The following is a 130,644-nucleotide window of genomic DNA, read 5'->3' on the forward strand; positions in this document are numbered from 1 at the left end:
ACCACTAGGCCAACTCGCGGCGTGTCACAATATGAGGGATTTGTTTTTAAATTACTGAAGAGAATTTACACTCTAAGCGAGATGTAGGTGTGAGCCAAAGGTAAGTAAACGTTTGCTGATTTACACTGCCTACGTTTCTGAAGCACGAGTTTCACGATTTGAGATTTCAACAGCAGGTAAGTGATCGAAGCGAGAGTTCAGCCACAAAGCAGCAGCTCTGGAAGAAATGTGCAAGTCTCAGGAACTCTGTAAATGAACCAGTCAGCACTAAGAAGGATCTCTGAAACAGACTGGGAAATGTTTCTAAGTCCAGAGTGGAATCATCACCAAGGTAACAGTTAAGAAATCTTCACGAGAAGCAAGATGAAAACCTGAAAAGACGTGTCGGGGATGGGAAGCCTGGGAAGAGTAGCCAATCAGCCATAAACCTGCTCACGTAAGATTCATGGCAGCACAACTTTACGGCATAAACAACGACACGGAAAGACATCAGTGTTATAAAGCACCAACTCCTGAGTCTTTGAACACAATGTTTTAATTTGACAAAATAGGAGGCGGGGTTTATTGTGTGTGGATTTCTATTATGTTTCACTTATGTGCTAAAAAATAGGACTGAAGTATAAACACTCGTGTCATGTTTTTACAGATGTAATACGCACTTAAAACGATACTGGTCTAAACTGCTGCACTGATTCTAATGGATTTTTATCTGTAACAAAAGACGGATGTTCGACAGGTAACTGAAAAACACCTCAACAAACAGTCCTGGTGTAAATTAATTCCGTTTAGATTATTGGATGCTTTTAGAAAAGGCACGACGTACTCACCTGGCTGATATCTGCCACCATTGATGTATCCTGGAAAAAAAAAATCAGACAGTGACTTTATGCCTGAAATTTTGCCTAAAATCCAAAAAAAAAAAAGCATGTGTTCTCTCACCTCGTCCTCCAAAGCCCAGTCCCACTACAGGATTGGCACCTAGAAACCACCGGACCAACAAGCTGCTTTTATTTTTTATTTTTAAAGTTTGAACATGTACAGGATATGAAACATACAACACCAAACACTAATACACATGCAGTGTCTGATGTATTTTATTTTTTTACTACCGTATCCTCCCAGAGCAGGTCTGTATCCTTGTTTCAGTCCTCCTCGGGGCACGTATCCTGCTCCTGAGATAAAACAGCACAAACACATCCTTGCTAATCACTCCATTTCACTCAGACCTTCACCACCACCAAAACAGCTTTAATGATGTCCACTCACCTCCCAGGTAAAGTCCAGCTGTGTGAAACAGAACACGGAGAGCATTATACAGAGAAATACACAGGTTTGTGTAGGTTTGCAAATTAACCAGGTTTAGGGACTCAAATTCCTTACCTGTTACTTTTCCAGGCTTTCCTCCTGCATAGCCACGGCTTCCGAGAACACCAGCTCCTAGAGAGAGCGAGCAAAAAAATAATAACAAGTAGGAACATAATTAATTCTCTCTCATCTCATCTCATCTCATTATCTCTAGCCGCTTTATCCTTCTACAGGGTCGCAGGCAAGCTGGAGCCTATCCCAGCTGACTACGGGCGAAAGGCGGGGTACACCCTGGACAAGTCGCCAGGTCATCACAGGGCTGACACATAGACACAGACAACCATTCACACCTACGGTCAATTTAGAGTCACCAGTTAACCTAACCTGCATGTCTTTGGACTGTGGGGGAAACCGGAGCACCCGGAGGAAACCCACGCGGACACGGGGAGAACATGCAAACTCCACACAGAAAGGCCCTCGCCGGCCCCGGGGCTCGAACCCAGGACCTTCTTGCTGTGAGGCGGCAGCGCTAACCACTACACCACCGTGCCGCCCCTCATAATTAATTCATGATGAGAAATTATTTAACAGCATAAATCTAGCATAGAGAACATAATCGTGATACACACCTCCAGGCGGTCCAGCAGGACCAGCACCACCGAGACCACCGAGACCAGCTCCACCAAGACCAGCACCACCGAGACCAGCACCACCAAGACCAGCACCTGAGGAGTGAGACACAAGGTTAATAAAGACAAAAAAGCTACAGTGAGACAAAAAAAAGGAACAATTGTAATATTGGGCACAATCACTGATCAGTTGTTCGGACGATAAATACAAGAACACTGAACAACTGAGACGCTCCACTGATTATCCTGGGAGTTCTCATCTGTAACTCCCCCCAAAAAACCTCAATAATTATCCAGATATTTTACTTGTCATACAGTATTTATCCCACCTTTATAATTATATCAGTAGTCATCCTGTTAATTATAGCACCAGTCAAAATTTTGTACACCCCTATTCTACTCATTCATCGTTTTTTCTGTATTGTGATAATTCTATACATCATAGAACAATAGTGAAGACATCAAAACTATCAAATAACATCTGGAACATATATAGAATTTTTAAAAAGTGTTAAAAAGCAAAATGTTTGAAATTTTAGATTCTTCAGTGTATCCAGCGTTTCCCTTGATGATGCTTTACACACTACTGTCATTCTCTTAACCAGCTTCATGAGGGAGTCACCTGGAACACTTTTCAATTAACAGCTGTGTCTCGTCAAAAGGTCATTAGTGGACGAGTTTCTTACCTTCTTAATGTGTTTGAGATCACACAGTAAAAAGTAAATAATAAAAAATATTCTCGAAAAGTACTATTCTATCCACATCTCTAGTAATTCATATTATATCAAGAGCCAAACAACTAAGTAAAGAGAAATGACATCCATCATTACTTTAAGACACTGAATTAGAAGGTGTCCAAACTTTTGACTGGTACGGTGTCTCTGGGATAACCATTGAAGTCCTGATAATAATCATTATTTCCCTCATCAAAAAATTCCTGTGCAGGGATTGGCCAAGGATGGCTCACGTGACATAAAATAGCAATTAAGCAATGTACCTCGTGATGTCAAAAATAAAATTTAAAAAATGGATATGGTGCGAATCAGTCATGGTGTATCCTGGATATACTCTATCATGAACTGATGTCACAATTTCAAGCTCTACAGCTGACTCGAGTCACAGCTGGGGCTCTGTGAGCGTTTCTGTGTAGATCTATGCATCATGATCATGCCTAGTGAGGCAGGTGATAGCATGGTACATTGCACATGAGCAGGTCAAAGGTCGTGCCGACATAAACAACAAACATGGCTGCCTCCAGTGAGTTTATTCCGAGACTCAATCTTAAAGGAACAGTCCACCGTACTTCCATAATGAAATATGCTCTTATCTGAATTGAGACGAGCTGCTCCGTACCTATCCGAGCTTTGCGTGGCCTCCCAGTCAGTCAGACGCAGTCAGACGCGCTGTCACTCCTGTTAGCAATGTAGCTAGGCTCAGTATGGCCAATGGTATTTTTTGGGGCTGTAGTTAGATGCGACCAAACTCTTCCACGTTTTTCCTGTTTACATAGGTTTATATGAGCAGTGATATGAAACAAGTTCAGTTACACAAATTGAAACGTGGCAATTTTCTATGCTATGGAAAGTGCGCACTATAATGACAGGCGTACTAATACCTTCTGCACGCTTCGGCAGCGCATTGATATCTGAGCTCCGTATCAATGCGCTGTCGAAGCGCGCAGAAGGTGTTAGTACGCCTGTCATTATAGTGCGCACTTTCCATAGCATAGAAAATCACTACGTTTCAATTTGTGTAACTGAACTTGTTTCATATCACTGGTCATATAAACCTATGTAAACAGGAAAAACGCGGAAGAGTTTGGTCGCATCTAACTACAGCCCCAAAAAATACCATTGGCCATACTGAGCCTAGCTACATTGCTAACAGGAGTGACAGCACATCTGACTGCGTCTGACTGACTGGGAGGTCGCGCAAAGCTCGGATAGGTACGGAGCAGCTAGCCTCAATTCAGATAAGAGCGTATTTCATTATGGAAATACGGTGGACTGTTCCTTTAACACTTTTAGTTTGGAATTTTTTTGATGAGGGATATAAATCTAATATACCATACACTGAGAGGCTCCGGGAATGATGGATTCTCTGAAGTGCCTGGCCCGAAGAAATCAGTACTGTACCAGTCACCTCAGAGAATCCATTGTTCCATCATTTCAACCGGAGCCTCTCAGTGCATGGAATATTTGATTATTATACACTTAACACCAACACTCTGCTGCACTGCCTCTCTGATCTCCTGGTCAACCCTGCACTTATCTTATGGATAAAGGACTTTTTAAAAGACAGACCACAGCATGTGTTTTAAATGGTTTTAAATCCAGCACAATGGTTTTAAAGACAGGGCTGCCCCAGGGCTGTGTTCTGTCTCCCATTCTCTTCTCTGTCTATACCAACAGTGTCTCCTGTAGCAGAGAAGGAATGACTCTCTTAAAGTACGCAGATGACATGGCCTTGGTAGCCCATCTGACTGACTCCCAGGCAATGCAACATCATCAGCAGGAAGTTCACGCCCTGGTCCAAACCTTTGTTGAAAGCTCATCAGAGCTGAATATCTCAAAGACGAAGGAACTGTGCTGTGGCTCCAGGGGCAAAAACCCAGAGCACTTGTTCCAACCGCTCAGCATCCACGGTCAGCTGGTGGAGCAGGTACAGACTTTTAAGTATCTTGGGACAGAGATCGACACCTGCCTGTCCTCTTCACAACATGCTGACTCTGTCTACAAAAAGGCACAACAGCGTCTCTACCTGCTCAGGAAATTGAGGACTTTTAATGTCAGCAAAGACATTTTAACACTTGTTTATAGATCACTCACTGAATCCACTCTCATCTAAAATATTTCAGCCTGGTTCAATTTCCTCACTACTAGCACCAAAACAAAACTCTCCCGCATAATAAATCAGGCCAGTAAAATAACCAGAACAGCCCAGCTACCTCTGACTGAACTGTACAGGCGCTCAGTGACGAGGAAAGCCACCCTCATCACTGAAGACCCCTCCCACCCCCTGCACCACTCCTTCATGTTGCTGCCATCTGGCAGACGATACAGAACCCCACTGGCCCGGAAAAAAACATCTATAAGAAATCATTCATCCCCTTTGCAATAACTGTTCTAAACAGCACAAAATGGGTTGCACTATTTGTTGCTGTGTGTGAATGTGTTCGTAAGTGTGTTTTTAATTTCTGTTGAAGCCGTGTCTAAGACAAATTTCTGTTTTTTTACTGAAGAACAGACAATAAAGTTTCTAATCTAATCTAATCTAATCTAATAATATTGGGACTTCTCAGATATCTTCCAGGAAGTAGTTAATAGAATAACTACTGTTTTAAAAATGATCTCAGAAATTATCCAAATGATCTACTAGACTGCCGGGAGAGTTAATAGACCAAAAAAAAAAAACCCACTGAAATTTCTCTTGAGATAATTACTACATATCAGAATAAAGCACCAAGATCAATGAGGAGATCATTACTAGAGTAACTACTGATATAATTACTAAGATAACTACTGGAGTAAGTGCTGAAGTAATTAGAATAGCTTTAGATAACGAATGGGACAACCACTGGATTAATGAGATAATTACTGGAGTAAGCATTGAGATAATTAGAGGCCTACTGAAATAACCACAGATAAATCCTGACATAATTAATGTAGTTACTGGGATAAGTACTGAGATAATTACTGAGATAATCACCGAGATAATTACTGAGATAATCACTGAGATAATTACCGAGATAATTACTGGAATAATTACTAGGCTACACAAATATTTACTGGATTATGTATTAAGATAATTACAGACTGACTGAGATAATTATTGGAATAATAACTCATCAGATCAATTGTAGGATTATTATTCATATAATTAAAGATATCTCTAAACTGAAGGCTCTTCAGTCGATTCACTGTTCTTTCCACATCACATAAAGACTTACTTCGTCCTGGGGTCAGTCTCCCCAGCGGTCCAGCTGGACGTCCGACTCCTGGTTAAAACAGTTAAATTAGTTAATTGATTAAACAAGTGAAAGATGTCAGATTAAAAGTGTGGAAGTGTGTGGCATGTTCTCAGGACTGAGGTGTAAGACAGTGCAAGAGCAGACGCCTCTGTGGACCCTGACGTCTGTCCAAACAGCTACTAAGCAACACAAAAACGAAAGCAGTGCACGAGTGCATGTGATATTTATCTTCTCCTCAGCTCTGAGTATTGGGCGTCTCTGTCCTCTTTGGGATGAAGGCGGTCGGTTTGAGGGGCTTGGGCTTGGTGCCGAGTCAGCACACGCCGGGAAACAGACGGCCATTGATGAGCACAGACACTCAAACAAACGGATGGCCTGTGTGTGCCGTGAGAGTCGGCTCTCGCAGCTGGTCGTCACATTTTGACCCATTGCGCCTGCAGCCACATCACAGCAGGACATGAACGACGTAATGAGGATTTTACGGATGCGTCAGTTGGAAAGTGTCTGAGTCACTGGAACGTGTTTATGAAGGTTTTTTTCTAAATTGTGATTATAAAATTATCATCAACCATGTGAAGGCTTTGTAAAATATCAGTCATCATTATTACATGACTCATGAATGATATTTAAATTTAAGAAAAAAACACTTAAACGTTATAAAGTATTCAAATGCCAGCTAAACCTACTAATAATTCTGAATTGAGATGGATAGGTGTGGCCTAATATTCTAATGAAATCTGTGACTGACAGCATGCTGCCTGTGACTCCGCCCACAAAATCCCTCAAGCAACTAAGTCAGAATTAAACCTCGATGCAGCAAACACACATTTATAGAGTTCCACAGGAGCTATGCTTGCTACATTAGCATTCACTTATTAAATTAAATGTCTTTTGCAAGATTAGATTTCAGTTGCTGTCGATCATTAGCTTCAATTGCAAATGTTTAGTTATTAGATTAGTTTCAAATGCTAGGTTGGTTTTATCCAACTATATTAAAGATGCCAGATTAAAGTGGAGAATTAGCCACATGCTAGGCTAGTTTTTGGTCACTAGGTTAGCCTACACTTGCTTGATTAGCTTTCGTATGATAGGTTAGCTTTTAGTCAGTAGACTAGTTTTTAGGTTGCTAGGTTAGTTTTCTTCAGCAGGTTAGTCTTCAGTTAGAAGGTAAGTAGATTTGAAAATAAATTTAGTGACACAGAAATAATCACCAAAAACAGAGTTTTAATCCACAATAATTTGTTCATCATCACAGAATAAATCTTAAATCACTGTGTTTGGGTTTTACTGAGGAGCAAAATTTCACAATACTGTTAGATCACAACTCGGGTGCACATTATTATTATTATTATTATTATTATTATTATTATTATTATTACTATTATTATTGTTAATAATAATAATAATAATAATAATAATAATAATAATAATAATAATAATAATAATAATAATCAAAAGGAGGTAGTTTTTGCATTCAGTTTGTGGTTTTATTTTAACCCGTCACAAAACTTTATACACTATTCGAAATGTAAAATATTTAAAATATAAAAGAACGTCATGTTTTTAACCTTTGCTGAGAACATTTCCTACAGTTTGTGGTCCACATCCTTCATCCTCAAACTCAATCTCTATTACTAATTAACTAATAATGAATTAATTAGTTAATTGATTACTGAGTTTGAACCATAAACTGAGACATATCATATAAAAGACATTATAGAAAACATTTAATGACAGGTTCATTGATTGTCCCTCTGAGGAACTCTTAAAGGTTCTGTGTAGAACCCTACAATTGAGTGTTGCCCTTTTGAAAAGGGTTCTACTAACTAACAAGCCCTTAACGAACCTTTGAGGAACTGTTTCTTGCCCCACCAAGAGTGTTAGAAGTTAAACTTTAAGAATAATTATAATGAGTTTGTTCGGCACACTTACTCCGTTAATACACACACTTTTAGAAAAAAAAAATTCAAGGGTTGTTTAGGCGTGCTTTTAGGGTTCTACATAGAACTTTAGGCACAGCTGAAAAACATTTAATGGTTGTTATTATTTTAAGAGTTTGATTTTTTGAAAATTGCTTAATGCACCTTTAAGTAATTGGACACTGAACATAACATTAAGGGTGCTGTTTATACTGTTTATATCGTTGATAGCATACATATTTATAATGTATACTGTATATTATAGTGTATATTATTGATATAGATTTTTATGCATAATATATTATAGATATTGCTTATTATCTTCCTCTTTTCAAATGTAGACTCAAAACTCACCTGTTCAAAAGAGCCTATTCTTTGTAATTTGCATCGTTTTCTCTCTTTTTTCTTAATTTTGCTGTTTAGTTTCTATCTGCTGTTTAGCTTATTTCCTGTAAAAAAAAAAATTCAATTTTATATTGTGTGGTTTTTATCTGTTGTTTATTTTGTCTGTTTTATTCTTGTAAAGTGTCCTTGAGTGTCATGAAAGGTGCTTATAAATAAAAATTATTATTATTATACATCGATATTATAGATATTTAGATGATGGATAGATATTGTATAATACAGGTATTTCTAGACATGTGTATATAATATAGTTATTGTAGATTGTATATTTATTATATTGTGTAATGTCTATATTGTCCATATTGTACACACATTTTGTGTGTGTGTGTGTGTGTGTGTGTGTGTGTGTATAGATAGATAGATAGATAGATAGATATACACATAACTTACATATATATTTAACAAACACCCCCCCACCACACACACACACACACACACACACACACACACACACACACCTTTTTTTTCCATATCATTAAAGAGGCACCAACTGCCGGAACCAAATTCCTTGTGTGTGTCAACATACTGGACCAATAAACATGATTGATTGATCGATGAGTGACATAACCATGATGTCTAATGACAGTACCAGGGCCCTCAAGGGTTCTTTTGATGGATGGATGAAATGTTCTAGCTTTCTACAGAAAGAGCATTTTCTGAAAGGTGGCCGTGTTTTATAGAGAACCGTTAAAGGTTTCTACAGAGGGACAAATTGGAAAATTGTTTTCTGTTAAATGTATTTATACAGCGCTTTGACTCAGAAACCTCTCGTCCCAGTCACGGACTTTTCCTCCTCAGACCTTCTTCTCTCTCAGCTCTAACCTCAGAGTTTCTTCAAACATGACAGGTCATACATCCTACACGCGCTATACATGACTTTTTGAAAATAAAACAACGCTCAGTATGATGGGAGATTTAAACTTAGTGTTTAATGATTTCATGTTTATTAAAGTCACTTTTATAAAAATACAGTGAAATAACTTTCAATCCATAAAAAAGAGATCACATGTTCAGCAGCATCGTGTCATTAACTGCAAAACCTAAAACTATTATTGCTAATTATTTTAAAAAGTTTATTATTTGGAGAGTTATATCCAATATTTAATCTGTAATTAATTAACAATTAAAGTACTTCATGCACAATTTATCCAAATTAAAAATAATAATTTTAATTTTTATAATTTATCCGAAAATAAATGTCTTTTCTGTCTGAACACGCATTTATCATTTATTTCCTTGTTTCTGTGTTTTGTTTGTATAACGTCACTAAGAAGCGGCGGCGAAGAGCTGAAACCGTATTCAATCATTTATTAATCATAATTTCTAATTATTTCTCATTTTTACTTTCTATACGAAATTTATTTAACAATTTCCTTTTTAAAAGAGACGCATCAATTTTATAAAATTATCATTTGTTTTATATTACACTTAAATTACAGTTTGATCTCATTTTTTAATTATAATTTTTTTAATGATGTGACTTTTGTGGTTCCAAGTAACTTTTACTCCCAAAAAAACGCATTTTTCTCTGCACTTAGGAGAGTTGTTAATCTCGCTACTCTGATTTATTAACCCTCAGACACGTCATCACTGTTCATCATCTCTACCTGAGCAGGATGAGTTCCTCCTTCACTGCATCTTACCTCCTTGTAAGGTGTGCTGCACCAGCCACAGCAGCAGCGACGTCTTCAGGAGCACTTGAGCCAACATGGCAGCCAAAAGACAGACAGACAGACAGATGGATGGACAGACAGGTGATCAGACTAACTTGAGGAACAGCACTAATGGTCAGTCATGGTGTCTGTGTGCCCTTTAAATAATCCTGACACTCCTGTTCCTTCCCTCCATTAAAGCCCTGCCTTCTCCAACGCCATTGGGTACCAAGGAACCTGACCACCAGATCCACCTCTTCCTCTCTTCTTTAACCTCCTCCTCCTCCTCCATCAGGCCACACCAGAGTTTAGTCCTGGAACAGGTCTAACCTCATCACTCCACCATCATCACGAGAACAGAGCAAAGATTCATGTGGTACAAGTCTCATGTATGACTTCATGTCATTTTATGTCTCAAAGGCTTCAGATCTTCCACCTCAGATATGCAGTAACTCACTGATGGGCGATTTTCAGCCCAAAAGGTCACCTAAGGTCACCATGCACCATATCCTGAGTGCAGCTTTCGCTCTGGAAATCTACACACACTGATTTACAGCAGAAACAAAGTGAAGGAGTCATGTTACAAAATGCTGATGTTGCCTTCTGTTAGATTTGTGTCATTGTGAAACTACAGAGCATGAACTTCTGGGAACAGGAAGCACCACTGAGTGATGAAATGGAGTTACTGCGACCCCAGCAGCATGTCCTCGAGCGCTTTATTCCTCTTTACTACAGCAGTTTCCTTATGACTATTCATTTCATATTTATTCACAAACGACACGTCGTGCTTTTTATCCATTTTTAGCTACATTTAATGATGGTGAATGTCAGAGTGAGTTCCTGTCGTCACTGAGGTTACAGCAGCTCACCAGTCTCTCTTCTCGGTTAATAGGAGAAAAATAAAATGCACGCAGCTTGTTACAGCATGTTACCGAGAAACTGCAAAGAAGCGTAAACTCCTCTGTCCTGAAAACGTCCCAAAGCGCTGACGCTGCAGACTCCGCCTGTAAACGATAAGCAAACATCTTACACACACATTTAATCCGTTTATTATTAGCAGATCATCCACTGTGCATGTCCCTGTGAATGAGCCGTTACTATAGAAATGATAACGTATCAGAACGACTGCATTCATTCTAAATAAAGAAACCCTTTGATCTGCAACTACGCTACTGTCAGAGCTACAGTTAGAGAGAATTAGTATAAATACAGAGGTGATTGTAGGAAATCATGCGTTCTGATTGGCCGAGAGATTCGGGCTGTTTCTTGATAATCACCTCGAGCAACTCGGCAAAACGGCGTCCGATCACTTCGCCACCAAAAGTGAGAAAGAATTACAAATGACGAAAGAAAATGCTGTTCCTAAAAGCACTAAAGATGCTCCGAAGTTTAGTCTAAAACTATTCTAAGGGAAGGTGGGATTGGGATTTATTTTATCGATTTTAAAACAAAGGATTTTATGTGACTCAGCATAGAGAAGTGATACACATCCGCGCTGCAAAGTTATTACATTTACATGAAGATTTTGAACTTGGAAATAAATTATACTTTTAATATGATTTTTTTTAAATAATTACCTGTGTATTTATACTAAAACAATTATCTGCCTCAGGCTCAATCAGTGAACAATCACCTCGACCTCAACTTTGTCTCATTTATTATTCACCGCTATTATACCTCCAGGACACGTTTTCCATGGAATAAAAACATGTTCTATTCCCTTCTAGCAGGTTTCATTCATTTGGTTTGATAGCATGCAATATTGTTAGCATATCGCTTATCCTACGTGTATTACGTCACTCTACCCAATGGACAATGAGCGTTGAATATGGGTTACGATATTGCATAGTTGTCAAGACAACATGACGTCACACGTCAGAGACGTAAAACTTTCGCGCTAGCAAGTGACTGTGACAATTTGTAAACAAACATGGCCGCCAGGTTTGCTTTGTTAAATACAGAAGATTTTGAGAGAATTTTGAAAGAGAAAGACGTGTTGAACACCAAAAGGAATGTATAATAATAATAATAATAATAATAATAATAATAATAATAATAATAATAATATTGGCTGGCTTTTTTTGTGGTCTATCAGATATATTTCATTCAGCTCCTCGTCTTTGACTCAAATATATCCGATATACCATGAAAAAAAAAGCCAGGTAATATTATTTCAATATTTCACTTCACCTTTGGCAAATAACTGTTAATTAACCAACACCTTCTGACCAATCAGAGTCCAGAAAATGTCACCAATAACAACCGGATAAATAAGATAACCACTTCCTTTCATCTCACTGATAGTCAGATGAATAAATCGGAATAACACTCAGGACTAATGATGACAGAACCAGTGCTCGCACAAGTCAACTTTTCATCCGCGACAACAATGTCCTTCTTTTGTGAAACTTTAAAAAGGAACTTTGTAAATAGCAGAAAGGAAGAATACAGCTCAGCAGGATGTGGAGACACACACCGTTCCACATTAATCACCATTAAAGGTTGGGTTTTTTTTCACAGGGGGACAGAACCTGGCTCCAAACCTCCCGAAATGAAGTCATATTTAAAGAGCAGTTTGTGGCTTCCTCTCGTTCTCCCCACCTTCATGATTCTACCTGTTTTTAATTCTGTAAGAGATGTAGAGCGATTCCAAAACAAGCCGTATTAATCACACAGGACCAGACAGTGTGTTTGGGATCCTTCGTTTTTGTTTGGTTTTATTTTTAATGGTGTAAATAGGAATTGTTTATTATAGAATAGAATAGAATAGAATAGAATAGAATAGAATAGAATAGAATAGAATAGAATAGAATAGAATAGAAAGCCTTTATTGTCATCACACAGAGTATAACGAGATTCAGAGCTGCTCCATAAGTGCACACACACATAGAATAAAAAGAAAAGGTATGTACAATATACAAAATACAAAAACTACTATTGAACTACTAGCTACTATATACAGACACATTTGTATAGGTCCTGCATGGAGAATACACCCAAGACAAAGCACAGTAGATAAAACCTTAAGGGCAAGTAAAGTGGCTGATAGTAGCAGCATCCAGTGGTGTGCAACCATGTGTAACATTATAATTACAGTTCAAGTATATTGGCATTATAATTACAGTATATATATATATATATATATATATATATATATATATATATATATATATATATATATATATATATATATATATATATATATATATATATACACACATACATACAGTTCAAGTATATTGGCATCAATACTCCAGTAGTATAAGTAAAGTGGCTAGTGATAGCAGCATTCAGTGATAATACTGAATATTATCTTAGAACTGTACTTCCTTCCCTTCTACCTTTCTCTCGTTCCTTCTTTCAGCGCCCCACTGGCTACACGTCGCGTTCGGACTGAGATGTTTTTACACGAGGTTCCTTTAAAAAAAAGAGTTTGGAGAAAAATCAAATGTTCTCCACTGACACTATGTGCAGTCGATTAAAACTCTCATCTCTGACACAGCAGTTTAACAAAACACACAACATAATGATTAAGATTAAAACAAGAACATTTTTAAAAGAGAAAATGTGAAAAAAAAAAAAGAAGAGAAGAAAAAGTGCTGGGCGACGTCCGGCCTCAGCTCAATACCGTATTATAATATCACAATCATAGGAGATATTTTCACAACATAAGAAATGTATCTCAATATTTAGGTTTGGTAATAAAATGCCAACAAAAAAGTAGTACCAAGAAATCTATAATTATTGGCACCCTTTGTAATCATGAGCAAAAATTGTGTACAAACAAAAATTACTCAAATCAGTCGTGCAAAAAAAATCATCCTCAATAGAACACTTTAATTAATATTTATTTATTTATTTCTAAAAAATATTAAAAAGTGCACTGACACCCAACACACACACTGAGGATAATGGTGAAGGAGGGAGGAAAAAATGCCGCTGTGTGAAAATGCACAAGCTGAATTTTTTTTTTTTTTGGCTTTTGAAAGCCATTTGCAGCGAAAGAAGCTCCTCATGAGAACATCACACTGAAATTCACTTCACTGAGCGTCATTCGAACCTCCAAGTGGAGTCGCTACGAGTGTTTGTGGTCAGATGAAACCCAAATCAAACATTTCTTTCCTGAACACTGTCAAAATGTTTGGTGTAAAAGGGAAAGTGAATGTGAGGAAAAGCGCCTGATCAGCCGCTGTGAAGTGTGGAAGTGGATTTGGAGCGGTTTTGTGGTTCTTGGTGGAACTCGACTAAGTACTAGAATATTTCAGCCAATACCCTGGCTGCCTCTGATTAACACTTGGCTGTTGAGGTTTCAACGAGAAAATGAGCCAAACGTTTAAAAAAAGAAAGAAAAAAACAACACAACATTCTGTATGTTCAAACTCAAGAAGTGTTCTCTATGGAGGGTGCCAATAATTATGGAGCATGTGGTATATTGTTAGAAATGGTATTATCATCATCCTTTATTATTTTAACAAGTAATTTTGTTAACTGTTAAAATAAATGATAAGAATATAATTCAAACCATATTCCATGCCTGACAAAATTATTGGCACCCTTTTCAGAGACTATTATTGTGATGTGATTTGTTGCAATATCATGATCATAATTACACCTTAAACACTACTTCAGACAGAATGGGTGGAGCCAATGCCACCATCCTCCACCAACCAACCTGTGTTTTCACCAAACTACTCTTAAGGTGATATGTTGTGTATCCGTGATCTCCAGGTGCTCAGAACACAGAGTGATTCAGGGATGATGAGAAAAAAAACCATAAAGCTGATGCCAGAAACGCAGAAGAGCGAACAAACGTACACCTTCTCCGTCCCTCCAGACTGCAGCTTATAGGAAACAGTCGAATGTTTCTAAAGTTTAAAAGTCTGTGCACTGAAATGAACACCCAGACTCCAACCACAAACCACCCAGAATGACTGGCACTGAGAGATACACAGAGCTCGCCGCGGCGTGATGCCTGAGGCCTGCGTGTGGAGGCTGTTAATGGGCAGATGTGGCATTTCTAAATATCTCACACACACACACACACACACACACTGTGAGGGGGGCCGAGAGAAGCGTGTGGAGGTTAAATAAACTCTGGCACGCTGACGTTCTCAGCCTGTGTGTAATATATACTGTATGTGTCTGTGTGGATGGATGCAAATAACATCGTTCCGGGTTCGAGTGGAGATTTCAGCGTCCCAACATTTCCACACGTGTATTAAAGCCAAGTACGGTATATGTGTGCATCATCAGCTGGATCACAGGTGGGGTCGCGGTGTGATGGTGATCTGCTTAACAGAGTGCAGCGAAAATGCTGATGGAATACGGTGTCTCACAATCTCTCTCTCTCTCACTTTCTCTCTCTCTCACACTCTCACACACACTCTCTCTCACACTCACTCACACACACACACACTCTCTCTCACTCACTTTCTCTCACTCACTCTCACACACACTCACTCACTTTCTCTCTCCCTCCCTCACTCTCTCACACACACTCTTTCTCTCACTCACTCACACACACACACTCTTTCACTCACTTTCTCTCTCCCTCACGCACTCTCTCACACACACACTTTCTCTCACTCACTCTCACACACGCATTCTCTCATTCACTTTCTCTCTCTCACACTCTCTCTTTCTCTCACTCACTCACTCACTCACTCACTCACTCACACACACACACACACACACACACACACACACACACACACACACACACACACTCTTTCACTCACTTTCTCTCTCCCTCACACACTCTCTCACACACACACACTTTCTCTCACTCACTCACTCACTCACTCTCTCTCACACACACACACACACACACACACACACACACACACACACACACACACACACACACACACACACACACACACACACACTCTCACTCACTCTGTCTCTCTCTCTCTCTCATACACACTTTCTCTCAGTCTCACTCACTCACTCTCACACACACCACTCACTCTTTCTCACTCACACACACTCACTCACTCTCTTTTTCACTCACTCACACACACTCTCTCATTCACTTTCTCTCACACACGCATTCTCATTCACTTTCTCTCACTCACTTTCTCTCTCCCTCACTCACTCTCTCACACACACTCTTTCTCTCACTCACTCTCACACACACACTCTTTCACTCACTTTCTCTCTCCCTCACGCACTCTCTCACACACACTTTCTCTCACTCTCTCTCACTCACTCACTCTCACACACACTCACTCTTTCTCACTCTCTCACACACTCTCACTCACTCTCTTTTTCACTCACTCTCACACACTCTCTCACTCACTCACACACACTCACTCTCACACACACTCTCTCTCACTCTCTCACTCACACACTCACTCTCTCACTCACTCACACACTCTCTCATTCACTTTGTCTCTCACACACACACTCACTCTCACACACGCATTCTCTCATTCACTTTCTCTCTCCCTCACTCACTCTCTCACACACTCTCTCTCTCTCTCGCGCTCACTCTCACACACACACTCTTTCACTCACTTTCTCTCTCCCTCACGCACTCTCTCACACACACACTTTCTCTCACTCACTCTCACACACACACACACACACACTCTCTCACTCTCTCTCTCATACACACTTTCTCTCACTCACTCTCTGACACACACTCACTCTCTTTTTCACTCACTCTCACACACTCATTCACTTTCTCTCTCACACACACTCACTCTCACACACGCATTCTCTCATTCACTTTCTCTTTCTCTCACTCACTTTCTCACACACACTCTCTCTCTCTCTCTGTGTCGGAGTGGATGCTGGGAGTGAGTGGGCGGAGCGTTGTGAGTGAATGGAGTGTTTGAGTGCAGCCGCTGTGCTGTGTTCTAACTTTTCTTTATTTCTCTCGCTATATATAAATATTTACTTATATTTGTTTTGTGTTTGCTTTTGCTTGGTGTTTGTTTAGGTTTAGTGAAGTGTGTAGTTTGTTTTGTGTTTGTTTAGGTGTAGTGTAGTGTGTTGTTTGTTTTGTGTTTACCTGGGCGTCTGCTCCTAAGCCGGGAGCATGTCTGCCTCAGGTAGAGGGAGGTTTGATTCCCTCACGCGGCAGCACGCGATTAAGATTGCGTCCACCGCCAGCGTAGAAGTTTGCACTTTAGCCGTAGGTGAAATCGTTGGGCATGATAAAATTTTGTCCGCTTCTCGTATGAACCAGGAAATTGTTCTGTTTCTGGAGACGGTAGAATTGGCAGATTTAATGGTTGAGCAAGGGGTGGTGATTGACGGTGTTTTCACTTCGGTGCTACCGTTGTCTACCCCTTCTAAGAAAGTGATCCTTTCAAATGTACCACCTTTCATTTCGGATGACATTTTAACGCAGTCACTAGCCCGCTATGGTAAACTGGTCTCTCCGATCAGGAAGATTGCCATAGCGAGCAAATCTCCTTTACTGAAACATGTGGTGTCATTTAGGCGTTATGTTTATATGGTACTACATGACTCTGATTTGGATTTGACATTGAGCATACAGGTTGAAGGTTTTAATTATGTTATTTATGCCACTAGTCACATGATGAGGTGCTTTGGTTGTGGGTTAACTGCCATTTGGCACGAGCTTGTCCCGAAAAGCGCAACAGCTCCGCAAATGGGGATAAGGCAAACGAGCAGAATGAGAATGGGGATAGGGCAAATGAGCAAAACGAGAATGGGGATAAGGCAAATGAGCAAAAGGAGAATGTTGGGGAAAAACACCCCGCGAGTAAGCAGAAGGCACCTGCTAATGAAGGGGCTGGTGCGAATGAGGCTCTGCCTCCTGAACAAGAGCCTTCCAGTGTTGAAGAAGCCGGTGTTAGACCATCTGATCAGGACGGTTGTTTAGGAAAGGTGGGAGATGAAAAAGATGAACCCGAAGTTGGACCTTCGGTGGACATCACTGATAGTTCACAGAGTAGTGTGGTTTCAGCCAGTAACTTAGATGAAATGCTTAATGTTCTCACTGGTGATGGGGTTCAAAACATGGAAACGGATGTAAATCCGTTTAAAGTCCCTAAAGGTAGAAAGAGGACAAGGGACCGACCTAGTCCTGGGGCACAGACCAAAAAGAGAGAGCCGTTGATTGACCTCAGCTCTACTGATGCCGAGAGTGAGAGTGAATCCGAATGCAGCTTGACCTGCAGTCTACGGCAAAGCGGCTTCTCTAGTCGCAAGTACACAGTAGAAGACATAAAGAGTTTTTTGTTACGGACTAAAAATGCGAGAAATGTGAAAGTTGACGAATATTTTCCAGACATTGATCAATTTATGGCAAAAACTAAATCATACATGGCTGAAAGGAAATTCACAGATAAGGAGGGTTACCGTCTGAATAAGTTCCTCACAAAGCTAAGAGCTTTGTTAAACACTGATATGAGTCAGTAAATCTACGACGTGGTTTTGTTCTTAAAATGATGTTGATATATTTTTTCTTTTATTTCCTATTCATGGGGGAATTTAAGATTGCATCGTTAAATTTAAATGGAGCAAGAGATGGTATGAAGAGGGCTTTGCCCTTTGAAATAATTAAAGAAAAAAACATTAATGTGTTTTTTGCACAAGAAACACACACCGACATTAATAATAGTGCTGATTGGGCAAAGGAATTTGGGGGTTTGTCAATTTTAAGTCACAACACTTCAGTCAGTGGTGGTGTGGCTATTATTTTTTCACAGACCTGTATTCCTTCCTTGTATCAGGTTGATGAATTTATTAAAGGTAGACTCCTAAGAGTCAGAGCACAATTTGAGAACAACTTTTTTGTCTTTGTTTGTGTCTATGCGCCAACAGACAGGCGTGAGAGAATGAATTTTTTAAGCATCTTAGATAGTGTTTTAAAGGATTGTGATCCTGGAGAGTTTTTACTTCTTGGTGGGGATTTTAATTGTACAGAACTAAGTATAGATAGGAACCATATGGAGCCTCATATGCCTTCCCGCAAGAGGCTCATTGAGTTAATTATTCATTCATTCATTCATTCATTCATTCATTATCTCTAGCCGCTTTATCCTTCTACAGGGTCGCAGGCGAGCTGGAGCCTATCCCAGCTGACTACGGGCGAAAGGCGGGGTACACCCTGGACAAGTCGCCAGGTCATCACAGGGCTGACACATAGACACAGACAACCATTCACACCTACGGTCAATTTAGAGTCACCAGTTAACCTAACCTGCATGTCTTTGGAGTGTGGGGGAAACCGGAGCACCCGGAGGAAACCCACGCAGACACGGGGAGAACATGCAAACTCCACACAGAAAGGCCCTCGCCGGCCCCGGGGCTCGAACCCAGGACCTTCTTGCTGTGAGGCGACAGCGCTAACCACTACACCACCGTGCCGCCTTGAGTTAATTAATACCTATGATTTGTCTGATGTATGGAGAAATTTTCACATGGATCAAAAACAATATACATGGGTTCATGCTAATGATAATATGCTTTCTCTGGCAAGACTAGACCGATTTTATAGTTTTAAACACCAGCTTGGTTTTTTTAAAACATGTTTTATCTTACCTGTGGGTTTTTCTGATCACAGTATGGTGCTTTGCACTTTTTATGTAAATGCAACCAGACACAAAAGTGCATACTGGCATTTTAACACTAGTTTACTACATGATGTTCTTTTTAGGGATGTTTTTAAGTTTTTTTGGAGGGATTTTAGAACCACAAAATCCACTTTTCAGTCTTTGCAACAATGGTGGGATTTTGGCAAGGCTCAAATAAAACAATTGTGTCAGCAATATACTTCACATGTCACAAGAGACATAGCTCAGCATATGAAAACCTTGGAAAATGAAATAATGGAACTCCAAAGGTTAGCTGGAGTCACTAGAGATTGTTTATATATGGAAAATTTAAAAAGAAAGAAGAATCTTTTAACTGACTTGCTGGGCATTAAAGCACAAGGAGCTCTGGTCAGGTCTCGATTCCAGAGTGCAGAATTAATGGATGCACCTTCTAAATTCTTTTTTAATCTGGAAAAGAAAAATGGCCAGAAAAGGCTTATACATGGTCTTGTTTCTGGAAATGGAAATCTCTTGACCAACCATGATGATATTCGGAGGAGAGCAGTTGAGTTCTTTCAGGATTTGTATAGGAGTGAAATCTCCTATGAGCAGGCTCCGGACAGTCCCTTTCTCACGAATCTACCCAAGGTTTCTGGGCAGGCAAATCAGGATCTGGGAAGGGTGATTACCCTGGTTGAGTTGGACAAAGCCCTCCAGACCATGGAGTGTGGCAAAGCACCGGGTATTGATGGTTTGCCGGTTGAGTTTTACAAGTCCTTTTGGCCAGAAATAGGTGCAGACCTACTGGCTGTGTTGAGGGACAGCTTGGCCAAGGGGCGATTGCCACTCAGTTGTCGAAGAGCAATCCTGACATTGCTGCCTAAGAAGGGGGATCTGAAGGACATAAGGTCCTGGAGACCTGTATCTATCCTCTGTGTAGAATATCGGCTACTCTCAAAAGTTCTCGCAAACAGGCTCAGGGAAGTGTTGAGAGATGTAATTGAACCTGATCAGACCTATTGTGTGCCAGGCAGGCTAATTTATGATAACATTGGTTTTATTAGAGATATTTTAGAAATTGGCAGGCCAGGCGTGCTGCAGCTCGGGCAGTTGCGGAGGCAAAAACTCGGAACTGGGAGGAGTTCGGGGAGGCCATGGAGAAGGACTATTGGTCGGCCTCAAAGAAATTCTGGCAAACCGTCCGGCGCCTCAGGAGGGGGAAGCAGTACTCTGCCAACACTGTTTACAGTGCGGGTGGGGAGCTGTTGACCTCGACTGGGGACATTGTCGGACGGTGGAAGGAATACTTTGAGGATCTCCTCAATCCCACCATCATGTCTTCCACTGAGGAGACTGAGGCTGATGACTCAGAGGTGGACTCGTCCATTACCCAAGCCGAAGTCACTGAGGTGGTTTGCAAGCTCCTCGGTGGCAAGGCACCGGGGGTGGATGAGATCCGCCCTGAGTATCTCAAGTCTCTGGATGTTGTGGGGCTGTCTTGGTTGACACGCCTCTGCAACATCGTGTGGCGGTCGGGGACAGTGCCTCTGGAGTGGCAGACTGGGGTGGTGGTCCCTCTTTTTAAGAAAGGGGACCGGAGAGTGTGCTCCAATTATAGGGGAATCACACTTCTCAGCCTCCCAGGGAAGGTTTACTCCAGGGTACTGGAGAGGAGAATTCGACTAAGAGTCGAACCTCGGATCCAGGAGGAACAATGCGGTTTTCGTCCTGGTCGCGGGACACTGGACCAGCTCTATACCCTTCATAGGGTGCTCGAGGGTTCATGGGAGTTTGCCCAACCAGTCCACATGTGCTTTGTGGATCTGGAGAAGGCATTCGACCGTGTCCCCCGTGGTATTCTGTGGGGGGTGCTTCGGGAGTATGGGGTTCAGGGCTCTTTGCTAAGGGCTGTCCTGTACGAACGGAGCAGGAGTCTGGTTCACATTGCCGGCAGTAAGTCAGACCTGTTCCCAGTGCATGTTGGACTCCGGCAGGGCTGCCCTTTGTCACCAGTTCTGTTCATAATTTTTATGGACAGAATTTCTAGGCGCAGCCAGGGGCCGGAAGGAATCCTGTTTGGGAACCACAGGATTCCATCTCTGCTTTTTGTGGATGATGTTGTCCTGTTGGCTTCTTCAAACCAGGACCTTCAGCATGCACTGGGGCGGTTTGCAGTCGAGTGTGAAGCGGCTGGGATGAGAATCAGCACCTCCAAGTCCGAGGCCATGGTTCTCGACCGGAAAAGGGTGGCTTGCCCTCTCCAGGTTGGTGGAGAAGTCCTGCCTCAAGTGGAGGAGTTTAAGTATCTTGGGATCTTGTTCACGAGTGAGGGAAGGATGGAGCGTGAGATCGACAGGCGGATCGGTGCAGCCTCCGCAGTGATGCGGTCGCTTTACCGGTCCGTCGTGGTGAAGAAGGAGCTGAGCCAAAAGGCGAAGCTCTCAATTTACCGGTTGATCTACGTTCCGACTCTCACCTATGGTCATGAGCTTTGGGTAATGACCGAAAGAACAAGATTGCGGATACAAGCGGCCGAAATGAGTTTCTTTCACAGGGTGGCTGGGCGCTCCCTTAGAGATAGGGTGAGAAGCACAGTCACTCGGGAGGAGCTCGGAGTATAGCCGCTGCTCCTCCACATCGAGAGGAATCAGCTGAGGTGGCTCGGGCATCTTTTTCGGATGCCTCCTGGACGCCTCCCTGGGGAGGTGTTCCAGGCATGTCCCCCCGGGAAGAGGCCCCGGGGAAGACCCAGGACACGCTGGAGGGACTATGTCTCTCGGCTGGCCTGGGAACGCCTCGGTGTTCTTCCTGAGGAGCTGGCCGAGGTGTCTGGGGAAAGGGAAGTTTGGGCTTCCATGCTTAGACTGCTGCCTCCGCGACCCGGTCCCGGATAAGCGGAAGAAGACGAGACAAGACGAGAGATTTTAGAAATTGGAAAATTTCTAAATTTGGACTTTGGCCTGGTCTCAGTCGATCAGGAAAAGGCTTTTGACAGAATTGAGCATAATTATTTATGGAGTGTTTTAACTGCTTTTGGTTTTAACCTTGATTTTATAAAGAAAATTAGAGCTCTGTACTGTGACTGTGAAAGTATTTTAAAAATTAATGGGGACTTGTGTGCTCCTTTTAAAGTTTTAAGGTGAATTAGACAAGGATGTCCCCTTTCTGGCATGTTGTATTCTTTGGCCATTGAGCCTCTTTTAATTCAGTTGAGAGCCAAACTGCAGGGTGTAACTCTTCCTGATTGTGTTTGTTCTTTTAAGTTATCAGCTTACACTGATGATGTGGCCATTCTGGTTGGAAACCAAAGGGATGTAGACAGTATGGTTGAAGTTTTCAATGATTTTAACATTTTATCTTCTGCCAGAGTTAACTGGGCGAAGAGTGTGGCTTTGTTGGCTGGTAAGTGGTCTCATGGTGCACCATGCCTCCCAGGAGGCTTAACATGGTCCAGGGATGGTTTTAAATATCTGGGGGTTTTCCTGGGTGATGAAAGTTTTAAACAAAAAAATTTTGAGGGAACTATTGAAAAGATTAAGGGCCGTCTCAGTAGGTGGAATTTCTTGGTTAAGCAATTGTCCTATAGAGGGCGTGTTCTAATAGTAAATAACCTGGTGGCTTCATCCCTTTGGCATAGGCTTGCCTGTATAGACCCTCCTGTACAGTTTCTATCCAAAGTACAATCAATATTAGTTGATTTTTTTTGGGATGGTCTACACTGGGTTCAACAAGGTGTACTGTTTTTGCCTAAGGATGAAGGTGGACAAGGGCTGGTTCACCTGCAAAGTAGAACTGCAGCCTTCAGGCTCCAATTCATACAGAGACTGCTGGAGGGCACCGTAGACTCTAGCTGGAAAGTTGTGGCCTGTGTGATCCTGAGGACATTTAAGGGCCTGGGATTGGACAGAACCCTCTTTTGGATGAACCCTTCCATGATGGATTTAAATAAATTCCCTGTTTTTTACCGGAATACTTTTAAGGTTTGGAACTTTTTAAAGGTCTATAGACCGCTTAATACAGATTCTCTGTTTTGGCTACTGAAGGAGCCACTTATATATGGCTCACTCCTGGACTTCACACAAGAGAAGCAGTTTACTTCCTTTTCTGAGATGTTTTTAAAGGCTGGGATCATCACTTTGAAGGATCTCTTGAATCTGGCAGGGCCAGGTTTTGAGAATCCTGAGGTAGTGGCTGAGCACCTGGGAATGAGATCCATTCATGTAGCTGCAAGATTCCTTTTAGAACTACAGTCCCAGTTGACAGAAGGGAGTTTAAGGTTGCTGGATCAGTACAAAAAGGATCTACTTAGTCCTAATGAGAGGGATCTAATACCATGTTTTACTGTATCTTCTGAAGTTTCAAATGCTTTTTTGAAAAATGATGATGTCATGTTTCTGGGGCCACGTCGAGCGTCTGGAAAAATATTTTATAATCTTTGTGTGAAATTTTTGAATAGTAAGTGCCTTGAAGCTAGAGTGGATACACCATGGCGTGCTGTTCTACAAGTAGAACAGCAAGTCAAACCACACTGGAGAGCACTTTACAAGTCCCCATTAAATAAAAGGGTTGGGGATTTGCAATGGAGAGTTTTACATGGCGCAGTTGCTGTCAATTCTTTTATTTGTGTTTTAAATCCTGAAGTGAGTCATGATTGCCCTTTTTGCACACAAAGAGAAACTGTTTTTCATGCTTTTATGTATTGTACACGCTTAGAGTCTTTATTTTCGATTTTAAAAAGATTGTTTGGTCTTTTTAATGAACAATTTTCAATGGAAATTTTTATTCTTGGTTTTAAATACACAAGGAAGCAGAGGAATAAGTGTCAACTGCTGAATTTTATCATTGGGCAGGCCAAAATGTCTATTTATGTCAGCAGGAGAAACAAGGTAGAACACAATTCAGGGTTTGACCTTGTACTGGTTTTTGCTACTTTGGTGAAATCGAGAATTTTAATTGATTTTCGTTTTTATAAAGAAATGGGAGATGTTGAAACCTTTGAAGACATATGGTGTCAGAATAATGCTTTGTGTGCAGTCTCAGATGATACTGTGCATTTTAAAAATGTTTTACATGTCAATTGATATGGTTTGTTCAAACTTCTGTGCGCTTTTTATTTATTTAATTTCATTTATTCATGCAAACTCACTCAGAGGTGTTTCACTTTTAATGTAATCTAAAAATATCACAATGATATTTTTGTATGTCTTTTAAAGTTCTTTTGTAATAAATGATATTTTGAAAATTCAAAAAAAAATTCTCTCACTCTCTTTCTTACTCACTCACACACTCTCTCTCACTCACTCACACACTCATTCACTTTCTCTCTCACACACGCATTCTCTCATTCACTCTCTCTCTCCCTCACTCTGTCTCCCTCACTCACTGTCTCTCTCTCTCACACACACACACACACACACACACACACACACACACACACACACACACACACACACACACACACACACACAGTCTCTCTTTCTCTCTCTCTCTCTCACTAATTCACTTTGTCTCTCTCTGTCTCACTCTCAGTAACAAGATGACAATAAACTCCACTCAAAAAAGCACAATTAGGCGTTGATTAATTTTCTATAACAGCAGGTTTATATTAAAGCACTTGTTCTAATATGGTATCATTTCTATGGTAACGTGCTCCATGTAAACAGATTAAAAATGTGTGAAGTTGTTGATATAGTGACATTTCTTAACATTAGTCGTTTCCATTAACCTGCTTAACGCACAATTTGAAATTGCAAGCCAAAAAAAACAGTAAAAAAGTGAATTTCAAAAAAATCTCAAATACTTTTTATAAGATTTTGCGTTCGCATGAGGTGGTTTTTCAGACGATTCGATAAAGCAATATTTTGCAATACTGAAATAGAAACAAACATTTTTCGCATTTAAATCACATGACACGATAAGCAAATGGAAACGTGACCATTCTGAAAAAAAGAGAGCGTTCTGTAAGAGATATCACGAGACGAGAAAACCAGCTTTAAATCACACAGCAATCACAGAAAATTCACAAAGGTGTTTTGTGGAAATGTTAAAAAATAAATATCACTTCTATTTTATGCAAAACTGCATCGGAAACCCAGTTATTTCTGGAAGGAGTCTCCAGCATCAGCGCGTTTAACAGTCAGAGGTAAAGCTGTAACTTTTCCTTCATCTTCAGGACAGAGGAGTTTACACTCTGAGGTGACAAATTACATTTTTATTTTTTGTCCAATTAAGTTTAAGAGAGAAAAAAAGAGATGAAGTGAGGGAATGTCTGTAGATCTGCTGTAACGTAAGTGAGAACAGGAATTTACAAGTTTATGGTGCGTTCCACAACTTTGTCTCTAATAAATAAACCAAAAAATCGTTATTGTAATTGTAATCTGTAGAATCACAAGAGTGCTTCGATCACAAGGGTGTCGTTTTCTCCATCTCATCTCATCTCATTATCTCTAGCCGCTTTATCCTTCTACAGGGTCGCAGGCAAGCTGCAGCCTATCCCAGCTGACTACGGGTGAAAGGCGGGATTCACCCTGGACAAGTCGCCAGGTCATCACAGGGCTGACACATAGACACAGACAACCATTCACACTCACATTCACACCTACGGTCAATTCAGAGTCACCAGTTAACCTAACCTGCATGTCTTTGGACTGTGGGGGAAACCGGAGCACCCGGAGGAAACCCACGCGGACACGGGGAGAACATGCAAACTCCGCACAGAAAGGCCCTCGCCGGCCCCAGGGCTCGAACCCAGGACCTTCTTGCTGTGAGGCGACAGCGCTAACCACTACACCACTGTGCCGCCCGTTTTCTCCATTTATTTATTTATTTTTAACACAGGAAGGGGTTTGAGCTCAAGAACATCATCTGGAAGATATTTAGTCAATAAACTCCTTGCAGTTTATTAGAAATGAGGCAGATAGACACGGTGGTGTCACTTTAGGACCTGAGAGGGTTAGTAAGGACAGAGGGGCTGCTGGAGACTCGGAGCCGGTGCCAGACAGAGGGGGGCTTCCAGACATGAGCCGGGGCCAAAACATACCCCATCCATTTATACAGAGAACTGGTGAAGGAGAAAAATGACCCAGAATGGAAAAATGACTCAATGAGAGCGAGGAGGGAGGTGTGTGTGTGTGTGTGTGTGTGTGTGTGTGTGTGTGTGTGTGTGTGTGTGTGTGTGTGTGTGTGTGTGAGAGAGAGAGAGAGAGAGAGAGAGACATACAGTATTCACTCAACTGCCACAAGAATGTGAAACTCATAAACAGTGAATATTACTCACACAGAGGCTGATTTGTAATGAGATTAAAATCACAGCGCTGCTGCTTGCTTCATTCTGATTGGTTCAAAAATAAATCATTGATATGGTAAAGCTTTTTCTGCCCAGGAAAATCCAAGTCTTTAGAGATAAACATCCTTAATTAGACAAAACAAACATTCATTTGTACTGAAGTGATGAATGTGTGAAACATGGTGGTGGTAGCAGCATCATGGATTTCTTATCTTTATTGATAGAGTGACATCATCAATGGATGGAGCAGAAGGATGAACTTTAAAGCAAACTTGTATATGTTCCCTGTTCATACCCAATCCAATCCATGGAATTATGCTTCAGAAATTATGAAGATGTTTCAGTCCAGAGATGGAAAACTTACTTGGCGAGGTGAGGTCCAAATTAATTGTCTGATCTCCAAACACAAATTTTACTTCCTGAGGACAAGATAAAGGCAAGAGAGACCCATAAATGAGCTGGAAGTGAAGAGAGAACAGTAGAGACCTGAGAGAAGCCATCAAAGAAGAGCCAGAGCATGTGGTGGTGGTGAAGGAGTCACAGTTTTAGTCACAGATCCTGAACTTTGGGAATCCTGGCATGTGGAACTGTATAATAAACATGTAATAAACTCTTTTTTGTTTGTTTTCTGACATTAGACATGACACTCCCTGTGCTCATATACTGTACATTACATCATCATAACAGCTAATGTAGTCATTTAAAGGTAATAATGCAACAAGGCATGATCAGTGAGATTAATCAGGAAATTTGAAGAACTGTGATGTTTATAAAAGTGTACAAACTCAATATGTGGTGGTTATAACATGATGTTGTAAAACTTATGATGTAGACCATCATTATACTGTAATAACACAGTTACGTACTGCACACTGGAACATAAGTAAACTTTCAATTTTCTGCGTATTAAAGCTAGACGGCCTTTCGAATTCATAAAATCGGTGAAATTTAGTTCCGTCTGAAATGTGGTGATTGTGATATCTGTTTATTTCTGTAATATCTCACAAAATATCAGGCCATTCTGTGGCTGGGAAGTTATTTAATTTGAGGGGATTAAAGCAAATAATGTGCATGAAATCGCTCGCTTGGCGCAGTCAAGCAGACAGAGGAAGTCCGTGTGCGCATGCGCAGGTTTACCTTCTTCTTCTTCTTTTGGGTTTTACAGCAGCTGGCATCCACAGTGTTGCATTACTGCCATCTACAGGTTTCCCTTTGAGCGTGCACTGACAGTTCCATCATTCTGTCGCTAAACGAACAGCTGATCACACCGAGGTGCTCGCTGAGCGCCCATATTTATTAGTTTGATATTTCCTGCGTTTCCTTTCCTTCGTATATAACATAACGTCTTTTCTTCTCGCTTTCTTTCCGTTACTGTAGTCGGTCTTTCACGTTTCATTCGCACACTCGCGTCCTCCATTTTTCTCTCCTGTTTCAAATCTGCATCCCACAATGCCTTGCGTGAATGGGGAAAGCCCACCACGTGATGCATGACGTAGTATCTTGAATTGGGTCATGGTGAAGCAGGAAAAAATAGTGGAGAATTTCGGGCCACATGGAGATAAATTCATTAATTGTTCCATTTAAAAAAAAACGAATAAAATTGGAAGTCTGTGATTTGAATTCAGTAGCTTTCAGTCACTAAACATAAATAATTTAGTGTCAGGAAAATTCTTATGACCCACACTTGAAAAATCTGAAAGGCCGTCCAGCTTTAAACATTTTTGAGTGTTTATAACAATATATCAAAGTCATCAACTTTAATGACAAAGTTATTCACTGTAAATATTTTCTCTGACTTGAGCTACAAAGTCAGCTGATGTGACACTGTCACGTTTATGTCTTGTATCAATCACTTTGACATGATATTTGACAAAAGAAGCCTGACATCAGCTGGAATAAGTTTGATAAACGTTTGTCAGGTTGTTACAAGTGAAACATATCGAGATACATCGCAAAATTTGTCCAGATCTTCTCGACTCGTGGTTCTTGAAGAGAAAGGCTTCTCAATAGGCCAGACTGAAATTTTTAAGTGTTTAGTTTTATGAACTTGTAAGAGCATTGAGCTTAGATAAATGCTCCTAAAACATATATATTATTATTAAAATAATGTCTCTGCTCAAACACTTGCGCTGTTTAAGCTCTAATTCTGTCCAGTGAGCTCTGCGCTAACACACTCCGCTTGGCTCTGCTCCGAAAACTTGAGATGTGCGAATGGAAGATTTCTGCGTTCATCCTGTCCGCCCCCACCCCTGCCGATGCCATCCAGCGCCCCGCTGACACACTCAGACAGGGACAATATTGGTGGTGGATTGTTCCATGTCAAAGATTTGCCCGGGTGTCTACGACCCAAAAAAACATCCCATGCCAAAAACACACAGTGTCTCTGTCCAACAAAGAACAGAGACAGGAGGAAGCAAGCACTCAGTCCTTCTCTATACAGACCGCGCTTTCAGGTTTCACAGCTCGACTCGAGCCACCGCTCGGGTCCCGGGTTCAACCCAACGCTGGCTCTCGTCCTTCACTAGCTGTTTATTTTGCGGTTGAGTCAGTGTTCTGTGCGGGTCACACAGTAGCGCTCTGTTCCTCTCAGACTTCCTGCTGGAAAACAATCATCTGCTGTAACACACAGTAGCCTGAGGATGTTTACGCTCATGCCGTTTTCATTATTATTCACTCTTACACCACAGCGCTGCTCTGACAGAAGCGCAGGTTTACATTAATGCACTCGTTCTGATTCGTTCTCATTTCACTGATCCGGTGTCAGCGCTGTGTAACAGTCAGAGGTAAAGTGGTAACTTTTTTGACATGTTCAGGACAGAGGAGTTTATGCTTCATGGTTTCTCTGTAACGTGATTTGTGTTTATTAACTTCTAAACACAACCCCAATTCCAAAAAAAGTCAGGACGCTGTGTAAACTGTAAATAAAAACAGAATGTGATAATTTACAAATCATGGAAACCATATACTTCATTGAAAATAGTACAAAGTCAACATATCGAATGCTGAAACTGAAAAATGTTATTGTTTTCTAAAAAATATATATACTCATTTTGAATTTGATGTCAACAACACATTTCAGAAAAGTTGGGATGGGGCGTGTTTACCGCTGTGCTGCATCACCTCTATTTTTAACAACACATGGTAAACATTTGGGAACTGAGGAGACCAATGCAGCACGGTGGTGTAGCGGTTAGCGCTGTCACCTCACAGCAGGAAGGTTCTGGGTTCAAGCCCAGCGGCCGGCGAGGGCCTTTCTGTGCGGAGTTTGCATGTTCTCCCCGTGTCTGCGTGGGTTTCCTCTGGGTGCTCCAGTTTCCCCCACAGTCCAAAGACATGCAGTTAGGTTAATGTGGGATGGCTTTGGGCTGAAGTGCCCAAGAGTGGCGGCACGCACTTACGCAACAGCTTTGTTCTCCGATGATGGACTAAATGTCATTGTACATTTGTGCAGTGACAATAAAGGCATTCTATTCTAAACTGCTGTAGTTTTGAAAGAGAAATGTTGTCCCATTCTTGCCTGATATACAATTTCAGTCATATCTGTGAAGAATCTCAGTCATCCAGGTACATAGTAATCTGTGGTTGGTAGAAGAGAGCAACTGGACTTGCTTGAAGATTCTTGAAAACGTTTCGCCTCTCATCCGAAAGGCATCCTCAGTTCTGTCTGACTAATAGGGAGTATCCAGTATTTATCCTCTCATGGATCATCATAGAATCTGAATCAGAATGCTGATGGCTGCATTGTAGGTGGCTGATAAATATGACAGATATTCACAGATATGTTTCTATGCACTTTGGGATGAGATCCCTTCGACTGGTGCGGGAGTATGAGAGGACTTCCAGAAAACTGGCAGACATCTTAGCCAGAGAGGATCGTTCATTTTTGTCAACCTGGAACGACCATCACTGAACAGAGGTGGGTGTCTAAGACATCTTTTATCAGCCACCTACAATGCAGCCATCAGCATTCTGATTCGGATTCTATGATGATCCATGAGAGGATAAATACTGGATACTCCCTATTAGTCAGACAGAACTGAGGAAGCCTTTAGGATGAGAGGCGAAACGTTTTCAAGAATCTTCAGGCAAGTCCAGTTGCTCTCTTCAACCAACCACAGATTACAATTTCAGTCACTCAACAGTTCAGGGTCTCCTTTGTTGTATTTTGCGATTCATAATGCGCCACATGTTTTAAATGGGAGACAGGTCTGGACTGCAGCAGACCAGTTTAGCACCCAGACTCTTTTACTATGGAGCCTTGCAGTTTTAATATGTGCAGAAAGTGGTTTGGCGTTGTCTCGCTGAAAGAAGGAAGGCCTTCCCTGAAAAAGATTTAGTCTGGATGGCAGCATATTGCTCTGAAACGTGTTTATATCATTCAGCATTAATGATGCCTTCCCAGATGTACAAGCTCCCCATGTCATGTGCACTAACGCCCCCTCATACCATCACAGACGCTGAATGCTTTTGAGCTGTGCACTGATAACAAGCCGGATGGTCCCTCTCCTCTTTAGCCTGGAGGACGTGGGGTCCATGATTTCTAAAAAGAATTTCTCCTTTTGATTCGCCAGACCTCGGGACAGTTTTCCACTTCGCCTCAGTCCATCGTGAAAGAGCTCGGGCCCAGAGAAGGGGGCGGGGTTTCTGGATATTGTTTATATCTGGTTTAACTTGCGTTTGTGGATGCAGTAATGAAGTGTTTTCACAGACGATGGTTTTCTGAAGTGTTCCTGAGCCCATACAGTGATTTCCACTACAGACACGTGTCTGCTTTTAATGCAGTGAAATAGAGGGTTTGCATGATTTGCGAATCTTCAGATTATGTTTTTATTTATGTTTTATATAGCGTCCCAACTTTTTTTGGAATTGAGGCTGTAATTATAAAAGGACAAAAGTATGATGTGTTGTTCTTACATTAATAATAATAATAAATTGTAATTGTTAGCAAACTGCTGTGGTTCGAGGGGAATAAAACACTCAGGGAAACGTATAAGTGTATATACTGTATGTTTGTTGAAACATGACAACAGAACTGCTTTCATTTTTTTCAGAACTGATGAAAGGGAATGTGTATTAGACTGAGGGGAGAAAAGAGAAAGTTCGAAGAGATTAAACTTGTGTGTGTGAGTGAGTGTGTGTTGAATGACATATACAAGCATGTCCATCCTGAGTTATTACAAAATTCCCTTTGTGTGTGTGTTTTGATGAGTGAGTGTACACACACACACACACACACACACACACACACACACACACACACAAAGACAGAGCTGCTGCCCGCAATAACACCAAGCCAGACATCCAGACGTCTAGCTGCTGTTACAGACTGAAACCCCCGCACACGGCCATGTCTGTTTGATTTGCAGCACAGGATCATGGGAGGATATTCCTGCTGCGAGGATGATAACGCACAGAGCAACACATTCACACTCACGCAGTCACACACACTAATCACACTAAACACCCAACGGTGTGAAAAACAGCCACACTCCCTTCATGTTCATCAATAATGTGATATGCGCTGAGTAACAAAAATCAGGCTGGAGTGCACACACACACACACACACACACACGTTGTCTCTGACATGTCCTGGCTCATTCCACAATTGTGGTGATGTTCGTGTCGCACTGATGTTATATTTACAAACCTGTACGTGAAGTAAAACCTTTGTGCACATTTCAGATAAGTCTCAAAACAGCATGTACAGACTTGTGTTTTATTTCTCAGATGGACAGATTTTGCTCTACAACTCTACAACTTGTAGAAACTATTTCTATGCAGTCAAAGACGACGAATGTCCTCCTCTCTGCCTTCACTCTGTTCCCTTCGTCTCTCGCTCCTGCACCTTCCCGAGATCGAACTTTAACCCGTCATCTCGTCTTCCTCGGTGCTGTTCACTAAATAAAGCCTCAGAGACGTATGTAATCGCTACTTTCCCGGAATTTACAAGTGAATCATCAATAACAAGCTTACAACATATTCCTACAACACCTGTAGGGGAAATATTCCTCGTACATCACCTTTGGTTTATTTTCCCCACAGCTGCAGGTGATAAAGGAACATCACCCGACATCACGTGGCGCGTAAACGGCACTGACGCAGGACCAGCATCGCCGTGTGAGTAAATGCAGGAGTGGAAAAGTGTAGCCATGCGTTCCCTCACTGACTGTTACGTCTAAATCTAAACACTGTGGCGCAAAAAAAAAAAGGAAACACACATGAACCGAAAGAGAGAACGTGGATCAAAACTGGAAGAGAGAAAGCTGGAGAACTGGAGAAATATGGATGCAAGAATCATGTGGCGTGTTAGCGTGATTTACTGTCTGTTATAATGCCATGTCATGCAAAACACACAGGATTTATAGTGTCTTGAAAAAGTATTCGTCCCCCTTGGTGTTTGTCCTGTTTTGTCGAATTACAAGCTGGAATTAAAATGGATGTTTGGAGGGTTAGCACCATTTGATTTACACAACATGCCGACCACTTTAAAGGTGCACATTGTTGTTTTATTGTGACACAAACAATAATTAAGATGAAAGGTCACTAAAATTAAACTTTACTTTCAAATAAAATCATTAAAATACTTTAGCATTGATGAAGGAACTCATTTAACATCATGTGCTTGAAACATCCTTTACCTCCGTCACAGTTTATGTCCATTTTAGTTCACTGATTTGACTCTGCAAGTTCAAAACTTTCACCTCATTAAATATTTGGACGATTTCATAGGTCACAAGTCACATGTTCAACAGGAAGTTACATCACCCTTATTTCCTGAAGATCATGAGAGGAAGTAAACGAAGTTTGTTCTATCTTTAAATCCTTTATCTTTGTTTTCAGTGATATTTGGATGCAGGCTGATGATGTCATTAAATCTTTAATGACAAATTATTAATTTAAACAAACTGAGAATGTCTTTAACGTCCTCATGGCATTAGCATGCAGGTTAGTTAACGATATTTTGTGTATTTGCTAATTCTTCGCTAACAACCCCAATCCTGTTACTCATTAAAGAACAAAATGCATTAAAGAAACCAAGTTAAAATTAAATCGCTGCCTGAGATCTAAGAACGTTTAAATGCACATTTTCTGAGATTCAAAATTTAATTTTTAAAAACTTTTAAAGATTGAGGTTAAGTGCACCGCAATCATGGATTCACCCTCATCATGTTTAAAAACTGGCAGCTTTTATACAGCTGAATATCTAATAATTTTAATACCACGGCGTCCTTTGTGTCGTTAATTGACGCGACTGAAAGAACGCATTGAAGCCGAGCAGCAGACTGGAAGAAATAAATAATCTGAAATAAACATTAAATTGAACAGAAAGTCAAAATGAATAACCACAAGTATACAAAAAGGGAAGGGATGTGTCATGCTTGGCAAAAATGCACATTCACTCAACAACAACTATAAAAAATAAATAAATAAATCAATAAATAAATAAACAACTTTCCACAAGCTCAGTTTGTGTTAAAGAAAATAAAATGGGTGGAGTAAACGGATCCTGGAGCTCCGGGCTCTTTAGAATCTCAACAGCCGCTTTGTTTTTGGAAGCAAGAACACTTTTGTGTGCGTGTTGTCTGCATTCTGATATTGCAAAGGGAATAGCAATAAACACACACACACACACACACACACGGCCTTCTCACTGTGCATTAATGCTTGTCAACAAGGGCATCGCATATGGAGTTGGGGAAAAAATACATTAATGCCACTGAAAAGTTGTTTGGGAGCCAAAAGAGCTGTTCTTAATGGAGAACCATAAATGAATTAATCCAAAAGACAAATTTTCCATCACTGTAATTGGTTGCCAAGTCAAGCAGCATCACGGACCCATGTGCGGACTCAACTGATAATGATCATAATTATAAACCTGCACTAGACTGATTATGATTCCACAAAGGTTTTGGTTTTATCGGTGTTTGCAGTCAGTGGCCGATGCCCATCAGTACTTTTGCTCCACGGTAGAGAACATTGACCTCTTTAAAGGTTCAGTGTTTCAGTCTTCCAGCTCCAGCTCAGAAGGTCTCGAGTTCAAATCCCAGCACTGCCAAGCTGCTTTGGTTGTGTCCTTGAGAAAGAACTTTAATTTACCTTTCAGTGAATTGGTAGAATCTTGTCTCAGACACTCGCACCTTAGAACAGATCGCTCGAAAGTTAGAACATAAACGGCATCAAAATAAACTGGTAGTTTTCCAAACTGCACAGAAGAAGAGAAAAGTTGCTTAAAGGAACAGTCCACTGTACTTCCATAATGAAATATGTTCTTCTCTGAATTGAGACGAGCTGATCCGTACCTCTCCGACCTTTGTGTGACCTCCCAGTCAGTCAGACGCGCTGTTACTCCTGTTAGCAATGTAGCTAGGCTCAGCATGGCCAATGGTATTTTTTGGGGGCTGTAGTTAGATGTGACCAAACTCTTCCACGTTTTTCCTGTTTACTCCTGAGTGAAGGTATCAATGTGCTGTCGAAGCGCGCAGAAGGTGTTAGTATGCCTGTCATTATAGTGCGGACTTTCCATAGCATAGAAAATCGCCACGTTTCAATTTGTGTAACTGAACTTTGTTTCATGTCACTGGTCATATAAACCTATGTAAACAGGAAAAACGTGGAAGAGTTTGGTCGCATCTAACTACAGCCCCAAAAAATACCATTGGCCATGCTGAGCCTAGCTACATTGCTAACAGGAGTGACAGCGCGTCTGACTGACTGGGAGGTCGCACAAAGCTCGGAGAGGTACGGATCAGCTCGTCTCAATTCAGAGAAGAACATATTTCATTATGGAAGTATGGTGGACTGTTCCTTTAATGCTGTGAGATCAGTAACTCTCTCCAACAAGCAAAAAGTAGTACTAGTTACGTTTACATGGACCCTAATAATCCGTTAATAATCTGAGTCAAGCTCGATTGGGATGAAATAGCTCAATTTGATCAAGAGTTTAAACAGACTGAAAGGGATTGTGTAGACCTCTGATAATATTATTATTATGCATGTAAACGCTCGATCAGATTGCCTTCTGAACATGTTCAGTCCAGCTTCACGCAGTGATGTCATGACTTCAGATTGACTGCGGAGTAACCCAGATATACAGTATCCGATTGTATGCTTGGGACATAGAAACACGCACATCTATCCGAACAGTTTTCTGTAAAATGGTACAGTCCATGTTTATCCATGTTCAAATCTTGCTTTCCTAATATTTATCAATCAAAATGAGCAACTCATAGTCCTCCACATTAGCGTCTAATAAAAATGTAATGATCTTGTTTGATTCAACCGTGAGCTGGCTTAGTGGTTAGCGCGTCCGCCTCTCAACTGGGAGAGTGAGAGTTCTACTCGTGGGCAGGTCATACCAAAGACCATCGTAAAAATGGTACCTACTGCCATCTGGTGAGGCGCTGCAATACAGATACAAGTAGGGAGTCAAACTCTCGCGGTTACCAGAGGACCCGCCCCCATAAATATAACCCTAGCTATATAATAGGTGAGAGGCCGAGGGCTATAGAAACGGAGAACAGCGCCCCACCCACACACCTCAAACAGCTGGGTCGTACTGGGACAGGAGACTGCCTGGGAAGTCACGGGAGGGACTTTGACTGTTTAATTCCTATTTTCCTCATTAGATCATTCATTTATTTAAATAATTCAAATTTTAGTATCTTGTTTTGAATAAATAGCTTTCCATTGTTATGTTTATATGTTTGGCTCTTTTCCCCCTTTTTGTTTAAACGCTAGATAACTATGTTATCTAGTGCTGATATTGTGCCATGTGTCTACCTTAATTTTTTTATACATCTTATATTTATTCATCAAAATGTACATTGATTCGTGTCAGCACAGTTTTTTTTAATGTTTACTGTTATTATGGTGTATTGTGATGTAATTTTTTTACAGTGTAATCTTTGTATTACTGTGTTTTAGCCTGTAGGGGTTCGATGGCAATTGGGACACAAGTCCTGTTCCTTTCCCTTGCCACATGTTGTTTGTTCATAATTAAGAATTTTTTTGATTTGTGAGAATGTGGTGAACTCAATCAACTAAACTCAATTACGTTCGGAATCACCGATTGGAATGAATTCATCTGGAATGTAAAAGATTTGTGCATGTAAAAGTAGCTCATGTTAACTTGGACTAAGTCCAGCACTAACGCACAAATACTAACAGTAACAATGACTTTGAAATTGAAAATTTTAAACATTAGACATGAAATTTCAAGTATTATCTTAAAGTCAAACAAAATATATAGAAATACATTGAAAACAATACACCCACATCAGAAAAGCAATTAGTGGAACAGACTGTTAGAACCTGTGTCTGTCTCAGTTCAGATGCGTTGACGTAAGAGCGCTCTGGAGCAGGGTTAAAACAAACCACACGAGTTAAATCAATCTGGTTTATTCAAGCACTGCTCAACGATACACAGAAAGAGCAGGGTTTATATACATCAGAAGCTTGCGTGACAAGATAAGTAAGGGGCTCGGGGGCACAAGGTCAACTCGCCAGATAAGGAGTCGTTTTTATTATACATGAAAGAGCAGACCATACACCCCCTAGAACAGGAGGAACCAGGAATGTGGTTTCAGCGAAACTAGAAGGTACAGAGAAAACAAAAGAGTATGTTCTCGCGATTATGCACGTTTACCAGGGTGTGAAAGGGTCATAAAGCTCAGGACAGCTATGCACGAGAACACACACAATCTTACAATCCCCTCTTTTATACTTTGTTTACAGAGTATAACTACAGTTTAGACTCTAACGTATTGACAGACATAACAAGACTGATTAGTATGTTGTTTAGCAGTCCAATTGGCAAATCGCCAAAAAACGTTGTCCTCGTGGCTGGCTTGAGCGGGATTCCCTGCTCCAAGCGCTAAGACCAATACCAGAAGGAAAGTCATACTGGTCACTGACTTTGTTCTTTCTGTGTCCACAGGATGTAGATAGTTGAAGGTAGCCCAGGCTCACGTGTCTTCCAGATTCCTCAGTTCAGAAGTCTGCGGGACGCACCGACCATCCCCTCTTTGTAGATCAGCCGAAACCGGATCACTCCGGATGCTGGAAAGGGGATCCCTGAAAAGGCCGTCAGCTATTGTCACAGCAACTTTCTGAAACACAAAAACCTGTTAAGCATCAACAATATAGATTTCTATTACATTGGAGCCTTCTTTATTCGACTGGCATGAATCCACTGTGGAAAAAGGTCAGTTAGTACAGCCGTTCGAGTTACAGCGAGCACATCCGTGGGTTCACTGTAGGGCGGTTCCTCCAAAGGAGCGCCTAATTTCGCAAATTTCTTTACCAACACTTTATCCCCTACCTCAAAGGGGTGAGTGGGTGCCTCAGGAATGGGAGGCTTTTTGGAATTTAGTCTCGTCCAGTACTCATCCAACACCCGCATGAGACCCACGGCGTACTCACTGAGATGTACATCAAGATCACTCGTTCCTATAGCCTGCATACCTCTGCGCCAGGGTGTAGGAAAAGGCCGGCCCATCACGAGCTCGTACGGAGACAGGTTGTCGAGGGCCACTTGAGCGGTCATTCGCATGTCAGCGAGGACTAAGGGTAAAATTTGTACCCAGTTTTTAGTGCCGGTTTCTTGCATTGCCTTGCGCAGCTTACCCTTGATTGTTCTATTTGCGCGCTCCACAATGCCGGAGGATTGTGGATGGTACGGGATGTGGAATCGCCAAAGGATTTTTAGGTCCTTACATAGTTCTTGGGTCACCTTAGAGGTGAACGGCGTCCCTTTGTCAGAGTCTATCCCTACCGGGAGACCATAACGCGGAATGATTTCTTGCGTCAATTTGTTTACCGCCGTGCGAGCGTCTTCTTTCCCGCAAGGGAAAGCCTCCACCCATCGTGAAAATTTGTCGACCATGACCAAGAGATACTTAAAGGGGCCCTGTTTTGGCATGTGAGTAAAGTCAATCTGCCATTCCTGGAACGGCGTGTCAGGTATGGGAAGGTGCTGATGTACCGCGCCTGGTTTAGATGGATTATTCTGTGCGCACGTTAAACATCTGTCTAGAATGTGATGTACATCGGTGTGTATTTTGTCGATGCAAAATATTTTGGATAAATCCTCCACTACCCCCCTTCGTCCGCGGTGAGTGGGACCATGAAACTCGCGGACGAGAAATGGAGTGCAATGTCTAGGTAAACAAAGGCGGCCCTGAGCATCGATCCGAACGCCGTCAGACGGCTGCGCGCCGCATGAGTCCCAGAAATGGTTGTCTGAGGCCGAAGCGGAGGCCTGGAGGGAGATCAAGTCAATGTCCGGAAGAACGGCACTAATCATGCGACTGGATGAGACCAGGGAGAGAGTAAGCGAAGGCGGAAAAACACCGGAGGCAGCCGCGGCTTTGGCAATGCGATCGGCGAGAGAGTTTCCCCTGATCTCAAAAGAGTCCCCAATACAATGAGCACGAGTCTTAACAATGGCTAAAGAGCGCGGGAGAAGACACGCTGTAATAAGATCAGTAACAAGCGAAGAATGAGAAATGGGCTTACCGTCTGCAGTGGTGAACCCACGCGAAGCCCAAATCCGACCAAAGTCGTGAGCAACGCCGAAAGCGTAACGTGAATCAGTGTAGATAGTGACGTCTGTGTCCTGGGCAATAACACATGCACGGGTTAGAGCGTATAGTTCGGCAGCCTGAGCCGAGGAGAAAGGAAGAGAAAAAGCTTCAACAGTTTCATCAGGAAGGCGGCACACAGAATAACCACACACGAAAACGCCGTCAGAGGGGCGTGAGCACGAGCCGTCCACAAACAGCGAATCACCTGAAAGTAACGGGGTGGAGCGTAAGTCGGGGCGGATACTTGTCTCAAAAAGAATGTCAGAAATGCAGTCGTGTGTTTCAGAAGAAAGAACATCATCCTGTGAATTGAGGAGGCGCTGAAGCGCGTGCGCGAGAGAATCAAAGGAGGAGGAGGGCTTAACAGTAAGGTTTTCGGTGGCCAAAAGAATAGACTCGTATCCAGAGCGACGCTGCGCAGATAAATGCTGGGTACTGAGGTTCTTTAAAACGTGCACTACATCATGTGAGGTGTGGAGAACGAGCGGGTGAGACAAAACCAGCCGTTCAGCGTCCGTGACCATGACAGCACATGCAGCCACCGCCCTGAGGCAAGCAGGGAGGCCCTGTGCCACAGAATCAAGAGTTTTAGAGAGGAACGCACAAGGCCGCATACCCCCCCCGTGCTCCTGCGCCAAAACCCCAGACGCAGTTCCCTGCTGGTTGCACACATATAAATGAAACGGCAAACGGTAATTCGGAAGTCCGAGAGCAGGGGCCGAGCATAAAGCCTGTTTCAAGGCCCTGAAGGCCGTCAGCATCTCATCAGACCACACCAGGGGCTGAGTCAAAGGGTCCGAGTGCAGAATTGCAGAGCGCAGACACTTGTCATAGGTGGAACAGTCAGGAATCCACTGGCGGCAGTAATTGATAAGTCCCAGAAAAGCCATGAGGGCGTGTTTGGTGGCAGGCACCTGAGTGTCTAGGATGACCTGCACACGCTCGGGGCTGAGCCTGCGGGAGCCCTGGGAGAGATCGTGACCCAGATATCGAACAGTGGGGAGGCAGAACTGAAGCTTAGTTCGTGAGACCTTGAAACCTTCTTGCGCCAGAAGAGAGAGGAGAGCGAGTGTGGCTTTAGCGCAAAGGTCCTCGTCCTCCGCCGTTACCAGAAGATCATCCGCGTATTGGAGCACGGAGGAGCCCGAGGGGAGGCACAAACCGGCCAAGGCGTCCCTCACTACGGCTGTAAAAACCGCGGGGGAATCGACATATCCTTGGGGTAACCTGGTCCATGTGTACTGCTTTCCCCTGTGCGTAAAAGCGAACAGGGGCTGCGTGTCGTGGCCCACAGGGACGCTGAAAAAGGCAGAACAGAGGTCAATCACAGAGAAAAACGCATGTTCACACGGAATCGAGGCCATAAGAGAGGGAACGTCTGGAACTAATGGGGCGACTGGGATAATTAACTCATTAATCTTACGCAAGTCCTGGGTGAAACGCCACGTGCCGTTGGGCTTCTGCACCGGGTTCACTGGGGTGTTATAAGGGCTGACACAGGGAACAACCACACCTTGCTCTAGGAGAGAACACAGAACATCATCAATGCCAGACAGTTTAGCTGGGGAAAGGGGGTACTGTTTTACATATACTGGCGAAGAGTGTTTAATGACCGCCTCGTAAGGGGTACACTTAACAAAGCCCACCTCGTCCTTATGTTTCGCCCAAAGAGAAGCTGGGAGATCAGAAAGAGAGGGTGTGAGGTGGGTAACGGCACAAGCAGCATTGAGAAGGTTATGGGGAAGAGAAAGAGAGGTGAGGGCAAGAGCAGCCGACGAGGTTTCGTCTGGTATGTCAACAACCATGTGTGAGCCACTAAAAGAAATAGAGAGCCCTAGGAGGCTCATGAGGTCCCGTCCAAGCAGGTTAAAAGGGCAATCAGGCATGCAAACAAAGGAGTGAGAAAACTTCAGTAAAGGATCAAGGGCACAAGTAACAGAAAGGGGGGGCGTGCAACTGGAATGGAAAGGAACCCCTTCTATTCCCACAGAGCTTACAGACCGTGTAGATAAAGGACCCGCATATTCCCTCCCCACTGAGGACATGGTAGCCCCGGTGTCGAGTAAAAAAGGATATTCAGTCCCTGCCAGGCATAAAACAATAGTGGGAAGATCTTCGTTAAGAGGGGAGCTGAATAAAAGATTTAACATAGCAACGGTCGGGGTTTCATCGCTCTGAGGGCAGCCCTATGGGCGGGCAGGATCTCTCTGCCCTGTGGGGCTTGAACCGGCGCGCATGACGGGTTTCTCGCGTTCCTGCTCATCTCGCTGTTTCGCATGACATTCTCTTATCCAGTGCCCCTCTTTTCCACAATAGTGGCACTTTCCATTTCTCCTCCCTCCCCCGCCGCGCGGTCCCGTTCGGCGACCCCTCTCCTGTCGTCCCTCCGCTCGTCCGCCCGGCACGACGGATAAACATGCTTTATTCGTTTTACAGTCTAAAAGACCATCGCTCTCCAGCGTGCGCACCCGCTCCCCGGCCTGACGGAGGACCAGATTATTCCGGTCACTCCAGTGATGTTTTAATACGCTCTGTATTTCGGGGCGACAATTAGACAGAAAGGTGGACAAGAACATTGGGTTCGGGTTTGCCAAATCAAGTTCAAGACCTCCCAAATGTTGCCAAACTTCCCCAAAGCGCTTCCAGAAAGCCGACGTCAGCTCAGAACGCTCCTGTTTGCAATTAGTGACCTGTGACAGGTCTCTATTTGCTTGTTTTAAGGCGAGCAGGTATCGCGTCAACTGCTCACGAAGCTGCTGCAGCGCGTCCGGCGTGTCTTTCCAAAAGAAGGTAGTCACGGTGCGCCGACGCGGGCGACCGTCATCCCCTTCATACTCTTCCTTAATATTTTCAGCTTGATCATTGACGGGGGCGAGAACCTGAACGTTTTCTAACAGGGCTGTCTCATCATATGCGCCTCCTAATTTATTTTGCAGAATAAACCGGTAATCAGCTCCCGTAAGCTGACAATTACGAGAAACATTAATTAACTGATCAACAAAAAGCAAGGGCTTATCGGGTGACGGAAGAAGCGAGATGATGTCCTTAAGAGCCGACGGGGACGGAGGAGTTATATCAATACCACTGCGCTTTGCAACCCATACACAAGCAGCGTTTTGTGGCGGATAAGGACGCGAGCCGGCGTCTGGACCCACACCATCGGGATTATCCCAATCGTCATCATCAGTGTCATCATCGGTATCGTCACTACTTTCTTCGTCTTTGCCGTTCTTGGCTGATGCAGGCGCACCCTTTATCCCTCCGGGACGCTGCCCTCTGTCAACCGTGGGGGGGGGGGGGGCACGCAGACACAGCAGCCAGGGACGGATAAATTTTAGGAATCGTTTTTGCAGCTGACGGCGATTTACCAGTAATTTTTCCAGCCTTACTATAAGGTGGAGGTTTACTATCTAACGAGGCTGGAGGAGCAGAATGAGATTTGGATTTTCCTAGCGCCGCCTCCTCCGTTTCCTTGGTGACGGGTGCAGCCCGAGGCTTCGGGATGGATTTCAGGACTGAACGGGGAGTATAAGCCTGTTTAAAATTATCCCAAATCTTCTTCATATCATACCATTTGGCATATCCATCCCGCATATACGGGCGATCCCAGCCGGGGTCCCCTAATCCCTCATAAATCATGCGATGGGCCGATGCAAGATAACCAGGATCGAAAGTACCTCGGCGAGGATATGAAGGAATTTGAGGGTTGGCCTCAGTCCAACCTGCCAAATTATCGAGCCAAGGAGAAACATAATAAGCGAAACCGCACCTAGTCATCCATTCGGCCGGGGTTTCCCCTGGCGCAGGCTTAGGGAACGAGCTTCCCATCGTACAATGACAACAAACGGATCTGAAGAGGAACAGACAACAAATATAGTACAAATTTGTATAGCGCGCTCTTCCTGGACTCGAACCAGGGAAAACTGTCCTCCGTAGGACACTACGAAACTACTGCCAACCAGGTAGTCAATCAAACATGTCTTACCTGATTGAGAGTATCACGTCAGGGTCACCAAATTGTTAGAACCTGTGTCTGTCTCAGTTCAGATGCGTTGACGTAAGAGCGCTCTGGAGCAGGGTTAAAACAAACCACACGAGTTAAATCAATCTGGTTTATTCAAGCACTGCTCAACGATACACAGAAAGAGCAGGGTTTATATACATCAGAAGCTTGCGTGACAAGATAAGTAAGGGGCTCGGGGGCACAAGGTCAACTCGCCAGATAAGGAGTCGTTTTTATTATACATGAAAGAGCAGACCATACACCCCCTAGAACAGGAGGAACCAGGAATGTGGTTTCAGCGAAACTAGAAGGTACAGAGAAAACAAAAGAGTATGTTCTCGCGATTATGCACGTTTACCAGGGTGTGAAAGGGTCATAAAGCTCAGGACAGCTATGCACGAGAACACACACAATCTTACACAGACTGAATTAATGTCACTAATTTACTCTTCAAAATCCTTAACTTGTGTACTTGATCCTTTTTTCTTAAACAAATATTACTCAATATAAACAGAAGTAGTGTGGGGTCCAAGTGTGGGGTTCACAGAGAAAAATGAGAAGCCCATCACTCAATCAGGAAACAGTCCAATACATCAAACAAATCCACAGAAAGAAAGAAAGAAAGAAAGAAAGAAAGAAAGAAAGAAAGAAAGAAAGAAAGAAAGAAAGAAAACAACTTTATTCATCACACACTTGTGAAATTTCCTCTCTGCATTTAACCCATCTGAAGCAGTGAACACACACATGCACACACACACCCAGAGCAGTGGGCAGCCATGCTAACAGCGCCCGGGGAGCAGTCGGGAGTTCGGTGCCACGCTCAAGGGCACCTCAGCCCAAGGCCGTCCCATATTAACCTAACCTGCATGTCTTTGGACTGTGGGGGAAACCGGAGCACCCGGAGGAAACCCACGCGGACACGGGGAGAACATGCAAACTCCACACAGAAAGGCCCTTGCCGGCCGCTGGGTTCAAACCTAGAACCTTCTTGCTGTGAGGCGACGGCGCTAACCACTACACCACCGTGCCGCCGAAGCAGGCTTAAACTCCACAAACACCAAGAAATCCAATACGAGAAACAAACGGCTCAGAAACACAAAAAAGAAACACAAGGCTTCATAAAGTGGGAAAATCTCTTTACTGTCTCAGAATGAGGAAGTGATAGATTACGGTGGGCTAGTGGACTTCTGGTGGGCTAAACTGGAAGTGGGCTAGTATTCCAGGAAGGAACAAGTATTTATTATTTATAAATAAATAATGAGAGGTCTGAGTATACTGCTATAATCCTTTGCTTAGCATTCCTTTACCCATGTACCTACAATCCTTTAAACTAGCAGTTATCAAATTATATTTAAAAACCTGACCTCAACCCCCAACAAATGTTTAACTATAGCTCAAAATCAAACATCTCCATTATCTCTAAGATCCTCAAAATGTTTGAAGCACAGCAACTAAACTCATACTAGCATAGGAATCATGGAAATGAAATCTCTGTAAGGATTGAAGCCTCATTACAGTCAGGGTTGGCGTCATGTGGCTGTGGCCCCCAAATGAGTTAGTGTGACATTGGAACTGGGTTGTTGTGTTGGGTGTTGATGGCAAACTTATTGTCAAGCATTTACATCATGGACCGAGTTCTTGAACAGCAATTTGTACCCTAATGCCCCCGATTAGATTTGTTCGGATGCTGAGTCTGATTACAGTATTAAGAAAGCATTGGCTAAAAGTAGTAAATGACTGAATGCTGGTTTCACATCATAGTTCTGCTTAAGCTTCACAGTTTTATCAAAGAGAGCATTTTGAAGGTCAACGCTGGATTTTAAACAGATGCACCATTTTACTGGACTGTAATTGAGTAAGTATGGTCAATCAAAAGAGGGGGTGGGGCTTAACACAATAATCATGTTCTTCGTGTATAAAGGCAGCTTTCAGCTTTCTAAACTGATCCAGAAATGGAATTGGCCAGCATTTGATGAGGTAAGGAAAATTTCAAGAAGTTTGTCAGAGAATTTCTGAATATAATCAAAACCTTGTTTGTTCAGTTTAAGACACTGAAACCCTTTAATGAGAATTGCACTCCAATTTAAGCTTCAGGACTTTGTTATAAAAAGATTTTTAAAAGTTTCCCACTGGACAGGTTTTGGTCTCACATACTCAGAGTTCAGCACTTGGTGATTTTCCTGCTGCTGTAATGAACCTGATTGAACTCATCAGTTAATGATGAGGTGTAATGGCTGAGTCCGAGGAGGAAAATCACCAAACTGTCCTGGAATGTGGACAGCAATCGGAGCTGAATATGGTGAGAAGCCTGGCTGCACCGTTCACAAGCCGGTCTCAGACAATTCAATAGAGCCAGGACTGCAGCAGAGCCGCCAATGTACAGCCCTGACAAATAAACACCCGTATTTATGCCTTTCTCAGTTTCCTGCAATAATAAAGAACGCACGACGGGTGTATGAGTCACACATTACTTAAACAAACAAACAGTCTCGTAATGGCACACAATGTTAAGTGTATGTGTGGAAAACCTCCACTCCATGTAGGGTTGAGTGCAAATGTTTGCGCACCCTCACGTCAACAATTCCAATACCGAAGTGAGTAGTATTAATTACAATCCAGGCAATTAACAGACGCTGTAATCCAGAATGATGTAGAACACACCCAGAGCAGCCTGGGGAGCGGTTAGGTGTTCGGTGCCTTGCTCAAGGGCACTTCAACCATTCCTGCTGGTCCAGGGAATAGAACCAGCAACCTTTTTGGTCCCAAAACTGCTTCTTTATCCTTTAGGCCATGGCTTCCCCTATTTTATTAATGGCTTATTAATCAATCAGGGCCTTCACAAAACATTTTATTTAGCTCTGTTGATCTTGGCTGCTCCGTGCTATCACCTGTTATTCAATACACATTCACTGGATATGAGCAATTGCGTGCTCCAATTGGCTACTCTACTACTAGGCTATTAGCTCATATACCATGAGTAGAGAAAAACAAAATGGTGGAGCATGTTGCTGAACCAACTGAGGATGAAATTAAAACTCTACTCGAAAACAAAACCCCCAAAATTACAAAAAAAAGGCAACAAAATATGGCATAAAACTATTTGATGGTAAGCACGTATCTTTATTTTTCAAGAATTATTAATATCGCATTTTTCACAAATTGCTCCTGTCATTTCACCGGTTTGTTTACATTCTAAGTGGAAATGATTTTGTCGGATGTTTTGTGTAAAGTTTTTATTCATCAAATTTGCAAAAAAACTAAAAAATGTGCCATTTCTCAAAATCCAGTGAATGTGGATAGAATAAAAACAGTCATTCCACTCAATCTCGTCATACATGGATCATAGCCAACTCGGTGCTACGCACCTCGTCGGCTATCAGCTCATGTACGACTCGATTTTGTGGAATAACTTTTAATTATCAGATGTCGGTGTCAGAACACGTAAATAAGTATGGTATCTGTCTGATGGCCAATTCCAATGTCAGCATCAATGTACCCTTAATAATTATGTTGTATATTTCAATCGGATTATGTTGTATCCAAGTGGCCTTTTGTATTCCCTTTAAGAATTTTAAGGTCACCTGCTGTTTTTGTTTTGTTTGGGGTTTTTTTTTCTTTTTTTTAAATTTTAGCAAATCTTTTTGGGAGCGTTTTTGTTGGGTTTTTTTAAGTTGTTTTTTAAGGTCTCTTTATTTTTTGCATACTGTTGGTGAACGGTCTTCCTGATATCTTTTTATCCCTTTCTTCAGATCAGGAAAAAGTTAATAATTTCTTGCCTTAAATAAGACTTAATATGAACATTAAACAAAATAAAAAGATAAATATATTTAATAGATACTGTTTTACTGGGTGTGAGAATTTGTTCTTGCTTCTGAGGTTGTTTTAGGCTGCATGATTCAACCAGAAAACACCAATAAATGAACTCTGGAACTCTGTTTTTGTAGACAAAACATAAATTAAAGCTATACGGTTTACACACAGAAACTACGAGAGCACAAACTTTTGCACTCCATTGGATTATTAACAGATGTACAGAATGGCCTGAATTTGGAGCTCAGGAAGGAATAATTCAGCACTTGTTCTGCAGTTGGAAACCCAGGAGCAGATCCACCCTGCAACACAACTTCAGGAACACATGGAGGAAGTTGGGTTGCTGTTTTTTTTTTTTTTGACAAATTAGGGAATTACAGAATTTGGACAAAAAGCAGGTTTATGAAAAGCAGACTGACTCCTGTTTTTCATCAGATGTTTAAAAGAATCCTTGAAGCCGTTCAACTCATTTACTAGGAGCAGGATAAAGACATGTTTATTTCGTGTCGTTGTCGCCACCTTACGGCAGGATGGAGAATTGCACACAGTGCTTCAGGTGTTGATTCTGAATCGACTCACCTCGTCAGGGATTGTGGGTAGCGGAGTTAATTTCCATTTACAAAAAAAAACTTTTATAAAATTATCGAACAAAAAGCAAAAACAATCGCTGCGACTGAATCCGAAAGCCATTTTTATATCCGGATCCTCGCTGTTTTCATGACGTCTCATAAGGGGCGGGGCTAAAAGAAGTTGAAGTGAGTCGTAATTTCCAGTGAATCAGAGGAATCGGCTCATCTCACCGATAAGAACCGACTCTTTCGGCTCATTCCCCAAACCGGCACATTTCGCTCAAAGTGTTAAATAAACTCTGATTAACAGCAAAACGTGACACTTTGCACTGTGCTTTTATTTAAAAATCTATTTAAATAAACGTAAAACAAAAGCAATATGCAACAGATTCACTTTCTCGAACGCACTCCACATTCAGGCAATTTGTGCTTATAACTTTTATTAAATGTAAAATGCATTGATTCTTGTCTTTTTATCCTGAAGTTCACATCCCCTGTAAGCTTACATTCACTATAAACTTCATTCTAAAGAGCAGCAGTGAAGTCAGAGCCTCAGACTGCCTCATTCACTCACCGAGTCAAACTCAACTGACTCTGAATCATTAAAGGACAAGAAGAAAACTCATCAGGAAGGCTGCCAAGAGACCTACAGCAACATTCAGGAATATGTGGTGAGCACTGGTCACTCCCTGCATGTGATAATCTCTCGTATCTTTCACATGTCTGGGTTTGGTGGCGCAATGGAAGTCCTTTCTCAAGAAAAACAAAAACACCAAAATCACACCAAACTGTGTGGCAAAATGTGTTCTTGTCTGATGAGACCAAGGTAGAACTGTTTGGGCATAATTCTAAAAGAAATGTTTGGCACAAAAACAAGACAGCTTTTCAACCCAAAGAACACTATACCATACCATACACTGGTGAAGCATGGTGGTGGCAGCATCAGGCTCCAGTTCTGCTTCTTTTCAGCTGGGACTGGGGATCTAATCAAGATAGACGGGATCATGGAGGGCTCGAAATACCAATCTATTTTGGCACAGAACCTGCAAGCCTCTGTTAGACAGCTGAAGGTGAAGAAAAATTTTGCCTTCCAGTACGATAAAGACCCAAATCACAAGTCCAAGTCAAGAAAGGAAATGACTTTAGAAGAAGAAAATCAAAATTTTGGAATGATGAAGTCAGAAACCAGATCTAAATCCTATCCGAAACCTGTGGAATGACACAAAGTGAGCTGTGCACAGGAGATCTGGTACTGTATTAATTAGGGGGTGTGAATACTTATAGAACCAATTTATTATAAGATCCTGCGGCACTGCTGTTGCACTGTGCTATACTGGGATGAACGGACCTTTACACACCTGATGTCATGTAATCAATGCAACATGTTTAATTAGAAATTGATGCGTTTACACACACACACACACACGGTACGAAGGTGTTCATTTTGTAATGGAATGTGTAAAAAACAAAACTTTTACACTATAATCTCAACAAAATTACAGTGCTTCATCAAGATGAACTGAAGAGTTTAGTTCCAAAACATGATAAAAGCCATTTAAAAAAAAATTAATAAAATAAAAAAAAATCAAAAGTTCCTACCAAAAGAAGTTTGGCATTTGATCGTGGCTCAAAGTTCCAAAATCACTTTTATGCAGAACGCGATAAACGTCATGTTGCTCTGCATTGAATATTCCTCTTTTAAAACCGCGACAAATGGCACAACTGATTTTCGGCAGAGCGCAACATCTCCACTCGACCAATCAGAGTGCACCATTCAAATACATAAACAGTAACAGCCCCTCCCACTGACTGTCAATATCGCGAAGAATCGCTGCCTTTTAGTGAGATTTTGAATGAATTAAATTAATAAATGTTTGATTCCATCAAAGTTATCATGTTAATGTTTTATATTATTATTATTATTATTTCAGTAGAGAATGGGGTCTGATGTTATTTTCCACTTTGAGCACCAGATTCCTCCTGGGATCGAGATACGACACTTAATATACACTCATGAGCCACTTTATTAGGAATACACCTACATTGCGCAGGAGCGAGGCTGCGCGAGAGCGGACCGAGAGGTTGCGCGGGAGCGAGGCTGCGCGAGAGCGGACCGAGAGGTTGCGCGGGAGCGAGGCTGCGCGAGAGCGGACCGAGAGGTTGCGCGGGAGCGAGGCTGCGCGAGAGCGGACCGAGAGGTTGCGCGGGAGCGAGGCTGCGCGAGAGCGGACCGAGAGGTTGCGCGGGAGCGAGGCTGCGCGAGAGCGGACCGAGAGGTTGCGCGGGAGCGAGGCTGCGCGAGAGCGGACCGAGAGGTTGCGCGGGAGCGAGGCTGCGCGAGAGCGGACCGAGAGGTTGCGCGGGAGCGAGGCTGTGCGAGAGCGGACCGAGAGGTTGCGCGGGAGCGAGGCTGTGCGAGAGCGGACCGAGAGGTTGCGCGGGAGCGAGGCTGTGCGAGAGCGGACCGAGAGGTTGCGCGGGAGCGAGGCTGCGCGAGAGCGGACCGAGAGGTTGCGCGGGAGCGAGGCTGCGCGAGAGCGGACCGAGAGGTTGCGCGGGAGCGAGGCTGCGCGAGAGCGGACCGAGAGGTTGCGCGGGAGCGAGGCTGCGCGAGAGCGGACCGAGAGGTTGCGCGGGAGCGAGGCTGTGCGAGAGCGGACCGAGAGGTTGCGCGGGAGCGAGGCTGTGCGAGAGCGAGGCTGTGCGAGAGCGGACCGAGAGGTTGCGCGGGAGCGAGGCTGTGCGAGAGCGGACCGAGAGGTTGCGCGGGAGCGAGGCTGTGCGAGAGCGGACCGAGAGGTTGCGCGGGAGCGAGGCTGTGCGAGAGCGGACCGAGAGGTTGCGCGGGAGCGAGGCTGTGCGAGAGCGGACCGAGAGGTTGCGCGGGAGCGAGGCTGTGCGAGAGCGGACCGAGAGGTTGCGCGGGAGCGAGGCTGTGCGAGAGCGGACCGAGAGGTTGCGCGGGAGCGAGGCTGTGCGAGAGAAGGCCGAGAGGTTGCGCGGGAGCGAGGCTGTGCGAGAGTGGACCGAGAGGTTGCGCGGGAGCGAGGCTGCGCGAGAGAAGGCCGAGAGGCTGCGCGAGAGAAGGCCGAGAGGCTGCGCAGGAGCGAGGCTGTGCGAGAGTGGACCGAGAGGTTGCGCGGGAGCGAGGCTGCGCGAGAGAAGGCCGAGAGGCTGCGCGGGAGCGAGGCTGTGCGAGAGTGGACCGAGAGGTTGCGCGGGAGCGAGGCTGTGCGAGAGAAGGCCGAGAGGTTGTGCGGGAGCGAGGCTGTGCGAGAGAAGGCCGAGAGGTTGTGCGGGAGCGAGGCTGTGCGAGAGTGGACCGAGAGGTTGCGCGGGAGCGAGGCTGCGAGAGAGAAGGCCGAGAGGCTGCGCGGGAACGGGCCGAGTAACAACAAACAACGCAATGCCCCCGAAGAGAGCTCCTACGGTCGAGGAGATTGATGACATTAAAAAAAATCCCTCGACTTTTTGGGTGAAGAAATCTCTGCTGTCAGGATGCAGCAGAAGACCATCCTGGACTTGGTGGAAGAGGTCAGAGCTCTGCGGCTGCAGAACACAGAGAAGGCAAAGAGGATCGCCTTTCTCGAGAACCGAGTGGAGGAGCTGGAGCAGTACAGCCGGATAAACAACATAATTGTGACCGGACTGCAGATAAAACCCCGGACACATGCTGGAGCAGTGGCGAGAGGAAACGGAGAGGAGCAGAAAGAGGAGGATGCTAACTCTGTGGAGCAACAGGTGTTAGCATTCCTGCACTCCAAGGGTATAGAGGTAAAAAATACTAACATCGAAGCATGTCACCCTCTCCCACGGAGAAGCAACACAGACAAACCAGCTGTAATAATAAGATTTGCCAACAGAAAGTATAAGATGCAACTATTAAAGCAAGGGAGGAAACTGAAAGGCTCAGACGTTTTTCTGAATGAGCACTTAACAAAAAAAAATGCAGATATTGCAAAAAAGGCGAGACTCCTGAGGAAACAGGGGAAAATCCAGATCACTTGGACACAAAACTGTAAGATTTTCATCAAGCTGAAGGGATCTCCAGAAGAGGCCAAGATCCTGGTCATCTGAGATATTGGGGAACTGGACAAATTCTGAGGGAGCCAATCAAAGCAACTTACAATCATGACACAAGGACTGGACACAAGAACTGGACACTTTCCTTTATACTGAGCATAAAACACAAGATATGGAAAATAATATTGATCCGGAAAATAATCTTTTCAGCAACATCAATATCAGCTGCCAGTATTACACTGAAAATCAGTACAATGCAACGATCAGAGAAGGAAATAAGATATCAATTATTCATTTCAATACCAGAAGTCTATATGCCAATTTCCATAAAATGAAGGAATATCTCAGTCAGTTCAATACTCCATTCAATATAATAGCCATATCAGAAACTTGGATCAACGATGAGATGGGAGTAGATTTTGAGCTGAACGGGTATGAATTAAATTATATCAACAGAAAGAACAAAAGAGGAGGGGGAGTGGCAATATATGTTGATAATAGTTTGGAATATAAAATTAATAATAAAATGACGGTAGCTGTTGATGATTGGATGGAGTGTATTACAATAGAAATATGTTGTGAAAAAATGAAAAATATAACGGTGAGCTGTATATACAGATCTCCTGGATCAAGCATAGAAGTTTTTATAGACTGGATGGAAAGTATGTTTATAAAATCAACACAGAAGGTCATGTACATCTGTGGTGATTTTAACATCGACCTCTTTAATCATAAAAAACATAAAATGACAGAAGAGTTCATTAATTCAGTGTTCAGTATGGGACTGTATCCAACTATTACCAGACCAAGCAGGATCACTTCTCACAGCACCACTTTAATAGATAATATATTTACTAATATCCTGGAAAATAATATAGAGAGTATTAACAGACATCAGTGACCACCTACCTATTTTTAATGTATATTACTGTAATTATACCAAGAAAAAGGATAATAAAAATTATAAATATATAAGAGTGAAAACTGAAGAAACCATGATTGCACTAAAAAAATGACTTAATGACACAGGACTGGAATGTAGTTTATAAAGAAAGATGTTGATAAAGCATATGAGGAATTTTTAATAATATTCAATGAACTATATAATAAAAAATTGTCCTATAAAGAAATACAGTAATATACATAAATATACAAATAGTCCGTGGGTCACCAAGGGGCTACAAAATGCCTGCAAAAAGAAAAATATATTATACAGACAATTCTTAAAGCATCGAATTATAGAGGCAGAGGGAAAATATAAAAATAAATTAACTAATATTATGAGGATATGTAAGAAAGACTATAATAATAAATTAGTGGAGAAAAATAAAAACAATATTTAAAGGTATATGGACTGTACTAAATGGTATTGTGAGAAATGGATCCAAAACTACAAATTACCCGGAGTACTACACTGAAAATGATAAGACCATAAATAATATGGAGGATGTGGTGAATGGTTTTAACCAATTCTTTGTAAATGTGGGACCAGATTTAGCGGCAAAAATAAAGGAACCTGAGACAACACAATGTGGGGACATAGAAGATATGGGGGACAGAAATCCAAGTACAATTTTTCTAACTGCAACTGATGAAGAAATTATGCAAATTGTAAGAAAATGTAAAAACAAAACCTCTGCAGACTGGAATGATATAGACATGTTAACAGTAAAGACAGTTATTGAGGGAATTGTGAAACCACTCACCCACATCTGCAATTTATCTTTTCAATCAGGTACATTTCCAGACAAAATGAAAATTGCAAAAGTGATACCATTGTTTAAAACCGGAGATAGACACCATTTCACAAACTACAGGCCTGTTTCTTTACTCCCCCAATTCTCCAAAATACTCGAAAAACTTTTTTCAGATAGACTGGACAAATTCATTGAAAAACACAACCTCCTTACAGACAGTCAATATGGATTCAGAACGGACAGATCAACATCGATGGCACTAATGGAACTAATAGAGGAAATCACAAATTGTATAGACAAAAAATAGCAACTGGAGTATTTGTGGACCTAAAAAAAGCATTCGATACCATTGATCATAGTATATTATTAAGTAAACTAGAAAAGTGTGGTGTTAGGGGAGTTGGGTGGAGTTGGCTGTCGAGCTATCTAAGAAACAGGCAACAGTTTGTGCAGATAGGTGACCATAAATCTGATTTCATGAACATTACATGCGGGGTACCACAGGGGTCAATATTAGGTCCGAAATTATTCATATTATATATTAATGACATATGTAGAATTTTGCGAGTACTGAAATTTGTTTTGTTTGCAGACAACACCGATATTTTTTGTTCCGGTGAGAATTTGCAGCAGACTTTAGAGACAATCACAACTGAAATAAATAAACTAAAACTAGGGTTTGACAAAAATAAATTATCATTAAATCTAAGCAAAACAAAGATCATGTTGTTTGGGAGACACAAAATAGATTGTAATGTAGAATTGATAATAGACAATACTAAGATAGAAATGGTACAGGAAATTAAATTTCTTGGTGTGATTTTGGATCCTAAAGTCTGCTGGAAACCTCATGTAGGATATGTACGAGCAAAACTGGCAAAGTGCTCGGCAATTCTGTGGAAAACAAAACATTCTTGATTGTAAATCTTTGCGTACTCTATATTACTCCTTATTTTTGCCATATCTGACTTACTGTGTCGAAGTCTGGGGAAACACCTACAAAACCACTCTGCAGCCGATATGTACAATACAGAAAAGAGCAATAAGGACAATAAACAAAACAGGATACAGAGATCACACAAACCCACTATTCATAAAATCACACGTTGAAATGTATGGATCTGGTCAAATTCAGAACAGCACAAATAATGTACAAAGCGAGAAATAATCTATTGCCAAAAAATATACAAGGAATGTTTAGTGAGAGAGAGGGGGGATATAATCTAAGGAGAGACCTAAATTTAAAAAACCAAAGGTTCGAACAAATATGAAAAACATGTGCGTATCGAGCTGTGGGGTGACTTTATGGAACAGACTGGAGACAGAAATAAAACAAAGTGCAAATATAAATCTGTTTAAAAAAAAGGTACAAAAAATATTTTTAAACAAGTATATAGAAGAGGAAGTATGTTAGCGGAGGATGATGAGGGATAAATAGAATAGGGATGATTGTTATATTAGAACTAATTTAGTATATGGTATATATGGTATGTATTTATTTATGGGGATAGTTTATATATTCATATTTACAGGGATAGGTATGTAGTAGATATTTATTTTTGTAATTATATATTTATATAGATATTTATGAAGTGTATATATTTTGTAATTATATATTTATATAGATATTTGTGGTGTATATATGGAATGTAGTATATATTTATTTTGTAATTAAATATTTATATAGATATTTAGGAAGTGTGTATATATATATGGTGTGTAGTATATATTTATTTTTGTAATTATAAAGATATTCATGAAGTATATATATATATGATATATATTTTTATAGGTGTATTAATGAAGTTTGGATTTCGGGGTAGTTAAAAAGGGGTGGGAAATTAAAAAAAAAAAAAAAAGTATTGCACTTCTTCCCACTCCTTTTTCGAACAATGTGCGGTGTAATGTCTGAGCTCTTTATGTATTTTATTTAGTAATTTTTTTTGTCACTTTCTCGTGTTCTTTCTTTTGTATGTACAAATAGTTACATACATTTTTTTATACGTGTTCTAAATAAATAAATAAATCCACCTGCAGTTCTGTAACCAGCCGATCCCTCGACAGCAGCACGATGCATCAAATCCCACAGATACAAATCAAGAGCTTCAGTTAATGTTCACAATGTTCAAACATCAGAACGGGAAACACTGTGATCTCACAGTGTGACTTTCTCTCACTGTGGTCTGGGTGTTGGTTTGATCCAGATGGACTGGTTTGAGTATTTCAGAAGCTGCTGATCTCCTGGGGTTTTCACACACAACAGTCTCTAGAGTTTACACAGAATGGTGCAGAAAACAAAAAACACTGAGTGAGTGAGCGACAGTTCTGTGGGTGGAAACAAACGCCTTGTTGATAAGAGAGGGTCAGAGGGAAATGGACAGATTGGGTCGAGCTTTTTTGCCAGGAAGGATATAGTAACTCATATAATCACTCTTTACAACCGTGGTGAGCAGAAAAGCATCTCAGCATGAAACAGCAGAAGAACACATTGGGTTCCACTCCTGCAGACAAGAACAGGGATCTTAGAACCAACAACAAGTTCCTATTAAAGTGGCCGGAGTCATGATGAATGTAAAATGTGTTAGTAAATAAATAATCCCACATTATTTAAAAAAAAAAATCAAATTAAAAATAAGTACTGAATAAAAACCCATCTATCTATCTTATGGAAATAAAGATATACATTTTGTTGTCTGGTGGGCGTGGTTTTGAGATACGTTGCCTTGTGCTTATGATTGGGTTCCTTTTGGGTCGCTAAAGCCATCAAACAGTTCGACGCTTCACCGTGTTCTCTTCAGTATGGAGCTTTGTTTTGAGTTTACCTGGACCTGCTGTACAAGATGGACAAGCTTCTACATTTATTGTCCAGAATAAAAAGTTTGTCTTTTTTTTTTTTTTTTTTTTTTAAGTTTTCATGTAAGCATCTGACTGGTTTATTAACACTCCTCAGAGCTTTGTGTGTAGGAGATTGGAGCTTTTAGACGACAAAATGAATGTAATCTGGGAAACTCTGTGGCCCGATATAAGAGATGGTCTGAGTTCAGGGCCTGTTATACGTGTAGATCAACTTTACTTCTTATTTCTAGTTAAATTTCACACACGCCAAAAAAAAAAATCTTTTTACTGATGTGATGGATTTATCACATTTTGGAATTTTTTTTAAATAAAATTTTAAAAATTAAAATCTAGATTTGCATTTTTAATGTTGCTACAACCTCAGTGTTACATTAAAGTTTCAAACAGAAAATTGTGGTTTTCATGCTGCAAGTTTTTTTTTTGAAGAAAATATTGTTCCCCCCAAGTTCCTCACAGTGGATTCATCACATTTTGGATCCAAACTCTTCAATTTTCTCTGTTAACAGAAAAAATAAAATAAAATGAGATTTGAAACCCCAAGCGAAGAGCAGAGCTCAGGTTACAGAGCAGTTTCTCCTGCAGCAGGCAGCTATGCAGCTCGACAGGCCGTGTGTGCACTTCACCAAATATAAACCGTGTTTCTTGGCAGACGGACAGACAGACGGACTGGGGGGAGGAGTCTGATAGTCAGGAGCAGGACAGACTGAAGGACAAACACTCAGACGAGACACAGAACACACACCACCAGTCCAACAATAACGACCAGAAACCTGGAAAAAAAAAAAAACCCAGCTGATCATCTGACCTTGTGATCTTCTCTCAGGACGAACGAGTGAGTGAGTTTGTTTTTTGTCAGAAGAAAAAAAAAATCATGCAACTTTCCAGCAGGGTTTGTTTTTGTACAGTATTTCTTCACACTTGATATGAAATGTTTCCTTTCTTCCTCACAAACACGACACACGACTCCCGTTAAAGAGCTCGGTTTTCTCTTCAGAGGACAAACTTTAACTCTGTCATTAATCCAGATTATCTGTTTCAATCTGTTTAATCCAGATCATTTGTCACTCTGGCCGTTGTGAAGGACAGAGCAGGAGCAGGAGCAGGCCTCTGCATTACCACAGTCACGCTGCTTCTGGTTTTTAATCCAGCTGTAAAATACGCAACAAACTCCCTTCTCTGTTCCACAGCTTTATCAGGAGCAGTTTATATTAGACACATTAAGGCCAAGTTAATATTTAGACCTTGGTAATTATTACCTGTGTGTTCAGTCAACACTGTTCAGGTTCTGTGTTTGGTTTTAAAACAAAAAGTTACAGAACAATCCTGTCTGATTTCAGTGTTAATCTGCGTTCTCATGATCACCGAGACAGTGCTGTACATTCCTGACCTTCAGCACACTGACTAACAACACATTACACTTTGCATTGTGCTTGTTATGAATTTAAATAAACACACACACATGCTACAGCCAAAAGTATGTGCCCCCCGACCTTCACACTTGTATGTTCTTGTTGAACGTCTCGTTCCAGATTTATTCCCCTTTACTCTTATAATGAGCTCTTCTCTTCTCTTCTCTTCTGGGAAGGCCTTCCACTAGATTTTGGGGCGTGGCCGTGGGGATTTGTGTTCATTCAGTTCAGCTACGTGAGCATTAGTGAGATCAGACGCCAACACTGGTGAAGTTGAGGCTCCAGTTGCAGTTCATCCCAAAGGTGTTGAGTGGAGTTGAGTTCAGTCAGGGTTCTGTGCAGGACACTCGAGTTCTTCACTCCAACATTCACACAACATGTCTTCATGGAGCTCCTGTGCTTTGTGCACAGCTGCATTGTCGTGCTGGAATGGGTTTGAGCATCTTAATCATTTCCCAGCAAAGGGAAGCTGTAACACTACAGCATACAGTACATTCCGTACACTCTGAACAATTGTGTGCTTCATAATTTTCAGAGAAAAAGCACATACGAGTGTGATGGTCAGGGGTGCACAGACTTTTGATTGTATAGTCCGTGTGCTTGCTCAAATGCATGAATTTTAACTTGCAGAAAATTCTCTCTTCATCACTTTAGTACCTGTGTGATTGTGTAAAAAAAACCTGCTAAGTTTATTTGAAGAAATATTTGCCTGTATTTTATGTTTGTGCATTTTAACGTTTAGTTCCAGTTTACGGGGATTAACGAGCCGCTGTTTATCGCTCGGATGTGAGGAGTTTAATGAGGAGTGAGAATGTACTGTAGATGAGTTTATGTTCTGCTCTGCAGAGGGAATGGCTGCGTCTGCGTCGTCTGCGGTGGCTCGCCGCATCCTCGCTGCTGCATCACACGGAGGCCACGAGGGAGGAGGTGCACGCTTTTCTTTTCTCTTCTTTAACTCTTGTCTTTACCCATCTATTAAAAGACAGTGCTGTGTTCAGTCAGTGTGTTTGGTGGACGATGCGAAACCAAAAGCCATCAGCTTCCTTTAATCATCAGATACATTACACATGTAAACCCAGCGCAGAGCGAAACAAGCAAACATCACATCACACGCTAAACTACAGCGGAGAACCGTAAATGCACAACACATCAGGTGTGTGTGTGTGTGTGTGTGTGTGTGAGAGAGAGAGAGAGACAGACAGGCTTGAGATCCTGAGATCACTGAAAAGTGCTCAGATAAGAAGCTCGGGGACAGAGAGCGCTTCGGTTTTATGGAAGCATTAAATGATTTTATTGAAGACTGAATGAGTTTATAAAAGTCTAAATACAGTAGTAATTTATTCAACACCATCTGTTCACAAAAATAAACCGGGTAATAAACGCCATCCTTTCCTTCACAGCTTCAGTGTTATTTATCTGATTTCCTTTTTCTTTTAAACATAAACATATTAAATCAGGTCTGAAAACACTGAAGCTGGACACTGCACTGTCCCTTTTTCTAAATATTAAAATCTTTACTGGTGTCGTGTAAAATGCTTTACAAAGTTTTTAAACAAAGAAAGTGAGATTTAATGTCATTTTTTAAAATTATAATTTATCATTTTTCAGAAATAGATTTACAACTAGATAGAACTCGACGCCAATGGCGTCGATGGGGACGCCTCCGCCTGGTAGACTACACGCCTTATTAAGTTGTGATTTGAGGATGGACATTTGACCTCACAGTAATCTTGACCTGTGACCTTTTAACCTCAAAATCTAGTCAGTTCATGTTTGTGTTCACAAGGTTTTAGATCTCGTGTTCACAAGGTTTTGGGACGGACGCACGCACAACCCGAAAACATAATGCCTCCTGCACCTTACAGAGGCATAAAAAAGAGCAATGTTCATTTACACAGGCGTTTATATGGAGCACCAAAAGGGACACATGTGCCACAAAACAAGTTGGTTTTAATGGTCTTAAGCTACGGTCCAGAGCCACTTGGTGGTGATGCTTCCCTGAGCGTCAGGAAGTTTTCCCAAACTCATCTGGGAGTTATTCGGCGCTTAGTTTGCCAAGGAAAAACATCTCCACCAAATTTCAGTGCATGCACTGAAATTTTTCACAAAGTTTTTGGCCACTCATGAGGCAGAGACACCAAAAAACAACTTATGAAGCTCAGAGAACATTTGCTGTGCATCACATGGTGGCAATGCTACAGATTTTTCATCACCAAGTATTCTCAAACCCATCGCGAGCTGGAGTGTGACGAGGGCCTTCGGTGTAAGAACCGTTAAAGTATTTGAGTGATGAGATGTTTATATATATTATAAAAAAAAAATTTAAAAAAACTGCAGAACTCATTTAGTAAAATCATATATTATGGCTTTTTTGGAATTATTTAAATAAATCACTAAAAGCACGGTAATTTTTAACAGTCTGTGTTATGAAAAGCTAAAATGCCAGAATGAGAGAAAGCAGCCGGCTTTAACAGTTCAATCAGCGATGAAAAATCTCAGAGTAGAGTAACAGATAAACGAGTGGCTCCGCTGGGTTATGTTTGTGTTCTTCATGGTGTTTACAGCATAAAATGTTATTTTTACGCTGCAATAAAAGTAAAAATGTGCTTGCTTTTGCAGTGACCCTTTTGGCCTTCCATGTCAGACTACTGTGCACTCATGAAGCGCTGAGTGATGTGTTTACAGTTTTTATTTATCTGTTTGTCTGTCTACAGTACATGCTTTCTCCCGCTCAGGGTCCCTGATGGTTTGTTTAAATTATTCATTTGTGAATATTTTGGGAAATATAACCAACTTTAAGTCTCACACACACACACACACACACACCCCATCTCTAGTGCATGTGTCATAACTATTTAATAAACCAGTTGTAGACACTCAGCGATCAACTCTGAGACATCAGTAACATGATGGTGGTGATGATGATGATGGTGGTGATGATGATGATGATGGTGGTGATGAAGTAACGTGATTTGTTTTCGACACCACAGTTAAGACCTGGAGGGTCCTGACGTATGTGCTGGCCTTACCGGGCGTGACCGTGTGCATGGTCAATGCTTACCTGAAGCAGAGGGCTCACTCCCACGAGCCGCCAGAGTTCGTTCCATATCCTCACCTGCGCATTCGGACCAAGGTACGCACCAGCGTCACTTCCTGTGTGGAGAGGAAACGAGGCCTGGAGGACAAACTCAGGATCAGAGATCAGTTCACAGCGTGTTGATAGTGAAGGTCACGCCCATGTTCCATCACTCTGTTCTTGCTGAAATTTCTTTTAAACTGAGATGATAAAAAAAAGATCAATGTCAGATTTATTTAAAAAAAAAAGAAAGAAAAGCAGTGAGATGCAGTTAGAGTCAGAGGGCAAAAGTTAGCACAGTGATGAGAACATTTATCACATTCAGAAAGAACGAGGCTGGGGTTTTTGAGTAAATAATTTCTTGTTTTGTACTTTTTAAACAAATTTTTTTTCTGATAATCTAAGCACACTAAATCTTGGTGCTTAGATTATCAGAAAAATCTTTGGGATCACTGGGATGCACAAACTTATGCACACCACAATATAAAAATGTTCCTGATGATTTTCACTGCAAAGTTCCGGACTCTGATTGGTCAGAAAGTGGTGATTAATTCTCTATAACAGCAGCTCTGACAGCAGTGCAGCTGATCATCACAGCTTTATTCATAACTAACACACTCGTTCTGATACGTCACCGTTGCTATAGCAACAGCTGATCGACAGGGACTCGTACGTCAGACGGGGAGTTTTCCTGTCAGGAGAGACGCGTTTATGGAACACTTAATGGAAGGAGTCTCCAGTGTCAGAGCTGAGGAACAAAGTTTTCTGACGTCTTCAGGACAGAGTTACAGTGTGTTACGGTTTCTGTGGTGTAAGAGGAATAAAACACGCAGGAATGTGCTGCTCTCAGAAAGTAATCAACGTGGGGGGGGCAGAAACTTTTAGTCAAAGATGACAAATCTGTAAATGAGTAGTGTTAATACTGTACCTGTAAATCAGTGATTCACCGTCTCCCTGCGTCTCTCCCTCTCACCCCCCGTCTGTCTGCCTGCCTCCCTCTCACCCCCCGTCTGTCTGCCTGCCTCCTTCTCACCCCCCCCGTCTGTCTGCCTGCCTCTCTCCCTCTCATCCCCGTCTGTCTGTCTCTCTTATCTGTCTCTCCCTCTCACCCCATCTGTCTGTCTCTCTCTCATCTGTCTCTCCCTCTCACCCCATCTGTCTGTCTCTCTCTCATCTGTCTCTCCCTCTCACCCCCCATCTGTCTGTCTCTCTCTCCCTCTCGTCTGTCTCTCTCTCCCTCTCCCCCATCTGTCTGTCTCTCTCTCCCTCTCATCTGTCTCTCCCTCTCACCCCCCCCATCTGTCTCTCCCTCTCACCCCCCCCATCTGTCTCTCCCTCTCACCCCCCCCATCTGTCTCTCCCTCTCACCCCCCCATCTGTCTCTCCCTCTCACCCCCCCCATCTGTCTCTCCCTCTCACCCCCCCCATCTGTCTCTCCCTCTCACCCCCCCCATCTGTCTCTCCCTCTCACCCCCCCCATCTGTCTCTCCCTCTCACCCCCCCCATCTGTCTCTCCCTCTCACCCCCCCCATCTGTCTCTCCCTCTCACCCCCCCCATCTGTCTCTCCCTCTCACCCCCCCCATCTGTCTCTCCCTCTCACCCCCCCCATCTGTCTCTCCCTCTCACCCCCCCCCATCTGTCTCTCCCTCTCACCCCCCCCATCTGTCTCTCCCTCTCACCCCCCCATCTGTCTGTCTCTCTCTCCCTCTCAGCCATGGCCGTGGGGTGACGGAAACCACTCGCTGTTCCACAATCCTCACACCAACCCTCTGCCCACTGGCTATGAGGACTCACACCACCACTGAGCGACAGCGCCACCCGGAGGCCCTGTGTGGAACAGCGCAATCTGAAACTACTGCATGAAAAATAATTTAACCTTTACTGAAATAAAAAAAAAAAATAAGGGAATTTAAAGTGGAGAGGTGTTTTTATTTTTCATAGTTCACAAGGACCTTGGCCTCTGATTTCTTCTGACTAACATCTCATTTAATTCTGTTCATGACACTTAATACACTGTGTTTACAAAATTAAGGAATGAAAAATAGAACGTAAACTTTACTTTATCCCTGACATCACACTGTATAACGGCACAAGCTACATCTGCAGATATATTCTATATTACAACACCACGAGTACGGAAATAAAGTTGCTCTTTGATGCAGCATCAATATTGAATATCATACATTACAACAGGTCCATATGAGGAGTCATTCCTGAACGATACGTTACACATGATCATTTATTTTAAAAAAAACAAAACCGGAATGGCACAAAAAGAGCCACAAATTATTTAAAAAAAAAATTCAAACAAAAATGTGAAGCCACTTCATGAACATAATGCGCAAGAAATATTTACATACATGATAGAATAGAATAAACTTTTCTTTTGTTCCTATTGTTCCCAGCACTCATCCTGAAATAATTCTCTAATGCTTCCCAAACTGAGGCGTATTCACACTGAAGACCAGGAGAAGAAACGTCAGAAACAGAACAAACCGTTCACACGTGACAGACTTCAGTAAAGCCGAGTCTGATGTTTGTCTCTTCGGCAGATAAATAAAGATGGAGACATGGGGTCAAAAAAAACAACGAAAATGAGCAACTCTGAGAGTCGCCTCATACAGGGAGAGAAGCTGGGATGGGCGGGTTTCCCAAAAGCATAGCAGCACAAAGCTCATCATTAAATGGTAGAGCGAGCATCACAGCGAACACTCTCTCTCCTAGTTAAGATGCTCTTAATGTTAAGAGGCTTTTGGGAAACCCAGCCCTGTTCAGTTTAAATCCCTGAAAAGAAAAAAAAGAGCGAGTGAAACGGACAAATGACCAGAACCAGAACACTGAGCCGCGAGGTTACATTTCACCTTGCGTTTTATCTAACTGTTGATTAAAGTGAACTCATTAAACGACTGAAACAAAGATAAACCTGATTCTGCCACTAAGGCCACACCCACACTGATCCCTCTGCAGTCTGAAGGTTTATCCTCCACACTGTGTTACTGATTAACAAACTCAAAATGTTCTGTTTACCGTGATAGAAAGTGAAGATGCTGCATGATTAATGTAAATACAAGGGAGGGGGCGGGGCTTCCTGGGGTTCAATTAATATACAGCTGTCAGTCATTCCAGATTCATATGCTGATCTGACGGTTTTATTGGGGGGTGGGGGGACAAAAAAAAAAAAAAAACCCAGACCAGTGTATTTTTGAGTTATAACTCCGCTACATTAAGATTCAGAGCTCTGACACAAACTACATGAAGGTCATCTGGTCCTACGCTGTACTGAGCACGTGCAGAACGGACGCACGACCTGAACCTGCTGCTGCTAATCTACGCAGACTTCACTCGCCATCAGCAAAGAGGCAGATTCAATTAGCACGATGAATCAGGAGCCAATCACAGGACAGCAAACATCAACGTTTCGTATACGACCAACATTCAAGAGTCTGTGGTGTAAGAATGAAGAATTTATATTTAAAAAAAAAAAAAAACCTTGTTAACGCCGAACTGTCAATCAAATCATGTGGATGAAACTCTTTCTCTGATTGGCTGATTTTGGAAAAGCAGAACTCAAGATTAGAATAATAAATGAACACAAGCGTCACTGCAGTAAAGCGAGGTCTTCAGGAGGTTTAACAGAACTGGATTTGTTTATTTCAGGATCTCGTCGTGCTCTTTATTGTGCAAAAAAAATATTTCAGTGTGAATAGACCATACATATCCTAGAATGGACTCTATGGTGTGTGTGTGTGTGTGTGTGTGTGTGTCAGACAGAGACACGGAAGTCGGTCGGAATGTCACTCCAAAATTCCACCTTGAACTTAGAGTGAAAATTCCCGACAGAGGCGTTAGCTCAGTGCCACGGTGGCGAGACCCAGCAGGTCCCGGCGCAGGCTCTCTGTGCTGTCTGCCTGCCGGACCAGACGGAGGAGACAGTCGGAGGAGACAGATGTAGGCAGCTGAGGACGCAGCAGAATGGACAAGCAGGACGAGCCGAGTCGGGAGTAGGAGTAGCGCTGGGAGAACCAGTAGGCCCGAGGCAAGATGGAGCACAGAGTGCCGTCCTTGCTGTCATCGTCCATGGTGTTTGGAGCACGATGGCGTTTCGATGGACATCGACTGTCAACCTTGGACGCCAGAGAAGACAATACGGACACACACAGGTCCTCGGTTGTCCCCTGTAATCCAGGAACCAAAAACCGGCTGGCCCCCATCATCACTTCAGCGAGAGGAGTCTTCTCAAACATGGTGTGTTCTGTCAGACCCCCGGAGACGAGCGAGGACAGAACGAGGCAGCGTCCCGCTCCATCTCCGGTCATCCTGCAGCCATGAAGGTAATGAAGCACGGGCAGCAGCATTCCCCGGCTCACATCTCGGATACGAACGGTGTCTCCACTGGACCTCTGCGCTTCATCAAATTGGCCGCTCAGCAACGCACGGAAGTACTCCGACTCAGCCACGCCCACCTCCCCGGAAACTACACCCCGAGTGGCTGGAAGGAGACCCCCGTCATCCAGCAGGAAGCTCAGGTCATGGTTGGATGTTTGGTAAGGACACGGGCAGGAAGAAGAATCCGGATCCTGCTGCAGATTTTCCAAAGTGCTGGGACTCTCTCTCTGGTCCAGCTCGACCTTTGACCCTGCCAGCAGACTAGACATGCAGCCAATCAGGAGAGATGCGTATAGTGAGTGATACCTGGAAGCACACACCTGCTCAGGTGGACAGATCCAAGCAGAGAGCAACGTTCTGCATTTATCACTGCTGCCGTCATCATCGTCGTCCTCCGAGCCGTCCAGACACAGGAGAAGTTCAAGAGCCGCAATCAGACCTCCGCTGTCCAGAAGCAGCTTCTTCAGAAGGACTCGGTTACTGAAAAAGGGGGGAAAAAAAAAAAAAAAACCCACTGTGAGTAATCGCTGATGAAAAACATCCAAAGTCACGCTGTGGCTGGACGTACCTGGTGATCAGCGGCAGCGAGAGAACGCAGTGGAGTTTATCGCTCTCTGAACCTGACAGGACGATGTGGCTGAGAACTCCAGAACCGAATCCGGTCTCGCTCTGGACGCGCAGGTTGTTCAGAAACCCCTGACCTGCAGCAACAACAGTTTGAGAATGTGTCAGCTTTTAAAAAAAAAAAAAAACCACAGAAGTAAAATAACCAACAAAAACGGCTAGGTGAATGAATATGCAAAGTTATGCAAATTAGATTACTTCCATCTGTGTAATAATAAGGAGAAATACCTAGGTTTCTGATTTTTGCCTTCATCCTGTCCGACTGTCTCTCCTTCTCCCCGGCTGGATCCTGGTCCTGGAGACAGAGGCGGTGTCTGATGAGAGCCACGGCTCCGGTCCGGACCAGCGGCTGCAGGCAGTTCGGGTTGCAGGTGATTCGGACCAGCATGCGGCAGCAGCGTCCGCTCGGCTCACGGTGCTGCGTCAGGTAGTAGAGCAGGGTGGAGAGCACAGGTGCGGTGACGAGCGTGCTGCTGGGGTCTGTGGCGTGGGAGAAGCGAGAGAGCAGCAGCAGGATGGGAGACTCCGGCGCCCACGGCTCAGGGTGGTACGGGTGCTGGTACACGGGCGTCTTCGGGATCGCCGGCGGGGAATCCAAGGAGACGATGCTCAAACGAGACGCCGAGGAACACAAAGAAGACGTGCGAGCTCGCTTCCTCGGAGGAGACGAGACTTTAACGGGAGAAATGAGAGGTTTGGGCTGCGGGGACGCAGAGACGGACAGACGGCAGGGTTTGGGCCGAACGGATGGAGAGGAGACGGGCTTCGGCTGAGCTGGTGATGGAGAAACATCAGCAAGAGTGAGAGGAGAAGGTGAAGAGGAGGAGGAAGAAGTAGGAGAGCAGGTGGGATGAGGAGAACCTGAATCTCCATCTGAACCACAGGGCGAGTTCATCAGTTCCACTTCTGAAGAGATAAGACCCTCAGAGAGCAGCCAGGACCTAAACCCCCCCCACACACACACACACCTCTGTTATAAGAATTAAAACATGGATGCTAATATAACTGCGTCTTTATTAACTCCTATAGAGTCATTTCTGTGAGAAGTTGAGTGTGTGAGTTTCACCTGAGACTCAGGAAGCTGGAGGAACTCTGCTCCTTGCCCCCGTCGTCCTTTCTGCTCCCCTCAGGAGGCGGAAAGTCAAATGAGTCGAAACAGGAGTTGAGCTCGGAGCACTGAGAGCTCACTGAGAGCTCAGCGTCCATCTTGGAATCGTCTCCCCGGGCGACGTCGACGAGGCGCGCGACCAGCAGAGAGACCAGGCCGAGCTCCTGAAGCTGCTCCAGAGCTGCCTCGTCATACACGAAATCCACACACGCCAAGACGGCCAATCGTGTCAAAGGATGGTTCCGATAGGCTGACAGGAAGCCAATCAGCACCTCGAGCCCACCGCTCTCCTTCACCTTCACACGGTTCACCGCCTCTTTGCAGCACAAACACAGAGCCTTGAACAGCACGCTGGATTTCAGCGGATCCTTTTTCACTTCCTCTATGAACTTCGGAATGACGCCCAGTGAGCCCACCAGGGGGCGCAGGGAGCCCTGAGAGCACAGATTAGCCAGAGTCTTTAGCGCTAGCTCCTCCAGAGCCTCGCCGCCGTCTCCTGACGCCAGCAGGCCGAGCTGAGACAGCACCCCGGAGACGGACACCTCTCGGGCACACTCGGGTCCGCAGCCCCGCGTCAGCTCATGGAGAGCGCGGAGACATGCCCGCCTCAGCCCCAGGGGGTACTCAGGGGCAAGAAAGCGTGCCAGGGCAGACAAGGCACCCTGGGAGAGCAGAGAGAGACGGTTGGAGGGCGTGTCGGAGAGGTAGAAGAGAGTGCGTGCAGCTGACTGAGTGCGCTCCACAGTGGAGGATGACGCAGCTGGAGGAGAAGGGACAATGGAGAGGGAGGGAGAGGGCGGAGACGATGGAGAGCTGGAAAGGGACAGGCAGAGGAGGAGTGGAGGGACACCACCTGCATATGAGAGAGACGGGGGGAGGGTTATATCGAGACCGTGACCTATTTTTGCACATTCTGGGACATACTGTACAGCCTGGACTTCAAAATAACTCCTACACTTCCGCCTTAAATATGCCCACTTCTCAAATTTGTATATTTTAGATTCTATTTATTTATTTTAATTCTTCCATCTTACCTGTTAAAGCACCAACCATCAAAGCAAATCCTTGTATGTGAGAACGGACTCGGCAATAAACTCTGTTCTGATTCTGATTCTCATGCAAATAAGCTGAAAGCTGATTGGTGCATTTCATATGATATGCAAATCAGGTTATAACACCTCCCACTTCACTCCCTGTGTCTAGCGCTCTATGGAAAATATAGTTTTATGAAAACACTCCCCCCCCCCCCCCCAAAAAAAAAAAAGTTCACTGCAATAAAAAAGATTGTAACATAACAAAAAAACTTTACCAAAAAGTTCCATCAACAACCCTTAAAGGAGTAGAAAATGTAAAGTAAATCCATGCACGGGTCGGTAGCTTGGAATATTGAGAGCCTGTAAGAAAAGTTTCAGGCATGTTTGACCATTTATAAGAAAAGTTGTGAGCGTTTTTGTATCGCTGCTCTAATGCCACCAGGACGCTGCCATGTTGCCTGTTGGAAGGGCGATGCGTGATGTCATTTGGGCGCAAGGCTGAGTGTCGCTCTTCAGTACTGAAGGGGCAAAGCCAAAGGGCTACCAAGGTGACAATGTTGAATTTTTCACTATACACTACCGTTCAAAAGTTGGGGTCACTTTGAAATTGAAAGAAAAGCACTGTTCTTTTCAATGAAGATCACTTTAAACTAATCAGAAATCCACTCTATACATTGCTAATGTGGTAAATGACTATTCTAGCTGCAAATGTGTGGTTTTTGGTGCAATATCTCCATAGGTGTATAGAGGCCCATTTCCAGCAACTCTCACTCCAGTGTTCTAATGGTACAATGTGTTTGCTCATTGCCTCAGAAGGCTAATGGATGATTAGAAAACCCTTGTACAATCATGTTAGCACAGCTGAAAACAGTTGAGCTCTTTAGAGAAGCTATAAAACTGACCTTCCTTTGAGCAGATTGAGTTTCTGGAGCATCACATTTGTGGGGTCGATTAAATGCTCAAAATGGCCAGAAAAATGTCTCGACTATATTTTCTATTCATTTTACAACTTATGGTGGGAAATAAAAGTGTGACTTTTCATGGAAAACACAAAACTGTCTGGGTGACCCCAAACTTTTGAACGGTAGTGTACATCTGAAATAGTGTATTAATGAGCTGCAGCCCTGACTTATGGACAAACCTGAACTCTTTACCTGTAAAACAAGGCTGAAACTGTGTGTTATTCTACTCATTAACACGCTTAGCATGCACTCGACTCATTCATGAAAAACTTCAAGACATCACCAGGCTCGCCTACCGTAATTACTGTAATAGACAGTCCAACCCCCGCAGCAACGCAGAAAGAGGGGAAACAAACCCTGCTTTACTCTACAGGATTCATATGAACGTTACAGCAGGGTGCACTTGTACGGAAAAAGGCAGAAATATTGCCAGAAACCCCCGAGCTGCTGGAACGGTCTGGATTTATTTGGTAAAATTCATACATGTAAAACAATACAGTATAAATAGCACCGAGGACAACACAAAGTATAAAATACACTTATTTCCAATGTGGTCCTCTTGATGACAGCAGGAAACAAAATATAAAAGAGACAATAATAAATTGACAAAATTGCATAAACAATGATGAAAAAGTCATAAACAAAAAAATATACTAACTGTAATTATCACAGAGTCCAACTAGATTACAGAATCAGCACCAAAATGATTAAATGAGTTATACACACAAAACTGGGTTTGGAATTTTTGTGAAAAAAGCCTCCGTAATGACGAACTAAAACAACTCTATGAATATTGTTCACTTGTGTGGAGCTAATTGATACGGTAATGCTTGTTTATCACAATTATCATCGTTATGTGTGTCGTTGTCCGAAATGCTCAAGGAAATCAGTGAAGTGTCGCTGGCGCTGTGGTCCATTTTGTCGAATACAGCCGTGCACTGCAAGTGACGTCACACTTTACGGAAACCATTCGGAGTTCTTTTAGGTTTACAGGAATGTTTGTGTGGAATAGCCGACCTCCATCACTGCAGCCGAGTCAAACACGTGATCATTTTAAGAAACGGGTGAAACGGTTTTCATGGAGTAAATTCCAAACCCAGTTTTATGATGTGTGTAACTAATTTTTAATCATTTTGGCGCTGTTTCTGTAATCTAGTTGAACTCGTATATTTTTTGTTTATGACTTTCTCATCATTGTTTATGCAGTTGTCAATTTATTGTCTCTTATATTTTATTGTTTCCAGGGATGAGAATGAAAAATATTTTAAAAGTCTGAAAAAACCGGGGCGGAGCACGGGGGGGCACGGGTCTAATTATTTTTGGCTATTTTTTTTTTTTAACCCCAAAACCATTAATTTTATCAGCAAAAATTTGCAATGTATTTGGAAATAAATTCCCCTTCTTGTTGGACTCCCAGGTGAAAATGATTAATATGGTACAAGAGACTTGTTTTTAATCAATTCACATTTGATGATTTCAAAAAAATCAATGCACCTTTTAATATAAACGAGCTCTACAGTATTATATTTCTGCATTTTAGCTATTCATGTCTTTGAATACTCTAATCCTTTAAACTGAAGTGCAAACCAGAAAGAAGTTCTATCATATAAATCTCTTCAGCTTTCTTCTGATGTTATCATGGTAGCAGGAGGTCTTGCATATTAAGCAGGCAACATTCAACATCACTCATCACTTCCCTTTCAACTGCTGTGTGGACTAACGAGGTTTTATCTGGACAGGATGTTGTGTTATGTAATACAGATACCATACGGCCAATCTGAAGATCAAGATGGTGATTTTGAATTAAAGAACAGGCGTGTACAATGGGCATTACATATTGGAAATTTTTTTTAAATCAAAAACTATAAGTTCATCTCGGCCTAAAAAATTTGGGCAGACGCTCCCGCGCGGCACAGGCCAGCAATTCCCCCTATGAAATGAGCAATAAGTAGGAGAGTTATACACGCTATCATACTTAAAATTTCATTAGAAATATAGATATGATACTATGATTCTCCCCAACATGCTACATTAGATAAGCTAACCCCATTTATAAAAGATACACACTTATATATGACGTGTAATTGATATATATTTTTTGGGGCGCACGCTCTCTCTCTGCCATGCTGATCCTGTAGGCTGCACTGACTCAAACTCCGGTCCTCGAGAAAAAAGCCCGCCCACACTGAAAGCTGATTGGCTTATTTTGCTGAGTAACCCAATCAAGATGCTCTTTGTCTGGCATGCGCTACATGAACAGGCACACAGTCTCCCTCGCGCGCGCACATTCTAAGATGCGTGATGCAGACCTTAATGTTGCGCACGCACGCTCTTGCTCGCTTCTATCAATATGCAGGAGACTCCCAGAACACTTGGGATGTCTGCATTATAAGGTGACCACAGATCGTTAATCGTACCCCCCCCCAAAAAAAAAATTTCTCAACGGATTTACATCGATCTCAAAAACGATCATTTTGGTCTGAAAAAGTCGGAAGTCCGCCAATCGGCGGAAAATTCTCATCCCTGTGTTTCCTGCTGTCATCAAGAGGACCACATTGGAAATAAATGTATTTTATACTTTGTGTTGTCCTCGGTGCTATTTATACTGTATTGTTTTACATGTATGAATTTTACCAAATAAATCCAGACCGTTCCAGCAGCTCGGGGGGTTCTGGCAATATTTCTGCCTTTTTCCGTACAAGTGCACCCTGCTGTAACGTTCATATGAATCCTGTAGAGTACAGCAGGGTTTGTTTCCCCTCTGTGTTGCCGTGGGGGTTGGACTGTCTACTATGATAATTACGGTAGGCGAGCCTGGGGACGTCTTGATGAAGTTTTTCATGAATGAGTCGAGAGCATGCTAAGCGTGCTAACGAGTGCTTATGCTGCCAGGAACGTGTAAAAACTCGCACACTTGCCTCTTCAACAGATTTCAGTCAGTCAGATTGTGTGCAGATCTGTTTGTAGGTTGTCTAGCGAGGTTACAGTCCGCAGAATGAGGCGTCACGGCAACACCACTTGTACCGGGGATAGAAATATGAAAAGTTACCTCCCTGCATGCAGTCATGTAGGAGTAAATCAGCTGTTCACTCTTCCCTCGCTGTTTATCAGCGACAGCAGTATTATCTTTCCTCCTCCACTCTTTTGCTAGAGAAATGGAATTTCAATTTTTTTTCATATAAACTTTTAATGAAATAATCTCCAGCCAGAGGCAGCTTCAAGTCTTACTCGCTATGCGGAGCTTCTGTGTCGTTCGCCCAAATGGCGTCAGAGCACTGCCGGAAATGATCAGGGGATTTTTCTGATTGGTTAAAATATTTTCAATGGCGGCCTCCATGAAATCATCCATTCTGCATAGAAACCGACTTTTGGAGATGGATATCTTAGTTGTGTGAGCTCCTTATTTTCAATTATTTGCATGAATCTGTAATTTATATCATAATCTATCTTCATAACTGTATTTTAAAAATGGGTTTTCTTTTCTTTTAAGTACTCCGAGAACCCTAAAGGTTCTATACAGAACCCTACAAACAAACACTCACAAACAAACCTTCCAAAGAACCTTTGAGGGGTGGGGTTTATTGGGGTGGATTGATGAGTGGTGCTAGAGAAGGCGGAGTTAAAACATAGGGACGGACCTGCAGAGTGGATCTGCGCCGAGCCCTCGGGGTCCATGGCGAGGTTCCCTAAAGCACGAGCTGCTCGGTTCTCCACTGTCTCCACTGACGAGTGCCTCTTCAGAACCTCCACTGAGCACAGGAGACATCACACACAGAACATCTTTCAGTTCACCCAACAAATAAGTATGATATATAAACACGTGCGCGTGTGTACGAAGCTGTAAACGTGTCGGATCGCTCCTTTCAGAGATGGATCTGATTTTTCTGATGGCGTATGGACACCACAAACCCTTCAGGAAAGTGCGAAGTAACTGGAACTTTTTTCTCAGACAGTTGGAGAAAAGTCCACAAGAACAGATTCAGGAAGATTTTCTCTCACGCCTGTTTCATCCCAACACCAGCCCTGGTCCTGCAGAGCAGCTGCACTTTTACTCTTCAGTTCTACAGTCACATGTTTTAATCGTTTACTTCAACTCGTGAGTTTGGGGTCAAATGATTTTGTGTTCTGCAGGAAACGAGTCCAAATTGTTGTCCTTTGTAACCAAACAGTATAAACTCAGTGATTATAGAGACTCGAGTGAGAAACACTGGATGACGATGACTTGAACTGCTGGATTAGTGACCGTGTCGATGAAGTCTGAGGTTTGAGAAACTCACCTACGATAGAAACACCGCCCAGCCTGCGCACCTGGAAGAGAAAGTAACATATAAAAGTGTGAAATTAAATGAGAACTGGTTTACTTTAAAGATTTATTTTCATGCATTTTAGTCAGGACATACTACCACACTGCCGTGTGTGGGAACCAGTTTATGAAGTTGCGCTCGTGTTAAATGTGAAGTGTTTCCGCGCCGTGCGTTTCTTACCTCAGCTCGCGTCTCCTTCTCTGTGCAGCAGTTGGCCAGGATGCTGAGGGTCAGGTCTAAGATCTTCCTGGAGCTCTCAGGTCTGCGCAGGATGGCCAGTAGGGGGGGCAAACCACCCTGCGACTGGTACTGCCCAATCCTGCTGCTTCCCCCTTTAATGTGGTGGGTGCGGATGGCCACTAAAGCCCTCCACTGGCCTACCCTGAGGCGCTTATCGGCCTCTCTGGAGGGTCTGGGGTCGGCGCCGGTCAGGGCGTCGGCTCCGGGGCTGGATTTGTTCAGCTGGACCAAGCACCATGACAGAGAGGACTCGGGTGATGGATAGGACGAGTCTGTACAGCTTCTGGGGTTGGTTTCTTCCTGTTCTGCCTGGGTGGCCATGTTGGTTTTACAAACACCCTACACACAGACAAAACACTCTTCTAATCTAATCTCTTTCAGGAGCAGTCTTTTATGAACTGTTTTCAAAATAAGAGCTGCACATGATGCTGAGAGTGGGATTAAAAGAAAGAAAGAAAGAAAGAAAGAAAGAAAGAAAGAAAGAAAGATTAGATAGAACTTTACTGATCCCTTTGGGAGGGTTCCCTCAGGGAAATTAAAATTCCAGCAGCATCATTACAGATAAACAGAGAACAGAAAATAGAGAAAAACTTCTAGATAAATTAAATATTTCATATATAAATATATTTTAAAAAAATGTACATCATAATTAAGAAATAAAAACTTAATTTGCAACTTTAAAAAAATCAGCACAATAAATATTACAGTAACCTATTCCACTAATAATAATAATGATGCGTTACTGACGTCACCTTTCGAAAGTGCTGCTGGGAAATGGAGTTTTTTTTTCACCGACCGCTTCCGCTTCATAAACAACAGCCAGGCCCGAGTGAAGGCCCTCAGTCAAACTCAACACTGCACGGCGATTAGTTATCATTTCATATCTGGTTGTGTTTTGATGATTTGTCAGAGGTTGATCATGATTTTCCGTTATTCTACCTTCCACACGCACAGGCTCATGCGTTCAAACAAACGCAACCGTCTGGGTTTTTGCACCGACGCCATCTTTTGTAGAACGACGGAAAGAGAAAAGCAAGGGGGCGCGCGCGCGTTTCGGCCGTTCCCTCAGGCTCATGGGTGTTGTAGTTCTGATGCCAGAATCGTCATCGAGTGAAATAAACACGTCATTCAAATGAAAGTACTTCGCATTATATTTGTGTAAAGAAACCACTCTTTAGTAAATCATGACAGAAAATAAACAACAGTTTGACTTTGACGCTTGAAAAAATGCTCATTGTGAACAAATATGGACTACATTTCCCATAATCCTCCACAGGTCCTGGTGCTGATTTCAGGAGAGCGCTCCAAGCGGCAGGGCGTTGTTAAAGTCATCGCGGCTAACAGCGAGAAGCTCATCGCTGCAGAGCCGCTGCTCTTAAACTCCACGAGTTCAGCATCGACGCGTGTGGAAACTCGACTTTAAAATTAAACATTTAAAGCGTTTTAAGTGTCGGAATGGAGGTGATCGAGTCCGTAGTCACGGAAAACACCGAGGGCGGAAATTCAGCCAACACAGTTTCAACGCTGGACACCGAAAAGTCCAAAACAGGTAAATAAACATGGCGGAGTCCTCAAAACCGGATCACCTCCTGGATAAGTGCACTACGTAGGGCATGACGTAATGAGTCCCAAACCCTATCAAGTGCACTACGTGTGTTATACCGCGCTATTTGGGATTTGCACCGTGTTTTCCTCTGAACAGTGAATTCAACTGTGACTTCTTTTCAATCCAGGCCCTTTTTAAAGCTTTTTTTAACACAGTTATTGCTTTTTGTTTTTAAAATAACTTTAAAAACAGAAAAGGATTTTAAATTAAAAATAAAACAGCATTGTAAAAACTTTACACATCTGTACTTGTGTAATTTTACAAAAAGCTTATTTGTGGGGTTCGACTTTCCTCATGTTTGTGTGTAGAATTTCAAATATAAATGAATAAAAAAATGAAAGTACATTGCATATAATAAACAAGTTTTAATTTAAAACTAGAATTTTTCATTCCTTTATATTTTCCCAGTGTTTATTAGGATGTGTATACTGCTTGGTTTTTTTTTTTAATAATTTATAAAATATTTTAAGTACTTCTGCATCATTATGCACCACACAGCATTTCCTTTTCAACTTAGGTTTTTGAATTATTTTTTTAAAATCACATTTTATTCTATTCCCAAATGTCACAGGCCAACAATTTTTAATAGCATGCATGCTGCAAATTAAAGACACACACATGTATTTGTTCATTAACAAAATGAAACCTGACAGTTTTAATTAGGATTGCACAGCACGATTGTTATTCTTTAGTTTTTTTTCATTTCACGATTTATAAACTGTTTGGTTATCATCGCTCTTTAAAATGAGGTTTTGAAATAAATATTAATGTTTTTAAAATATCTGCATGTACAATAAAGTGCATTTAATAATCTTTAATCTGTCTCCTTTTCCCCCAGAGTTTGTGTGGACGTTACAGGCCACGTGGCATTTGGTCCACGTTCGTCTGGACATGGAGTCGGAGTTCGATCAGCCGCTGTGTAAGAAGAAGAGGCTGTGGGAGCACGTGGCCGAGCGAGTGACTGCGAGGTTAAGAGCCGATGGCTACACAGACATCCCGGCCCGAGCCTTCGAATGCGACCTGAAGTGGAGGAACATGTTGGCAACATACAGGAAGAACGTAGAACGTGCTCGGTGTCTCGGCACGCATGCTGTGCACTGGGAGTTCTTCAGGGCCATGCATGAGGTTCTCGGCCGCAGCTATGAGGAGATCGAGGCTCGGCGCAAAGCCAAGCTGAACAACACCAAGCTGGGGAAGGCGATGGCGAGTAAACGCTACACGCCCATTCTGCCCACGCCCACCCTCATGACCCCCACTTCCAGCCACACCCCTGCCCACCCTCCCCGGGACGTTCTGCAGCTGTACCTGGAGCTCCAGGAGCGCAAGCTGAACATGTGGGCTCAGCAGAAAGCACTAGAGGAGAGGAAGATTGAAGCCATCAACAACCTGGCACGTGCCATCAGCAGCCTGGCGCAGGACACAGCGACCACACCCCAAAACGACACCGTCTCGGACTCCCTCACTTCCCTTTCCTCACAGCATTAAAGACTTGAACTGGGTTTTCTTTTTGTAATCATGACTCTGATCCTCATCTCCAGTATTTTACTTCCTCATTCAGCTGGTGTGTGAGAGAGAGAGAAATATAAATTAGTGAAATATTTCCTTGAACAGTCTAAAAAAATGATTGACTTCACTTTCATTTAGATGTTTTAAGTGTTTTTAAAATAAATCAGTTTTGGGGGTGTGGTCATTCACATCACAAATCCACTTTAACCCCCTAAATAACAGTTTGCCTATTTATAGAACGTTTACTATTTTAATGCCCCCTTCCTGCCCCAGGGTTGTGTGGCTGCTCATTTGCATATCAAAATCAGGATTATCTCTAAAAATGCTGATTACTTTATTATTAATGCAAGTCATTGTGTTAAAGTTAAAACACGTCTGGTGTTGTTTAAAGACAGTGTAGAGTTTAATACAGTGACAGCGCCCCCAGCAGGCACCAAAACTAAACAGCAGCACGTTTACGTTAAACGGATCAGTCTTTATAAAAGACCGCATGCGTAAAGAATGAGGGTTTTTTTCCCCCCTTTTAAGATTACTTTAAAAACTTGAAAGAAAAATTCTACAGGATTTTTATTCAGTCTTATATGAAAAAATATTTACACTTCAGTTTGGTATAATAAATTTATACATTTGTCACATCTATGCAATAATACATAAATCTGTTCCCTCTGAACAAAAGCGGGGACTCAAACATAAAACAATTTAAAAAAGGACTTTTTCACATGAAGCGTTAATCCAGAAGTCTGAACTGAACCCACTGGAAAAGTGAAAATCAGCACAGCAGGAAAGTGTGTATTTACGTGTGCTGAAACTGCTTTTCTCCAAATTTCTCAAGTCAAAAAAGTGCAACCATCCCCACATGATCATGTTAAACAGCTTCACTTTTCTGTTCCACTAAAACCAATCTGTCCCTGAAGCTGGGTTCGGTATCCGGGGCTCAAACCATCACCACCTCCTGCACATGACTGGCCCACAGGAGGGCGGTTCTGCATGGCACTTTGGGCCGAACCAGGGGTGGCACGGTGGTGTAGTGGTTAGCGCTGTCGCCTCACAGCAAGAAGGTCCGGGTTTGAGCCCCGTGGCCGGCGTGGGCCTTTCTGTGTGGAGTTTGCATGTTCTCCCCGTGTCCGCGTGGGTTTCCTCCGGGTGCTCCGGTTTCCCCCACAGTCCAAAGACATGCAGGTTAGGTTAACTGGTGACTCTAAATTGAGCGTAGGTGTGAATGTGAGTGTGAATGGTTGTCTGTGTCTATGTGTCAGCCCTGTGATGACCTGGCGACTTGGCCAGGGTGAACCCCGCCTTTCACCCGTAGTCAGCTGGGATAGGATCCAGCTCGCCTGCGACCCTGTAGAAGGATAAAGCGGCTACAGATAATGAGATGAGACTTTGGGCCGAACCCAGCCAGATGCTAAGTAACAAGCCCCTCCCCCAGGGCGGGGCCTCAGTATCCCTCTCCCAGTCCAAGTATCATGTCTCACTGGGACGTTTGTAAACGCACTCCATCATGGGCCTGATGAGCGACTGTATGTCTGAGAGCTTAGACTAGGACTTCATAAATTTATGTGGAAGATGTTTATCAATTTAATTGTTAATATCTACAAGTCTTTATGTAAACAGGTTTATTTAAAATATTTAAATGTCTTTTTTTTTTTTTACGTAGCCATAAAAAAAAAAAAAGATTTGCAGCTTAAGTGAAAATTCTGAAAAATATTCCACAGTTCCTGCTGTATTTATCTTAAACTGGTTGTGTTAGAGTGGAGTTTTCAATCAAATTTGAAAAAGATTTCCAGAGATATAAAAAATTTTTTTAAAACAATTATAAGCTCTGATCAAAAGCAGCGGATTTGATGTTAAAAGTTTATTTTTTAAATTCAAACCAAATAGGTTTTTGTTGTGTCTACTGCCTTGTATAGAGGCGCTAGCCACTACGCCATCATGCTGTAAGAGTGTAACGATCGCGCACAGCACATGCGTGTGTTCCTATTAAAATGGCCAGTGAGTGTATACAATTTGGTTCACCGTTCGAAATAAACCGACTAAAGAAATTGCTATCAGACGTGTTTATGCTTATTACAGAGGGAAAGTGCATTCGCATTTTAAAACCTACTCCAGGTCGTCCCCCTTTCCTCGCCGTCTCCAGCCAGTGGTCCTGTGCGTGATGGAGATGTGACGCACTTCAGAGTTGTTACAGGAAGCTGTTGAATAGAATATTGAGACCACTGAGCTCCAGCGTCGGGCCATTTCTGGGAAATAAGAGTTTGGGTCATGGCGACAGTGTGTGTGTCAGCCTCGGGTCGGAGGGTTCAGTTTGGAAAACTAAGCGGTAAGAGTAGAATAATATAGAAGTACAGACACTTGGTATATTTTACTTCTGCGATTTTAAAGTTGCTGTGATATGTGCTGTATTTACTGTATGGACATGGGATCAGAAAACTATTTTGTTTATTTATAAGCCACGTGGACCCATAGGGGACCGACTTTTCTGCTTTGCAGTTTTAAGTAATTTATTTTTGTAGTCAAAACGCAACATTACAGTTTGTTAGTGAATCTGAATATCGTGAAGCTTATTGTGGATCAGAAGTGACATCAAGTATCGAGAGAAGATATTTTTTCTTCATAATTTAATGATCTGAAACGCCGAGTGATAACACTAACGTTTCTTGTGTTACTCCGCCCTCGAATCCAGAGCGCTGTACAGCAGATGAGTGACCCTTTCCCTCAGTGAGAGTCCAGCTTCCTCTTTCATTCCCTCCTGCTCCTCCTCATCGTCGTCTACCCCCGTGTGGTTCTCCACCTGCCCCGTGCTGATGTGGCCGGCCTGGAGCAGTGCGTTGTGCAGGATGCAGCAGGTCAACACCACGGCTCCGCCCCTCTCACACTTCCCCATGTCCAGACATCGCAGTCTTCCAAAGCGTTCCTTCAGGTCGGCCACGGCCTGCTCCAGCCGGCTCAGGTGCGTCTCCACGGCTCTGTTATAGAGGTTCTCCTGCGGGGTGCGTGCGGGACGGAACAGGGTGAGGATGTGCTGTGTGAGGGGATATCCCACTCCGGCTAGCAGGCAGGTTCCGGGAGGGAGGAGCGCAGAGTTCTGCGCTAATCTCTGACTCAGAGCACCACCTCGGTCTCTCGGAGAACCTCGGCTGACGCTGCAGTGGATGAAACGACCCTCAGCATCACACACCAGCTCCAGATTTAACCAAGAGTCCGGGCGAGGCCGCTTCCTGAGCCGCTCAGTGTTTGGTGCGTCGCTCTCCGAGTCCTGTTTGCTGCCAGGAAGGCAGATCGGGATGCGGGTGTGGCCCAACACACCAAACACTTTAGGGAGACCTTTCTGCTCAAGCCTGTGATCCAAACCCAGCCCCCTGGAGAAGGGGAGCAGGAGATCCGATGCCTCCAGACCTACAGAGATCAAGGAGCGAGCTGGTATTAGAAAGGAATTTGGAGTCGGTCACTTAAGAATTATTTAAAAATTAAACTCCTGCAAGCGTGTCCACTAGGGGGCAGTGTCACACGAACTGAACCACAAATCACAGAAAGGGAGAAGCTGGAAAAGAGGCGAGTCAAAGCCAAAAATGAAGTGGAGGTCTGTGTTTTACTGCAGGAACAATAAACAACACTGCTGGAAATGTTATCGAAACACGCTGGGGCAAAACAGAGAATCCCAGCGTGTGCGAGAGAGAAATATGAAAGATGGGGGGGTGGGCGCTATTTTTACTCACACACTGCTCATTTATTGCTGTATAGTTTCAGAAAGCTTTGGTCATCTCATTATCTGTAGCCGCTTTGTCCTGTTCTACAGGGTCGCAGGCAAGCTGGAGCCTGTCCCAGCTGACTACGGGCGAAAGGCGGGGTACACCCTGGACAAGTCGCCAGGTCATCACCAGTTTCAGATATTTTGAACCAGTTGAACTTTAAAAAAAAAAAAAGGGGGGGGGGGGGCTGAGGAGTGAAGACGGAAAGTTCTAGAAAACGAAACATTTTTCTTCTTTACTCGAGATGTTTCAGCAGAACATGAGCACTCAAACACAATAACCTCCAGTTATACCGCATTCAACTCGACTCAGAAGCAGGAAGTTGGAATTATGACAACTTCTGAACATTTATAGCAGCTAAAAACAATTCGTTTAAATCAGTGCTACTTTGTTTACTGCTCATGCTGTGAGCCTCCATGATGGTTTTTTCCATCATCATATGCTTAACTCCGTGTTGAGAAGAGCGTCCTGACGTTCCGAGTAGAACTCGTGATTCCTTTGTAATTATTCAAGCTGCCACTCAAAAATTCTGAGTTATGAATCTCAGTGAGTAAGACTTGCTTCATCAGTTTCTCTCTTACCCATAAACCCCCTCTCTCTGCTTCATGAATAGAGGTGCCAATAATTATGATATAAATTTAAGGGACACCACCCAATGGTTGTACTTCAAATAAAGGTTGGATTTCTGTTATATTTTCAGAGTGTGATTAAAGTACTGAACTAAATAAACAACAAAACCCATTGCACTGTGGGTGCCAATACTTCTGGAACCAAGTAACAGGATCAGTAACGAAGTACGCTCAGGCATGTTAACTGCTCAAGAGTTTACGACAGTGAGAATTTTGTTTAGATTTTAAATATAATACGCTTTTAAGAACGCTTCACTGAGCCGCGTTTAAATCCCGGATTTCTATTTTGTGTGTAAATCGCTGTAAGACGGTTCTGAGACAGTGTTAGGACCGTGTAGGGGACGGACACACACACACACACACCCGTGGGCCAGCGGATGAGGTGATCCTGCAGCGCGTTGACTCTGTGGCAGAAGGAGAAGAAGATGCGGTGGATGTTCCCTTTCTCCAGGCCGAAGGTGGAGGACACGGCGCGGTAACTGAGGCGGCTGGAGAGCAGAGTGAGAGACAGGAACACCGTGTGGGACAAGGACAGGCGAGCTCTCCCTGTCAAACGCCTCGGACTGTGACTCCGCTCCAGCTTCTGTAGAAGAGACGTGATGTACTGAGAGAGAGAGAGGGGGGGAGGGGGGGGGGGGGGGAAGTGTCAGTGTGCGTTCTGAGCACGAGCAGTGTTGTAGAGCAGCAGAGAATAAAGTTAATTTTAAAACATTTTTACAAAAAAAAAAAGTCATGTCAATCAAATCAAGGGCGGAGCTAAACATAACCATTTCCTCAATAGAAACCCAGCAGCATGCAGGTGTGTGACCTCAGACCTGCTCTCAGAGACCAACCTGGACTGTGGGGTTCTCCTGGATCTCAGTGACATGCTGGTGGTCCTCTGAAGCAGGTTCTCCATGTTCCTGATGGAGGAGCGAGGCTGCTGGAGTGGATGTCTGCAAGACCACAGTGTTTGGGATCGTCTCGTCCTCCTGAGAGACCTGCACCAACACACACTCGGCCCGTCCCTGGGCTCCAGACATCAGCTCCGCCTCCAGGATTTCCTCCACAGCCTGGTCCAGACGCTGCTCCAGCTCGCAGTGAGACAGAGGCTCCCAATCTGACTGCATCACGTCCATCACGAGCCGACCCGCTGCTGCGGCCACCGCCCGTCTCCCAGCCATCTGCACGTGGGATTTACACGCAAGCAAAGTCACTCTCACATTCATTTACATTTCAACAAGTTAAATACAAACCTTATGGATGCTCCTTCATCTGCAGAGCTTTTCTGAAAGATTTAAAGGAGAAACCAAGAAACACAAGAGAAAACCCCACCCACAGCATAAATGATGGAGCTGTGAAACCTGGAGCTCCGCCTCTCTGAAATAAAACCAGGTTTATTTTTACAAAGAGAAAAGATGAGATGAACAGAGAACACGCAGGTTCTCCAACGGTGGCGCGAGTACTTTCACAAACTGATGAATGAGGACAACCGAAGAATCCAAAGAAGCTCTGAACATCATCTCAAGCTAAAGTCATCAATGCCTTGAAAAAGATGAAGAATGGGAGGGCGGTCGGCCCTGATAACATCCTGATAGAAGTGTGGAAATATATGGGAGCGGCTGGAGTGACGTTTGAAAGAGTTGTTCAATAAGATCATGGAGGAGGAGAGAATACCTGGTGAATGAAGAAAGAGCACACTAGTTCCCATATATAAGAACAAGGGTGACATTCTGAACTGTGCAAATTACAGAGGAATAAAACTGATGAGCCCCAGACAATGAAGTTGTTGGAGAGGATTGTGGAGAACCAACTGAGAGAGATTGTCACCATCAGTGACGCCATCTTCGCCCTTCAGCAGCTACAGGAGAAGTACAGAGAAGGACAGAAAGACCTGCATGCTGCGGAACTGTACTGGTGCATGTGAGAGGAAGTTGTACCTGAGACGCATCTGCGCATGGTGAAGGATAGGTACACTGATAGCGAAACAGTGGTACGCTCCGCAGCTGGTACAACAGAAGCTTTCCCAGTCAATGTAGGCCTCCACCAGGACTCAGCTCTTAGCCCATTTCTGTTTACCATCATTATGGATTGCTTAACAGAGGGGGTGAGGGAAAGAGCACCGTGGCAGATGATGTGGTTCTGTGTGCCACGGACAAGGAGAAACTGGAGGAAGACCTAGAGAAGTGGAGGGAGGTGCTGGAATTCCAAGGGATGAAGGTATCAAGAAGCAAGACAGAGTACCTCTGCCTACATGGGACAGACGTGGACAACATCTGGCTACAAGACACACAAGTTCCAAAGGCCCAAGAATTTAAGCATCTGGGCAGTATGCTGACCAACACAGGAACATCAGACAAAGAAGAAGTGAAGAGGAGGGCAGATTCTGGGTGGAGGAACTGGAAGAAAATGACAGGGATCCTGTGTGACAAGAAAGTCCCAGGGAAAGTTAAAGGGCAGATCTACAGCATGGTAGTACAACCAGCCATGCTGTACGCAATGGAGACTGTACCCCTAACAGGAAAACAACCTGAAGTAGCAGAGATGAAGACGTGTAGGTGGGCATGTGGACGGACAAGATTGGACCATGTGAGGAATGAGAAAGAGCGAGATGTGCTGGGATTGGAGAGGATTTTAACCAGATGCAGAACAGCAAGGCTACGCTGGTATGGCCATGTCGAGAGAAGAGATGATCAGTATGTGGGGAAACGGGTGTTGTGTATATGGCACCACCAGGAAAGAGAAAGAGGCAAAAGGCGATGGAGTGATAACCTCAGAGATTATCTGGAGGTCATCAGAGATTAGACTGCGGGCACTGGAGGAGACTGACTGCTGCAGCGACCTGCAGAGAAGCGGAGCAGCTAGTGGGAGAAGAAAAGATTTGATGAAAAAAGAGACTCAACTTTAGCAGACACTGTGTGTGTGTGTGTGTGTGTGTGTGTGTGTGAAAATATTCCTGAAACATTACAGCACGTAACTTAACTTAAAGTAGTGACACACACACACAGCTCCTGTTTAGGTCCGTTTTTATTCCAGGAGAGTCACAAGGGAAACAAGTCATTTAAAAATAACCAACTTTTGTGTTTATTTCATTTTTATTGCCTTACAAAAAACAGTTTGCCTGAAACATTACAATATGATCTATAACACAAACACAATGCGTCATGCTAAGTGCTTTGTTTTGCTAACAGTTTGTTTTGCTAACAGTTTGTTTTGCTAACAGTTTGTTTTGCTAACAGTTTGTTTTGCTAACAGTTTGTTTTGCTAACAGTTTGCTGTGCTAGTGCTCTGTTTAGCCGGTTCTCGCTAATCTAATTAACTAAACTAGTTCCGAACTGCACGGTTTCTCCTTTAATACCTTATTGTGTCCTTACCGGGTCCTCAGAGCCACCTTCACTCCGAACCGAGTCCTCAGGGGCCACCTTCACTCCGAACCGAGTCTTCAGAGCCACCTTCACTCCGAACCGAGTCCTCAGAGCCACCTTCACTCCGAACCGAGTCCTCAGAGCCACCTTCACTCCGAACCGCTCAGCTTTCAGCTAAAACATGTGACTCAGCTCGCGCGCAGAATCCGAACTGCTCTTCCTCTTCTCCTCCATGTTTCTGTGCAGCGCGCTGCACCGCCACCTCCTGCTCCGGAGGGGGAATCAGAGACTCGGTTTCCGACCGGAAGGAGATTATTAAACCCGCGCTCTGCACTTTATCCTCCTGTTCATTCCCTGTTCCTACTGATCCCTCATATCCTCCATGTTATTTTTCTGTTTCTCTGAAGAAAGTTAACAGTGCCCTGACCTGCTCTCTCACCTGGACTCAGTAATCCTTTTCATATGAATCCCGCAGTCTCAGTTCCCTCAGATTATTTCCATTAGCAGTTCATTATGATGTGCTCCACTCACTCCTCATCCTGACACACAGTTTTCACACAGTCCTGTCTCATGTCTCCTGAACGTTCTCAGAGTTTGGTTCATGCACACGGCCTGAACCTGGGCCTGGTCAGCACCGTCTCCTCTCGTCCTCCTCCCACAACCTACCTCAGGATCTGTAACACTTAACACTCCTCTGGATTTGATATAGATGCCTACCTTTCCTCTCCCTGTCCTACTTCTCTTGCCATTGTTGGTCGTTCCCCAAATTAGGATGGTGGGGATTAGGCCCTGTAGGGTACTGGAGGAGGGTGGGGTTGTTTATTAGGCCCTGTAGGGTACTGGAGGGGGGTGGGGTTATTAGGCCCTGTAGGGTACTGGAGGGGAGTGGGGTTATTAGGCCCTGTAGGGTACTGGAGGAGGGTGGGGGTGTTTATTAGGCCCTGTAGGGTACTGGAGGGGGGTGGGGTTGTTTATTAGGCCCTGTAGGGTACTGGAGGGGAGTGGGGTTGTTAGGCCCTGTAGGGTACTGGAGGAGGGTGGGGTTGTTTATTAGGCCCTGTAGGGTACTGGAGGGGGGTGGGGTTGTTTATTAGGCTCTGTAGGGTACTGGAGGGGAGTGGGGTTGTTTATTAGGTACTGGAGGGGGGTGGGGTTGTTTATTAGGCCCTGTAGGGTACTGGAGGGGGGTGGTGTTGTTTATTAGGTACTGGAGGGGGGTGGGGTTGTTTATTAGGCCCTGTAGGGTACTGGAGGGGGGTGGGGTTGTTTATTAGGCCCTGTAGGGTACTGGAGGGGAGTGGGGTTGTTTATTAGGTACTGGAGGGGGGTGGGGTTGTTTATTAGGCCCTGTAGGGTACTGGAGGGGGGTGGGGTTGTTTATTAGGCCCTGTAGGGTACTGGAGGGGAGTGGGGTTGTTTATTAGGTACTGGAGGGGGGTGGGGTTGTTTATTAGGTACTGGAGGGGGGTGGGGTTGTTTATTAGGCCCTGTAGGGTACTGGAGGGGGGTGGGGTTGTTTATTAGGCCCTGTAGGGTACTGGAGGAGGGTGGGGTTGTTTATTAGGCCCTGTAGGGTACTGGAGGAGGGTGGGGTTGTTTATTAGGCCCTGTAGGGTACTGGAGGAGGGTGGGGTTGTTTATTAGGCCCTGTAGGGTACTGGAGGGGGGTGGGGTTGTTTATTAGGCCCTGTAGGGTACTGGAGGGGGGTGGGGTTATTAGGCCCTGTAGGGTACTGGAGGGGGGTGGGGTTGTTTATTAGGCCCTGTAGGGTACTGGAGGGGGGTGGGGTTGTTTATTAGGCCCTGCAGGGTACTGGAGGGGAGTGGGGTTGTTTATTAGGTACTGGAGGGGGGTGGGGTTGTTTATTAGGCCCTGTAGGGTACTGGAGGGGAGTGGGGTTATTAGGCCCTGTAGGGTACTGGAGGGGGGTGGGGTTGTTTATTAGGCCCTGTAGGGTACTGGAGGGGGGTGGGGTTGTTTATTAGGCCCTGTAGGGTACTGGAGGGGGGTGGGGTTATTAGGCCCTGTAGGGTACTGGAGGGGAGTGGGGTTATTAGGCCCTGTAGGGTACTGGAGGAGGGTGGGGTTGTTTATTAGGCCCTGTAGGGTACTGGAGGGGGGTGGGGTTGTTTATTAGGTACTGGAGGGGGGTGGGGTTGTTTATTAGGCCCTGTAGGGTACTGGAGGGGAGTGGGGTTATTAGGCCCTGTAGGGTACTGGAGGGGGGTGGGGTTGTTTATTAGGCCCTGTAGGGTACTGGAGGGGGGTGGGGTTGTTTATTAGGCCCTGTAGGGTACTGGAGAGGGGTGGGGTTGTTTATTAGGTACTGGAGGGGGGTGGGGTTGTTTATTAGGCCCTGTAGGGTACTGGAGGGGAGTGGGGTTATTAGGCCCTGTAGGGTACTGGAGGGGGGTGGGGTTGTTTATTAGGCCCTGTAGGGTACTGGAGGGGGGTGGGGTTGTTTATTAGGCCCTGTAGGGTACTGGAGGGGGGTGGGGTTGTTTATTAGGCCCTGTAGGGTACTGGAGGGGGGTGGGGTTATTAGGCCCTGTAGGGTACTGGAGGAGGGTGGGGTTGTTTATTAGGCCCTGTAGGGTACTGGAGGGGGGTGGGGTTGTTTATTAGGCCCTGTAGGGTACTGGAGGGGAGTGGGGTTATTAGGCCCTGTAGGGTACTGGAGGGGGGTGGGGTTGTTTATTAGGCCCTGTAGGGTACTGGAGGGGAGTGGGGTTATTAGGCCATGTAGGGTACTGGAGGGGAGTGGGGTTATTAGGCCCTGTAGGGTACTGGAGGGGGGTGGGGTTATTAGGCCCTGTAGGGTACTGGAGGAGGGTGGGGTTGTTTATTAGGCCCTGTAGGGTACTGGAGGGGGGTGGGGTTGTTTATTAGGCCCTGTAGGGTACTGGAGGGGGTTGGGGTTGTTTATTAGGCCCTGTAGGGTACTGGAGGGGGGTGGGGTTGTTTATTAGGCCCTGTAGCGTACTTGGGGTGGGTGGGAAGGTCCAGGTTCAAGCCCCGTGGCTGGCGAGGGCCTTTCTGTGCAGGGTCACACATACTGCATTAAATCGTATGATTGGCTGAAGCGCACAGAACCGGAACTAAGTGGTTGACATCATTTTCAAGCGCAACAACAGGTGTAGTAAGAGCACCTGTTAATATAACATATATAGACTTAAATATTCAAGAAAATAAGTAAAATATATCACATATAGCTAAGAACATATACTCAGTATAAATAAGGCAATTATGTATGATGTATAATATACAATAAAGTATGGATAATTTAAGATCTATAAGTAAAAATCTGTGTATTTTGTAATTTGATGGGACAGGTATGAAATCTGTCGCTTTTTGTTCGCCTCATTAAACATAACGCACTTACGGGGTGAAAAATGTATAGAATTAAAATGCTTGGCGTATAATTTCACAACAGCTCTAGTCACAACATTATTCAAACACATTAAAGTCTGAAAACTACTTTATCATCACCATTCCACCGCTTTTCAACAGTTTTACAGCAGCTGTGACCATCACTGCTGGAACCATCCCAGATTTGTTCCGACTCTTCCATAGCCTCATTTTTTGCTTTAACTAAAATGCATTAGAAAGGTGGGGTTTGTAATTGAACCCTCAGTTAGATTAGTTTTATTTATTGAGGTAAATGATCAAATATTACATATCCATGAGTGGCAAAAGTATGTGAACCTCTAGGATTAGCAGTAAACTTGAAGGTGAAATTAGAGTCCAGTGTGTTCATTTTTACAGACGAGACCAAACCAGACCTTTTGTTTTAAACGATAAAACATTAGAAAAACACTGCATTCCAGCATAAGAACCTCATCCCATCTTCGAAACACGGTGGTGGTAGTATCAGTGTTTGGGCCAGGACCGATTGCCATTGTTGACGGAACAATGAATTCTGAATTATTCCAGAAAACGACCCGAAACACACAAGTCATTGTACCAAAGATGGTTAAAGAAGAATAAAGTTAACGTTTGGAACAGCCAAGTCAAAGTCCTGACCTTAATCCTGTAGAAACGCGTGAGCAGCTCATGTGAGAGAAAAAAACACCATCATCCCAGAGCTGAAGCTGTTCCAGACAGAGGAACGGGATAAAACTCCTCCAAGCTGATGATCAGGATCTGAGCCACAGTTTTTTTTGTTTGTTTGTTTTTTTTGGGGGGTAGGCAACAACTTTCAAGCACCACTGTATATAAATTGCCCATAGGTGTGAATGTGTGTGATGGTTGTTGGTTTCTGTGGAGCCCTGCAACAGACAGTTCACCCATCCAGAGGGAACCCCGCCCCCCACCTAAAGTCTTGGGGGATTGGCTCCAGCTTCCCTGTGAACCTGACAGATTTGAAGAGAAGCACACATCACACTGCAGCACTTTGTTCACCAGGTGTTTTTGGTTTTTTACTGGAACTGAAAGCAATGTGAGGAACAATTCTCACCACTTGGGGGGGGGGAGGACACACGATCATCGAGTTCATTCTCAAAAACAGCAGTGTGTTCATGTTTTTGGGGTGAACATGTCAGTGCAGGTTCAAACTCAAACCAAAGGTCACCTGTTTATACGGTTTACAGCTCAACAGAGACGCCTTTTTACAGGAGGTGCAAAAGGTAACAAGTCATTCCTACACACACACACACACACACACACACACACTGGTTTAAATACAAAAAGTGAGGGAAATGAACACAAGGACATGGTTTTGATGGGATTTATGTTTGTTTTTTTAAACCAACACTGGATAAATTACACACAAAAAAAAAATAGTCAGCATCAACAAAACCAGCGCACAGTGAGGGAGAAAAACAAAAAAAAACATTAATACCAAATGTTCTTCCAAGATAATTTGCACTTCACACACTTATGATGTATGAAGTGCACGTGCAGCTCAATGAGACAAACATTTACGCCAAACACGTTATTTCGTGCTCCACAACACGTCTGATCCGACTGCACACCGAAATTATTAAAGACTTCAGGAGTCGGCTCATGCATGCTTCAAACTCAACTGATAATCAGAAAAAAAAAAGTGATGAATAATATTATTAATGATAATAAACAATCACACAGACTGTTAATGCAATTCATCAACAGCGCCCCACACACACACACTTCATAATATTCCACATGATGTAGAACGTGAATTAAATAAAAAGCAATGTTTTTGTTAATTTTCTGTTTCCCCACCACCTTGATACGACCACTCTGATGGTGTGCGCGCGCACACACACACACACACATTCACTCAGGTGTCCAAGGTTGTGCAAGGTGGAGGTTTGACGTTCGTGTTTAAACACACAGAGCGTGTGACGGTCAGAGTGCTGACGGATAGAATTAAACTTTTTTTTTTCCAGCAAAAGTCACAACACACAGGATCACTCCACCTCTCATACACCCACACAGCCCAGATCCCCCCTCCCACACACACCCACAGCCACGCCCAGACCCTCCAGGTCTCACTGCACAGCCTGCTCGTTGGCCGTGCTGCCCGAGTCCTGGGGCTTCATCACGTCTGGCAGCTCTGGGGGACTGGAGAAAGCGTCCACACGCAGCGGCTCGAACGCATCATCTGGGGGAGAAGGGGAGAGGCTGAAACTTCTCATACTGAAATATACAAGGTGGAAATTACTACATCCAAAAAAAAAAAAAAAAAACTCTCTGAACAAAATGGAGTTTTATACTTTAACAGTTCTTCAAATATTTAATGAAAAATGTGGACTTTTTTTTTTTAGGTTTCTTCTAAGCTCGTTATCTTCCTGTAAAAAATCATGTTATTTAAGGAGCCATTTTTACAAACTCAGCAGTAAGAACCAGTCATTCTGCACAAAGACGCCCAGAACATGCCTCGACATGTGACTTTACATGTAATACAAATCACACCTCTTCCGTCACGTCATCGTCAAAACAGAGAAGAAGAATGCTGAAACACACTACCCGGACAAAAGAATTAAAACGGTAAAAGATGTGTAAAGAACAGAAGAGTGTGAATGCCTCAGCGATGAGCTAATGTTACTGATGGATGCACATGGTTGCTACGGTAACAGTACACTGTTAAATAAATGGTGACAGAATAAAGATCTGAATCAAACTCTGATACGGTGATGAATACGAGCTCGTTTAGTCACCTCAAATTTACTGTTAAGGATAACGGTAGAGGATGTGGGGACGTTTCCCTATTTGCATATTTATCAAGCGCACAGTGTTTTAAGCGAGACTGAAGGTGTGGATCTGTTCGGAGATCAGAGACGTGAACTGACCGCTGATGCGGAAGGCCAGTCCCACCGTCGCTGGAGCCTGAGGTCTCGCCGTCTGGTTTGTGAATCCACAGTCTCCCAGTGTCTTACTGTCCTCCAACAACATGTCGTCCTGCAGAGAGAGAGAGAGAGAGAGAGAGAGAGAGAGAGAGAGAGATACACAGAGAGACAGACATACAGAGAGAGACAGACATACAGAGAGAGAGAGAGAGAGAGAGAGAGAGAGAGAGAGAGAGAGAGAGATACACAGAGAGACATTATTTTTATTTATATATGAGAGAGAGAGAAAAATACAGAGAGAGAAAGACAGACATACAGAGAGAAAGACATACAGAGAGATACACAGAGACATACATAGAGACACACACAGAGAGAAACACAAATGTACATCAGCAATCTGAACTAAACTCATTAGATGTGTTCTGAAAAACTTAACACAATACAACTCAACATCTTTATCAGACTGATGCATGACATCACACAACTGAACAAGAGAGAAGAAAGGCAGGAAAAGAGAAAGAAAAATAAAAGAAATGAAAGTTAATACAAATAGCTTATGCAAAGAAAAGGAAAGATGTAGTGATGCATCAGGAGTGAAAAGTGAGAGTATACACTAGTGCATCTCAAAAAATTAGAATACCATGAAAAAGTTCCTTTTTTCATAATTTATTTCAAAAAGGTAAACTTTCATATATTCTATATTCATTACATGTAAAGTGAAATATTTAAAGCCTTTGTTTAAATTTTGATGATTATGGCTTATAGCTCATGAAAATCAGAAATCCAGTATCTCAAATTATTAGAATATTCCCTACGATCAATCAAAAAAAGGATTTACAATACAGAAATGTCCAACTTCTGAAAAGTATATTCATTTATACACTCAATACTTGGTTGGGGCTCCTTTACCATGAATTACTGTATCAATGCGGTGTGGCATGGAGGTGATCAGTCTGTGGCACTGCTGAGGTGTTATTGAAGCCCAGGTTGCTTTGATAGTGGCCTTCAGCGTATCTGTATTTTTGGGTCGGGTGTTTCTCATCTTCCTCTTGACAATACCCCATAGATTCTCTATGGGGTTCAGGTCAGGCAAGTTGGCTGGCCAATCAAACACAGTAATATCATGGTCAGCAAACCATTTGGTAGTAGTTTTGGCACTGTGGGTAGGTGCTAAGTCCTGCTGGAAAAGGAAATCAGCATCTCCAAAAAGCTCGTCAGCAGATGGAAGTATGAAGTGCTCTAAAATCTCCTGGTAGATGGCTGTGTTGACTTTGGACTTGATAAAATACAGTGGACCAACAACAGCAGATGACATGGCAGCCCAAATCATCACAGACTGTGGAAACTTCACACTGGGCTTCAAACACCTTGGATTCTGTGCCTCTCCACTCTTCCTCCAGACTCTAGAACCGTGATTTCCAAATTAAATGCAAAATGTACATTCATCTGAAAAGAGGACTTTGGACCACTGAGCAACAGTCCATTTCTTTCTCTCCTTAGCCCAGATAAGACACTTCTGACATTGTCTCTGGCTCAGGAGTAGCTTGATATTAGGAATGCGAAAGTTGTATCCCCTTTCTTGAAGATGTCTGTTTGTGATGGGTCTTGATACACTGACACCAGCCTCAGTCCACTCCTTGTGAAGCTCTCCCAAGTTCTTGAATCAACTTTTCTTGACAATCCTCTCAAGACTGCGGCCATCCCTGTTGCTTGTGCACCTTTTCCAGCCACCCTTTTCAGCAATGACCTTTTGTGGCTTACCCTCCTTGTGGAGGGCATCAGTGATCACCTTCTGGACAACAGTCGAGTCAGCAGTCTTCCCCATGGTTGTGGTTGTGTGTACTGAACTAGACCGAGAGATACACTGTGTTCATACTGTTTTACTCAAACTCGAAATGAAATATTCTAATATTCTGAGATGGGTTTATGTTTTTGTACTGCATACCATACTGATTAAAATTAAAATAGAAAAATGCTTGAAACATTTTAGTTTGTGTGTAATGAGTCTATAATATAACATTTTCACTTTCTTAAATAACTGATGGAAAATATTGAACTTTTTCACAATATTCTAATTTTTTGAGATGCACTACACACACACGCGTGCGTGTGTATATGTGATGTGATGTGTGTGTGTGTGTGTGTGTGTGTGTGTGTGTGTGTGTGTGTGTGTGTGTGTGTACATACATATATACACACACACAGTGGGGAAAACAAGTATTTGATCCCTTGCTGATTTTATTGGTTTACCCACTAAGAAAGACTTGATCAGTCTGTAATTTTAATGGTAGGTGTATTCTAACATGTGGAGACAGAATATCAAAAAGAAAATCCAGAAAATAACTTTTAAATATCTATATTAATTTATTTGTATTTTATTGAGAAAAAGAAGTATTTGATCCCCTAGTAACCATCAAGAGTTCTTGTTAATACAGACAAGTTGCTCTCTCCAAATTACCTTGTCACCTAAATTGAAGACACCTGATATCACTAATGACTTGTATAAAAGCCACCTGGCCACAGAATCAATCAGTTTGTCAGACTCCAAACTCTCCAACATGGGCAAGACTAAAGAGCTTTCTGTGGATTTAAGGGAGAAGATTGCAGACCTGCACAAGACCGGTATGGGCTACAAAACCATTAGCAAGAAGCTGGGCATTAAGGTGACAACTGTTGGTGCAATTGTGCGCAAGTACAAGACTCACAACATGATCATCAATCGACCTAGGTCTGGGGCTCCAAACAAGATCTCACCTCGTGGGGTTTCCAGGATCATGAGAACGGTGAGAAATAGATCTAATACAACACGGGCAGAGTTAGTGGATGATCTTAAAGCAGCTGGGATCACAGTCACCAAGCAAACAGTTGGTAACACTTTACACCGCAATGGTCTAACATCTTATAGTGCTCGCAAAGTACCCCTGCTTAAGAAAGCACATGTGCAGGCCCACCTGAACTTTGCCAATGAACATCTGAATGACTTGGAGAGTGACTGGGAGAAGGTGTTATGGTCAGATGAGACCAAAATTGAGCTCTTTGGAATCAATTCAACCCGTTGTGTCTGGAGGGAGAGACATGCTGCTTATGACCCCAAGAACACCATCCCCACTGTCAAGCATGGAGGTGGTAGCATTATGTTTTGGGGGTGTTTTTCTGCACAGGGCTACTTCACCGTATCAATGGGAGGATGGACGGAGCCATGTACCGTAAAATCCTAAGTGAAAACCTCCTTCCCTCTGCCAGGAAGCTTAAAATGGGTCGTGGATGGGTCTTCCAGCAGGATAATGACCCAAAGCATACAGCCAAGGCAACCAAGGAATGGCTGAAGAAGAAACATATCAAGGTCATGGAGTGGCCCAGCCAGTCTCCGGACCTGAATCCTATAGAAAATCTATGGAGAGAGCTGAAGCTCAGAGTTGCCAAGCGACAGCCATGGAATCTTGATGATTTAGAGGTCATTTGCAAAGAAGAGTGGACCAAAATTCCTCCTAATATGTGCAGAAACCTGGTCATCAACTACAAAAAACGTCTGACCTCTGTGCTTGCTAATAAGGGGTTTGCCACAAAGTACTAAGTCCTTTTGGCAAGAGGGTTCAAATACTTATTTTCCTCAATAAAATACAAATAAATTAATACAAATTCTTTAAAGTCGATTTCTTGATTTTCTTTGTGATATTCTGTCTCAGCATGTTAGACTACACCTACCATTAATATTACAGACTGATCGAGTCTTTATTAGTGGCCAAACCAACAAAATCAGCAAGGGATCAAATACTTGTTTTCCCCACTAATATATATATATATATATATATATATATATATATATATATATATATATATACACACACACACATATATACAGTTGAACTCAAAATTATTAGCCCCCCTTAAATTTTGGAACATTTTCCCAAATATCCTCCAAATGTTTAAAGCATTGATAAAAATTGATATACACAAACAATCACCAGTACTATTCAGATGTTTGTGGTGCATTTTGGAATATGAAATTAGTTTTAGGCTGTCTTTATATGAAATATGGTAAAAATGAGTTGGTCAAAAATATTAGCCCCCATGTGGATTCTTGCTTTTAAAACACAGTTAATTAACCAATCAGCTTTTAAACAACACCTGTGCAATCAGTTGGCTTCCTAGCAACACCTGTAGTCAATTGGCTCCATTCAACAGTTTAAAAGGACTCCAAGGAACAGGGCATTTGAATGAATGAGGAGGATTACTATTTGTCACAATGCCGAAGACTAAAGAAATAAGTCTTGAACTCCGACAAAAGATTGTGGAGGCTCATGACAAGGGCCAAGGCTACACTGCCATTTCGAAGAGGTTTACAGTCTCCAGAACTGCAGTTCGGTGCATCATTGCCAAGTACAAGGAGACAAATTCGGTCAAGAACAAACCTGGTCGTGGACGCAAGTGTAAGATCTCAAGAACTCTGGAAAGAAAAATTGTCAGAGATGTCCGTAAAGAGCCCCGTACATCTGCAAAGGAAACTGTTGCTGACCTGGCCTCTTCTGGAGTTTGTGTGTCAAGGCACACTGTTGTGAGGGCTCTTCATCGGAATGGGCTTCGGGGCTATCGTCCCAGAAGAACCCCCTTACTAAAACATCGTCACATCAAAGCCCGACTAAAGTTTGCCCGTGAGTACTTGAAGAAGAAAGATGAGTTTTGGAAGTCTGTGCTTTGGTCAGATGAGACGAAATTGGAGCTGTTTGGGCATATGGACATTGCCTATGTATGGCGAAGAAAGGGAGAGGCCTTCAACCCTGTGAACACAGTTCCCACAGTTAAACATGGTGGTGGCAGCATCATGCTGTGGGGCTGTTTTGCAGCCTCCGGTACAGGCAGTCTGGTTCGGGTGCATGGCACCATGAAAAAGGAAGATTACCTAAAAATACTGAAGGAAAACATGCAGAAGTCTGCTCTCACTTTGCGCTTAGGTCGTCGTTGGGTCTTCCAGCAAGATAACGACCCAAAGCATACATCTAAAATAGTCCAGCAATACTTCAAGGATACCAAGACCAACGTCATACAGTGGCCTGCACAGAGCCCAGATCTCAATCCAATAGAAAACCTGTGGCAAGTGCTGAAAAAGAACGTCCATGCACGAAAACCATCCAATTTGGGCCAGTTGGAACAGTTTGCAATGGAGGAATGGGCCAAAATTCCTCAGGAGACCTGTGCCAACCTAGTGAAAAACTATTCCAAGAGGTTGTTGTCAGTTGTGGGTCAAAAAGGGTACACAATTGACTACTAATGGTCAGGGGGCTAATAATTTTGAACATCTCACTTTTGCTGTTTTTGGTTGAAACTCAGTGTGATAAGATATCGTAATGAAACTTGTTGGACAATGTCTTCATAGTGCATTTATTTCAAGAATAAAAACATTTGTTGTCAATGGTCATTTTCATGGAGAAATCAAGAATTATGTTCAATTCCACAAGGGGGGCTAATAATTTTGAGTTCAACTGTATAATATATATATATATATATATATATATATATATATATATATATATATACACACACACATACAACAACAGCACAGCGATCATGTGATCAGTGAAATGACAAGTTGATGCCACGCAGCACAGCGGGGTGGGGGATGAGGGTGTGTGTGTGTCTGGTGTTCATTGCGTGGAGAAGTGTCGAGTTCCTCACCTTGTAGAGTCTCTGTTCCTCGGGCGCTCTCTTCAGGATCCCCTCGACGATGCGCTTCAGCTCGTACACCGTGGTCGACTCCTTGGCGTCTGTGAAGATGGTCGTCTTGTGACGTCGGATCATCAGGAACACGTCCTGGGAGGGAACAGAGGAACGAGACGATCTGTCACTTTACTGATAATTCACACTGCAGGTGAAAGTGGATCAGTGTGTGACAGTGTGAACAGTCACACCACACTGAATCTGAATTACAACCCCAATTCCAAAAAAGTTGGGACAAAGTACAAATTGTAAATAAAAACGGAATGCAATAATTTACAAATCTCAAAAACTGATATTGTATTCACAATAGAACATAGACAACATATCAAATATCGAAAGTAAGACATTTTGAAATTTCATGCCAAATACTGGCTCATTTGAAATTTCATGACAGCAACACATCTCAAAAAAGTTGGGACAGGGGCAATAAGAGGCTGGAAAAGTTAAAGGTACAAAAAAGGAACAGCTAGAGGACCAAATTGCAACTCATTAGGTCAATTGGCAATAGGTCATTAACATGACTGGGTATAAAAAGAGCATCTTGGAGTGGCAGCGGCTCTCAGAAGTAAAGATGGGAAGAGGATCACCAATCCCCCTAATTCTGCGCCGACAAATAGTGGAGCAATATCAGAAAGGAGTTCGACAGTGTAAAATTGCAAAGAGTTTGAACATATCTACAGTGCATAATATCATCAAAAGATTCAGAGAATCTGGAAGAATCTCTGTGCGTAAGGGTCAAGGCCGGAAAACCATACTGGGTGCCCGTGATCTTCGGGCCCTTAGACGGCACTGCATCACATACAGGCATGCTTCTGTACTGGAAATCACAAAATGGGCTCAGGAATATTTCCAGAGAACATTATCTGTGAACACAATTCACCGTGCCATCCGCCGTTGCCAGCTAAAACTCTATAGTTCAAAGAAGAAGCCGTGTCTAAACGTGATCCAGAAACGCAGACATCTTCTCTGGGCCAAGGCTCATTTAAAATGGACTGTGGCAAAGTGGAAAACTGTTCTGTGGTCAGACGAATCAAAATTTGAAGTTCTTTATGGAAATCAGGGACGCCGTGTCATTCGGACTAAAGAGGAGAAGGACGACCCGAGTTGTCATCAGCGCTCAGTTCAGAAGCCTGCATCTCTGATGGTATGGGGTTGCATTAGTGCGTGTGGCATGGGCAGCTTACACATCTGGAAAGACACCATCAATGCTGAAAGGTATATCCAGGTTCTAGAGCAACATATGCTCCCATCCGGACGACGTCTCTTTCAGGGAAGACCTTGCATTTTCCAACATGACAATGCCAAACCACATACTGCATCAATTACAGCATCATGGCTGCGTAGAAGAAGGGTCCGGGTACTGAACTGGCCAGCCTGCAGTCCAGATCTTTCACCCATAGAAAACATTTGGCGCATCATAAAACGGAAGATACGACAAAAGGACCTAAGACAGTTGAGCAACTAGAATCCTACATTAGACAAGAATGGGTTAATATTCCTCTCCCTAAACTTGAGCAACTTGTCTCCTCAGTCCCCAGACGTTTACAGATTGTTGTAAAGAGAAAAGGGGATGTCTCACAGTGGGAAACATGGCCTTGTCCCAACTTTTTCGAGATGTGTTGTTGTCATGAAATTTAAAATCACCTAATTTTTCTCTTTAAATGATACATTTTCTCAGTTTAAACATTTGATATGTCATCTATGTTCTATTCTGAATAAAATATGGAATTTTGAAACTTCCACATCATTGCATTCTGTTTTTATTCACAATTTGTACTTTGTCTCAACTTTTTTGGAATCGGGGTTGTATTCACATTCGCACGCAACACTGACATCAGCGTCAGGAGAAAACTCAGGTGTGGCAGGGCAGACAAGACATCACAAACTTCAGAGTCTGTGATGCGTCAACAAGAGACTGGAGTGCGCCGCTGGCAGAGGAGCTAAATTGCTTCTTTGCTCGCTTTGAAACATTTCAGCAGCACTCATCTGCTCCAGCCCTGCCCCCACCACCACACAGTTTGTACACCACTCCATTCACTGTACAGGAGCACGATGTCAGACAGGTGCTCCTGGCAGTGAACCCCAAGAAAGCTGCCGGCCTAGATGGAGTACCTGGTAAGGTGCTCAGAGCGTGCGCTCACCAGCTCGCCCCTACCTTCACCAGAATCTTCACCTCTCCCTGGCTGAGGCAGTCCCTGCCTAAAATCAGCTACAATAATCCCGGTGCCAAAGAAGTCTCCCGTCACCAGCCTGATTACCGTCCTGTGGCCCTCACTCCGGTAATCATGAAGTGCTTCAAGAGACTGGTTCTTCAGCACATCAAGGACCACCTACCCCCAGACTTCGACCCCTACCAGTTCGCATATCGCGCAAACAGATCCACAGAGGACGCCATCGCCGTAGCTCTACACTCTACACCACCTGGAGCTGAACCCCCCCACACGTGCCTGGATAAAGGACTTTCTTACCAACCGGCCCCAGACTGTGAGACTTGGCCCCCACTTCTCCTCCACCCGCACATTGAGCACCTGCTCTCCACAGGGCTGTGTGCTGAGCCCCCTCCTGTACTGCCTCTACACCCACGACTGTAGTTCGACCCACAACAACAACCTCATCGTCAAGTTTGCTGACGACACCACAGTGATCGGACTCATCTCAAAGGGAGAAGAGGCAGCCTACAGAGAGGAGGTCCTGAAGTTGACAGCCTGGTGTTCAGAGAATAACCTCGCTCTGAACACCAAGAAAACCAAAGAGCTCATTGTTGACTTCAGGAAGCACAGCACCAACCTAGCCCCCCTTTACATCAACAACGAGTATGTGGAGAGGGTCCACACCTTCCGGTTTCTCGGCGTCCTCATCTCCGCCGACATCTCCTGGTCAGAAAACATTATAGCAGTCATTAAGAAGGCTCAGCAGCGGTGACACTTCCTGAGAGGAGTCCTCAGGAAGCACAACCTAAAGTCCAACCTGCTGCTGACCTTCTACCGTTCATCCATCGAGAGCCTGCTGACGTACTGTATCACAGTATGGTACGGGAGCTGCACTGCTGTAGACAGGGAGAAGCTCCAGAGAGTAGTTAAGGCAGCACAGAAGATCATTGGCTGCCCTCTCCCCTCCCTGATGGACATTTACACCTCCCGCTGCCTGAGCAGAGCTAAGAACGTTATCAAGGACAGCTCCCACCCTGGCTTTGATCTGTTGCCCTCAGGGAGGCGCTACAGGTGCATCAGGACAAAAACAAATAGATTCAAAAACAGCTTCTTTCCAAAAGCCATAACCACCCTGAACTCTGATGTGCTCTGACTTTATAGTCTAACCCCCCTTGTGCAATACTTCAATGTGCAATATTTTATTTTACAATGTGATGCTCTTCGTGCAATAATTTATAATGTGCAATACTTTATAAGGTGACTCTCTGTGCAATACTTTATAACGTGCAATACCCCACTCCATAATGTGAAACACAACACATACACCTCAGGACTGTGCACCTTACCTTACCCCCCTTACACGCTCTCTTTTTTTATTTTTTTTATTTATTCATTCTCTCCCCTCTACACGCTGTTTGCACTGTTATTGGAGTTGCTTTTAATCTCATTGTACATGTATATAGTGACAATAAAGGCATTCTATTCTATAATGCAGCTTGTTACAGAGAAGGTGTAAACTCCTCAGTCCTGAACACTTTCCTGTGCCAGAAACTTTACAAAACCCTGTAACTGTTACAAAGCTGAGATTGGAGACTCCTTCCATAAATGTAAAAAAAAAAAAACCCACATCTCCTTACAGTAAACATCACAACACGGAGTGACCACTCTCCACTGTCAGGCATGCCACTGGGGATATCTAAAAAAAAAAAAAAGTCAATGTCAAGCCAGGGGGTGTGGGGGCAGGGGCAACGCCCAGCTGGGGGCCTGTGGCCCCCAGAAGCCAGGACCTTTTCACAGGATTCATAGCATACATTTTAAAACTTGAGAAACTTTTAGAATAAAATGCATGCAAGCTTTCAAATTACAAGAACAATTTTTCACACTTTCAAGAAATCTCTTGACCACTGAGGGGTATTTCATCTGACTGGCTCCACTCCTCTGACTAGTGGAGGGCTACTAAAACTTATTAAAAATGGTAATGATGTTTGATAAGTTTATTTTCAGTAAATATTACTGAAACAGGATAGCATTTTTGAAAATTAGTTAATACAAAACACACAATGTATATTATTTCATAGCTCATAACTTTATTATATTGCTGAAAAATTACACATCACAAGTTGGCAGCATGCTTTTGCTTTTTCTTGGGTGGTTCACTGTCTTTAAGAAATGACTGCCTGTCTGATTCAGTCCATGAATCAGCTTGTAAGTTGCACTACTTCTTGCCATGTGAAGTGCATCCAAGGCTTTTTTATCTTTAGCTACTTTACACAAGACTACAGGATCTTCTACATCACTCATGGCCAGAGTTTTCTCTGCAGCAAAAGCGAAGATTAAAGCCTGAAAAAATAAGTTTTAAAAGAAGTTAAAATCACAGTACATATCTGCTAATATCAACATGTACAATATTTAAATTCGAGAAGCATTAAACCACAACATTAACAGTTTCATGCAAAAGCATATCGGCCTGTAGCCTATTAGATTCACTAACTGTTCTATTGTGTATTACGAAGACTCACGTACACTAAACTGCATTTGATTAGTTAAACTTAGCCTGCAATAGATCTAAATATTTAATAGGTTTTATCTGCATAAAATTACTTTAGTGAGGTATTTTCATGATTTTGCAACTGTAAGTAACTCAAAACTTGATCTAAATGTCAAATCAGTAGCATTTCATTCTAAATTTGAACCTTTTCTCTATAATTAGTATACATTACATTCTTTGCATTGTTTGACAGTTAAGAGGAAAGTGCCAAAAACTTCAGCAAAAAGTGGTTTCTTACCTCAATGTGCTTTCCTGTCCACAAACGGTGTCAGACGCTGAGACTGTGCAGCTGCAAGCTTTCCGAAGCCTGTAAGTAAACAGGGCTAATGCCGCATGTCAAATCTTGTTTTTGTGCATCTTCCTAGCAACGAGTGAAAAAAATTACTTGGCAGTTGATGATTTGGCCGCTTTTCATACAGTTTCCGTGCGCGTCCTTTTGTTTTGGTATGGTCGACCAGGGCAACACAACCACGATCAGCATAGTTAGTCTCTGCATCACACAAGACGCACCTGCATTTACCAGCAATGTCACCTTTCCGGTAATATTCGCCCGCAGTGGTGTCCGTTTCCTTACCGTTATAAACAACTTTTAACGGTTTTGAACACCGTTCCCAATTCCATTTCACTCTGCACCCACTATTAACTTCCCTTGCTCAGTTTTCTTCTTTTCGATCAATAATTTTTGCCATTGTTCAAAATATTCACTTTCTAACTTCGAAATGCGGTTACCAAGCTGTAAACAAGCAAGAACGAGCTACAATATATTCACGTCACCGATTGGCTACATTACTAACACTTGACACATTTTCTTCCAATCACAAACCTTGTTACACATGCATAATCGGAATCAAGGTCAGTCCGTAAAACACGGTATGGGACACGAAATCGGATGCAAAATATTAAATATTACGTTTGCACATTTACCACAAGTCAACACCTCTCCCGATTTTTGAGTATTTTGGCATTTCACAAAATTTTCAAAATTTATTCGAATCCGCAAATTTTCGCGGATCCACGACCAAAGAGCATGCCTACACTGTACGTCGATGGCTCACTCGTGCAGAACGTCAAGAGCACCAAATTCCTTGGTGTTCATCTGACAGAGAACCTCACCTGGGCCCTCAACACCAGCTCCATCACCAAGAAAGCCCAGTAGTGTCTCTACTTCCTACAGAACCTGAGGAAAACCCATCTTCCATCCTCACAATGTTCTACACAGGAACTACTGAGAGCATTCTGAGCAGCTGCATCACGGTCTAGTTTGGGAACTGCACCTTCTCAGATCGCACAACTCTACAGCAGATAGTGAGGACAGCCGAGAAGCTCATCGGAGTCTCTCTTTCCTCCATCATGGAGATTTACACCACATGCTGCATCTGGAAAGCCACCAGCATCGTGGCCGACCCCACACACAATCTCTTCACCCTCGGACCGTTGGGAAAAAGGTACCGAAGCATTCGGGCCTTCACAGCCAGACTCTAACAGTTTCTTCCCACATGACATCAGACTCCTCAACTCTGAGGGACTGGACTGATACACACTCGGACTGTAGAAACGATCACGTATTAGAACAAACACATTAATATAAACCCGGAGCTTCTGTCCGAGCCACGCTGTTACACAGAAATAACACACACCTTCTGACCAATACGAGACAAGTGCAGGGATTAGAAGTGTAAGAGGGAATGAAATTAAAAACTGAAAATGAACAGAATTTTGTTTAGCGTAATAAAAAATAAATAAATTTCCAGACTGAAATCGTTCGTTTAAACAGTGTTTGAGTGGTTAACAACATTACACTAAAGTAAACACAGCTTAAACCAAATCATTTGCCCAACAGACCTAAATTCCTCACTTCCTGCCTGGATACAGGAAGACTGATTTCTACAGACAGGGCGACGCCAGGAAACGGAAATTTTCCCAAATTACTCTACAAGCAATGAATCACACTGAAACAGAAGAATGATGTGAAAATGTGTAAAATAAATACGCACTGACAAACTGAGCCATTACACCCGCCTGCCCAATCTGCTGCTGGCCCTCTGTTACCCCTTTTCCACCAAATCAGTTCCAGGGCTGGTTCGGGGCTGGTGCTGGTTCACAACTCGTTCAACTTGCGAGCCAGCTGAGAACCAGTTTGCTTTTCCATAGCTCACGGTGCTAAGGGAAGCCACGTCATTACATCGCTGTATACGTCAGTTACGTCGCTACATTTGCATAAACCTTGGCACGAATATCGAAGCAAAAACACGGAAGAACCAGCAGCAGCAACAACAACAACAACAACAATAATAATAAATGACTTCATGTTTGTACAGCTGCTGCTTCTCGTCGCTTAAAAATGGCGATCTTTCGCAGTCTTGTTATTGTTGTTGGTCTTAACAACTCCGCCCCCCGCTGACGTAAGCGGTTCTTTCCTCTGGCCCAGCAGAGAGTTGGTGCTAGCCTGGAACCGGTTTTTCTGGCCCCAGAGCCAGTTCTTTGTCAGTGGAAACAGAAAATCCGGTTCCAAACTAAGCACTGGCCCTAGGGGCGGAGCTACAGGGGTGGCTGGGGGGGGGGGGGGCACTAGCCTCCCCTGGAATCTGATTGGCTACCCCAGGTGCCCCCCCAGATGATTGACATGTTACGGCACCGCACGAGAAAAGCCAGTTGCATTGAAGTCTGTGACTGCTAGGTTCCTCCTGTACAGTAGATGGTGCAATGCAAGCTACCACAACGCGTTGCAATCCAATTTACAATAGAAGACATGGGAAAGAAGAAAAAGAAGAAGGAACCATAGACATATAAACATAGACGCCGCCTTCTGCGTAGAATCATACGTCATCCTCGCCACCATATTGGATGTGGCAAAGTGGAGATTCTTCAGCCATCTCTGGTATAGCGTCTAGACAGTAGCCGAGAATAAAGATGCCTCATTCATGTGCTGCGTTTAACTGCACCAACAGGTTTACCGTCCAAACGAGATCACATGGGATTACCTTTCACAGGTGAGACTGGAAAAATACTTTTCAATACTGTTCCTTCAGTTTCCCAGCTCATCTCCACCGGGGAGGTGTAGAGTTATAAGCAGTGAGAATTAGAGAATACAGTGCCACACTATGATGAACGTTTTTGAATGTATGATGAATGTTTTTAACCTTTCTGAATATGAAGGAATCAGTGATGTATTTTGTTTTGGTATGACGTTAGAACCTGGCCGAACTCAGTTTGGCGCTCATTCAGAATATTGACGGGTATTTCGCACACTATTTATAACCATCACATTAAAAGTTACAACCCCGATTCCAAAAAAGTTGGGACAAAGTACAAATTGTAAATAAAAACGGAATGCAATAATTTACAAATCTCAAAAACTGATATTGTATTCACAATAGAACATAGACAACATATCAAATGTCAAAAGTGAGACATTTTGAAATTTCATGCCAAATATTGGCTTATTTGAAATTTCATGACAGCAACACATCTCAAAAAAGTTGGGACAGGGGCAATAAGAGGCTGGAAAAGTTAAAGGTACAAAAAAGGAACAGCTAGAGGACCAAATTGCAACTCATTAGGTCAATTGGCAATAGGTCATTAACATGACTGGGTATAAAAAGAGCATCTTGGAGTGGCAGCGGCTCTCAGAAGTAAAGATGGGAAGAGGATCACCAATCCCCCTAATTCTGCACCGACAAATAGTGGAGCAATATCAGAAAGGAGTTCGACAGTGTAAAATTGCAAAGAGTTTGAACATATCTACAGTGCATAATATCAAAAGATTCAGAGAATCTGGAAGAATCTCTGTGCGTAAGGGTCAAGGCCGGAAAACCATACTGGGTGCCCGTGATCTTCGGGCCCTTAGACGGCACTGCATCACATACAGGCATGCTTCTGTATTGGAAATCACAAAATGGGCTCAGGAATATTTCCAGAGAACATTATCTGTGAACACAATTCACCGTGCCATCCGCCGTTGCCAGCTAAAACTCTATAGTTCAAAGAAGCCGTATCTAAACACGATCCAGAAGCGCAGACGTCTTCTCTGGGCCAAGGCTCATTTAAAATGGACTGTGGCAAAGTGGAAAACTGTTCTGTGGTCAGACGAATCAAAATGTGAAGTTCTTTATGGAAATCAGGGACGCCGTGTCATTCGGACTAAAGAGGAGAAGGACGACCCAAGTTGTTATCAGCGCTCGGTTCAGAAGCCTGCATCTCTGATGGTATGGGGTTGCATTAGTGCGTGTGGCATGGGCAGCTTACACATCTGGAAAGACACCATCAATGCTGAAAGGTATATCCAGGTTCTAGAGCAACATATGTTCCCATCCAGACGACGTCTCTTTCAGGGAAGACCTTGCATTTTCCAACATGACAATGCCAAACCACATACTGCATCAATTACAGCATCATGGCTGCGTAGAAGAAGGGTCTGGGTACTGAACTGGCCAGCCTGCAGTCCAGATCTTTCACCCATAGAAAACATTTGGCGCATCATAAAACGGAAGATACGACAAAAAAGACCTAAGACAGTTGAGCAACTAGAATCCTACATTAGACAAGAATGGGTTAACATTCCTATCCCTAAACTTGAGCAACTTGTCTCCTCAGTCCCCAGACGTTTACAGACTGTTGTAAAGAGAAAAGGGGATGTCTCACAGTGGGAAACATGGCCTTATCCCAACTTTTTTGAGATGTGTTGTTGCCATGAAATTTAAAATCATCTAATTTTTCTCTATAAATGATACATTTTCTCAGCTTAAACATTTGATATGTCATCTATGTTCTATTCTGAATAAAATATGGAATTTTGAAACTTCCACATCATTGCATTCCGTTTTTATTTACAATTTGTACCTTGTCCCAACTTTTTTGGAATCGGGGCTGTATATATGTTGTTTTGATGCCTGTTTGTTTCCCAAATATATACGTGTGTGTCTTAATGGGTGAATAAAAGGCATCGAGTTAAATATTATTGTAGAAAGGGGCTTTATGAAGTTCAGTCCATTTACTTGCATTGGTTTACGGGGAAGACTTGCCACATCCAATATGGCGGACACTCTGACGTATCCCAGCAATGGGGCCACCAGCTCAATGCGGCGTCTATGTTTATATGTCTATGGAAGGAACCATTGAACAGAAAAGGCAGCTGCTCCTCAGCCAGATGGATTTTAAGACTGACCTATATCGGTGAGTACACAACCACAATTTATCCCAAAATAAGTTCACGAGTTCAATAAGATCAGTCAGTGGATCTTCTGGCCAATCGATTTTCGTTTCATAAATCAGAATGATTTGGCAATAGAAAAGGTGAAAACGCAGATGTAGTCAAAACTAGGTGTGTGATGTGAAGTGACCTTTAGCAGTATGAACAATGTTCAGAATTAAGTAAATCATGGCGTATTTTGAAGACTAGACCCTCTTTTGAAGGAAGTACAGGGAGTGTGTTTATTACCGTGGCACTCAACCTTCTTGTTGTAAGTGCAAAAAACGCCCATTCTGCTAGGGAAAGAGTGTACGGAGCACTGTGCTACCGCTAGAAGCTAGATGCCTTCTGCACGTTCTTAATAAACAGTGGCATCTTTTGCGTCATTTGTAGAGGCTAGCCGCGGATTACAGAGAGACGGTAGATATCTGTGTGATGATTTGGGTTCTTAGTTTATTGACTTTAAGTTGGACCTACTCGGCGTTGCTGGTATGGTAGCTTATGGTCACACATTAAGGGGGTGTGGAGTTGGCGGACAGAAAAGATGGCAATTTATTTATTTAAAGCAATTTATTTATTTATTTATTTGTGGAAAGTCGATGGTTTGATGGACTACTGGCTGTGTGAACAACTGACTATATGTACCTGTGTGTGTGAGTAACTGTGTGACTGTGTAACTGACTCAGTGTGTCAGTAACTGAGTAACTGTGTGACTTGAGTTACTATGTGCATTTTAGTTCCAGTCAGTGGTGTCAGGGTGTTGGTAAATGCACTGTATTCATTTTGTACATTAATAAACTACAAATTACACTCAAAATGACATCTTCTGTGTGCTTAATACGTAGCTACTTAAACAGGATTGTAAACTGAAAGTATTGTTTATAAGTTTATTTATTTAAGAAGGATCAATGTGTATTAATTAACATGTAAATGGACTAGAAATAATCACTGACTAGTTTTCTTTCATCTGTAGTCCCTGGAATTTTAATGTTGAAAGAAAGAAAGGTGTGTATGTATATATAACAAAAAGACAAAAATAATTAGAAGTCATGACATGGCCAAGAACACAAGACAAGAACAGGTGCAACGCCATGTAAGAATAAATAATAATAATAATAATAATAATAAATAATAATAATAATAATAATAATAACAACAACAACAACAATGCATAATTTAAACACATAAGATAAAAAACAGATATACAGCACACAATCGCTAACATTAATCGTGAGTGCTCGTGCATATTTGTGTGTGTAGTAGTAGGAACCACTGACCCCCCTGAAATAGTCCTGGCCACCCCCTTGCCCCCCCAAGGAAAAAAGTCTAGTTCCGCCACTGACTGGCCCCGAACCAGCCCTGGAACTGCTTTGGTGGAAAAGGGGCATGTGTGCTGCCCTATCAGCTGCACTCCTCTGCAGGAGTTTTGTGGTACCTGCTGCACCGCAATGTTCAGGTGAGGGGCACATCGTCTTCCCACAGTGCGCCCTGGCGCATCACATCACTTCCCCATGTACATGTGACGGATAAGGGAACAGGACTCACAGGATCGGATCGGACCACTTCCTCCCATCGCTTCAAGGACCAGTTGTGATGATTATGAGCCTGCTGCAGGTGTCTGCGTGAATAGACGACCCACGCCAACGTCACTCACCGAGGAGCCTCAGGAGCTCAACACCATGTCACTGATCTGTGGTTTGTCCCTCTTCAGATCAGGGACTCCGCCCACATGCCTCACTGTTTCAGAGATACTCCAACCCAGTCACCTGGTCATAACCATTTCACCCTAGGCTCAGCAGCAGCTACACTTCCTGAGAGTCCTCAGGAAGTACAACTTAAGCTCCAACCTGATGCTGACCTTCCACCGCTCATCCCTCGAGAGCCTGCTGATGTACTGTATTACAGTATGGTACGGCAGCTGCACTGCTGTAGACAGGGAGAGGCACCAGAGGGTAGTTAAGGCAGCACAGAAGATCAGTGGCTGCCCTCTCCCCTCCCTGATGGACATTTACACCTCCCGTTGCCTTAGCAGAGCTAAGAATATTATCAAGGACCGCTTCCACCCTGGCTTTGATCTGTTCGACCTGTTGCCCTCAGGGAGGCGCTACAGGTGCATCAGGACAAAGACAAATCGATTAAAAAACAGCTTCTTTCCAAAAGCCATAACCGCCCTGAACTCAGATATGCTCTGACTTCATAGTCTGTTTATTTTACTCATCTCGTTATCTGTAGCCGCTTTATCATGTTCTACAGGGTTGCAGGCAAGCTGGATCCTATCCCAGCTGACTACGGGTGAAAGGCGGGGTACACCCTGGACAAGTCGCCAGGTCATCACAGGGCTGACACATAGACACAGACAACCATTCACACTCACATTCACACCTACGCTCAATTTAGAGTCACCAGTAGAGCCCTGCACTCCCGCGGGACTCGCGGGACCCGCCGCAAAGCAGTGCGGCGCGGGACAAATTTTGAAAGCTCATTGCGGGCGCGGGCGGGACCGGAAGTGCACATATACGCGCGCAGGCGGGAGCGGGAGTGCACATATGCGGTGCGGGTGAGAGCGGTGATAAGCTGCAGTCCCGCTAACTACAAACGTGCTTGAAATAAAATTTATAAATTATTAATTTATATGTTTATCATATATAATTTGTATTGGATATTTTATTTGGCATTAATAAAACATTTTAAGATGCCTAAATTTGCAGAGAAAGTCAGATTGCTGGATTGAGTGAGAAATAGCATCTTAAACTTGCCATTGATCACTCTAATGACTCGCAGTTCACACCCAGCTAACAACAGAACCATGAGTGAATTGATTTACTTGTTGCGTTAGTCTACAACTTGAATCAGAGAGACAGGTTCCACAGTGACGGTAGGCTTGACTCAATGCTATCCCAGAAATCCTTCCTGTAATATGCAAATTTGGCTGTCCAATCAGAGGCGGCCAAATTTGCATATTACAGGAAGGATTTCTGGGATAGCATTGAGTCAAGCCTACCGTCACTGTGTAACATGTCTCTCTGGTTAAAGTTGTAGACTAACACAAGCAAGAAATCAATTCATTTCTTTTACTAGCTTTGCTTTGCAATAAAAAAAAAAAAAAACATTGGTACAAAGCAAGCCCATTCACTTTTTTATGCTGATCAGAGAATTACAATGGTTTCTCATGTGATAAAAATGTGTGATTTGCTAATCGTTTGACAGCACTAATTATTATTATTAGAGATACTACATGCTGAATTCAGAAATAAGGTAAACAATAAAAAACGTGAGCTGTAGTTATTTATGCTGAAATCCACTCAAAGTAGGGGGCGGGGCACCATCACGCTGTGTCAAGACAAGAACTTTCCTGAGAAATAACGCGAACGTCTGCATCATGCGGGATTTGCGGGCGGGAGCAGGACAAAATATGGCAGGCGCGGGCGGGACTGAAAATCATAATTTTTTTGTGGGCGCGGGCGGAAGCGGGACGGAAAATCATAATTCTTTGCGGGCGGGAGTGGGACTGCACAATGCGGGCGCGGGCGGGAGCGGGACTGAAAAATCCGACCCACGCAGACCTCTAGTCACCAGTTAACCTAACCTGCATGTCTTTGGACTGTGGGGGAAACCGGAGCACCCGGAGGAAACCCACGCAGACACGGGGAGAACATGCAAACTCCGTACAGAAAGGCCCTCGCTGGCCACGGGGCTCGAACCCGGACCTTCTTGCTGTGAGGCGACAGCGCTAACCACTACACCACCGTGCCGCCCTGTTTATTTTACTATTTTACTAATTTATAATGTGTAGTACTTTATAAGGTGACTCTCTATGCATTACTTTTATAATGTGCAATACCTCACTCCATAATGTGAAACGTAACACATACACCTCAGGACTGCGCACCTTACCCCCCCCTCCTCTCTCTCTCCACGCTGTCTGCACTGTTATTGGAGATGCTTTAAATCTCATTGTACATGTGTATAGTGACAATAAAGGCATTCTATTCTACCCTCATCAAAGCTGTTCACGTGTCCCACCACCAACACGTCAAATAGGACCATCGACTATATCATCCCACACACCCTCACGTACTGCTGTTACGAGATAATCAATGTTAATATTTTGGGTCACATTTGTTAAATGCAGCACGAGGTTGTATTTTTACGCGAGGCGTCCTATAAGTCTACAAGAGTCTCACGGATATAGAGAATGTTATTAACCAAGCACTGATTTCATTGGAACTGAAATTTCAATATTATCCTCCCTTTTTAGAAAGAAACCAAAACGAAAACAAAACACTTCAAATACAGTGGTGCTTGAAAGTTTGTGAACCCTTTAGAATTTTCTATATTTCTGCAAAAATATGACCTAAAACATCATCAGATTTTAACACAAGTCTTAAAAGTAGATAAAGAGAACCCAGTTAAACAAATGAGACAAAAATATTATACTTGTCATTTATTTATTAAGGAAAATGATCCAATATTACATATCTGTGAGTGGCAAAAGTATGTGAACCTCTAGGATTAGCAGTTAATTTGAAGGTGAAATTAGAGTCCGGTGTTTTCAATCAATGGGATGACAATCAGGTGTGAGTGGGCACCCTGTTTTATTTAAAGAACAGGGATCTATCAAAGTCTGATCTTCACAACATGTGTTTGTGGAAGTGTATCATGGCACAAACAAAGGAGATTTCTGAGGACCTCAGAAAAAGCGTTGTTGATGCTCATCAGGCTGGAAAAGGTTACAAAACCATCTCTAAAGAGTTTGGACTCCACCAACCCACAGTCAGACAGATTGTGTACAAATGGAGGAAATTCAAGACCATTGTTACCCTCCCCAGGAATGGCAGACCAACAAAGATCACTCCAAGAGCAAGGTGTGTAATAGTTGGCAAGGTCACAAAGAACTCCAGGGTAACTTCTAAGCAACTGAAGGCCTCTCTCACATTGGCTAATGTTAATGTTCATGAGTCCACCATCAGGAGAACACTGAACAACAATGGTGTGCATGGCAGGGTTGCAAGGAGAAAGCCACCGCTCTCCAAAAAGAACATTGCTGCTTGTCTGCAGTTTGCTAAAGATCACATGGACACGCCAGAAGGCTATTGGAAAAATGTTTTGTGGATGGATGAGACCAAAATAGAGCTTTTTGGTTTAAATAAAAAGTGTTATGTTTGGAGAAAGGAAAACACTGCATTCTAGCATAAGAACCTTATCCCATCTGTGAAACATGGTGGTGGTAGTATCATGGTTTGGGCCTGTTTTGCTGCATCTGGGCCAGGACAGCTTGCCATCATTGATGGAACAATGAATTCTGAATTATACCAGCAAATTCTAAAGGAAAATGTCAGGACATCTGTCCATGAACTGAATCTCAAGAGAAGGTGGGTCATGCAGCAAGACAATGACCCTAAGCACACAAGTCGTTCTACCAAAGAATGGTTAAAGAAGAATAAAGTTAATGTTTTGGAATGGCCAAGTCAAAGTCCTGACCTTAATCCAATGGAAATGTTGCGGAAGGACCTGAAGCGAGCAGTTCATGTGAGGAAACCCACCAACATCCCAGAGTTGAAGCTGTTCTGTACGGAGGAATGGACTAAAATTCCTCCAAGCCGGTGTGCAGGACTGATCAACAGTTACCGGAAACGTTTAGTTGCAGTTATTGCTGCACAAGGGGGTCACATCAGATACTGAAAGCAAAGGGTCACATACTTTTGCCACTCACAGATATGTAATATTGGATCATTTTCCTCAATAAATAAATGACCAAGTATAATATTTTTGTCTCATTTGTTTAACTGGGTTCTCTTTATCTACTTTTAGGACTTGTGTGAAAATCTGATGTTGTTTTAGGTCATATTTATGCAGAAATATAGAAAATTCTAAAGGGTTCACAAACTTTCAAGCACCACTGTATGAGTCACATGAGGGTGAAGGGACAGAAGTGGGGTTTGTTAAATACATCAGAGTTGGGTTCATCAGATCATCTCTGTGGACTCATGAATGCATTCCTCATTCTGCAAGATACTGCTTCAAGATAAGTTCTTCATAGGGAGGGAGAGAGAACGAGTGAGCCGAGACACACGAGAGAGAAAGAAAGAGATGAGAGATTTCTCCTCACTGCTGAGACACACGCAGTCGCATCGACTCCCAGAGTCAGACTTTAAGTGACTTGCTCTCCAGAACCCCTGGTTTTCTCCCCTCATTAATATTAATAAGGCACTTCACACCCGCTGATCCTCAGTCTGTGACTGACGTGTGTATTCGTAGGCCACGCCCACTGTTTAGTAATGACGTCACAACTCACTGCCTCTAAAAAGTAACATAAAAAAAAAAACTTTTGTTAAAAATTAGTTTCAGATTTTTTTCGCATCTCTCTGATTTCTTTCTGAAAAGAAAAATAGCAGCATTAAGTACTTTTGGAGAAAAATAATTTAAACAAAACAAAAAACACTTTTTATTGTAGTTAGCTCAGCTCCACAGAAACCTGCACTGAACGCTGGAATTCGTCATTTTTGTTTTCTCTCTCTCTATTCAGCATTTCGTCTTGAATAAATTCACCCTGGAGCTAGAAAGAGATTCAGTTCTATTCGCGAATCTTCCACTCCGATGGAATTTAATTTAGTTATGCTAAGCTAACTAGCTAACATGTCACAGCGGTGTGAGCAGAAAATGAGAACGTTAGCTCGCTAGTTCAGACACATCAGTTTTAACTCCTTATTTTTACTTAATCTGATATGTTTGTTAAAAAAATGTTTTTTTGTAAACCAGAACAAAAATATATCGACTCGCTAGCTAGCTAGCATTAGCATGCTAAAAATACACTCGGACAGAGATTCTGCTCCGTCAGCGGTTTTTTTTTTTTTTTTTCACCATTTCGTAAACAGTGGAGTTATTATTCCTCACAGAAATTTAAACCGAACACAATTCCAGAGCCAAACAGTAATTAATTAAATGTAAAACAAAAAATTACACACTCGTGTGAGGAATTGTTGTGTTTTTTGTTGTTTTCCGCTAACATCAACACTCACCATTTCTCTGCCGGCTGCTCCGTCTTCCTCTTTCCCACAATGCACCGCAAACATCAGACCGCCGCGAGCACCATTCCAATTTGCTCCTCTGATCCCTTCACGCGCGCACTGCACACATAGAGCAACAAAGGCCCCTGCGTACTTTATAGTGCCCTATGTTTAAAATGAAGTACCGTTCGGGACGCGGCCCAGAGTGTGGAACAAACGGAGGTTTAAGAGTGAGGCGGTGAGTCGCTTTCAGTTCTGGCGCTGTGGCTTTATTTATATTTACTGCGTTTATTCATTCGACACGATAAATAATGTGTTTAATCGCCTAAAAGTCAGCGAGTAACCCATTTAAACCCCAAACAGAATTAAAGTTGAGCAAAAAAAGATTAACATCCAAACTTTTTTAAATGAGATAATAATATAAATAAAGTATAAATAAAGCAAAATGTTCAACACTTAAATGCTACAAGAAATATTTCGGATAGAAAGATTTTTAATTTTAAAAACCCTTTAAAAGGATACCAAGATCAAGTTTGTTAGCTGAGTAATAACAGAACACTGGTAAAATGAATCTTGAATTAATTTGCATTATTTTTGTCCTTTGATTGAAATTGAAACAGAACCTGTGACCTGAAGCATAAAAATAAGATATTTTGCTATAACTTTTTTTCCTTCATTTTATAAGATACTGGCCAGCCTAATAAACTGGCTTTTGTAAGATGGTGAAGTTCCTTGAGAAGTTTTGGTATGAACCCCAGCTCCCTCTAATGATGATCATTTACTTTCTTGAGTCATGGAACCAAATATTGCAGGCAATAAAACTCATGTGTTGTTCCTTCAAATTCACTGACATTCTGTTCAGTTGTATTAAAAGTCTGTTGCAGGTTAAAGACTGTTTTTAATCACCTTCAGTGTTAGGTTTATATAAGTATTATTCTTGACCAAGAAGGCAGTAATTTATATTTGTGACAAAATTAAGGATTCATTTTGGTTCAGTTAAAATGACCTTATGTCTCGGCTGGACATTGTTTGGGAACATTTTGTTTATTTTGATATGAAATGTGTATTGTTGATCAGAGATGTGTTTAGATGGCGACAGGGTCTGCGATGATATCACACAACCACAGCTGCATAGCGCAACGTGTATTGGGAATTAAAAGTTAGATTTAAGGCCATGATTTAAGTTAGTTTATAGCTAGGATTGTGATTTAAGATTGTTAGAGTTAACCAGTGTCTTTAATGTTGAATCTGAAGTTGAAATGATTGAATGTTGGATGTAATGGTAGCCTTATTGCTGAACAAAGTGTTAAGATCCTTTATTATTTTGGACTATTACATATACTGTGGCAGTGATTTAGATTTAATTGTTAGATCTAAGATGCATTTAGTGATTTAAGTTAGTTTTATAATTACAGAATATAATTTAGGATTGTTAAGACTTTATGATTCTAATGTTAAGAACATATTCTTGATATGAGATGTTTTGCTTATGACTGTCTTTGTTTAGGTTTGTTCTTATTTTTTGTTTACTTTCTTATAACATATGTGTTTAAAAATTCCATCACCATCTTAAGTACATATCGCCCTATGTTCTATCTGACCTGAAGGGGTGTACGTAAGCAATGACCTTTAAAATCTGTTTGTACCTTGCTATCATGTCATATCATCAGAAATATGTCATTATGTTATGATTTACACATACATCTGAACATTCCATTAGAACAGTGATGTAATTAAGATGTGACACACACACACACAGACACAGATATCAAAATGATGTCATTCACTCACACACCCCCCATAGACACACACATACACACATTCATGCACACATACACATAGATATCAAACAGTGATGTCATTTACACACAGATAACACTCGTATATAATAACCCTCTGTATTCTTGTCCAATTGGGGGAACTTGCGAATAAAGATGTGAACTACATTGGGGTTCCTGTCTTTCTTTGCGACTAACCCCCCCAGACGTCTGGGTGAGACGAGGGCGGGGTCCCGAGAAGTAAGTTGACCGTTTCCGACTGGGTGAACCCCAACATTCAGGAAAAAAAAAACAAGCTGACAGTCAGAGGGGCTGAAACCAGAAGAACTACACAGTTTATCAATGAAGTGATTGTTAGGTATTGAGCCGGGGTCTCATGTTCTTTAAGTTTGGCCCTATTAGGCTACTGTAACCCCCCCGATGCCCCCTGGGCTGATTTCCTGTGTACCGTCCAGTTCAGTCTTCAGTAAATGAACAGAAACCACACTCCATGTCGGTCTCCTTATTATTGGTTTAAACTTAAGGTCAGTACATAACAACTGGCGACGAGGATGCATCTGATCTCACGCTGCCTTGAAGAAGTTTGAGAGTGTTCGTTTTTGTAAATAGACGTTTTATTTTCCAAGTTAGTCACGTAGTCGATTAGTTCAGTGCCGAATGAGCGGTGCATCAGGCGACGAAAGCGTGGGAAGTTAGCATTGAAAGGTTACCTGAAGACAACATCGAACAGGAAAGTTCATCTGGAGGGCCAGACAGCAGACAGTCGGATGAAGGACAGCGCAGGGAAATCATTCTGCAATGGCTGGTGTATTGGGGAACATTGGACCGTTTGATGACACTGTGGCAAGGGAGTAACTTTGATTTTGACATTGGTGGGGACACAAAAGTGATCCAAGGCAGAACTTCCAAAAGGTGTTTTTTTTTCCCATTAGCAATCATAATTTCATGTCATGCAGATCTTATAGGTTAACGCAGATTTTGTTGAGTTTTTAAAGCTCGACGGAAACCCTGCACTTACATTCTTGACTTTGAAAAAGAATGAACGAATGTCTCGTTTCTGGGGAGGGGGGCCGTCATCCATGATACTCAAGTCAGCATGCGAGTCGTAGGGCAAGCATGCATGGACATCGAAGTCCAGCTCAATTTGTAGGCTGACGGAGAGTGGGGGGGTGCATGGGGTAGGTCAGGTGTGTACATGTGAGATATGGGGGGTTGATGGGCGGGTAGTCATGGCTGCTGTGGGAAGTGTGCTGCTTTTACAGCAGATGGAGTGACAACTGGGATAGCCAACCATGTAAGTTAGCGAGAAACAGGTAGCTAATCAGAGAATGTATATCTACGTTAGTGGGGGGATTATTAGCAGTGTCATACATTTAACCCTTTGTGTGCCATATAATCATTGCTCAGGTTGGGACATCGGTTTTATTGATCGTGATTACACAGTAGTGGCTGAATACTGGTAGGGACACGTCCCTAGCGTCCCTACCCAAAATTACGCCCTAGCACTGTGGAGCAATGGAGTGCGTATACAGAGCGTTTTGAATTCTTCGTCTTGGCCAACGGAATCAGCGCGGAGAAAAAGGTAGCTGCATTCCTAACAGTAATGGGCGCAAAGACTTTCAATCTGTTCCGAGCACTGGCACAGCCCAAGAAGCCAGGGGAGTTCACATATGACGAAATTGTTAAAACACTAACTGCACATTTCTCGCCTAAGACCTTAATGATTGCTGAATGGTTCCGATTTTATAAACGTAATCAGGAGGAGGGGGAGAGCGTGACTATGTTCGTTGCTGCGCTCAGGAAGTTAGCGGAACACTGAATTTAAAGAGGACTCGCTGAATGATGCCATTCGTGACCGGTTGGTCTGTGGACTTCGCAACGAGGCCACTCAGAGAAAACTGCTAACTGAGGACAAATTAACTCTGACCAGAGCAATTGAAATAGTGTGTCAATGGAAATGGCTGCAAAGGAGGCACAGCAGTTGAGTGCAGCCACGGCTAAGGTGTTGAAGGTAGCTAGTACAGAGGACAGCTCGACAACAAGGCCATGTTATTGCTGTGGCCAACAAGGCCATCCGGCAGCACAGTGCTGGTGTAAAGAATTGGAGTGCCATGCCTGTGGAAATAAAGGTCACATTGAAAAAGCCTGTTGTAGTAAGAAAAAGGGAACTCGGTCAATGCAGAAAAACACTAACAAACAAAAGAAAGCTGCTTCACATAAGAAAACGGTGCATGTGATGGAAAAAGAAGCTAGTGCCAGTGAATCCACTGATGACGAGTTGCCCCTTCACATTCTTTCGCTGGCTGGTGGGTCTGACAGCTACTGGACGACACCCTTGCTGGAGGGCAAACCAGTGCGGATGGAAATTGACACCGGGGCAGCAGTGTCACTTGTTTCAGAGACGGTGTATCAAAAACACTTACACCACTTGCCAATCCAACCAGCACGGGTGGTGCTGAAGACCTATACAGGGGAGACAGTGGCTGTCAAGGGCTTGGTCAAGGTCAAAGTGGAGCTAAATGGACAATGTGTAAAGCTGCCCTTATACGTTGTTTGAGGCAATTACCCATCCCTGCTAGGCCGATCATGGATGGATAAAGTGCGGATTGACTGGCCTTCCGTCCACATGTTGAGCCAGGGAGAGACAGCCCTAGAAGCTGTATTAAAGAAACACGGTGAACTCTTCACAGAAGGACTAGGGCACATGAAGGGTATCACTGCAAAGCTGACCCTGAAACCAGGGAGCAACCCCCGATTCATTAAAGCACGGCCGGTCCCATACGCACTGCGACCAAAAGTTGAAAAGGAGCTGGACAATCTGGTGAATAGCAGGGTGCTCGAATCAGTGCCTGTCAGTGACTGGGCTACCCCAATCGTGCCTGTCCTTAAGAAAAATGGAAGCCTCCAAATTTGCAGCGATTTCAAGGTGACCGTTAACCCAACCTTGCAAAATGAACACTACCCCCTGCCCCTCATCGACGACCTGTTCGCCAGTCTAGCAAACGGCAAACAATTCAGCAAAATTGACTTGAACCAGGCCTATCTGCAGATGCCAGTGGACCCCGAGTCCAAAGAGCTACTGACAGTCAGCACGCATAAGGGCCTTTTTCGGTACTGCCGCTTGGCTTTTGGAATCACGTCAGCCCCCGCACTCTTTCAAAAGGCCATGGATCAGATTCTGGCTGGGCTACCAGGGGTACAGTGCTACTTGGACGATATCCTCATCACTGGGAGGGATGACGCCGACCACCTCCACAACTTGGACATGACACTACAGAGGCTGAGGGAATATGGACTGAAAGTTTGCAAGGAAAAATGTGAGTTTTTCCAGCCCTCCATCGAATACCTGGGCCATGTGATCGATGGCATGGGTCTACACAAGGCCCCCTCCAAGACCAGGGCCATCTTGGAAGCCCCAGCGTCACAAAACGTAAACCAGTTACGCGCATATCTTGGGCTCCTGAACTATTATGGCCGATTCATTCCAAATATCTCCACCTTATTGAAACCGCTCCATGAATTACTGATGCAAGGAAGGAAATGGGAGTGGTCAGAGACTTGCCAAATGGCTTTTACCAGCTCCAAGAACGCCCTTCTGAACTCTGATGTGCTGACCCATTTTGACCCGGCATTGCCACTTCAGTTAGCCTGTGACGCTTCCCCCTATGGGGTTGGCGCAGTTGTCTCACACATTATGCCGGACGGCATGGACAAACCCATTGCTTTCGCTTCGAAGACCCTCAACAAAGCTGAATGTAACTACACACAGATTGAGCGGGAGGCTCTGAGCATCGTGTTCGGAATTAGGAAATTCCATCAGTATCTGTTCGGAAGGAGATTCACGCTTCTGACTGATCATAAACCGCTAACAGCCTTACTGGGACCACACACGGGCATTCCACCGCTGGCCGCAAGCAGAATGCGGAGATGGGCCCTGCTGTTGTCAGGCCATAACTACGACATCAAGTACCGCTGATCTGAACTACATGGTAACGCAGATGGCCTGTCCCACCTCCCGCTCCCTGTGGCAAGGCCAGTGACCCGACACACTGACATCATCTACTTCCAGCAAGTGGACGACACCCCTGTCACCGCAAAACAAGTGAGACATGCCACCCGGAACGATCCGGTGTTATCTGCCGTGATGGATACCATCATAAAAGGTAGAAAAATTTCTGACTCACCGGACACCAAGCCATACCTGGTCAGACAACAGGAACTCTCTGTACAGTCAGGGTGTCTGCTGTGGGACAGAAGGGTAATCATACCCCCTTCTCTGCGGAGCCCCATGCTGAAACAGCTCCACGTTGGGCACTGTAGCACAGTGTGCATGAAGGAGCTGGCCCGCAGCTACTTCTGGTGGCCGGGGTTAGACAAGAGCATTGAGGAAAATGTGGCCCGTTGCACCACCTGCCAGACTGTGTGAAATGCACCACAACCAGCTGCAGTCCACCCATGGGAATGGCCAGCTGAGCCCTGGCAGCGCATACATATAGACTTTGCTGGACCATTCGAGGAGAGAATGTTCCTGGTGGTTGTAGACGCGCACAGCAAATGGCCAGACGTGGCCATCATGAGGTCTACAACTACCAGGAAAACCATCGAGAGACTGGAGAAAATGTTCAGCCGGTATGGAATACCGGAACAGCTGGTGAGTGACAACGGACCCCAGTTTGTCTCCGAAGAGATGGAGGCTTTCCTCAGAATGAATGGAATTCAACACATCAGGTCAGCACCTTACCACCCGTCCACCAATGGTCTGGCTGAGAGATTTGTGCAAACTTTAAAGCACAGTCTAAAGGCATCAGTGTCCCAAGGCTCCCTTCATCAGCGACTCCACAGCTTCCTGCTGACTTACCGAAACACGCCACACAGCACCACTAAGGCGTCCCCCGCTGAACTCCTCCTGAAAAGAGCGCTGCGCACCAAACTGGACTGCATACGTCCTCCGGCGAGGAGCCAAATCGTGCTGAGCAGTCAGGAAGAACAGAGTCATGCCACGGTCTTTCCACTTAGGAGACCCTGTTCTAGCTCGCAATTACCTAGGGGGTCCCAAGTGGGTGCCAGCGGAGATAGTTGCTATCACTGGTCTGCTGTCATACCAAGTCCACACCTGCAAAGATGCAGTGTGGCATCGTCATACTGACCAGCTGTTGGCCAGCAAAGGCCCCTCCACGGAGCTGGTTGGCTCACCGGCACTTGACATCGCAGGCCAGGCAAAGACATTGGAGGGCCTGGCTGCCTCCGAAAACCTGCCAGCCACACTTCAGGAGGACGACGCTGCAGACCAGGTCCCCCAGGCTCCATCGACGGCGGAACCAGCGCCGCCGCCGTCTCCGGTGAATCACCATCCTCGCCGGTACCCCACTCGCGAGCGGCGGCCTCCAGACCGCTTGGACTTGTAATCCTCGCTGAAGAAACGTCATATCCTTTTTGAATGTTATGTTGTATTATGTTATACATTATAAGTGTTATGTTATCTTCAGTGGACATTTGGGTTAGTCTTACAGAATAAGGGGGGAGGAAATGTTAGGTATTGAGCCGGGGTGTCATGTTATTTAAGTTTGGCCCTATTAGGCTACCGTAACCCCTCCGACGCCCCCTGGGCTGATTTCCTGTGTACCATCCAGTTCAGTCTTCAGTTAATGAACAGAAACCACACTCCATGTCGGTCTCCTTATTATTGGTTTAAACTTAAGGTCAGTACATAACAGTGATGTGTGTGTGTGTGTGTGTGTGTGTTTGTTTGTTTGTTTGTTGGTGGTCTCATCAGTCAGAATTCTGCAGAACAGGCCAACAGCGGTGACTTTTCTGAGAACATCCTGGACTGTAAGAGGAAATCCTCATCAAAGGCAGAGGAACCAAGATGGAGGCCGTAGACCACAGAAAGAAAAACAAACCCACGTTTAGGAAATAACACTTCACAAACATTTAATAAAACATCTCATCTCATTATCTCTAGCCGCTTTATCCTTCTACAGGGTCGCAGGCGAGCTGGATCCTATCCCAGCTGACTACGGGCGAAAGGCGGGGTTCACCCTGGACAAGTCGCCAGGTCATCACAGGGCTGACACATAGACACAGACAACCATTCACACTCACATTCACACCTACGCTCAATTTAGAGTCACCAGTTAACCTAACCTGCATGTCTTTGGACTGTGGGGGAAACCGGAGCACCCGGAGGAAACCCACGCGGACACGGGGAGAACATGCAAACTCCGCACAGAAAGGCCCTTGCTGGCCCCGGGGCTCGAACCCAGGACCTTCTTGCTGTGAGGCGACAGCGCTAACCACTACACCACCGTGTTAATAAAACATTTTCAAAATAAAAATTTCATTCTCTGATAGAAAGAATACTTACAGGATTTAATTTCAATTAAACTACACTGTATTGCAGTGAAGTGCTTTTTATTTATTTACATTTATTTTTATTTTGATTGTAAACAACCTGTTTGTTCATTTATAAGTATTGCACTGTTTATTTTTTAAAAGCAAATTTAGATAATAATAATAATCCCATAATTAAATAAACCTCAGTGTTTGGTGTATTTACAGTAATTACACTCTGCAAAAATATTAATACAGTGTAAATAAAACTGGGTTGTTTTTTTTTCTCTAACTGCAGATTGTGATGATGTAAGTCTCCATTTCGTGTATAAATTGGACAAAGAAGTTAAATATTATAGTATATAAATGTGTGTAATGTGTTTTAGTGCACCATTTCACACATAATTATATCTAATATTAGATTCAGTACAGTAATGATTTTTCTGAGTGCCTGGATTGATAAGTCACTAAACTGAATAAAGAATAAAGAGAGCTGAGAGGCTGCTGTTGAAGGATGAGAATCAGTGAACTGAGCCGAACAGCAGCTGAAACAGGGCTGTGTCCCCAACTCCTCACTCCCCCTAGATTAGTGCCCTACACAGGGCTGTGGCCTGGGCTCCCTGCGCCCTCTGGAGGCCACTGAACCGCCAACAGGACGCCATTTTACAGCCCGGAAAGAAACAAAGCCCTGAGGAAGGTTCCGCTTTCCTGCTGCTCGCTTTTACAGAATAAACTCATCATCATCATCATCATCTGATCAGGTGGAAATTAACTCTCAGCGTCTCACTGCATCCCTGAAGACGATCATTTTTCTTTATATTTTAATAAAAGGTCGTTTGTTTGAAGGTTGCCATGCCAACAGCACCATGAACACGTGACCGAGCCGCACCCATGCCTCCAGAGTAAGATGAAAAACTCATTTATTATTAAAAACCTCTGAATAAACAAACTCTTAATAATAATTTAACACTTTACTGTCGTCAGCGAGAAGTTTATTATTGTTGTTGTTGTTGTAAGTGCAGAAGGTTACTGTCATCCACTGATTAATATAAAAGGAGAAGTGTGAAGCCCTCCCGCACTGTGTGGCGGCGCCGGGCTCTCTGGGCCCCTCGGGCCCTCACCCATTACCCAGCCGGGGTTACAGTGGGGGCGGGTCCTCTGGCAGCCATGAGGAGTTTATATATATATATATATATATATATATATATATATATATATATATAATAAAATAAAAAAAACTAGAAACAGCCAAACTAACTAAAGTGCTGATGAGAAGAGAGAGAGTGAGAAGTGTTTGTGTGTCCAGATCGACACTGACCTCCTGCACACACGGTGATGAAACTCACAGAAATATTTAAATGACTCTGAAAAAAGATTTTTAAATTGCTTTTACTACAGATGTCACAATAGCACTTTTCTTTACTGACAGCGGCACTGAGGAACTCATCTCATCTCATCTCATCATCTGTAGCCGCTTTATCCTGTTCTACAGGGTCGCAGGCAAGCTGGATCCTATCCCAGCTGACTACGGGTGAAAGGCGGGGTTCACCCTGGACAAGTCGCCAGGTCATCACAGGGCTGACACATAGACACAGACAACCATTCACACTCACATTCACACCTACGCTCAATTTAGAGTCACCAGTTAACCTAACCTGCATGTCTTTGGACTGTGGGGGAAACCGGAGCACCCGGAGGAAACCCACGTGGACACGGGGAGAACATGCAAACTCCACACAGAAAGGCCCTCGCCGGCCACGGGGCTCGAACCCGGACCTTCTTGCTGTGAGGCGACAGCGCTAACCACTACACCACCGTGCCGCCCGCACTGAGGAACTTCACAGTTAAATGTCTTTAACACAAAAATCACAAACACTGTCAAGACAAGAAGCCTTTATTTATCATACACACACACACACACTCGGGCACAGACAGTGAAATTCCTCCTCTGTATTTAACCCATCTGAAGCAGTGAGCACGCACACACACACACACAGTGAGCAATGAGCGCATGCACACACACACGCACACAGAGCAGTGGGCAGCGATGCTACAGCACCTGGGGAGCAGTTGGGGGTTCGGGGCCTCACTCAAGGGCACTTCAGTGCAACCTCAGGCCATGGCCACCCCATGTGAACCTCCCCTCACACCCAGTCTTTTTACTTTTACTGGCTATATTAGCCCTTACACACAACCTTTTTTTCTTTCGCTATCTATTAATTTCTAGTACATGTTTTGTATTGGGGGCGGCACGGTGGTGTAGTGCTGTTGCGTCACAGCAAGAAGGTCCTGGGTTCGAGCCCCGGGGCCGGCGAGGGCCTTTCTGTGTGGAGTTTGCATGTTCTCCCCGTGTCCGCGTGGGTTTCCTCCGGGCGCTCCGGTTTCCCCCACAGTCCAAAGACATGCAGGTTAGGTTAACTGGTGACTCTAAATTGAGCGTAGGTGTGAATGTGAGTGTGAATGGTTGTCTGTGTCTATGTGTCAGCCCTGTGATGACCTGGCGACTTGTCCAGGGTGTACCCCGCCTTTCGCCCGTAGTCAGCTGGGATAGGCTCCAGCTCGCCTGCGACCCTGTAGAACAGGATAAAGCGGCTACAGATAATGAGATGAGATGAGATTAGATGTTTTGTATTGCTTTGTATCTGGGCATGTATTTGTATTTGAGCATGGAGAAGTCATGGCTAAATGGTTAGAGAAACAGCTTTGGGACCAAAAGGTCGCTGGTTTGATTCTCTGAACCAACAGAACTGGCTCAAGTGCCCTTGAACAAGGCAGCTAACCCCCAACTGCTCCGGCAAGACTGGAGTACCTTGTGTCTGATTAGCCAAAACAAAACTGATGATGTGATTATCAGTTTGGATAAGAACCTGGCCAAAACTACCTAAACTAACTTGTATTGCTGTTGACACTCTGTTCTACCACAGCATCCCATTGAACCACTTCCATTATACATACATAATGCAAACTCCACACAGAAAGGACCCCATCAGTCACTGGGCTCGAACCCCACACCTTCTTGCTACTACACCACCATGTGGTATAACAACATACAACAACAATAATAATAATAACAACTGTAAAATGTTCCAATCAGAACCAGAACAAGAATCAGAATCCCTTTATTGTCATTGCACAGAGGACAAGGAAATGGGTTCACAGTCCCAACAGTGCACTGACCACAAAACAAGGACGAGCAAGAGCAAAATAAATAGGTGTATCTATCTATACACACTTTCCACACACGTGCAAGGAAGAAATTGTGCAGCATGAGAAGGTAACTGAGAACACACAGTGCCGTTATTATCAGCTGAGATGTTGCATTTCTGAGTTGCATTGCAGAAGAATGAGGTAGAGCAGGGAGATCGATCCCTGTACATCCAGTGCGCAGTCGTGCAGGTAGCTACTGATCGGCAGTGTTCAGCTGTCGTATGGCTGTGGGGTACAAACTGTTTTTAACTCCGTTTGTGTTAGGAGTACAGACAGGTGGTGAAAGTGGCCTGGGTGTGGGAGTGGTGTGGACCTAAAACCATTATCACTCCAAATAAACATTTCTCTTCCGAATCCAATCTTTTCCATTTGTTACAGGATCCAGTATCTGATGTGTTTTCTCTCCTATCAGAGCCACTGTTTTTTGTTGGTATCAAGCCAACACTAATATTGATGCCTATATAGGTACTGGTACTGATATTGATTGTAATAAAGTAATAAAATGATTAAATCACTGCTGTACTAAACGCTCCTAGTCCCGTATTTTACTCGTTCCAAACAGGATTTCTGCCATTTTATTGAATTAAAGATAAACTTTATACATTTCCACTTGTGTCCATGTGTTGAATAAACTCCCACGTGAGTTGTGATGATGAAAGCTGCCTGCGTCCTTCACTCACCACACTGCAGAATGTTGCTCCTTTATTGTACAATAGGAATAATTTACTCTTTATTACTGATTTACTCAAATATTTCCAAAACACAATTTAAACAATACACAGCTCTTTAAATACCAAAGATTCAGTGCATGTTGTTTGTGTGAAGTAAACAATAAAATGTGCAGACAAACAACACTAATTTTGTGAGAGATTTAAAGGTAATGTCTCGTCATCCAGGTACATTCCCTGAAATAAGGGTACTAAATGGTACCGTGAAAGGGGACATACAGTATGTTGTACTGGTAGCCGATGCATGCTTTACCTGAGAAGGTCCATGTGCTGTTTCATTCATTAGCTTTCAGAGTAAACCTTTCAGAGGTACATCAGCACTCGCTAAGCTCCAATTATGAAGTGGTGTAGTGGTTAGCGCTGTCGCCTCACAGCAAGAAGGTTCCGGGTTCGAGCACCGTGGCCGGCGAGGGCCTCTCTGTGTGGAGTTTGCATGTTCTCCCCGTGTCTGTGTGGGTTTCCTCTGGGTGCTCCGGTTTCCCCCACAGTCCAAAGACGTGCAGTTAGGTTGGCGTGGGGCGGCCTTGGGCTGAGGTGCCCTTGAGCGAGGTACCGAACCCCTGACTGCTCCCCGGGCGCTCTGGTGTGGCTGCCCACTGCTCTGGGTGTGTGTGTGTGTGTGTTCACTGCTTCAGATGGGTTAAATGCAGAGGATGAATTTCACTGTGCTTGAAGTGTGCATGTGACGAATAAAGGTTTCTTCTTCTTCTTAAATCTTTGTGTTCCTTGAAAGGAACCGCACAAGTGACAATTTGGTACCTTTATTTCTGAGAATGTAAAAGCCAACTCGTCAGCCTATACAGCTATCTATCATCAATAACGTTTTAAAATTTAAGAAATATTAGTTGATTTTTTTTCAGCATTAAAGTAGGTGGATTTGATATTTGACTGATCTTTTTTTACTCCTCAATCCCACCCATGTTCATGAAGCCCCAACTTTCAGGATCTACGAAGTGTCAATAAAATGACTGACAGGAATCACAAACACACACAAACTAGCATTCCGGACCAAAAATCAGTTTTCCACACAGGTTTCCTCGGCCACGGCTTAACCCTCCAGGTTATTTGTAAGAGTAAGGAATTTAATTTTTTTTAAATGCCTATTGCACCTTTAAAGACAGTAAAGAAACAATTAAAATATTGCAGTAATTATTGACATTGCCATAGCAACACCGTTAGAAGGATGATGAAAGGAAACTAGCTTACAGGAGATATGAGATCATGAGATTGTAGATTTTATTGACTGTAGAATTCCACCTGCGATGATGAGAACGATGAACTGATCAGCTGAAGCGTTGCTCACATCTGAGTGTGTTGTTTAGTCACAGAAAGGTGTGGAAGACACGGCCACTACATCAGACAACGTTCTCTCTGGGTGATCAGACGGCCTGTTACTTCACCACACACTCCGAGGTGAGAAGAGGCCACGCCCGACAGACATCCCTGAGCTGCCTGTACGCTTTAATCTCCTCTCATTATGTGTTTGCTCTCGTAGACTTTCTGTGGCAGGAGAAGCGACAGCCAGCCGCTGGTGTTCTTCCTGAGAGCGCCGAGTTATCCGTCACAGCATTACTGCGGTCTGGACATCAGGAACGTCTCTGAAGGCCCCTGGTTTTCCTCCACACACTCAAGAGACGTCCACGGGCCCAAAGACGTCACACCGGTAACTGTTAAAAAGGTTTGGAGTTCATACCTCATTATGAAGGTTACGTATCCAAACAGAAAGTCTCATCTGTGTGATTGCAGTGTGACGTCCTGCGCAGTCTGAGAGCCAGGAACCGGACTCAGAACTGTGAAGGTCTGGCGATGAAAGACGTGACCAATCCTCCTGAAGACACACCTTACAGGAGCTCCTATCGCTCAGACCACAGTGGTGCTGGGACAAGCGGCCAGCCTGAGCGAGCTTCCGGTCGACCCACCCGCTGGCATCGACACGACATCCTCACGGGTATTTAACACACATCAGTGCTACACACACACACACGTCCCCAAGTGTTTTATTTCTCTTATACCACAGCAATTTACTGAACAATTACAACTTCTTTTTCAGAATGATGTGATGTGTTTTATCCATTGACAGTGGTGCTCGAAAGTTTGTGAACCCTTTTAGAATTTTCTATATTTCTGCATAAATATGACCTAAAACAACATCAGATTTTCACACAAGTCCTAAAAGTAGATAAAGAGAACCCAGTTAAACAAATGAGACAAAAATATTATACTTGGTCATTTATTTATTGATGAAAATGATCCAATATTACAGATCTGTGAGTGGCAAAAGTATGTGAACCTCTAGGATTAGCAGTTAATTTGAAGGTGAAATTAGAGTCAGGTGTTTTCAATCAATGGGATGACAATCAGGTGTGAGTGGGCACCCTGTTTTATTTAAAGAACAGGGATCTATCAAAGTCTGATCTTCACAACACATGTTTGTGGAAGTGTATCATGGCACGAACAAAGGAGATTTCTGAGGACCTCAGAAAAAGCGTTGTTGATGCTCATCAGGCTGGAAAAGGTTACAAAACCATCTCTAAAGAGTTTGGACTCCACCAATCCACAGTCAGACAGATTGTGTACAAATGGAGGAAATTCAAGACCATTGTTACCCTCCCCAGGAGTGGTCGACCAACAAAGATCACTCCAAGAGCGAGGCGTGTAATAGTTGGTGCGATCACAAAGGAGACCCACCAACATCCCAGAGTTGAAGCTGTTCTGTACGGAGGAACGGGCTAAAATTCCTCCAAGCCGGTGTGCAGGACTGATCAACAGTTACCGCAAATGTTTAGTTGCAGTTATTGCTGCACAAGGGGGTCACACCAGATACTGAAAGCAAAGGGTCACATACTTTTGCCACTCACAGATATGTAATATTGGATCATTTTCCTCAATAAATAAATGACCAAGTATAATATTTTTGTCTCATTTGTTTAACTGGGTTCTCTTTATCTACTTTTAGGACTTGTGTGAAAATCTGATGATGTTTTAGGTCATATTTATGCAGAAATATAGAAAATTCTAAAGGGTTCACAAACTTTCAAGCACTGTTGTATAGTTACATTTTATGTTCTGAAAAACAAGACTTCGATATTAAAACAAAAAAACATCGCAGCTTGTTCTGTTGCGTTCCTGAGAAACTGTAAAGGAGTGTAAACTCCTCTGTCCTCAAGACGTCAGAAACCGTACAGTTCCAGCTTCACCTCTGCCTGTGAGACAGCACTCACACTGGAGACTCCTTCCAGAGACGTTAAACACATTTCTCCTTACTTTCAGAAAACCTCACCATTTGAATGCTTTTTAAAATCTATTTATATGGTACAAGTCCCTGTGAATTAGTGGTTACTATAAAGATAATGTACCAGAAGAAGCGCATTAATTCTATATGCAGCGGCATGCAAAAGTTTGAGCACCCCAGTCAAAATTTCTGTTCCTGTGAATAACTAAGCAAGTTTAAAAAAAAAAAAAAACACCTTGATTTCTAAAAGGCAGAAAAATGGCACATCCCCCCCCCAATCTTTTTCAGTTTCATAACAAAAAAAAAGGAAAACAACCTGAAGCAAAAGTTTGGGCACCCTGCATGGTCAGGACTTGGTAACACTCCTTTTGGAAGCTTCATCACAGCTTGTAAACACTTTTTGTAGCCACCAAGAATCTTTCAGTTCTTGTCTGGGGGATTTTCAGCCATTCTTCCTTGCAAAATTCTTCTAGTTCTATGAGATTCATGGGTCATCTCGCATCCACAGACTTTAGATGATGTTTAGTTCAGGGGACTGTGCAGGCCATAACAAAACCTCCAGCTTGCACCTCTTGAGGTCATCCATGATGGATTTTGGGTGTTTAGGATCATTATCGTGTTGTAGAAGCCAATCCAGCTACTGGGGGTGCATAAGCGTACTCTTGGTGCCGGTCCCAAGCCCGGATAAATTGGAGAGGGTTGTGTCAGGAAGGGCATCCGGCGTAAAACCGTGCCAAATCTAACATGCGGAATGAAAACAGTAATACCATACTCGGTCGGGGCTCGGGTTAACAACGACCACCTCCGGTACTGTTGGTCAACAGGGTGCCGGTGGAAAGTGTGCTACTGTTCCGCCAAAATGGAGAAGGAGAAAGAGAGGGGGGAGGTGTGTTAGGAGAGAGCGTGAAAGATGGAAGGGAAGGAGCTTAGAATTGAGGATAGGAACACTGACTGTGGGAACATTGACTGGCAGAGCGAGAGAGTTAGCAGGTATGATGGAAAGAAGGAAGTTGGACATTGTGTGTGTGCAGGAGACGAGGTGGAAGGGAAGCAAGGCCAAGAACACTGGAGATGGATGCAAGTTGTTTTATTATGGAGTGGATGGAAAGAGAAATGGTGTTGGTATTGTTTTGAGGGGAGAATTGGTCAATAGTGTGATTGATGTGAAGAGGGTGTCAGATAGAGTGATAGGCATGAAGTTGGAGATTCAAGGAGTGGTAATCAATGTTGTGTGTGCGTACGCCCCACAGGTTGGATGTGAGAATGAAGAGAAAGAGTCTTTCTGGGAAAAGATGGATGAAGTGGTAGAAAGTACAGTGAACCCTCGTTTATCGCGGGGGTTACGTTCCAAAAAGGACCCGCGATAGGCGAAATCCGTGAAATAGTCAACTTTATTTTTTTAGAACTATTATACAATACAAATGTAAAGCATTTGTTTAAGAAATAAAAAAAAAACGTTCTTGCAAATAACTATGACAGTTTTTAATACTTTTAAAATAATACTGTAATAATACTGTAAAATAATATTTTTAATAATGAATACGAGGTTAGACACATTGCGACTCACGCGTATTTCACAGTCCCTCTGACTGTGCCTCTTCGTCCTGACTCCGCTCCGCTGTAGCGTCATTTTCTGCTGAAGGCTGTGGTGCAGGTGTCTTTTTCCGAGAGAAGAACATAGTTATGGGTAGTTGTTGGCACTCTTTTTTCTTCTGGGCAAGAAGATTCTTGTAAACAGACATGCCACCTTCGATTATATTTGAAAACTGTAACGAGCGACACATCTCAACGGGTCCCATTCTTGTGCCTCTCGCTGAAGTTCAGTGGCCATTCTCACCATGGTTGTCAAGCGACCAAGTGTTAGTCCATCTTCCTCATCTTTATCAACACTTGTGTCCTCTTCTTCCCCTTCTCCCTCATCCTCGCTTGGTGGCTTTGTCATCTCTACCAGGTCTTCATCAGTCAGCGGAGCTGCGTGTGCATCAATCAGGGCATTAATTTCATCAGGAGTCATGTCATTAAAACCGTCTCCTCCAAGCTGTTTAGCTAGATTCACAGCTGTATCTACCGCAGAGTGATGGATCTCGTCAAGGGAGACTCTGGTCGGGTTTTGCACTGCCTCTGGCCACAGTTTTTTCCAGCAGGCATTCAAAGTTTCAGTTTTCATCTCCTGAATGGCCCTCTGAATATTTTGGAGACATGATGCAATGGTGTATCCACGCCAGTAGTTCTTTAGTGAGAAATCTTGATCCGAGTCCACAGCCTCAACAAGATGTTGCAGAGTGTTGCG

General features: G+C 43.3%; 6 protein-coding genes and 1 pseudogene across 16 annotated transcripts in view; 3 read left to right on the forward strand and 4 right to left on the reverse strand.

Annotated features, from left to right (window-relative positions):
- LOC132868945 (uncharacterized) overlaps nucleotides 1-9,988 on the reverse strand; it is a 43,956-nt gene extending 33,968 nt beyond the window's left edge. For all 9 annotated transcript variants that reach the window (XM_060902280.1, XM_060902279.1, XM_060902276.1 and 6 more), the window contains exons 1-8: nucleotides 9,872-9,988; nucleotides 5,884-5,931; nucleotides 1,935-2,030; nucleotides 1,381-1,437; nucleotides 1,267-1,284; nucleotides 1,110-1,172; nucleotides 940-978; nucleotides 828-857 (exon numbers count right to left, since the gene is read on the reverse strand). In XM_060902280.1, coding sequence (XP_060758263.1) covers nucleotides 828-857; nucleotides 940-978; nucleotides 1,110-1,172; nucleotides 1,267-1,284; nucleotides 1,381-1,437; nucleotides 1,935-2,030; nucleotides 5,884-5,931; nucleotides 9,872-9,938 — 418 coding nt within the window. In that variant the 5' untranslated portion in view covers nucleotides 9,939-9,988. The remainder of the gene's footprint in view (nucleotides 1-827; nucleotides 858-939; nucleotides 979-1,109; nucleotides 1,173-1,266; nucleotides 1,285-1,380; nucleotides 1,438-1,934; nucleotides 2,031-5,883; nucleotides 5,932-9,871) is intronic.
- Nucleotides 9,989-56,902: 46,914 nt separating this feature from the next.
- On the forward strand, nucleotides 56,903-62,617 carry LOC132868950 (cytochrome c oxidase subunit 6A, mitochondrial). Its single transcript, XM_060902283.1, has 4 exons — nucleotides 56,903-57,055; nucleotides 58,479-58,559; nucleotides 60,623-60,765; nucleotides 62,422-62,617. The coding sequence occupies exons 2-4, from the start codon at nucleotides 58,484-58,486 to the stop codon at nucleotides 62,512-62,514; spliced, it is 312 nt and encodes a 103-aa protein (XP_060758266.1). The 5' UTR covers nucleotides 56,903-57,055; nucleotides 58,479-58,483; the 3' UTR covers nucleotides 62,515-62,617.
- On the reverse strand, nucleotides 62,618-74,487 carry armc5 (armadillo repeat containing 5). Its single transcript, XM_060902282.1, has 8 exons — nucleotides 74,120-74,487; nucleotides 73,308-73,706; nucleotides 73,101-73,131; nucleotides 72,462-72,572; nucleotides 66,786-67,680; nucleotides 65,948-66,660; nucleotides 65,664-65,796; nucleotides 62,618-65,575 (listed from the first exon to the last, which is right to left on the reverse strand). The coding sequence occupies exons 2-8, from the start codon at nucleotides 73,686-73,688 to the stop codon at nucleotides 64,555-64,557; spliced, it is 3,285 nt and encodes a 1,094-aa protein (XP_060758265.1). The 5' UTR covers nucleotides 73,689-73,706; nucleotides 74,120-74,487; the 3' UTR covers nucleotides 62,618-64,554.
- Nucleotides 74,488-74,705: 218 nt separating this feature from the next.
- Nucleotides 74,706-76,572, forward strand: si:dkey-66i24.7 (uncharacterized). The gene is made up of 2 exons (XM_060902285.1): nucleotides 74,706-74,916; nucleotides 75,812-76,572. Exons 1-2 carry the CDS (start codon nucleotides 74,823-74,825, stop codon nucleotides 76,456-76,458), a joined length of 741 nt encoding a protein of 246 aa, XP_060758268.1. The 5' UTR covers nucleotides 74,706-74,822; the 3' UTR covers nucleotides 76,459-76,572.
- Nucleotides 76,573-77,664: 1,092 nt separating this feature from the next.
- LOC132868951 (uncharacterized) lies at nucleotides 77,665-84,451 on the reverse strand. Its single transcript, XM_060902284.1, has 4 exons — nucleotides 84,211-84,451; nucleotides 81,691-82,020; nucleotides 81,221-81,461; nucleotides 77,665-79,875 (listed from the first exon to the last, which is right to left on the reverse strand). Exons 2-4 carry the CDS (start codon nucleotides 82,018-82,020, stop codon nucleotides 79,142-79,144), a joined length of 1,305 nt encoding a protein of 434 aa, XP_060758267.1. The 5' UTR covers nucleotides 84,211-84,451; the 3' UTR covers nucleotides 77,665-79,141.
- A 4,463-nt stretch (nucleotides 84,452-88,914) lies between these two features.
- Nucleotides 88,915-113,170, reverse strand: elob (elongin B). 3 transcript variants are annotated; one of them, XM_060902286.1, is made up of 6 exons: nucleotides 113,092-113,158; nucleotides 112,182-112,372; nucleotides 99,974-100,032; nucleotides 96,145-96,279; nucleotides 90,475-90,583; nucleotides 88,915-89,786 (listed from the first exon to the last, which is right to left on the reverse strand). In XM_060902286.1, exons 2-6 carry the CDS (start codon nucleotides 112,264-112,266, stop codon nucleotides 89,674-89,676), a joined length of 501 nt encoding a protein of 166 aa, XP_060758269.1. In that variant the 5' UTR covers nucleotides 112,267-112,372; nucleotides 113,092-113,158; the 3' UTR covers nucleotides 88,915-89,673. The 3 variants fall into 3 exon arrangements, with proteins under 3 accessions (XP_060758269.1, XP_060758270.1, XP_060758271.1); XM_060902287.1 differs by lacking the exons at nucleotides 99,974-100,032; nucleotides 112,182-112,372 and having other exon boundaries at nucleotides 113,092-113,170; XM_060902288.1 differs by lacking the exons at nucleotides 99,974-100,032; nucleotides 113,092-113,158 and having other exon boundaries at nucleotides 112,182-112,255.
- Nucleotides 113,171-117,447: 4,277 nt separating this feature from the next.
- LOC132869110 (uncharacterized protein K02A2.6-like) lies at nucleotides 117,448-119,283 on the forward strand (annotated as a pseudogene).
- The last annotated feature ends 11,361 nt before the right edge of the window (nucleotides 119,284-130,644 follow it).

This window comes from Neoarius graeffei, chromosome 20 (assembly GCF_027579695.1).
Source record: "Neoarius graeffei isolate fNeoGra1 chromosome 20, fNeoGra1.pri, whole genome shotgun sequence".
NCBI lineage: Eukaryota > Metazoa > Chordata > Actinopteri > Siluriformes > Ariidae > Neoarius > Neoarius graeffei.

What these genes read in the sequence shown, in the direction of transcription:
- armc5 (XM_060902282.1), bottom strand. Translation starts at nt 73,688, where the DNA reads ATGGCCACCCAGGCAGAACAGGAAGAAACCAACCCCAGAAGCTGTACA. An exon ending in GGGCGGTGTTTCTATCGTAG is followed by an intron (nt 72,573 to 73,100) that starts GTGAGTTTCTCA and finishes TCCTGTGCTCAG; the next exon opens with TGGAGGTTCTGAAGAGGCAC. An exon ending in GGCGCAGATCCACTCTGCAG is followed by an intron (nt 67,681 to 72,461) that starts GTCCGTCCCTAT and finishes TCTCATATGCAG; the next exon opens with GTGGTGTCCCTCCACTCCTC.
- elob (XM_060902286.1), bottom strand. Translation starts at nt 112,266, where the DNA reads ATGAGGGGAGAAAACCAGGGGTTCTGGAGAGCAAGTCACTTAAAGTCT. An exon ending in AGGAACAGAGACTCTACAAG is followed by an intron (nt 90,584 to 96,144) that starts GTGAGGAACTCG and finishes CTCTCTCTGCAG; the next exon opens with GACGACATGTTGTTGGAGGA. An exon ending in ACTGGCCTTCCGCATCAGCG is followed by an intron (nt 89,787 to 90,474) that starts GTCAGTTCACGT and finishes CTTCTCCCCCAG; the next exon opens with ATGATGCGTTCGAGCCGCTG.
- LOC132868950 (XM_060902283.1), top strand. Translation starts at nt 58,484, where the DNA reads ATGGCTGCGTCTGCGTCGTCTGCGGTGGCTCGCCGCATCCTCGCTGCT. An exon ending in CGGAGGCCACGAGGGAGGAG is followed by an intron (nt 58,560 to 60,622) that starts GTGCACGCTTTT and finishes TCGACACCACAG; the next exon opens with TTAAGACCTGGAGGGTCCTG. An exon ending in ACCTGCGCATTCGGACCAAG is followed by an intron (nt 60,766 to 62,421) that starts GTACGCACCAGC and finishes TCTCCCTCTCAG; the next exon opens with CCATGGCCGTGGGGTGACGG.
- LOC132868951 (XM_060902284.1), bottom strand. Translation starts at nt 82,020, where the DNA reads ATGGCTGGGAGACGGGCGGTGGCCGCAGCAGCGGGTCGGCTCGTGATG. An exon ending in AGGAGAACCCCACAGTCCAG is followed by an intron (nt 81,462 to 81,690) that starts GTTGGTCTCTGA and finishes TCTCTCTCTCAG; the next exon opens with TACATCACGTCTCTTCTACA. An exon ending in CCTCATCCGCTGGCCCACGG is followed by an intron (nt 79,876 to 81,220) that starts GTGTGTGTGTGT and finishes TGATCTCTGTAG; the next exon opens with GTCTGGAGGCATCGGATCTC.
- si:dkey-66i24.7 (XM_060902285.1), top strand. Translation starts at nt 74,823, where the DNA reads ATGGAGGTGATCGAGTCCGTAGTCACGGAAAACACCGAGGGCGGAAAT. An exon ending in CACCGAAAAGTCCAAAACAG is followed by an intron (nt 74,917 to 75,811) that starts GTAAATAAACAT and finishes CTTTTCCCCCAG; the next exon opens with AGTTTGTGTGGACGTTACAG.